We start from the raw sequence: 115238 nt of genomic DNA on the forward strand, positions 1-115238 counted from the left end.
TATGTATATAACGGTAGCATTTGCACTAAACAACAGAAATTTGTGATTATAAAACAGAAGGCAAATTTCAAACATCTTGATGCAGTAAAATGAAGCATATCACACACACACACACACCAAAAAAAAAAAAAAAAAAAAAAAGATAGATTTTTCTATTTCTGGCAATAGTGGACTAACTCGCTGCATACCAAGTCTCAGCAAGTACAACCAGAAAAACGAGGTGAGGTATTTTTTAAATCTGTTTGAAGGTATGGGAGCCAATTTCAATGAGGGCTTTGAGAGCCAAGATTTCAAAAAGAGATGAGAAACACACAAAGATGAGCCCAACGTTCATTGCTGGCTGCTTTTCCCTTCGAGGCATTTACTGATTCTAAAAAAGCAGCTGAAAGGCCGAGGAGCTTAGCAGAAGCGATGACTCATAGGCCGAGGAGCTGAGCCGTGTTTCCAGCCGTCTCAAAGGGATAGGGGGGAAATGAAAAGTTTAGGTCCACCAAGGAAAAGAGGCTCTGAGAAACACTCCACATTTTCAACTGGAATCTCAGGAGGGCCATATATATTAGAAAGAAGGATGAATCAGAGATGAATAAGCCCTCCAAAAGACTTATTCCCAGCTTCAAATCAGTGCAATCCCTGGTTATATGAAGGAGGACTGCCTTTCTTTCAGCCGCCAGCCTAAAGCTAACGTCAAACTATCCTATTAGAGAATAACACTTGACAGAGAATCAAATTGGCTCTGTCATTTTTTATACACAATGTCAAACAGGCCATCAGAAATTAGGAAGAGGATTGTGACCAACATGGAGGAAGAGGGTCAAAGTTTCCCTCCCACTGAAACAAGCAAAAGATGAGAAAAAAATAATAATATGAAATACTGGGATACAAGAAACTAGACATGAGGGCAACAAATGACAAGAATGGGGAAAGCTGGAAACAAGGTGAGCCCTATGATCACCCCAACTGCTGCTTTTGATTTTAGGGTCACAGTGCAGGGAAAGGAACCCAGGGATAGATAGACTGGCAACCTCCCCAAATTGAGGAGACAGCTGAAAATCTGGGGAGATCAAAATAGCTAGAATCAGCCGAGACCGGTTAGGCTCAGTGGATAGAGCACTGGCCTGTGGAGTTCGACTCCGGTCAAGGGCATGTACCTTGGCTGCAGGCACATCCCCAGTGGGAAGTGTGCAGGAGGCATCTGGTCGATGTTTCTAACTTTATATCCTTCTCCCTTCCTCTCTGTAAAAAAATCAATAATATATATATATTTTGAAATAGCTAGAATCTGCAGGGATGGCTTCCAGAGAGGAGAGTCCTGCAAAGGAGAGGACTCCAGCTATCCGCAGAGCATCCCCCTGAGTATTTAGCAGAGAACTCGGTAGGGTTATGTTACAAAATGCCCAAGGCCAAAGAAAGAACCAAGTGAAGAGATTAGGGGGAACAGCACTAGTCCTCAGAGCTTACCCAGGGCCAACAATACTGCCTGTCCCCACTAAACAGACTGGACAAACTCAAAATTCACAGGGAATTTGGCAGAGGACTCAGAAGAATCTCAGGTCATCTGTGGAGATAATTAACCCTAGACTAAACATTGTTCTGGTTCTGTCTCACAAATCTTAAAAGCAAGACCTGGGAGGGTCAGATTGTTTTTCCAAAGTAACTTAACTGTGTCACAGAATAAAGCTCAAGAATGTTTCTAGAAATGCAAAATTAGATCAATGGTGATGGAAAAAATTAAACTTAAAAAGAACCACACAAGTATCCATCACTTGACAAAGTAAAATGCACAATGTCTGGTATCCAATTAAAAATTACCAGACATGCCGAAGCCGGTTTGGCTCAGTGGTAGAGCATCGATCTGCGGACTGAAAGGTCCCAGGTTCAATTCCCGGCAAAGGCATGTACGTTGATTGCGGGCACATCCCTGGTAGGGGGTGTGCAAGAGGCAGCTGGTCGATGTTTTTCTCTCATCGATGTTTCTAGCTCTCTATCTCTCTCCCTTCCTCTCTGTAAAAAATCAACAAAATATATATATTTTTTTAATTACCAGACATGCCACCCTGGCCAGGTTGCATTTGTTGTCTCCTGCACCAAAAGTTTGGGGATTGGATTCCTGGTCTAGTCAGGGTACATCCCTAGGTTGTGGGTTCAATCCCCAGTCAGGGAGCATACGGAAGACAACTGATCAATGTTTCTCTCTCTCTCTCTCCTTTCCTCTCTAAAATAAAAAATGAAAATTAAAAAACACACACACACACACACAACAACATATCCTTGTGCGAGATATTTTTAAAAAACTACACGATATGCAAAGAAGCTGGAATGTACAACCCAAAATGAGGGCGGTGGAATTAGTCAATCAAACGAACCCCCAAATGACACACATATTAGAATTAGTGGACAAGAACATTAAAAGAGTAATAAGAATATTTTGTAAACTCAAAGAAGTTGAGACATGGGAGGTATTCTTTAAAAGATCCGAATTGAGCTTCAAGGAATGAAAATTGCAAAGTCTGAGATGAAATTATACTGAATAGGATAAATAACAGATTAATAATAGCCAAAAACTTTCCAAATATGATGAAAACTAGAAACTCACAGATCCAAGAAGCTCCATGAATCCCAAGCATGAAAAACATGAGAAAAACTATATCAAGGCACATCATAATCATATTATTCAAAAACAGTGATCAAGAGAAAATCTTAAACGCAGCTAGACAATAAAAAAAATCACAACAGAAAAACAGCACATTTTTTTTGGAACAATGCAACCAAGAAGACAGTGAAGAAACATCTTTAAAGAAATCAACCTAGAATTCTATAGCACGTGAAAATATCTTTCAGAAATGAAGGGAAATATAGGCTTTTTCAAACTTACAAAAGCTGAAAGAAGTCATTACACAGTGTGTGTTTTTAATTTTAAAATGTTTTTAATTTAAAAAAAAATTAAATTCTCACCCATGGATATGGTGTGTGTGTGTGTGTGTGTTTGTTTGTTTGTTTGTTTTAGAGAGAGAGAAAAAGAGATAGAGAGAAAAAACATTGATCGGCTGCCTTCCGTATGCTCTCAAATTTTGGCTATTATTAATCTGCTTCAATAAATGGCGCTGGGAAAACTGAATATCCACATTCAAAAGATTGAAATTTTACATACATTTTATCCCATACACAAAAAAATTAACTCAAAATGGATAAAAGACCAATGTAAGACCTGAAACCATAAAACTCCTAGATAAAAACACAGAGAAAAGCTCTTTGACATTGGTCTTTGGCAATGACTTTTTGGATATGACACCAAAAGCATGGGCAAAAAAGAGCAAAAATAAACAAACGAGACTACATCAACCTAGAAAGCTTCTGTAGAGCAAAGGACACCATCAACAAAATGTTGCTACCTATGGAATAGGAGAAAATATTTGCAAACCACATATCTGATAATGGGTTAATAGCCAACATATATAAGGAACTCATACAACTCAATAGCAAAACAACCAATAACCCAACTTAAAAATAGACAAAAACCTGAATAGACATTTTTTTCCAAAGAAGACATACAAATGACCAACAAATTCATGAAAAGGTGCTCAACATCACAAGTTATCAGGGAACTGCAAATCAAAACAGCAATGAATTATCACTTCACACCTGTTAGAATGGCTATTATTGTTAAAAGACATGCTGGTGAGGATGAAGAGAAAAGAGAATCCTTGTACATTCTTAGTGGGAATGTAAATTGGTGCAGACATTATGAAAAAGAGTATGGAGGCTTCTAAAAAAAAATTAAAGGTAGAACTACCATATGACCCAGCAATCCCACTTCTAGGTATACATCTAAAGGGGGGGAAAAATCAGTATCTCAAAGAGATATCTGTATTCCCAGGTTCATTGAAGCATTATTCACAATAGCCAAGATATAAAAACAATGTAAGTGCCTATAATAGATAAATAAAGTAAGTGTTGTATATATAAAAAGAGATTATCAATTTAGATGAAAATAACTGTCAATCTAGAATTCTGTATCTAGCAAACACATCATTCAAGAACAAACATGATATAAAGACATTTTTAGACAACTGAGAAAATTTGCCACCAATAGACCTGTAGTTAAGAAAACTCTAAAGAGTATTCTTCAGGCAAAACAAAAATGTTAACAGAGAAAATTTCAGAGAAAAGGAGAACAACAAAAACATATGTGGGTAAAAATGAACACTCACTTGTATACTAAAAATAGTAATGTCTTAGAGGGTTTAAAACACAGAGAGAATTAAAATGTGTGACAACAGTAGCATTTAAATTGGAGGAACTAATGTGGTTAAGGTGTTCTATAGTCCTTACCTTTTCTCAAAGAAATGTAAAAGTACCAATTGACATTTGACTTTGATAAGTTAAGGAACCGTGTTATAATGTCCAGAGTAACCATTATTTTTTTAATACATTTTTATTGATTTCAGAGAAGAAGGCAGAGGGAGAGATAGCAACATCAATGGTGAGAGAGAATCACTGACTGGCTGTCTCCTGCACACCCTCTCCTCCCCCTCTTCCTTCCTTTTCCCCCCTACCTCCCCACCCCTCCCCCCGCCCAAGGATAGAGCCCACAACCTGGACCTGTGCCCTGACCGGGAATCGAGCCGTGACCTAATTCATAGGTCGATGCTCAACCACTGAGCCATGCTGGCTGGGCATTAAAATGGTAAAAGAAACTTAATCTGCAGACTAACAGAAGGGGGGAGATGGAGTAGTAAAAAACAACAAATATAAAATTAATCAAGTAAGTAGATGAAATATGCATCTAAATTTACTCAACAATCTTGGCATCACCAAAGGTGGGAAAAACCAGATCTGTGCCTAATGATATGATGCAATATGAAGCATTCAGCACCACCTATAAAGTCTTCTTGCCAAAAGAATTGAATATGAACCTAATCAAGGCTTGACATCTACCCCATTACAAGAAACATGAGCAATAGAAGAACAAGTTAAATGGCATTGCAAGGAAGCAAACAAATACAATTTGTGAGGCATTCCATACTACAAATGGCCTGGTTTCTCTGAAAAATCAATTTCATAAAAAAAAAAGGTAGGTGAGTGAGTGAAGAACTCTTATAGAATAAAAGAGTCAATTAGAGAAACTTGGATATGGATTCAATAATACACAATAAGTAATTATTATAAATGTTTCTACATCAGATGATGCTGTGGTAGTTATATTTCATTTAAATGCCATCTGTTTGAGAAGCATACTTGGGTATTTATCTATGAAACTATATGATATCCAGGATTTATTTTTAAAGCACTCCAGCATAAAATGGGATGGGAGAGACAGATAAAAGGGGATTGGGGAAAATATTGATAATTATTGAATCTGGATAATGGATAAACAGGGGTTTACCCATTACCCTAGTCTGACTGTTTTTGGTTATGCTTAAAATTTTTATAAAAATGTAAAAAATATACAGCAGGTTAGGTAAATATTAAATATATCACTGATTGAAACAATTACAGTTAAAAGACTAAGATTATAGTATTGATTTTTTAAAATTTGCTTATATACTGCTTACAAAAGATTCATCTAAGGCAAGCATTTCAAACTTGCGGCCCTCGGGCCTCATGAGGCCCACAATAAATATTCATTAAGGATGACTTTTATTTCAGCCCTTTGTATACAGCATGGCTCTATCAAAATAAACCTGTTTCTATGACAATTGAAGCATTTTATCGATATTTAGTGGGGGTTTTTTTGTGTTTTTTTTTTGCAGCCCACATAAACTTAAACCTTGTTTATTTGGCCCATGTTAGCCTTTGAGTTTGACATGCTTGATAAGGCATGGTGATACCAAAAAGTTAAAAGAAAAAAAAAAAATAAAGGAAAAGGTTATGTCTTTGTAAGAACATGTTAAGTTCTCTCTTGCCATTGCAAAGGACCAAGAAAACCAAGACACCCTTGGAGAACAAAAAAATGGGAAGCCTTGCCCTCAGAAATACAAGAATTATTTTTAAATTATAGTAAGTCATGGGACTGCTATTCAGAATACATGAAGAACTCTTTGAACGCAATCATAACAAGACAGATAGTCCAATTAAAAATAGGCAAAGAGCCGGAGATCCAAGATGGCTGCGCCCAGGTGAACACCTAGCCGCAGCCGCATACAACAATTTCAATAAAATACAACTAAAATATAAAACGGACATTGCCCAGAACTACAGAAAGGTTGACTGACTGGAAATTTTACAGCGAGAAGCAAGGAGAAAACCAGAAGGAGGTGCGGAGGAGCTGGAAAAGCCCAAGGTATGTAGAAGCAGCGCAAGGAGAGGACGGAGCCAGAGAGGAGGGGGAGGTGGAGTGCCTGGCGGGCGTTCCCTAGCGGAAAGGAGATAAAACTCCGACTGTGCTGGGCCCCCGACTGCTCTGAACCCCAGTTCCCCAGACCCCGGGGACCCAGGCTCAGCCATAGGGAGCCGGGCTGTAAGGCGGAACCCCGGGGAGCGGCGAAAGGAGGTCCCGGAGGCACGCACACCGCGCAGAGAAGGGACGGTCGGCTGTGCCACGGGATTGCCCTGGCAGGAAGGAGACAGGGGCTCCAGACTGCTCTGAACGCCACCTCCAACTCCACTTCCAACTGAACTGAACCCCAATACCGGGCTCATTGTGGGAGAGCATATCATAGACTGTCTGGCAGCAGGCGAAAATCGAGGGCACCTTTCTGGGCACTGAAGGACCCGCATAGGGCGGGGCTGACGGAAGCCAAAGCTGCAGGCTCCACCCTGAAACCCCGCCCCATCTGTAACTGTGAAATGCAACAACAAAATAGATCACAAACTAAAGAAATGGAGGACAAAAAGCGTCTGGATATAGAGTTCAAATCTACGCTTATAAGGTTTTTCAAGAATTTCCTAGAAAAGATGGATAAGACCTATGAGGATATGAAAAGAGATCAACTAGAATTAATAAGGAGTCATCAAGAAATGATAAGGGATCAACAAGAAATAAAGAATACATTGTCTGAAATAAAAAATATTTTACAGAGTCCTAAAAACAGAAGGGAAGATCGCAAGAATCAAGTCAAAGATTTGGAACATAAAGAGCCAGAAGACACTCCTCCACAGAAGCTAGAAGGCAAGAGAATCCAGAAAATTGAAGATAATGTAAGAAACCTCAGGGACAACTTCAAGCGAACCGACATCAGAATTATGGGGGTCCCAGAAGATGAGACAGAGCAAGATATCGAAAACATACTGAAAGAAATAGTGACAGAAAACTTCCCCCACCTGGTGAAAGAATTGGACTTACAAGTCCAGGAAGCACACAGAACTCCAAATAAAAGGAATCCAAAGAGGACCACACCAAGACAAATCATAATTAAAATTCCAAGAGCAAAAGACAAAGAGAGAATATTAAAAGCAGCAAGAGCTAAGCAGGTAGTTACCTATAAAAGAGCACCTATACGATTGTCAGCTGACTTCTCAACAGAAACCATGCAGGCCAGAAGGGAATGGCAAGAAATATTCAAGGTGATGAATAGTAAGAACCTACAGCCAAAGATAATCTATCCAGCAAAGCTATCACTCAGAATCGAAGGTCAGATAAAGAGCTTCACTAATAAAAAAAAAGCTAAAGGAGTTCATCAACACCAAACCAGAATTAAATGAATTGCTGAAGGGGGTTCTTTCAGAAGAGAAAGTAAACAAAGATAAAAATTATAAACAACAAATACGTAACTATCAACAAGTGAATCTAAAAACCAAGGAAATTAAAAAAAAATCTGATGAACAATAGTAACTGTTGAATATAATAGAATCAGAGGTATGGAAGGGGAGTGAACTGACGATTCTTGGAGAAAAGGGGAGAGGGGGGCGTGGGAAGAGACTGAACATAAACTGTGCACCTATGGATGAGGACAATGGGGAGTGCGGAAAGGGCAGAGGGTGGGGTGGGAACCTGGTGGAGGAGAGCAATGGTGGGGGGGAAAAAAGGAACATTTGTAATAATATGAACAATAAAAACTTATTAAATAAATAAATAAATAAATAAATAAAATAAAATAAATAAAAAATAGGCAAAGAGCTGAAACCGGTTTGGCTCAGTGGATAGAGTGTCGGTCTGTGGACTGAAAGGTCCCAGATTCGATTCCGGTAAAGGGCATGTACACTGGTTGCGGGCACATCCCCAGTAGGAGGTGTGCAGGAGGCAGCTGATCGATGTCTCTCTCATCGATGTTTCTAACTCTCTATCCCTCTTCCTTCCTTTCTGTAAAAAATCAATAAAATATACTTTTTTAAAAAATGGGCAAAGGATTTCATCTTCCCAAGAAAATATACAAATGGTGAGCAAGCACATGAAAAACGCTCAACATCTACCCGGCCAGTGTGGTTCAGTGGTTGAGCATTGACCTATGAACCAGGAGGTCATGGTTCAATTCCCAGTCAGGACACATGCCCAGTGTGGGGCTTGATCCCCCAGTGGGGGTAGAGGGTGTGCAGGAAGCAGCTGATGGATGTTTTGCATTGATGCTTCTCCCCCCCTTCTCCCTTCCTCTCTCTCTAAAAATCAATAAAAAATATTTTTTTAAAAAGGGAAAGTTACCCAGAATGTTGTTATTCTCTATGAGAGGTAACTTCCGGCTGAAGTTCCTTCTAGAGAGAAATAAATCAGGAGCCCTGTTTCTCCATCAGGACAAGCTGCATATTTACAGACATTACCACTCTCCTGCTGGCTGTTTTCTTCAAGAGACACTGATTTCAAGCATTTAAAATTCTCAGCACAGCCGAAACCGGTTTGGCTCAGCGGTAGAGCGTCGGTCTGCGGACTGAAAGGTCCCAGGTTCGATTCCGGCCAAGGGCATGTACGTAGGTTGCGGACACATCCCCAGTAGGGGGTGTGCAAGAGGCAGCTGGTCGATGTTCTCTCTCATCGACGTTTCTAGCTCTCTATCTCTCTCCCTTCCTCTCTGTAAAAAACCAATAAAATATATTTTTTTTAAAAAAGACTAGTATCAGACTTTTCATAACAATGAAGTTGGAAAAAAACCTGAAACACCTATAAACTGAGAAAGAAAAGGGATTATAACCAAAAGTTTCTCCCTCACAACTGAGATACCATTTGTCAAGGCAAAAGTGGTTATTTTGAGGTAGTCAAGGCCTCTGAAAGAATATACACCCACATACCAGATGTGAAGGCACAAACATGAAGTATCCATCAATCACAGGACAATTTATTCAGCACAGAGATGTCACATGGGAAAGATGAAATGATAAGAAATACCAGTAGCAATAAATCATGGAAAATAGACTTAGTGTCTAAATACATTATAACATGATTGATAGCTGTAAGGCAAGAGATAAGAAAGAACTGTCAAAATAGAAAACATATCAGACAAAGCTGAATTCAAGATCAAGTGTTAAAGAGAACATAAACAGATGGTCTGTTAAAGGTACGCTTATGAAGATGATATGTAAATTATCTATAGAAATCAAATTACATAAAGCAAGACTTGAAATACAAGGAAACTACATAAAATACCCGTATGGTAGAAGATGCTAATAGCTTTTCAAATATTAAGTAGTCAGCCCTAGCTGGTTTGGCTCAGTGGATAGAGTGCCGGCCCATGGACTGAAGGGTCCAGGGCTCCATTCTGGTCCATGGCATGTACTATGTTCGGTTGCAGGCTCCATCCCCAGCCCTGGCTAGGCATGTGCATGAGGCAATCAATCAATGTGTGTCTCTTACATCAATGTTTCTCTGTCTCTCCCCCTCCCTTCCACTCTCTCTAAAAATAAATGGGAAAACATCCTCAGGTGAGGATTAACAAAAAACAAACAAACAACAAAAAAAACAACTAGTCAAAAATTAGCAAGAATATAGAAGACTTGAAGCTGAAGCTGGTTTGGCTCAGTGGATAGAGCGTCGGTCTGCGGACTGAAGGGTCCTGGGTTCGATTCCGGACAAGGGCATGTACATTGGTTGCGGGCACATCCCCGGTAGGGGTTGTGCAAGAGGCAGCTGGTCCGTGTTTCTCTCTCATCGACGTTTCTAGCTCTCTATCTCTCTGTAAAAAATCAATAAAATATTAAAAAAAAAAAAAAAAAGAATATAGAAGACTTGAAAATATAATCAGCCCTGGCCGGGTGGCTCAGTGGGTTGGAGCGTTGTCCCATACACCAAAAGGTTTCGGGTTCAATTCCAGGTAGGGTAACAAATGATCAATGTTTTTCACATTGATGTTTCTCTTTTTCTCTAAAACTAATAAAAACATATCCTCGGGTGAGGGTTCACAACATTTAAAAAAAAAAAAGAAGCTGAAACCGGTTTGGCTCAGTGGATAGAGCGTTGGCCTGCGGACTGGAGGGTCCTGGGTTTGATTCCCATCAAGGGCATGTACATTGGTTGCGGGCACATCCCCAGTGCGGGGTGTGCAGGAGGCAGCTGGTCGATGTTTCTCTCTCATCGATGTTTCTAACTCTATCCCTCTCCCTTCCTCTCTGTAAAAAAAATCAATAAAATATATTTTAAAAAGAAAGAAAGAGAGAGAGAGAGAGAGAGAGAGAGAGAGAGAGAGAGAGAGAGAGAGAGAGGAAGGAAGGAAGGAAGGAAGGAAGGAAGGAAGGAAGGAAGGAAGGAAGGAAGGAAGGAAGGAAGGAAGGAAGGAAGGAAAGAAAGAAAGAAAGAAAGAAAGAAAGAAAGAAAGAAAGAAAGAAAGAAAGAAAGAAAGAAAGAAAGAAAGAAAGAAAGAAAGAAAGAAAGAAAATACAGCCCAAGCTGCTTTGGCTCAATAGATAGAGCATCAGCCTGTGGACTGAAAGGTCCCAGGTTCGATTCCAGTCAAGGGCACATGCCTGGGTTGTGGGCTTGATCCCCAGTGGGGGGGTGGGGGGGGTTGCAGGAGACAGCCAATCAATGATTCTCTCTCATCATTGATGTTTCTAACTCTTTCTCCCTTTTCCTTGCTCTCTGAAATCAATGAAAATATTTTTTTAAAAAGAAAGTACAATCAACAAGCTTATATAAAACTAACTAGAAACCAACACTAAAGAGATTAATAAAACTTTTACTACTTGGAAGTTAAACATACAAAGAGGAAATTAAAACTGATAATGTGATCACTTCATAAGGTCTAATCACTAGGTTGTACAACAGAAACTAATATAATATTATATGTCAACTGTAATTGAAAAAAACTTTAATGTCGATCTAGGAAGTGATAAAAAGAACAATTCATATGCAATGGGACACAGCTAACGCTACTTGTGTAGCAAAGGAAATGCGCAGCTTTCAAGGAGTTCATTTTAAAATAAATTAAAATAAATGCTGTTTGAAACATAAGACATTTTAACTAGATCCACAAAATAACCCAGGAGAAAATTGGAACAGAAAATTAATAACAATGCAGGAGGAAACTAATTAAATAGAAAACCAACAAATATAAATAAACAAAAGTGAGAGCTGCCTCTTTGATAACATCTATGAAATGGCTAAGCCTCTGAAAGCCTATTTAAAGAAATCAGAGAGATGAAATAAAAATATTCAGGATAAGAAAGAAGATGCCATCCAAAATGCAAGAGATTAAAATAATTATGAGAGAATAATGTGTGCCTCTTGATGATAATAAATTGAAAATCTAGAAGAGTGGTTCTCAACCTTGGCTACACATTGTAATCACGTGAGAGGTTTGGGAAATGATTGATGTCCGGAGCCTCACTCCCAGAGATTCTCATTTAACCGGTCTGGGGTGTGACCTGGGTAGTTGGATGTTCAAACTGCCCCTGAATTCATATATATATATATTATTGATTTTTCACAGAGAGGGATAGAGAGCTAGAAACATCGATGAGAAAGATACATCGACCAGCTGCCTCCTGCACACCCCCCACTGGGGATGTGCCCGCAACCAAGGTACATGCCCTTGACCGGAATCGAACCCGGGACCCTTCAGTCTACAGACTGACACTCTATCCACTGAGCCAAACTGGTTTCGGCTGCCCCTGAATTCTTAGAGGGGGATGTGTGGTCCATGGACCAGCAGCACCTGCATCTCTAGGGCACCTACAAGAAATGCACAATCTCGGGTCTCACTGAGGATCCACTGAATCTAAACGAGCACTTTCACAACATCCCCCAGGTCTGTGGTCGGCAAACTGCGGCTCTTCAGTCACGTGCGGCTATCTGGCCCCTTGAGTGTGGCTCTTCCACAAAATGCTACGGCCTGAGCGAGTCTATTTTGAAGAAGTGGCGTTAGAAGAAGTTGAAGTTTAAAAAATGTGGCTCTCAAAAGACATTTCAATCGTTGTACTGTTGATATTTGGCTCTGTTGACTAATGAGTTTGCCGACCACTGCCCTAGGTGATCTGTGTACATGTTATTATGTGAGACGTATTGATCCAGAGAAAATGGGCAAATTCCATGGGAAATATACATGCCAACGTTTATTTAGGAAGAAAGGTTGATGGACGAATTCATGTTGAAGAGATCAGAGAAGTAAAAACCTACCATTTATAGAGGCATCAGACCCAAATGCTTTCACAACTGAGTTCCGCCTATTCCTTAAAAATAAGACAATGGCCCTAACCGGTTTGGTTCAGTGGATAGAGTGTCGGCCTGTGGACTGAAGGGTCCCAGGTTCGATTCTGGTCAAGGGCATGTACCCTGGTTGTGGGCACATCCCCAGTAGGGGGTGTGTAGGAGATAGCTGGTCGATGTTTCTCTCTCATCAATGTTTCTGGCTCTCTATTCCTCTCCCTTCCTCTCTGTAAAAAAATCAATAAAACACATATTTTAAAAATCAGACAATGCCTCTGGTTTTTAAACCATTCCAGAATATAGAAAAGTTCCCCAAGCTTATTTTATGGAACTAGAATTACATTAGTATTCAAACCTGATCATAATGGTACAAACAAGAAAGCACCAGAATTATGAACATAGATACAAAAATTCCAAATAAAATACTAGCCAATTTATGCTTCAGTATTTTGAAAGAACAATAAAAATTGCCGAAGGGGGGTACTTTTATCCTAGAAATATGAATAGGGTTTAACTTTATTTTTTTTAAATATTTTCATTGATTTTTTTTTACAGAGAGGAGGAGAGAGGGATAGAGAGTTAGAAACATCGATGAGAGAGAATCATCGGTCAGCTGCCTCCTGTACACCTGCTACTGGGGATGTGCCCGCAACCAAGGTACATGCCCTTGACCGGAATCGAACCTGGGACCTTCTAGTCCGCAGGCCGACGCTCTGTCCACTGAGCCACACCGGTTTCGGCAGGGTTTAACTTTAGAAAATCCAGCACTGTAATTCAATATTCTTCATTACATCAACAAATAAAAACAGAAAGTCAAGTAATTATATTAATAGGTGGCTAAAAGACATTTGATAATATTATTTAGTCATTGCTAATAAAATCTCTAAGTAAAATGATAATGGAAGGAAACTACGCAACCTTGGAAAATGCTATTTTCCAAAACCACTATTAAACTAAGTGGTTAATTACTGAAGTATCACCATTAAAAGCAGGCATAGCATAGAAATTCCTGCTCTAGGAAGGAAACCAAGATGGCTGCATAGGTAAATGCCCCTAACTGCAGCCTCACACAACAATTTCAAAAAATACAACTAAAATATAAAGTGGACATTACCCAGAACTACAGGAAAGTTGACTGACTGGAAATTCTGCAACGAGAAGCAAGTAGAAAACCAGAAGGAAGAGCAAATGAGCTGTAAAAGCCTAAGGTACGGAGTCACGCGGCGCACGCAGAGAGGACAAAAGCCAGAGAGGAGGGGCGGCTAAGTGCCTGGCTGGTGTTCCCAGCCACACGAAGACACATCATAATTAAAATCCCAAAAGCAAAACACAAAGAGAGAATATTAAAAGCAGCAAGAGAAAAGCAGGTAGTTACCTATAAAGGAGCACCCATACGATTGTCAGCTGATTTCTCAACAGAAACCATGCAGGCCAGATAGGAATGGCAAGAAATATTCAAGGTGATGAATAGTAAGAACCTACAGCCAAAGATAATCTACCCAGCAAAGCTATCACTCAGAATCGAAGGTCAGATAAAGAGCTTCACTAATAAAAAAAAAAAAAGCTAAAAGAGTTCATCATCGCCAAACCAGAATTAAATGAATTGCTGAAGGGGGTTCTTTCGAAAGAGAAAGAAAATAAAGATAAAAATTATGATCAACAAATATGTAACTATCAACAAGTGAATCTAAAAACCAAGGGAATTAAAAAATCTGATGAACAATATTAACTGTTGAATATAATAGAATCAGAGGTATGGAAGGGGAGTGGACTGATGATTCTCAGGGAAAAGAGGAGTGGGGAGTGAGGGAAGAGACTGAACATAAACTGTGCACCTATGGATGAGGATAATGGGGAGTGGGGAAAGGGCAGAGGGTGGGGTGGGAACCTGGTGGAGGGGGGGAAATGAGGAACTTTTGTAACAATATGAACAAGAAAGGTTTATTTAAAAAAAAAAATCCTGTTCTAATACATATTATTTATTCAGCATTGTTTTAGAAGTTCTACCTAACATAAGACACAAAAATGAAATAACTGACATCTTTTTGTTACTTAACTGCACACATAGAAATTCAAAGCACAATTAGAATTGGGAAGATAACGTGGAAAAGTAGCTGGGTACATGAAAAGTACATAAAAGCCTAATAGCTTTTCTCGATACTTTAGCAGTAACTAGGTGGCTAAAAATTATATGGGCTTATGAAAAGTATATGACCTATATATAAAGCTATGAAGATTTTATTTAAAAGATATAAAATAAGACCAGAATAAATGGAGGGATATGAATATGAAGACAAGATGATAAAATTGCCAGGTTTGATTTAATATTAAAAAGTCATGCAATTTGCCTGGCTGGTGTTGCTCAGTGGTTGAGCATTGACCCGTGAACCAGGAGGTCACGGTTTGATTCCTGGTCAGGACACATGCCTGAGTTGCAGGCTCCATCCCCAGTGTGAGGTGTGCAGGAGGAAGCCAATCCATGCTTCTCATCACTGATGTTTCTATCTCTTTCTCCCTCTCTCTCAAATCAATAAAAATATATTTTTAAAAAAAATTCGCCGAAGTCGGTTTGGCTCAGTGGTAGAGCGTCGGTCTGCGGACTGAAAGGTCCCGGGTTCGATTACGGTCAGGGGCATGTACCTTGGTTGCGGGCTCATCCCCGGTAGGGGGTGTGCAAGAGGCAGCTGGTCGATGTTACTCTCTCATCGATGTTTCTAGCTCTCTATCCCTCTCTCTTCCTCTCTGTAAAAAATCAATAAAATCTATTTTGAAAAATAAAAAATAAAAATTCATGCAATTTAAATAAAAACTCCCAATGGGTCGTCTTTGTGGGGTAAAATGCGCATAATGTTCCTGTGGAAGAATAGATGTCAAGAAAACAATGAAAAAGGAAAGAACTTGCATTCTAGATATTACAGTTCACCAGCGAGATTGGCACAAGAAGAAATCAAGAGATCAGTAAAGCAGACTAGCCTTCAGAACTTAATCCCAGGTTACAGATGAACCAAGTAATCATTTAGTTCAAGGGAGTACAGGATGACTGACTAAACAAACAGTGCCATAATAACTGGCTCTCTATCCAAGAGATAAGAGAAACTACACCTACCAAATATAATAACTCACACGGAAACACCCCAGGACAAAATGGCGGTGGGGTCTCGATCCATTGGTCATCCATCGATCTCGGCCCTGGGTCCCCGCAGAGCTCGGGTGGATTGGGCTGAGCGACAGTAGCTGCGGCTTCGACCCCAGGCGCAGGGGCATCAGCAGAGAAAGCTCTGTGGCCTGAGGACAGCGAGTGGAAGCAGCGCCGGCCGAGTTCCCTGGGTGGTGGGGTTGGGGGACTTTTAAGGGCGATTTTGCGCCTTAAAGGGGTAGCGCCTGCCTTTCGCACTTCAAGGTAGTCCCTCCGAAGCCCTTTTCCTCTCTTCCTTTGAGGGGCCTTTCTAACTGCTGGGTGAAGACGATTGTTATTGCGGTTGCTGATGCCATGGAAAGACGCAGGGTCTTAGGAGACGCCAAAACCTGAGTTCAAATCAAATGCTATTTTCTTGCTGTGTGACCTTGGGTGAGTTCCTTCACCTCTCTGAGCCTCAGTTTCATCCTCTGTGAAATGCCATCATTAGCTCATTTCACGGAGGATACTGTATAATGCAAGTTTTAGTACTGTGCCGCTCAGGTGTCAATAAAGGCAGCTGGAGTTAATGATATCAGTAAAGAAAAGCTTGTATGAAATTTCACTCTAACTTAGCCCCACAGGCAGCCTTGCATTCTCAACTTCTCTTTGTTGTTCTGTCAGTGGGGGACTCTGGAGATTATATATATATATATATTAATTTCAGAGAGGAAGAGAGAGAGAGAGAGAGAGAAGCATCAGATGAAACAATTACTGAACAACCCACACTGGAGATCCGAGCTCACATCCTCGGCATGTACCCTGACTGGGAATCAAATCCTGACCTCCTGGTTCATAGGCAATGCTCAACCACTGAGCCACACTGGCTGGGCTCTCTGGGACCTGTGTGTTTCATCTATACTAATAAAAGCGTAATATGCTAATTAGACCAGACAGCCAAACAAAGCCACAGTGTCAGAGGCTAAGGCAGGGGTGATCAGGCCAGCAGTGGAGCAGTTAGGTTGTGGGCACATCCCTGGTGGGGGTAGTGCAAGAGGACCACCCCCACCCCCCACCCCTGTGCATAAATTTCATGCACTGGGCCTCTAGTTTATAAATAATTGCTTTGGAGTTAGACCTGAGTTCAAATTCAGGAGCCTAGCGACCCTCTGACAAGTCCTGTCCCCTCTCTACATTTCATTTGCTCCCGGTGAAGGTGAGCTTGATAATAGCACGCATCTAGGTTGTGGTGGTAATTAAAGCTGGCTGCCGATCTATTCCCACCATATGGCGAGAATCCTACTGGGCTCAGCAGTTGGTAATTATGGCGCTTCACCCTTGAACAATACTCCCGCAGGGGTGGAAGGGTGGGTCCTTCAGCCCGGCCTGCACCCTCTCCAATCTGGTACCCTTGCAGGATCCAGCCTAAACTGGCAATCAGACATCCCTCTCGCAAAATCCAGGACCGCTGGCTCCTAACTGCTCGCCTGCCTGATCACTCCTAACCCCTCTGCCTGCCTGCTCGCCCCTAAGTGCCTCTGCCTGCCTGCCTGATGCCACTAACTGCTCCACTGCTGGCCTGATCACCCCTGCCTTAGCCTCTGCCATTGCGGTTTTGTCCGGAAGGATGTCCAGAAGGTCGTTTGGCTGTCTGGTCTAATTAGCATATTATGCTTTTATTAGTATAGAATAGATGAAACACACAGGTCCCAGAGATCCCAGCCAGTGTGGCTCAGTGGTTGAGCATTGCCATGAACCAGAAGGTCAGGATTGGATTCCCAGTCAGGGTACATGGCTGGGTTGCAGGCTCGGATCTCCAGTGTGGGTTGTTCAGGGGTATCTCAGCTCTTTCATAGTTCGCCATGAAGTTGGCCTTATCCAGAAAAGACTGATTTTGAGCAGGTCTCATGGGAATGTTGAAGTAAAGGAGAGCTTGAGACCTGTCTCTTTGTATTAAAATCTTGGCTCTGACCCTTACTAATGGTCTAACCTGGGCTTCGGGAGATACTAAATGATCCTGCAGGGTTGCTATTCTTTTTTATTATTTTTTTTAATATATTTTATTGGTTTTTTACAGAGAGGAAGAGAGAGGGATAGAGAGTTAGAAGTATCGATGAGAGAGAATCATTGATCAGTTGCCTCTTGCACCACCCCCACCGGGGATGTGCCCGCAACCAAGGTTCACGCCCTTGACCGGAATCAAACCCGGGACCTTTCAGTCCGGAGGCCAACGCTCTATTCACTGAGCCAAAGAGGTCTCAGCAGCGTTGCTGTTCTTATTAGAGGAGATTACTTAGAAAATACTTGGCTCATAGTGGGTATTCAAGCAACGTGTTTTCCTTTTGCTTCTCATAGGATCCTGATTATCATCAACCTCTTGTCTCCTAATCGTCCCACCTATATCACTGTTATTTTTCTAACTGGATTGTAAGCTGCTTAAGGACAAAGCAGTAAAGCTCACTTATATACTCTTCGTTTCCAGATGCTTTTATTAATATTTTCTCGCTTAATGCCAATTACAGTGTCATGGTGACAAAATCTAGGTATGAGAAGGCTAAATGTTTCATTCAATCCTTTCAGCAACCCTAGGAAGTAGGTATGTTATTCTCAATGTACAGATAAGGGAACTGAGGCCTAGAGAGGGTAAGTAACCTGGCCAAATGAGATAGGATCAAAACTAAAAAGAACCAAGGACTGCTTTGTCTGATCCAAAGCCTTTTCTGTTACATACAGCCTTCTCTTTGCTTCTCAGTGGTATCTAGCAGTGTAAGCCAAGCATGTCAAACTCACAGCCACAACGAATATTTTTGTGGCCCAGCCAATATAACGATAAGGAACATTTTAATAAAAATTCTGTAACTTGCCTAAACTGGTTTGGCCCAGTGGATGGAGCGTCGACCTGCACACTGAAAGGTCCCAGGTTCGATTCCGGTCAAGGGCATGTACCTTGGTTGAGGGCACATCCCTGGTGGGGGGTGTGCAAGAGGCAGCTGATTGATGTTTCTCTCTCATCAATGTTTCTAGCTCTCTATCCCCTCTTTCTTCCTCTCTGTAAAAAATCAATAAAATATATATTTTTTAAAAAAATTCTGTAACTTAATTTTTACAATATCCTGTTATACATCATTATTAATAACGAAGTACACTTTGTTTAGGAGCTACAGTGATAGGATGTCACATCATCCCATGTCTTATCCAAGGATTAATTGAAACAGCATTAACCAAACAGCAAATTAGTCTCCTCTGAGACACTGCAGAGCAAGAAAGTCAATGGATGTCAGCTGAGTTTGAAGAAAGGAGTTTAAATAAAGCAAAGGGGGAATTGTGAGAATAAACAAGTCATCTTTTCTGTCAAAGAATAGTTTAGACAGCCGCCATTTGGATCACGTGACTTGGCAGCCGCTATGTTGGCAGGCCCCTCCCCTGGGGGCTGCCATCTTGAAACAGCAAAGGCCAACCCCCCCTTTGAATTTGCAAATCGCAAAAGACTGTGTTCCTGAGCTCCAATCAAGAGCAAAGGAATTATAAAGCCAAGCAGACAGTCTGCTTGGTGTGCATGCGCTTCCAGACCATGTGTGTGCACCCTTCTATAGAAGTAAATATGTTTGCCTTGAAAAAAATAAATAACGAACTACAACGTTCCAACGTTCGCTAATGACTGATGACTACAATCCTGTTGCATTCTTTTCCTTTATGCACCTTAGGTGAAGGTGTAACACAGGTGTCGGCAACCTACGGCTCCAGAGCTGCATGCAGCTCTTTTGAAGCTTTACCGCGGCTCCGACAACTTGCAAGCCTGTGTGAAAATGAAGGTAACGTCTTACAGCCCTGATGTGCTGACACTGCGCACTGAGGTTCAGGAGCAAAAATCCCATTAACCAGGTAAATTAAATATTTTAATTAGCTATTAATTTGCAAAAATATATTTTACATTGTTAAGTGAAAAAGTCTTTTTTTTCTTCACATTGACAGCTAACTGCACGATCCGGTATATAGCATTAAGGTAAGAAACAATATATGCAGTGTTATATTTGTTTTAAATGTCGCAATGGTTTTGCGGCTCCCAGGTTTTTTTTTCCTTCGGAAACGGGTCCAAGTGGCTCTTTATGTCTTAAAGGTTGCAGACCCCTGATGTAGCATTTCTCTCCACTAATACCAGCAGCAAATATTTTAGCAGCCAATGGCCACGTCATTAGTCTTGTACTGACTGTTTGCTATGCGCAACAGGAAATATTTTGCTTTCGGAGAACAAGAAAAATAGGTTTATCTGCGTTATGCTTATTAATTTGTGCAGTTATTCAGTAAATGGCAAGTTAATGTTTAAGGAAAAATATTAATTTTTATTAAAAGGTTCTATTTTATGTGAACAATTACTCAGTTATTTCAGCCCTTTGTCTTCAACATGTCTCTATCGAAATAAACCTTTGTTTCTATGAAAATTGAAGCTTTTATGTGTGTTTTTTTTGTGTGTTTTTTTTTTTGTGGCACACATAAACTTAAATCTTGTTTATTTGGCCCATGTTAGCCTTTGAGTTTGACATGCTTGGTGTAAGTACTTCATTGATGAATTATATATAGTAGACACAATATAGAGGTGAATAAGAAAGAATTCAAGCCCTAACCGGTTTGGTTCAGTGGCCGCCATGTGTCAAACACAAGGCCCGCGGGCCAAATCCAGCCCGCCAGGCCTTGCAATGTGGCCCGCACCGCGCTGTCATCACTGCACTCCACTGTCAGTTTATGACATTGTCAGTTTATGACTGTTCAGTAAACCATTCGGCCCGCGATTTAGGCTGGATTTTAGATTTTGGCCCCTTCTCTGATTGAGTTCGACACCGTCAGCATTAGGACTGAAGGGTCCCGGGTTTGATTCCAGTCAAGGGCATGCATGTACCTCAGTTGCAGGCTCCCAGCTCTGGTTGGGGGCATGTGGGAGGCAACAATTGATGTGTCTCTCTCACATCGCTGTCCCTCCCTGCCACTCTCTAAAAAAATTAATGGAAGAAAAATATCTTTGGGTGAGGATTAAAAAAAAAAATTACAAAAACTGCAAAGTATGGACTATCATATGTTGTCAACAGAAACCAACATATAGCATTGCTGAGGGGATGATACTTTCAAGGGAGGATTCTTATCCAGAGCAGCCCCCGGGGAGAAGTGAAAGTTTGAGATCCAGCAGGTCCTCAAATAACATTGTTTTGTTCAATGTGTGGGCGAAGAGGGGCCGCCAGCTAACCTGGCTGAGTCAGCGAAGGCCAGCATAGCGGCCTTGCAAATTCAAGTATCTAAACCACAAAGGACGGTCTGACATGAAAACCTTTTAATGAAAAAGCAGTTTATAGTGTGTAGTCCTGTCCTTGGCCAGTATCTTCCCAAAGATCAACTTCGATCTTTACCGAGCCTATTGACTTTTTGCATCTAAGATAACTTACCTGTGGAATGTCAGGGTAATTTGTCACTTCCCCTTTTCCGGACCCCCCAGGGCACCGCCATTGTCATTGTTATTGAGGTGCTTGTTGGCTGTTAAGTATGTGTAAAGGAAGTATGTGCCTATCGTTTTACTTTTTACCCAATTCTAGAGGACCCCCTCTCCCCCCCACTTTGCTTTCTACCGCCTCCCCAATCTATCATCAATGGATTTCTTGTAACCAGCTTAATTCTCCACTTTTTATTGTAATGTATGAAACAAGGTGAAATTATCTCAATCCAGTTACTTGTCGACAGTTTGGCTCAAATAAACTCACAAAAGTTCTTGACAGGTGTGAATGTTTCTTTAACAAATGTCTCCTTTCATTATAAAATATTGATGAGATGACCTAGGACAGGGGTCGGCAAATTCATTAGTTAACAGAGCGGCAAACCGCGACCACGGTCCTAGGACCTTAACGCTTGTTTATATGGATTAGCCTGTGGTAAAACTGGTTTCATTATATGTCATGTTGCCCCAGTCCCAATAACCTATAGACGATGTTAACCAAGGACTTGCTGTAGTCTTACAAGTGCTTGGTCACAGTGTGTGTGCAGCCTGCTGTTTTTCCACTGGAATTAGGCTCCCTCTTCTCCTCCTCCCCCACCCCTCCCCCACATGAGGGGCTGTGGCTCATGTGAAGGAAAGAGCATGTCACTGTACTCATGTCTTGGGCCCAGCTCTTTTGCAGTTCTCAGGAGCCTGAAGCTATTACCCAGCCTAAACAGGGCCAGGGTTCATTGCCCAGGTCACAGGAATGGTGAATATCAGTGTACCCAGCGATAGGATAAAAATCTAATGGGTGCTGAAACCGATTTGGCTCAGTGGTAGAGCGTTGGTCTGCGGACTGAAGGGTCCCGGGTTCGATTCCGGTCAAGGGCATGTACATTGGTTGCGGGCACATCCCCAGTGGGGGGTGCAAGAGGCAGCTGGTCGATGTTTCTCTCTCATCGACGTTTCTAGCTCTCTATCCCTCTCTCCTCCTCTCTGTAAAATATCAATTAAAAATACCGGGCGTATAAGACGACCCCCTAATCTTACAGTTAAAACATAGGTTTAGGCCAATATTCGCTGTATAAGACTACCCCCCACTTCCGAGGCAACATCAGTTCTTTTTTTAATTAAATTTTTAATGAATGACATTTTTCGAACATACCGTAATATACCGTACATTGATATGATAAAGGGAAGGTCTCTTCACAAATGGCAATGCCATGAACTTGACCGAGAAACAAGAAATTGTTTAGCGGCATATTGAGCCGTTTTTCGGGATATACTCAGCGTATAAGATGACCCCCCGGATGGATATATATATATATATATATATATATATATATATATATATATATATTTTTTTTTTCCAGTTGACTTTTTTCTTTTCAAAGGTCGTCTTATACGCCGGAAAATACGGTATATTAAAAAAAATATTTAAAAATCTAATGGGTGAGGAATGTAAGGGCCCCAGCATTATTTTCTATGCCAAGAACCTTAGTGACAGATAGGAGCCTCTGCTGAAGACTTAAAAAAAAAAAAAGAATAACTACCCTAGCTGGTTTGGCTCAGTGGATAGAACATCAGCCTGTGGACTGAAAGGTCCCAGATTCGATTCCGGTCAAGGGCACATGCCCGGACTGTGGGCTCAATCCCCAGTGGGGGGGCGTACAGGATGCCATCGATTATTGATGTTTCTATTTCTTTCTTTCTCCCTTCCCCTCTGAAATCAATAAAGATATATTAAAATAAAGAAAAAAAAGAAATATTTTGTGTCTATAAAAATCAGCCTTGGTTGGATGTGAAGTCTCTCTCCTCTCTCTCTCTCTCTCTGTCTCTCTTCCTCCCTCCGTCTTCCTCTCTCTCTCAAAAAACAAACCATCATATTTATCAAAATAATTTTAATTGTATAAAAATTCAAACTAATTAAAATATTACAAATACCAGAAGAAAATCTGGGCACATATTTATAAAGACCCTTGGGGTAGAAAAGACCTTTTTAAGTAGGACAAGAAACCCCAGGAGTCATAAAAGGAGTGGGGGGGGGGAGACATATATTTGATTAAACAAATATTAAAGATTTTGGGGTATCAAAAGGCAACATAAACAATAAGATAAACCACAGACTAGAAAAACATGCAACAAACATTAGAAAGCTAATAGCGGTGATGGAAGGAGACTTGACTTGAGGTGAACACACAGTACAGTGTACATGCAGATGATGTGTTGTAGAATTGTACACCTGAAACCTGTATAATTTTGTTAACCAGTGTCACCCCAATAAATTCAATCAACAGGGGGAAAAAGAAAGCTAAATGTACAAAAGGCTCTAAAGAGAAAAGGGACCACAGGATTTGAACAGGTGATTCATGACAGAGAAAACTCAAAGGGTTATTAGACATATGAAACTATCGTATTACCTAACTCCACTGTCAGGTCAAAATAGATGGAAACAATGGTGGAAGAGCAAGCTTTTCTCACCCTAGCTATTGACTCTAACACCCACTTTGTAAGATGGAGGAGAATGGGCCCTCCCATCTATTGCTGTGGGAGTGTGGACCTACTAATGGCAAATAACCTCACACTTTGCTAGTGGGCTAATGCCAGAGGACCGACCACCAGAATCGGACTAACCCTTATTACTTCGCTAGAGGCTCAGTGCATGAAATTCGTGAACCGGTAGGGTCCCTAGGCCAGGTCGGCGATCAGGGCTGATCAGGTTCCCTGCCTACCCGCCTCCTCCTTCCCTGCCACCCACATCACCACCTCAGTTCCCCACCTCCTGCTTCCCTCGCACCCTCAGTGTGCCACCACTGCCGCCGCTGGTTGCCCATGTTCCGCCCCACCCCCTGATGATCAGCACACATCATAGTAAGTGATTGAACTCCCAGTCTCCCAGCGGACACTTTGCATATTAGCCTTTTATATATAGAGATGATTTAAGGGAATTTATCTCTGCCTTCTCTGAATCCGGGCCTGGGAGCCCTGGGGAGAATACTGGAGCCATTCTCACCCACGTGCTCCATTTCTCTGGTCTCCCTCTAGCTCACAAAGGGGAGGGTGGGCCCCACACCTTTGAGTAATTGGCTGCATCACTCAAGGCCTACCCTGGTGGGGGAAACAGATGTGGTCTCCCGACCTCCCAACCCAGCTTTACAAAATGAAGTCACACACTCAACTGGTGGCTTCTTGTGTCTATTTTCAATGTGGTTAGAACCCAGAGAGGATGGGTATAATTAGAACCTCCCAAACCCCAACAGATGCTTTGCAATCCCTCCCCTTCCTTCAAAAAAAGCCCAGGCAAAAGGAATCGGGTTCTGCTTTTAAAGCCAAACACAGCATGAAGCAGAAACTGGCCTCTCTTGGATAAAAGCAAAATGATATAGTTCTAGTGAACTATTCTACTTTTGTCAATAGATTTGGTATTTCTGTGGTAATTCACATCATGAATAAATGCTACCTACAATTCCTAAGCAAGTTTTCTGTAGCAAAGTATCCTGATGGCTTTACAGGATCAGCAGGTTACTACAATGCCAAATCCCTTGTGTTCACTGATACCAACAATACAAGTAATTTGGGATCAAGTGAATAGAAAAAAAAAAAGTCTTGAGTTTCACCTCAAACTTAATAAACTACAAGAATTGCCATCCCAGAGGTCACAAAAGTGATTTTAAAGTCTAAGCAGGTGCCCTAGTTGGTTTGGCTCAGTGGATAGAGTGTCAGCCTGCAGACTGAAAGGTCCCAGGTTCAATTCTGGTCAAGGGCACATGCCCGGGTTGTGGGCTTAATCCCCGGTGTGGGGTGTGCAGGAGGCAGCTGATCAATGATTCTCGTTATTGATCAATGATTCTCGTTTTTCTCTCTCCCTTCCTCTCTGAAATCAATAAAAAAACAATTTTTTAAATAAAAAAATAAAGTCCGAGCTGGTGCAGGTGTCACACCTATATGCAACACTGATACTTTCATTGGTGCTAGAAGTGCTCAACTATTAAAGAGGTCACATCACTTCCAGCTGATACTGTGTCAAGAATTTATTAACCCTGTGATTTATGTTTCATTTCCACGTGTGTGTTTGTGTGCGTGCGCGTGTGTGCGTGCGCGCGCATGCACGCACACACCCTGTCTACAGCCAACACTCCACTAGGGTAACTTAAAACAAAATAGGAATTTATTTACAACAATAGCAGATGTCAAAAATAACAGGAACAATATATAACAAATCCAAGAATTATTTTATGAAAAAGGCAAACAATATATACACAAGACAAAACAAAACCCAAATGGGCAAAGTTGAACAGCTACCAATATGGGTTTTCAGATATGAATTACTTAAGTAATGTTGGGCCAATTAAACACATACACACTTTCCAGTCCTTCTCTTTTACTTGCTGACTCTTCCTCTGAATTCTAATCCACCTTTGAGGAGTGTAACTTAGGGGAAGTCATACAAGATTAAGTGCAGGCTACTTACATGTGGACTACAGGATTTACTTACTGACCAGCAGGCTCACACTTTAAGAGGGGTAAATCCAAGATATCAACTGAGTCCCATGTCACCTTTAACTGCTTCTCTCTGGCTCGTGTGTATGTGTGTGTTTCTAATCTTTGAAGTCCCTCAAGTGCTCTAAAACAGTGTTTCCCAAATTTAAGCATGCAGCAGAATTACTTGGAGGACATGTTAAGACATAAGATCACTGGGTCCCACACCCAGTTTTCTGATTCAGGCAGTGGGTCTTGGGTAGGGCTGAGAACTTGGCAGCACTTGAAAAACCACTGCTCTGCAACAGCAACCCTTTTAAGAGTTTAACTGGTCATGCTTTTCTTTACATGAATTCTAGAATTTGTGGGAGATCAAGGAAATTGTCAATACAAAGATTCCCAGAGAACAGAGCGATACACTGCCTGGGCTCAAAGATTGGTATGATGTCATCAGGTATTTTATTACAACTCAGTTTCTCAGCATGCTACGATTCTTGTCCGATTTACGGCTCTGGACAGTGACGTTCACCATGTCCTCTTGATCCTTTGCCTTAAGTTTTTATTATTTATTGTCTCAACTATTAGGCAAATACTTAGTCCTACATAGTTGAGGATCAGCAGGATCTCATCTTTAAAAATCAATGACAAATCTATCTTGTTCTTTTTTAACTCCTGATAACATTTCCCTAACTTCTCTTATTATGACAATAATCATTCTCTAGTATTAGTGTCTTCTAGAACCCTCCAAAGTGGGCACAAAGGGGAAGCTTAGGGCAGGGTTTCTGAGGTGGGGGTGGGGACAACCCCCACTAACCCAATGTGCTATGCATTGATACTAAATTGAACTTTAAGTGCTCTCACAAACCACTTTATGGGAGGGAAATTTATCTCCGGGGAATTTGAGATGCTAATAAAACAAATCCTTTATGAAGATAAAAGAAAAAAATAAATTTCAAGGACATGCTCATCAAAGGACTCACCAATCACCTCTTAACTCCTCTGAAATACTTGCAAATCCGCAGGGCTGAAATATTATCAGTATTTGCATTCAAGTCATAAAATTCAAAGCAATCAAGCATTTTGAATTCCACTGCTGCATAAAAGGAATTAAGAAATGGGGAAATGAAAATAAACCACTGCTTTTGATGTTTATTAGGTTTACAAAAACTGTACATTTTTTTTTTTCTTAAGAAAAAGCATTAACTTAGTACTGGTATCAAATAGACTAAACATTCAGTAACAGGAAAATATTCTGATTTTTATTTTTGCACGTTATTCTCAAGTACACAATTACAATAATGTCACACATCCCTATATGATTTTCTTTTTATGTATTTTACTTTTTTTACAAAGTGTACAGAGGGAGGGACATACAATATTTAATAGGATATTTCTACAGAACAATAACTTATATTATGTCCTTGTAAAAATCTGTACCTCTTTAAAACATTTAACTGAAACATCCATTTTTTTTAGCTTTGCTAATCAAAATTGTTTTAAGTAAAACTAGGTTGTAACTAATGTCAGTACATAACAGTGACTACAATTTCATTTTCTCTTTATACAGACAAATACATCTTATCATATTCACTTGACCAAACCCTTAAATAGCTTTTAAAGGTTTCAATATTGTGCTTTAAAAAGAAAAGAACTGTGTATGATTCCAGACTATGTAAGAGAAATATAAAGTGTGTAAAATGCTGTGTTCTTTATCTCAGTTTATTTAAAAAAATATAATGACCAATTATTTATATTTTCTGTATTAATTTTATAGGATGTTTTAAAATTAATAAATTTCCACTTTCACTGAAGTGTTTTTACATTACCTCTGGGAAAAAAATTAAAAATTAGGGACATTTTAAAGGTTCTCAAAAAAAGAGCTTTCAAGAATAGTACTGCAGGGCAATGAATCACACAATTTTAAGTTACTTTTTTTTTAAAAGCACGTTATAGAGGCCAAGAGGGCACGGGAGCTCCCACTGGGACAGGCCCATGCCTTGGTTTTGACTGGCATTCAGGTTGGAGTTCATGCCAGCTTCAAAGTACTTGACTTAGAACTGAAGTAAATCAATCCGATACTTCGGATGCTTGCCAAACACACGATATTTAGAGTTCTAATCCTATAAAACTCTTGAATACAGATCAACGGCAAAGAGAAAGATGAAAGGTAAAAACCTAAAAGCACAAAGAGGATGGAGCACCATAATGAAGTGGCAAGGCAGCTATCAAGTGGGAAGAAAAGTCCAAAATCTCCCACGACGTGCCAGGTACTCGTATGTGCTGACAGCCAATTTCAGGACACCCCCCCCAACTGTCTTTTCTGTTCTCTAACATTTATGCTAACATAACCAAATGCTAATTAACGTTAGTGTTCCTTTATGCATTTGTCAATCTGAGTCTGAACTATTTGTTTAAAAACAAAAATCAACTCAAAGAAAAATAAAACAGTGAAAGACATGATGATGTTCCAAATAAGGCATCAGATTATTTTCCTCATGCACGTAAAACATACCTTTAACGTTATGTTCTAATCAAAGCCAACTTGAGCGTTACGTTTTCGAAAGTTTCCTAACTACAACTAAGAAATAACAGAGTAGGCTGAACTTGCCAAGTGTAAATCATAATTAGCACCCGATCTCTGATACATGAAGCTAGTTTATAGCTTCTTGAGTCTCCCTCGCTCGGTAACGCAGAGTTCCCTCGGGGGCTTCTCAGAGAGAACTGAGGAAGGTCTGTCTGGATACTCGTTAGCTTTTCAGAAAAATATAAAGGCATGGAGCTGAAGGTGTATGAAAACATTCTATCTAGAAACATCTTAACTTCTATTTCTCGATTACCAAAGATATTTAAAAGAAAATACCTTTACTCTTTAAAAATACGAGTGTCCTTATTTTCCTTCTAATTCTTCACCTGAGTAGTCTCTCTGAAGAGCATGATTTAAAAAATGCTCTCATACATCCCTGCATCTTTCATGTTATTGTAAATTTAATACTTTTCATTATAGATTTTTAAACAACTACTACTTGGGGTTGTGTGTATAAATATGTAAAATAAGCAATACACACAGATACATGTTTTATATATATATGTGCATATACATAGTTCAGGGTACATATACATATATAAAGTTGCAAAAAGATCCTATGAGCCACAAATTACCTCTAGGAGATTCCAAAATGCAGTCCTCGATAAGTCTCATTTGTAGCACACAACCATTCCAAGACAAAGCAGCACAGACAGAATAATCAAAATACAACAGGATCAAGCAAAATTTGTCAATAAAGTTTTCTAAGACTTTGCTATGCAGACAAAAGATGTAAATACTCCAAAGAAAGCCCCCCAAAGGTATATTTTTTCCACTAAACAAAATGAAAAGTAAGCACAAAACCCACCCACTGTTCTTTACTCAGCAATGCCAGGGATACAAAGCTCAAATGGAAACTTTCATTGTCATGTGGTCAGAAAAGATTAAGCAAGACAAGTACATGACTTTCGTGTTAGCCTAATTGGACGTGACTGTTAAATCTCCCATTTCTGTTAGACGTCTCTAACAATTTTACTGTAAGAAATTTATGGGGGGGGGAGGGGATAGTTACTCTGAAAGTCATCATATTGACTCGATCTAAAGTTACCCTAGCTTTATGTTAAATGGTCTTAGGAGAGTACCATCAAGATAATAAGCAAGGTAAATATTTAAATAAATATAAAACTAATAGAGAATTTCAGTATAGAAGCAAGGAATACTTCATTAAAAGCAACTTGCTTGTTGCTGCTTTTCCCCATTAATTAAACAAACTGAATAGGATTCAGAACACACTACTGAACAAAATGTTAAAAAAAAAAAAAAAAGAAAGAAAAAAAAGAAAGAAAATAAAAAAGAAAGAAAAAAAAAAAAAGAAAAAGAAAAAGAAAGAAAAGTCAACTACAAGCAATATTCTATTTGTACACAGAATAAATCAATATACAGTATTGTATGGGAACAAGACTAATTGGCTTTAAAATGAATTCTCTGCTCCAAGGCCAGCATCTCCACAAACGTCTGTAGAAGGATTTTTAGGGCAGACCCACTTCTTTGTGATGCCGCATGATGTGCTGGTTCTTCTCCGAAGGTCTCCGGAAGCCTTTCTTGCAGTACTCACAACGGTGAGGGTAGTCTTTTGTATGAATGGAAATAACATGCCGCTTAAAGCCCGAGGCATCTGTAGTGCTATACTCACAGTACTCACACTGATACACCTTCCTGCCACTGTGCGTCTTCATATGCTTCTTAAGCTCGTTCTGCTGCCTGAATCCCTTCCTGCATCTCTTGCACCTGAACGGGAGATCTTTTGTGTGAACCGAGAGGATATGGCGACTCAGGACGAATGGATCTGCGATCTTAAAGTCACAGTGTCTGCACTGGTGCATCTTTTTCCCCTTGTGGGCAGCCACGTGCTTCTTAAGTTCGGAGGGCCTGTGAAAGCCTTTGTCACACATGTCACACTTATGGGGGTAGTCCTTCGTGTGAACCGAAATGATGTGTCGCTTCAAATCGCTGGAGTTGGAACTCTTGTGGTCGCAATGCAAACACTGGTGTGTCTTGCTTTCCTGGTGAATAAGAGCATGTTGCTGCACCTCTTTGGTATCTGAGAAAGTCAGGAGGCAAATGTCACACTTGAATGGCATCTCTTTACTATGCTTGGTTTTGACGTGCGTTTTCAAGTTGGAAGAGTCTGCAGACCTGTACTCGCAGTACTGGCACTGGTAGGGCTTCTCCCCGGTGTGGATGCGCATGTGCTTTTTGAGCTCCGAGGGGTGGCGGAAGCCTTTGCCGCACTCCACGCAGATGTGAGGGAAGTTCTTGCTGTGGACCGCCAAGAGGTGGCGGTTCAGCAGCCCCTGTTCGGCTGTCTCATATTCACAGAATTTACACTTGTACATCTTGTTGGCTCCTTTTTCCTTATGCACCATTTTGTGAGTAAACAGAGCGCCGGCGTGAGAGAAATGCTTCCCGCATTCGTCGCATTCGATGGCCTTCTCGGCCTTGCTGGTCAGCTTGTGGCTCTCCAGGTGGTTGTGTAAACTGATCTTCTTGTTGGTAGTGTAATCACAGTCAGTACAGCGGTACTTCTTCTTGGCAAGGTGTTCAGGGTGGTTTTTCATGTGCCTTTTCAGAAAACCTCTGGACTTAAACTTTTTCCCACAAATCATGCAAGGATAGACAGTCAAGGGATGTCCGTCAGGGCCAATTATTATTGCTAAGAAAGGAAAAGAAAGGTGCATGAGAGATCAAACCAAGTTCTAGTTTGGTTTCGTCGAGAATTGAAAGGGTGTGTTCTGGCCATTATTGGGCAAATACTCCGAAGTTAAGCTATTTGCTGCTTAACTTTCCTTTTAGCATTTTTCAACATAGGAGATATATCAACTTTGTCATAAAGAGGAACCTGGTCTGCAAACTTTATCTGGTATGACTGGACCAACCTCACTCCCTCCAGTGTAAAACCATGCATGAATATGTAACTTCTATTAACTAGCGATTAAAGCTAATATTATCAATTTAGAAATCAGTGGGAAATTATTCATAAAAATATAGTGGTGTAATCCCAATGTCCTCTTTGGTTATTCCAAAAACATAATTTATGTCAACTTACAGCAAAACTTAAATGGGCATACAAAAATAGACAGGAATACGTCACATGAACTGAAGTATCTGTTCTGCTGCTCTGTAAAGTATGCCTCCTTACGCTGACATAATCAGATTCTTTAAATATATTACTTTTTAAAAAGTTAATGTTTGTAACGTATCTGAGGGATTTCTTTTCATTTCCACAAAAAAAAAAAAATCAGAGTTTTTAATTATTTTCATCCGTGTTCGATCCATTCAGTTTCTTTTTATCCAAGAAAATCATTCATGAATATCACTGAATTCTTAAAATTATATTTTCAACTTTGATATGCAGAAGTTACACGTGGTCTCTAGCAGCTAAAACGCCATCACAACACCTCTGTGGATACATACTAGTTCCATCTGAGAGCTCGCAAAGCACGCTGCGCTGTGCAACTCGTGTGCCCTCACCTGTTTGGTACTGCCTGGAATCAGGTCTTCTCCTTTTCTTTGGTTTTTGTTTAGCCAGTCTGCCGAGCCCAGCAGACTCATCTATGTGCAAGAGGGCACTTGCAGTGCCATTCCGGTTTTCAATTCCATCAGAATTATTACCTAACGATGCGCATTAAAAAACAAAATTATACTGTATTATAAATTACAAAGAATGAGGGATTCTTTATTAACTACAACAACAAAAAGTAAGCCATGATACTCATGAATGACAGAAATTCCCCATTCTAGATAATGGGTTTCATGACCGTATTTATTATAACAAGACCGGAAGAAATGGCCTCGCTTCCAAATCTAAAAGACACGTCAGCATTTTGCCCCATAGACTCCCTTGTCTCCCAAAATGGAAAAGGCATGGGCCAGATAGAATCAAGATGCAAGTTTCAGCTTGAAAGCCTGTGTGCTTCTTGCAATACTTCATTCTACATGCTACACACATGAAGAAAAGTCTTGTTAAAAATAAAGACAAACAGTAGACTTTATAATCTTCCTCTAGTCCTGTTCAACTCAAGTAACCACGATAGGGTACTGGCATTTCAGATTTCTGAAACCTAAGACCGCAGAAACCGTTTTTCCAAGCATGAATTCACATTCAAGAACCGACTCAATTGGGAGAGCGGCTATGCAACTTACCGTAAGCTGCTGCCCACGCTATTGGCATGAAGGTTTTGATTTCATTGTCATCGATTTGCTGTTCGTGTGCGGCGGCCGCGGCGGCTGCGGCAGCATCCTCTTCGCCTACAATCACTTCCATATACACTTCATCAGCAATCTCAGCAACATCTAAGTCGGAGATTATATAAACTTTTGTGACCAGGCGTACACAGATGATAGGGAACATACTGCCATTTGAATTCAATTAATAGACAAGTAGAAAGAAGGTTCAAATGTTGTATTTGAACCATAGTTTTCACATAGAAGCACTCAAATGTATGAATGAATCATTCATTTCTTGGTTTTCACAATAATTCATTTTTTCGTTGCTGATACTATTCGTTCTTACATTCAAGTTCTTAGAATACATAATGAGTTATTGTTGTTTCCCTTATGGCAGCATATCAATCTCTACAATAATGTTACTTGTTTCCTTTGAATATTGGCCATATTTAAGATTTTTTATTTTTTTTACTTATTAATCCTCACCCGAGGATATTTTTTCCATTGATTTTTGGAGAGAGTGGACGGGAGAGGGAGAGAAAGAAACATTGATGTGAGAGAGACACATCGACTGGTTGCCTCCCACATGCACCCCGACTGGGGCCGGGGACTGAGTCTGAAACAGAGGTACATGCCCTTGACTGGAATCAAACCTGGGACCCTTCAATCCACAGGCTGACACTCTATCCCAGGGGTCTTCAAACTACGGCCCGCGGGCCACATGCAGCCCCCAGGGGAGTCTGATCCTGCCCGCCAGGTTTTTTGGGCAGTGAGCGCAGCCAAGGTGTTACAGTAGGAATTAGTAGTTCATATAGTCCAGCCCTCCAGCTCTCTGAGGGACCGTGATCTGGCCCCCACTTTAAAAAGTTTGAGGACTCCTGCGCACTGAGCCAAACCGGCTAGGGCCATATTTAAAGATTTTTTTTTTTTTAAAAAGAGCTACAAGAACATTACATTTTCGCCCACAAAAAGACCATCTACTTACTCAGATCTTCATCTTCTTGCTGAGAGTCATTGACAGTCATATAAACCATCTTTTCCCTTGGCACACGAATACTGCTATTCTGCTCAATTAGTTCAACTCCATGGTCATTCTCAGGTTCACTCTCCACAATGTCTACGGTGCCACCTATTAGGGAAGATGACAGCTCCACAAATTTATGAGAGAACTTCATTTCCACCTATTTCACATATCACGTTTTACATACTTTTCTACTGCTACATTGGAAACCTTCCTTAAATATAATTTTATTTATTTCAGAAAGGGAGAGTGGGAGATAGAAACACCAATGATGAGAAAGAATATGGATCAGTGCCTCCTGCACACCCCCTACCGGGGATCAACCAGGCAGGTGTCCTGAACGGGAATCGAACGCCAACCTCCTTGTTCATATGCTTAACCACTGAGCCATGCTGGCCGGGCTGGAAACCATGCTTAAAAGTTATCTTCAGAAAAGGTTCTCAATCTAATCCACCCAAAAGTAATCAGGTTAAAGGGTTCCGATCAGGATGAGGGATATTACCTAAGTCATCCTCTCCAGGGTCAGCTTTAAAAATGTACACCTTGATGACTTCAGGGCAAGAACCATCCACTTTACAAGGATCAATTTCCGACTCAGCCATTCCAGAGGAACCGCCGTGTTCTATTTTGCCAGCATCATCCACTAAAAAGGCAGGAAACACATTACAAATAACATTAGTAGGGATTTAAATGTTACCGTTTTCCACTTTTTTTGCAAATATAATCTTTAAGTGGATTCACATAAAAATGAACGATTTTACCTAGACAAGTAGACACGTGGAGCATGATGGGAAATGTGGCCAGTGTCTACGCTAAAGCCTGGTCACAAAGGGTCTGGTGTAACCAGGCAGAGATCAGACTTGATCCTTGGCTGGAGGTTTCTCGATCTTGTCAGGTGTCAAAATCTCTTTGGGAACTTAAAAACATAGGCCAGCGCCCAGCAGTTCTACACAATCAGAATCTGCAGGGGTGGGGCCTGATAGACAGATTAAATAGGGGTGTCGAACTCAATCAGAGAAGGGGCCAAAATCTAAAATCCAGCCTAAATCGCGGGCCGAATGGTTTACTGAACAGTCATAAACTGACAATGTCATAAACTGACAGCGGAGTGCAGTGATGACAGCGCGGTGCGGGCCACATTGCAAGGCCTGGCGGGCTGGATTTGGCCCGCGGGCCTTGTGTTTGACACATGTGGATTAAGACGTACCTTGCCCTAGGGTTTCTGATCAGAGTTTTGAGAACCTCTGCTATAGGTGACGGGACACTTCTACGCCAAACAGTGACGAAGTGAGATCACAATTTTTGCTCTACCATGCTGGCCTTGAGAAACAGGATACCACTTGTGAATCTACTTCAATAATGTAGGCGACAGATACCAAGGCCTTGAATCAGGCAGAGGCAGTACAGACGGGGAAGAGGGCTGGACCTGAGGCCCATCTTAAAACTAAAATGGAAGCACCTGATGCTAAGAAGATAAATGAGGAAAAGGATCTCTCTTCCTGCATGTTAATTAAGACTCAAGGGGTAACATCTCTGAAAGCTCTGAGGTGGTGCCTGTCCCTATCCTTCTGTACTCATAGCACCCTTTGTTTCTCTGAGTGTACAATTCACTATATTGTTACTATCTGGGGTTTTCCACCTAGCATTCCCATTGACAGAGTAGAACCAGTATTTTCATTATTCAGTCTTTTAAGATAGAGCTTGGTCATAGTAGATGCTCAGAATATTGATGAATCAATTATTTAATGGTGGCTGAGATGTGAAGTCAGTTGCTGGATATTCCAGTCTGAAAGCTGAAGGCTGACACACAGATTTGGGAGCCCATCAGCTCCATGCTAACCAAGACAGACAATGAGAACCTGCAGTGTGAGGCAAGAGCGGGCTGAGAAAATCCTGGCAATGTCATAGTCTAAGGGAGGAACAAGAAGAGTTCACATAGGAACTCAAGAAAAGAAAGCTGAAGAGGTGGATGGAGAGTCATAAAGGAAACTAGGGAGCTAAAAGTTCCAAGAATCCTACTGAGACTCAAGGTAATAATGCAACATGCGTTATTCAAGGAGAAATGTCTGCATTGACCAGAGTCACCTGGAAGTCATTGATGTTCCTGGTGAAAAGTGGTGTAGTGAAGGGTATATGGGGCCAGATGTGGGTTGAGGATTCAATGGAAACTATGATTTTTTTTAATTTTCTCTAATCTTTTTTTTTTTTCAATATACTTGGTTGATTTTTTACAGAGAGGAAGGGATAGAGAGCTAGAAACGTCAATGAGAAACAGGGCCAGCCGCCTCCTGCACACCCCCAACCGGGGATGTGCCTGCAACCAATGCACAAGCCCTTGACCGGAATCAAACCCGGGACCTTTCAGTCCGCAGACCGATGCTCTACCACTGAGCCAAACCGGTTTCGGCGGATTTCTTTATGAAGTCTAATTTTAAAGTGAATTTCTTTATGAAGTATAATTTTAAAGTGAACAGAGAGGCAGTGACTAGAATGGGTTGCAGGGCCAAAAACTTTTCTGTTTAATTGAGGAAAATACTTATGCATGCTCAATCTGTAGGAGAAAATATAATAGAAAGTGAGGGGCTAGAACAAGACATGGTGTGAAATTTATAGATCAAGATCTTAGAGGAAAAGGGAAACAGAAACGAAACTAGATACCAAGATAAAAGAGCCCTGGCCAGTGTGGCTCAGTTAGCTGAATGTCATCCTGTGCTACAAAAGGTCTCGTCTGATTCCGTCAGGGCACTTGCCTGGGTTGCAAGCTCGATCCCCGGTAGGGGGCGTGCAGGAGGGGGCCAATCGATGTTTCTCTCCCTCCCTCTCTCAAAAAAAAAAAAAAAAAAAATCAACAAAAGCATATTTTTAAAGAAGATAAAGGAATTTTTCTTAAATAGGAGAAAAAAATATGCTATACTTCTGAGATGAGAAAGTAAACATGGATGAGAACATAGCTACATTGTGTTTAGGGAAAGGGGGAAGGTTGTAATGCAGAAAACTGGAGGAGTTCATGACTGGTGCCTTCAACCATAGATATGAAATAGGAAGGAAGGACTTGGTTACTAGTGAGAAAATGGCAGACTGAGTTAAGAACTTAAAAAGCTAGAGAAAATGAGTTTGTCCAGGACAAGCTTGATGATATGAAGGGTCAGAGACCAGTTGGTTAAACTCTGCAGTTTAAAAAAAGAGGTTCTCTGAACCCTGAATGTAACTACCTATATTCAAGTATCTTAACTGCGTTTTATAAAAATGGTTTGCAGGGGGAAAGAATCAGCATTCTGTCCTAATTTCTGGCCTGATAGGTACCTGCCCTTTTTCAAAGCTAAATATTTTTGTGATATACCCAAGCTGATTGAGCCAATGTTATTTTCTTAAAGACAGCTTTGGAATTTTAAGCTGAGATAACATCAGAAAAATGAAGCTCTCACCCAACTAGCAGGAAAGTCCTGTATAAATTTATGTCTTCAAAGAACTCATCTCTGACAGGTGACATTGTTGATGAAGCTCGGCAAGGTTTGTCCAAACCGATTCTAACAAGTACTAGAAAATCAAGTGCCCTTGTGTTTACAAAGAACAAGGTCAGGCTGCTTTTGCGTATACTAAGTTTGTCGGAACTCATAAGATAAGCCTTTGATGATTGGAAAATCTAATCATTTTTGAGCTTACAAAATGTCATGTATGTACCTGTAACTTGAACTAAAAGATTTTTCTGTTTGTCTTCATAAATGTGTGGGAAACACATTTCAAATATACAGGCTTACTGGAGCCACGCAGAGCTGTTCTATCATTTGACAAAAGAATTCAACTTTAGATTTTCACCTGGAGAATTTGCCGCACTAACTCAACCTATGAAGTTATTCTAAATATGAAATATTACAGAAGTGATGTGTTTTAAAAAATACTTTGCTGGTCCTCTTACTCAAAATTCCACTCTGACTTGAATGCTACCATTAAAAATGAATTTCTATTAAAAACAGACAAAGAAGGCTTGGATAAAATTGAGTCATCATACCTATGATTTCTACGTAAGTGCCTTCTTCTAATGCAGTAAAATGAAGCACTAGAGCTTTAGAATAGACCTCTCCAAAACAGAAGAGCATAATTCCTGAAAATTAAGACTACTTCTAATAATAACCACCATTTGTATGGCATTTCACAATTTCCTCAGCATTTCTATGTACTTCTACTAACTTGATTCTCATCTTTTCCAGATAAAGAAATAAAGGCTCTGGCCGAAACCGGTTTGGCTCAATGGATAGAGCGTCGGCTTGGGGACTGAAGGGACCCGGGTTCGATTCCGGTCAAGGGCATGTACCTTGGTTGCGGGCATATCCCCAGTAGGGGGTGTGCAAGAGGCAGCTGATGGATGACTCTCTCTCATCGATGTTTCTAACTCTCTATCTCTCTCCCTTCCTCTCTGTACAAAATCAATAAAATATATTTTTTTTTTTAAAAAGAAATAAAGGCTCTGAGATGGTATGTGACTTGTCCAAATAGGTGAACTAGTAAGAGGGATGTGGGAGACAGTTTAGATTCCAGATCTTTATTTTCATCTTTTGATTTTTTAAGAAATTTATGTTCACTGTATATAACTTAGTATTTTTGAAAATCAACAATAGTCCCACCAACCAAAGATTCTATCATTATCTTAGTAAATTTCCTTCCCAGTTTTTTCTTTTAAGTAAAACTGGCGTCACATTTTCCTCCAGCCTTATGGAATAATAATCTTTGTATCTCATCCAGCAATTTTAAGCTGTAAAACTGAAGAAAATATTGACTTAGCAACTATCTCATTAGTAATAGCAAAACTATGGCAAAATATAGGCATACTTTATACTGCTTCAAGGGAGCGTCAGTAAAATCCCTGAAGACCAAAAATTAAGGGTTGCTTATTTCCAATACTAACAGATGCTACGGAGTCTAAAAATATAGTTAAGACTTCAGAAAACTCAGTAGTTCCTGGAAAAGAAAAATTACTTGGGGTTGGGGGTTGGGGGATACTCCACTTCAAGCAAACTGCTTGTTAAAGGAACATTGATCTAATTTAAAAATCAGCAAAACGAAGCTGATTTGGAGAGCATTTGATGGAGAATCTATATAAGAAATGGCGATGGTTGTGATAATGATAACACCAAAAATTTACCTATCACATACCACATGCCAAGCATGATACTAAAGCCCTTAAAATATACCATTTACTCCTCACAACAACCTTATCAAACAGGTGATACTGGTTTGTTATTTTCACCTCTCAAAGCTTCTAAACAGATTTCATTATAACTTTTGCCAAGATATATGATATCTGATTGTTATAGAACTGCATTTTGTGTACATTAATAATGTAAAAAGAGACATCACACCAAAATCCCTTAGACACTGCCCTCCATCAGCTTTCTTAAAACAAAGATCCAGTCTCCTTACTCCCTAGCAGGGAATGGTGCCCCATTTCCTACCAAGTAAAATATAATTAGTCTAGCAACCGAACTCTGACCAAACTGCCTTCTGCCTTCAGTTTTGTCTCCCCAGCACCCCCAGACTACCCCACGTACCCTGAACTTATTAGTATGTTATTTCCATTCCTTTATGCTTCTGCAACTTTGCTTTAAAATATATACATATTTATTGTAGAATATGTACAGCTTATTAAGAAAAGTATTAAAAAAAAATTAAAATGTGCCCAAAAGCCCACCACATGGAACTATCAATAGAATTTACAGATCATTATTCAGACATTTCTATGCATATTTAGGCATTGAAAGGACGGGAGACAGACTGGACAGAGATTATTAGTGAAAATTGGATACTGTGACATGCTATTTTTAAACAAAAAATATATTAGAATTTACTCAAACTTTAAAGCCATTCCCTAGCTTACCAATCCCTTGCCCCACACCTCTCTCTTTTTTATGGCGAGAAGAGGGGAGGACTGCACACCTTTGCCTTATTTAAGCACTTTATTCTTGGTATAAATCTAATTGAAATCAGATTGAACATTAAACTGAAAACTCTTAATTCATTAATTTTAGTACTGATTTCTAAATAAATCTGAGTGCCTACAGTAAAGACACAATAACTTTAGAGTAACAGAAAACTTTAATTTTATCAGAATGAGCTTAAAGCTTGTTTAACACATCTTCTCTAAAATATTCTCAGTTCACTAAATTAGACTTTTCTCACATTTCAGAAATGTCCCCATGCAAATATATTTTTTAAATTCTAAAATTTTATTCTGTGGTTTACCAAATGGCTTCAAGGGACTAAATGAAATTGATGGAGTATATACATAAAAATAACGGTAAGATTTATACAACCATCAGCCTGGAGGACAAAGAAATAAGCAAATACTTTACCATGTCTCCTGTGCTAATAATATCCCCTAGAATAATTCAATTCTAAGCCATTAGACTGTATTGATCCTCAGAGTTCATGCACTGAACATAGGGGTTTGGATTTACTTATTCATTCACTCATTCCCTGAACCACTTTTTATTGGATGTCTACTATGACCAAAGTTGTGCTTAATTAAGAGCTAATATCAGACCAAATGGTCAAAACACCTAAACTAGAAGGCCAGGGCCATTAGGCTCCATATCTGCAAGGCTGCCATTCATACTATAACTGGACAGCGGACAGCTGCATGCAGCAGTCCTGTAGACAGATCTCTAGCATGTCTACATGTATTCCTCCTCTAGTAATTGGTTTGCCATCTGCCAGGATGCACAAGCCAGAAACCAGGAAGGGAGCATCAAACCCTCCACCTCCCTCCTCCACCCTAACTTTAATCAAACTTCACTTCCTAAATATGTCATGAAGTACTTTCTGCCAAACTCTACTGCTAGAACCTCATTTCAAACTATCCGCCTGTTTCTTACCTGGACTACTTACTACAACCACTTCTCATAGCGTAATTTCTGTTTCTAATTTTACTCTCCATTTGTCTGCTCTCAACATTGCCATGACTAAGATTACTTTTGTAAACTATAAGCCTAAGCATATTATTATTAATCGGCTTACAACGCTAATAGCTCCCCACATCAGAAAGGTAAAGCGGGCTTCTTATTGTATTTGAAGGCCTTTATGATTTGTGCCCAATTGTGCCACTTTTCTCATCATTTCCTCCATTCTCTTCATTGAAGACATTTGCAGTCCAAAGAAAAAGTCTCTGAACACTCTCAGACCTTCCACATTTCCAGGCCTTTAAATATGTTCTCTGCCATTCCTCCCTCCTCAGGTACTCTCTGAACATTTTACTCATCCTTCAAATTGAATTCATCCCAAATTATGTTTAAAAATATATAACAACCCCTGTCTTATATAAATACTTATGAAAGAAATATGTGGGACTTGCTTCAAAATAGAGGGAGGAAAATGAATAGGAGATATGAAATAAATTTAGTTATATCTTCAACCAAGCTGCCACAGAACTTTTGGTTTATGCTTTCATAGCATTTAGCTCATTCAAGCATACCAAAATTCTCAACATTTTCTCCCTTAGTGCTTCCAAAATACTTTGTATATCTAGTTATATATCTTTTCACACTAAACTATATAACTATCTGTTTCTGTCTGTCTTCTCTCCAAGCTGTGAATTCATAAAAGCCAGAAACTTTCACTGTTTATTTCTAATAGCTAACAAGATTCCTAGCTTATCATGGTTGATTAATGTTACTGAATGAAGACATAAGCATAGGCAAGAATAAAAATAATTGTTTAGATATGATTCTTTCTTCTTATACATAAATTTGAAGAATAAAATAAATTTTTTAGGTAGAACAAGGGAAATAGGGCGTGGAGGTTGTCCGGGTGGCTTCTGCTATTAAGGAGTAAGAAAATGTTTAAGCCCCCTCCCCAAATTATTTCCTAACATTGCTAAAATTGGTTATTCATGAATACTGTACATTTTAATAATCACTGAAATTCAATTTGCCTCCTCCATTCACCAATAATCACTATTTATCCCAAACTCTACTGCATTATAGTATTAACTTTACACACACATACATATAAACACATACACAGACAAAAAAAAAGACAATATGAGAGTGGAGTAGATACTTTGTGTGTTTTTTTTATTTTGTTTTATTTATTTTAGTTTTTTTTCCTTGCTTTTGTTTTCTTCTTCTTCTTTTTATTTTTTTATTTTTTTCAGTAAACACTGGAATAAAACTTTTCCCATTGATTTTTTTTTTTTTTTAGAGAAAGTGGGGGTGGGGTGGGGGGGAGAGAGACATCAATGTTGTGTCTCTCCCATGAACAAGGGATCGAGCCTGCAACTGAGGTACCTGCCCTTGACAAGAATCTAACCCATGACCCTTCAGTCTGAGGCAGACGCCCTTACTACTGAACCAAACCAGCCAGGGCTGGAATAAAATATCTGATTTCAAATCTTCACCCTAATGCTAACTGGATGTGTTACATAAACTGAGCCTCAGTTACCCAAGCTGTAAAATGGTGATTAACACCAACATTATAGGGTTGTTATAAGGAATATATATATATATATATATATATATATATATATTCCTTTAATAAATAGTATCTGTGTTCCAAAACAACATATATATTGTTTATATATGGTAATATATATATATATTGTTTTGGAACACAGATACTATTTATTAAAGGTTTACTATGACCTATTTTTTATTATTACCAACTTGTTACAAATCTCCAACTGAATAATCTTTATTGGGATAAAAAATCTTGTTTCAAAAAATTTAAAAATTGGCCACATTGACAACAATCCTAAACATTTCTCCCCTGAAAAGAGAGCTTTATTAACAACAAACCTCACCAAATAAACTTAATTAAATCTTCTGATAAAAATGTCAATTTACTCAAGGGTCATTAAAAGATGGATCTGATGAGTCTGAAAACATTCAGCGCACATTACTACCTGACTGAGCTCTTCCTTTGATATATTAATTCAAATGGACTTAAATTATATATATGCCACCAGACAAAAAGTTTAATAATCATTAGTTAAGAACTAAACAGTCTAATGATTTATTAACATTCAGCTTTTATAAAAGCAGTTGCATATTGCAGAAAATAGTGTTTTGAACACAATTTTATCCTAATGAAAAAGTCATTGGCCTTAGAATATAAAAACTAAATGGAGAGATCACAGATATAGTACTGTCATCAAAAGTTTTATTCAAGTTATAGTCTGTACAAAGAAAAATTTCCAATTTTATAATCATGTTAAAAATGGTGACATACTTTCATTTAACCAAACTAGTTTAAAAGATTCTAAGCTTAAATTATTTGCTATAGCCCTGGCTGGCATGACATAGTGGTTAGAGCATCAGCCACATATCAAAGGATCATGGGTTCAATTCCGGTCAAGAACATGTACCTGAGTTGCAGGTTTGATCCCCACCCCACCTTCTTGGGGCGCATTCAGGAGGCAACCAATCGATGTCTCTCTCACATCAATGTCTCTCCCTCTCTCTCTCTCTCTCTCTCTCTCTCTCTCTCTCTCTCTCTCTCTCTCTCTCTCTCTCTCCTCCACCCTCCATCCTTCCCTCCCCCTCCATTCCTCTCTCTCTAAAAAAAAAAAAAAAAAAAAAAAAAAAAAAAATCAATGAGAAAAAATAACCTCAGGTGAGGATTAACAACAAAAAAATATTTGCTATAATTTTAATGTCTTTTTAAAAACTGTTTAAAATAACAAAGCAATATTTTATTTAAATGTGTATTAGAAATGAAGCATCATATTGATTTATATTAGAATAGAGGCTCTCTGGCCAAGGTTTGTGGCAGAAGGGAACCCTAATCTCCAGAGGCATATTAGTTGTTTCCTCTGATGTTATTATAAAAGGTAGGCACACATATCCGCGTACCCTAGTCTTCCATAAGAATGCATTTATTGCTTATTAATTCTGCTAATCCTTTTAAAACTGAACTATGCATTTTTGCCTGGACTTTACATTTTAGACTTTAATATCTAGGATAATAAATTTTGCAAATTCACTACCCACTCCTGACAGCATAAAACTAGTATCAGGGTGGGCAGATCTGTGGAATAGAATTATGAGTCCAGAAATTATCCCCTCACATTTACTATCAATGGTTTTCAATAAGACTCTTGCTAGGTAGCTCAGCTGGTTAGAGCGTCATCCTGATACACCAAGGTTCTGTAATCTTGTTCTGTAACCCTCTACTTTCTTATGCATTCAGTGCTTGGTTCCATCCCTGGTCAGGGCACATATAAGGACCAACCACTGATTGCATAAGTAGAACAACAAATTAAAGTCTCTGTCTCCCTTGCTCTCTCCCTAAAAAAATCAGTAGATAAAAATTTGATGCATGTGTTTTAATAAGAGTACCAAGAATATTCAATAACTAGAGGCCCGGTGCATGGGGGGGGGGGGGGGGGGTGTTCCCTCAGCCCAGCCTGCAACCTCTCCAATTTGGGACCCCTTAAGGGATGTCTGTCTGCTCATTTAGGCCCATTTTCCGGACTGCTGGCTCCCCTCTCCCCTGCCTGATTGCCCCTAACTGCTTCTGCCTACCAGGCTGATCACCCCCTAACCACTCCCCTGCCAGCCTGCTCAACGCCTAACTGCTCCCATGCCAGCCCAATTGCCCCCAACTGCCCTCCTCTGCTGGCCTGATCACCCCTAACTGCCCTCCCCTGCTGTCCTGCCACCCCCCCCCCCAACTGCCTTCCCCTGCAGGCCTGCTCCACTCAATTGCCTTCCCCTGCAGGCCTGGTGTTCCCCCCCCCCCCCAACTGTTCTCTCCTGCAGGCCTGGTCTCCCCCAACTCCCCTCCTCTGCCAGCCCGATCACCCCTAACTGCCTTCCTCTGCTGGCCTGATCACCTACAACTGCCCTCCCCTGCTGGTCTGGTCCCTCCCAACTGCCCTCCCCTGCTGGCCTGGTCTCCCCCAACTGCTCTCCTCTGCTGGCCCAGTAACCCCTATCTCTCCTCCCCTGTAGGCCATCTTGTAGTGGCCATCTTGTGTCCACATGGAGACAGCCATCTTTGACCACATGGGGGTGGCCATCTTGTGTGTTGGAGTGATGGTCAATTTGCATATTATGCATATTACTACTAATAATTTTATTAGATAGGATGAGTAAAGAACACCATTTCAACAAATGGTGCTGTGACAACTGAATATCTATGTGCCAGAGAAAGTAAAGTTAGCTCCTGACCTCACACCATATATAAACTCAAAATGGATCAGAGGTCTTTAGCCCAGCCAGCACGGCTCAGTGGTTGAACATTGACCTATGAATCAGGAGGTGGAGATTTGATTCCCTGGTCAGGGCATATGCCCAGGTTGCAGGCTCAGCCCCCAGTAGGGGGGTGTGCAGGAGGTAGCAGATCATGATTATCTCATCATTGATGTTTCTCTCTCTCTCCCCCTCTCCCTGCCTCTCTGAAATCAATAAAAAGAAAAAAAAATTTTAAATAGTGGGCCTTGCTCCAGCTGGTTTGGCTCAGTGGATAGAGCATCAGGGGACTACATGATCCCAGGTTCGATTCTGGTTAAGGGCACATGCCTGGGTTGCAGTCTCAATCCCCAATAGGGGGCATGTTAGGAGGCAACTGATCAATGATTCTCCATCATTGATGTTTCCCTCTCTTTCCCCCTCTCCCTTCCTCCCTGAAATGAATAAAAATATATTTTTAAAAAGAGTGGGTCTTTATATGACGTTTAGTTTCTAAAGGCATACTAATTTCCATACTGGGTCAGAGCTGTGGTCTAGCCAACTGAGGACTTGATCTCTGAAAGCAGTACCAAGAAATATGTGTAAAAAGACAGTTTTCCTCCCAGATGTTAAGTTAAACAAACATTTAGAGATGTGCTCCAAAACACCTTACTCTCCTTCAATAATCTGAGTCCATCATACTTGAAATCATGTTTTAGAATCATTTGTTTCAATGCTATACCAGATTTTTTCCATGCTATCTGTTATATAATTAGTATTTTACATAAGCATATAAGTATTACATAAATACTAACATACAGGCATATACAAGAATATAAGTAGTTTGGTTATACATTTTTTTTTTCCAATTTAAACTCCTTTAAGGTTTCAATAGGTTTCCTAATTCTAATAAAGGCTGGTAACAGCCTAATCACATCCTTCATGATTTCACAGAGTTCAGTTCTATTCCTTTCCGTCTTTGTCTTTCTAGACTGAAGAAATTTCATCTTTCTATTGTATCCTTATAAGAGAGAAATGATGCTTTAATCTGTACGATTTTAATTTTCTTAATTTTGTTATCTTACAGGCTCCAAACTGAAACAACAATGCAGGAAGGTCTATGAAATTTACTTTTATAGAAGTCAAGACATTTTCATCTCTGATGTAAGTTAGGAAAGACAGCCTTCAAAAATACTTTTGAGAATCACTGTACCCCAAGACTTACAGGAAATCATAAGGTAGTCCTCACAGTTGTTCTTGTCATCATCTTGCTGGTCCACGGGGATCCCATTGGCATCAATGACTGCTTCCGAGGCACAATCTGCTACCAACACTTCTTCTGAAACTACATCTGTTGTCAGAGGATCAGTGACAATTTCTGCCTCAACTACACTATCATGAACCACATGTTCAACGTGTCCAACATCAGACACGTGTATGGATTCACTTGTCAAAACGTGTTCTGGTATAGACATTGATGAAGTGATATCGGAAGCTAAGACATCATCTGGGACTGTGCAATGGTCTAAAGAAACTTCTTCAGTTACATCTGAGTCCAGCACTTGCTCAGGAATGATGACCGTTTCAGATACATCTGATTCTTCCATGATATCTGGGCACTGAACATCTTCTATAACAACGTCCTCGATAACATCTTGGATTACAACTGAGTCTGGGTCATCAGGAACAAAGTTATGCACAGTTATGTCTGAATCCACAACATCTGAAACAAAAACGGTTTCTTGAACTTCCACAACAATTTGATCACCATCCATGTGTGCAGCATCAGTTCCTTAAAAAAAAAAAAAAAAATTTAAAAGCACAATTTCAGGTAGGCATGTATGACTACCTCAGCTAATGTAAATGTTATTTAATTCCTACCAGGAAAACAGACTAGCTCCTCAGTTTTCTCAAACATTCAGATAGATTAAAAAAATTAAAAGGGAATCTATTTTTGAATATCAGAAATGAAAATTTTTAATATAAGAACTCTTATACTCATCCCAAATCAATTGATAAGAAAATAAAAAAAATCAAGCAATTGAGGTAGTCACAAAATAAAAATGTGCATGAAAGTAAAATCCTAGGCTAACTAAAATTAAATCTATATGCATAGATACTTAAGGGATGATTATTAAAATTAATAAGTAAAGCAACTTCAGGTTGCAAATATACCATTTTCCTTTATTATATGTGTTTTTCATCTTCCATCTTGCTCCATCTTTCCCTCAACTACTACTTTTATCTTCTTTCCATCTCTCCCGTGTATTTCTTTTATTTCCCTTCCATTTTTCTCCTTTCCCCCCTTTGTTCTGATATAATATCTCATCAATATCCTGTATTTATGACGATGAAAACTTTGACATCCTCTGAATCTAAGATATGAGAGGACTGGGGCATAAATAAAAGAGGGCTAGGGCGGGGGCTGGGTGGAGGGGGGCAAAAAGTGAGTAAAACGGGGGACATCTGTAATAGTGACAACAATGGGGTGGGGAAAGACAGCTACAAGGCCACAGCTAGAGGAAAGGCAACTCGTTAAGGATCCTCTGTGAATAGATAAGATGAATGAAAGTGCAACTTCTCTGGAGCAGCAGCAGCAGCAGGTGAGGTTTGTTGGAGCGGGGCCTGCTCCAATCTTACCAGGGTACTCTGCCTCCATCCAGCCTCCTTGCATCGCCCCATACCCTAATGCCCCAGGCAGTTCCTCAGAGTATAAGAAACACTACTCTAGTCCACTCTGCAGTTAAGAATAAAGGTATAGGGATGAATCAATTAAAGCCCAGTGAGATTAAATGACTTCACCAAGATCACACCGTTTGTACAGATTATGGTGCTCAGTAAATATTACTTTGAATAAATGCCACAAATGGGACTCCAAATCAGATATCCTTGTCAAAACACATAACATAAAATAAAACAAATCTGGTATCTTGGCTCCTGGTCCAGAGAAAAGCAAATGAGGTTTCATAAAAATCTTAGTTAAAAAGCAATTAATTTAATTAGTGATTCTGGATGTGACTCAGATCAGGCTGAATCCAAGCAGCTGCCTAACTCAATGACTGTGTATCGCTGGCCAGGCCCTCAGAGAGACGCATGGTTTTGTTTAACAAACACAAATGATCAACAAAGGCCAAAGAACCTTTAAAAACGTAGGAAATCTTGAAGCCAATTAATAGCTATTTTAATTACATCTATAAGTAATAAAAAATGCTTGCTTTATTTTCTATAGAACTTCTACTAAGTGCTTTTATACTCCTTTGTTTTCAATATTCTAATATGAACATCAAGCAATAGATCACTATAACCTCCATTTTGCAAATATAAAGATGAGAGCATTTAGTGGCAAGAGCAATAGTTAAAAAATCTAAACCAGAGAACAGGGTATGGACACTTATTAGTTTTGTGACCTTGGGCAAGTCATTTAACCTCTGAGTTTCGGTTTCCTCATCAGTAAAATGAGGATAGTAGTATCTGCCATGCATACCTCACAGGACTGTTGTGATGATCAAATGGGAAAAGTATGGGAAGTATTCTGAAAAACTGTAAGGAGAGGTTTCATTATTATTAGGACAAATGAAAATGGAGGCCCTGGCAGATTAAGTGACTTGCTCAAAGATAAACAAACACCATAAGTGTTAAGAACCAGGGCTAAAGTGAAGGAGCCCTTCAATCTACCGCTTAGCCCATGATCCAGGATTGCTCATGACAAGATTAAGCTAGCAAATACCGTACGTTTTTCCTCAAAGAGCTTCTTTCTCTTTCAAGCACGTTAATTATACATGTTCTAATAAAAGAAGAATTATAACTGCATTTATTACTATCAAATTAAAATGACCAAACTTTAGTCAAAGACTATTCCAAATTGTTAAGAAAAATAAACATACCCCTCCAACACATACACACACTGGATTTGGAGATTAAAGAAGTTAAAATTAAAAACCATTAATATTGAATTTCCTGATATAGTTAATTTCTACTTCTTTAATATTCTGCAATATGATCATTTTAAGTCCAATGGAAAACTCATTAATATTTTATTTATAAGGGTAGCTAGCTAGTGTGATATAAAACCACCTTATGTCATAAAACCTAGTGTAATCACTTTACGATGTCATATAATTAGAATGATGGATAACCTAAAATTATGAATAATTTTTTTTCCTATTTTTAAAACGTCATGAATTTAATTTTACTTGTATAGTTTGGAGAGTGGGTTAAGACTGACTCCCTGAAGCAAAAGGCTCCTCTTCTCAACCTGTGAAAGATAGGGTTGTAAAAGTAGGATGGGGTAAGAATGTGGAGGGCCTGAGGTTTATAATTTAACTGCTGGGTAATGGAAAACAAAGAAATTACATGATCCATGTGTTATTTTATGATGAGTACTCTGGCTGGGGAACTATATAAAAGAGACTAAGCCCCTACCCAGTATGTGGCTCAGTTGGTTGAGCGTCATCCTGTGCACCAGAAGGTTGCCAGTTCAACCTGGTCTGTGTTGCTTAGTAGTTAAGAGTGTCAAAGGGTCCCAGGTTCGATTCCCAGTCAAAGGCACATGCCTGAGTTGCAGGTTTGCTCCCTGGTTGGGCCATATGTGAGAGGCATCCATGTCTCACTCTCCCTCCCTCTCTCTTTAAAAGCATAACTTCCAAGTTATTACAGACTAGGAATGAAATGATAAAGCCTGTCTATGTGGTGGGAAGTAAATATTAGCAACATTTTCAAAGAGAGAACCAACAGGACTTAGTGCTCTAACTGGGCAAGATGAGAGTAACTGAGGTTTTGATACTACTGCTGTCACTGACAAAAATATAAGAGTTGGTTGTAAGGGAGCCAAATTTTTTTTTTTTCCTTCTCTGTATCATTCCAATTTTAGTATATGTGCTGCCGAGGCGAGCACAGGGAGCCAAATTTTTAAGGAGGAGAATAATGTGCTCACTTTAATATTTGTAGACTTGACACAAGATACCTAAGTGTGAATATCAATATGAGAGTCTAGCAATTTGTCCACTCGATAACCAACTCCAAATCTGGTAGCTGGAAAATTGAGCAACCCAAGTAGTTATACCTGTTGTAGCAAAAAATGAGTTTGGCCCTTGTGGTTGTAATTCAAGTCCATCTTCATCCATGGCCTTTAATTTTCATCAGTCACAGCTCCTAAATTAGGGAAGAAAGTAAGCCAAGTATTACTTTTATTGTATCATGTATTTAAAATGCTCCATGATATTTATATTTCCAAAACACTCAAAAGTATATCACAGATGAACATCTATCAAAAACTTATCTACTTAGCCCCGGACGGTTTTGCACAGCGGTTACGAGTGTTGGCCCTTGGACCAAAGGGTTGTGGGTTTGATTCCTGATCAAAGGAACATATCTGAGTTGAAGGTTCAATCCCTAGCTCCTGGTCAGGGGCACATAGGAGGCAACCAACCAATGAGTCTCTCACATCAATGTTTCCTGTGTGTGTGTCCCCTATTTCCCCCATTCCCCCTCTCCCCCCGTCCCCTCACATCTCCTCCTGTCCACTCTCTCCTAGGGAAGGATTTAAAAAAATAAAACAAAACACACATCTATCTAAAATAAAAGGTAACTTAATTGATTTCCAATGATAATTGGCATCTATAAGACAAGGAAAGGAAGAGAAATCAAACAAGTCAACTTTGCCTAGACTTTTTGCTTGAGATACTGCTAGCATACATCAAGTGCACACATTTTGATTAATTTTGACACATGCTTTTAAACCTGTTAATCACTATCCTACCCAGATCAAGATACAGAACATTTCCAGCACCCCAGCACTTGTCTCCTCTCAGTCCATACACCCCACACTTCCACAAGGGTAACTAGTTTCATTAAGGTTCAACTTAAACACACACTGTTCCTTACTGGGGGAAATGTCTGCACAATTTTCATATTACTTATCTAAATTTAATGTAGTCTGCTTTCAACCAAAACATAAAAGATCAATAAAAACTCCAAGTGCATGATTATAGTAAACGCCATTTGGGATTTCTGCCTAACTTACAATGACATCTCTTAACTAACCTTCTGATCTAGAGAAGTAAATTCCCACAGTGTACTTCTATTCTCCTGGCCATGTAGTTGATTGGCACTGGCTATAAAATGATAAAAATAAGTTCATCTTTGAGCACAATAAAATCAAAGTCCTGTCCCTGAGAACTAAAACCATGAGCAAGGGTCACTTGGTCTCTTTCCTGGTAGCTATTATATAGGAGCTGAGAAAGGACCTTTTCCAACTTCGGCTTAGACTAGTGAGATGAAGTTTACAAATGAAAAAGAATCCAGTGAATGCCCTCAGAAACAGAGTAGAGGGAACAGGTAAGGGAGGCTTACCAGTATTTTTTTTAGCTCCTGGCTCTAGAACTTTCTGAGGTCCAGCTAGCTACAGAACCTTGTCTGCCTTGAGTCTGGGCAAGACATCCCAATGATCTCAATGCTCCTTTTCTATTTAAGCCTCAACTTACAACAAAAAGAACTTAATCCATAAAATAATAAACTACTTAATACTAATGACTGTTTCAAAAGGGCAGACATCAAAGATTGTGGTTTACTCATATTGTAAGTACTGCATAAACCTCTTTCCTTTCATTGGTTTCCTTATCTCTACATTTTTCACTTTCTAATCCAACCTAAATGGTACTATTAGACACATCTTTCTGTTACCTTTATCATTTGTTGTTGATAACATAAGCTCTGCACACTTATTAAATTTTCAAATGACAGGAGTCATTTTTATAATGCATCAGCTGGGTGATGTCATTCCTGTTTAAAAAAAAAATGTTTAGCCGAGACCGGTTTAGCTCAATGGATAGAGCGTCGGCTTGGGGACTGAAGAGACCCGGGTTCGATTCCGGTCAAGGGCATGTACCTTGGTTGCGGGCATATCCCCAGTACGGGGTGTGCAAGAGGCAACTGATCGATGACTCTCTCTCATCGATGTCTCTCTCCCTTCCTCTCTCTACAAAATCAATAAAATATATTTTTTTAAAAAAAGAAAGAGCATGTTTCATGTTATTTATTCAAACTGCTTCAAATTAAAAGGACCAATAAAAAAAAACATTTTCAACTATGAAAAATGGAAAGAAAGAGTATATGCTAAGTTGTCACTACTCTCTCCCCACCAAAATCACCTCTGGCCATAATTCTTTTTCACCTTTAAAAAATGTAATTACAAAATGATAAACGTGAATTAAGCTTCTAAGTATAATGATAGACTACTAAAATGAAATTAAGCCAATTAAGAAGGCAATAAATGCAATTCATTAATGTATTAAATGCCCCTCTCCCCAATCCCCCTTCATAAACCCAATCCCATCAGCTTTAAGAATTCTCAACCTGCACAATCCTCCTTAGCTTTTCTCTATTGGGATTGGTCAGATAATTAATCCCCCTCAATTCTGAAATTCTCTCCTGCCTCAGTTTCTTTAAACTGAGTTCTAATTCTCTTCCCACCTTCCTGGCTCCTATTTACTCTGCCTCCCCTCACCATTACCATAGCCCTGCCCACGGTGGTGCACTCAGCCCTTTTGTTTTCTGCTTCCTCTTCATTCCACGGTTTCAACTACCATTTACACAAAGGTGATTCCCCTAACACACATGCTCAGGCTAGCACCTGGCACTTCCACCAGACTGCCCGCTGAGTATTTTCAGCGGGATAAAGCCCCGCTTCTCCTCACGTGACCACTATGGTCTTTTCTTTCTTCTGGGCTTATATTCAGTCAGGTTGTCAGACCTTATCCATTCCTTATCCTCAACTTCTCAGGATTCTATCTCCCTCCCCGCCTTCCTTTATTCCCACTGTCACCGTTTACTCTCAGCTTCATATTTCCTTGTCCCAGGGGACAAAAATAACCTCTCAACTGGCCTTTCATTTTCTGCCACTCCCACAACAAATGACTAGGAACCTTACTACAAGTAAGGGCTGGTGCCAAGTACTGAGGCAGACTAATCCTTCAAAGCACTGCTTTGATCCCGGCCTCAGCAAGCTCCAGCAGTTCCCGATATTCACTGGGCGCTAAAAAATTCACCCAAGCACCGTGATACACCTATTTGCTATATTCCCATCACTGAACATCATACCCATTTCCTAACAGATATTATAGCCCAAATAGAGGGTGTCTCCTCACCTTATTTTTTCAATATATTTTTATTGATTTTAGAGAGAGAAGGGGTGGGGGGGGCGAGGAAACACCGATTGGCTGCCTCCTGCAAGCCCCCTACTGGGGATCCAGCCCAAAACCTGAGCATGTGCCCTCACCAGGAATCTAAATGCAGTGGTGCCTCGCATAACGAACGCCTCGCACAGCGAACTTTGGACAGGTTTTTCATGAAACCATCGGCCAAAAAGCAGAAAATGGATGAAGATGTGCAAGATTCGGTAGACTCTACTCAGTCTGTCTTAAAATTAAAAAAATGTGTTTTTTTTTTTAAAAAAAATTATGTTTTTAGATGTATCTAAATAAAAATATGTCATCTTAGCATATTTTTTTTATGTCATCTTAGCATATTTTATGCTACAGAACGAATTATTTTTTTAACATGTATTGTTATGGGAAAACGTGTTTCACATAACGAACTTTCCGCATAACAAGCTTGCTCCTGGAACGAATTAAGTTCGTTGTGTGAGGCACCACTGTGGTGACCTATGGGGCATGGGAGGATACTCAGCCAACTGAGCCACACCGGCCAGAGTCCTTTCCTTATTTTGACTTAGGTGATCAGTAAGTATTCAACGAATAGTTTTGACCCGTTTTTTTTTCCCTTCTATTTTGTCAGTATAAACACTCAGATCAGAAAAAAAACATGTTCTGTATTTCCAAGCAGAGATGACTATACTTAACTTTGAAACCCCAGTGGGGTTAGAAATAATTCCTCTGATAATCAGAATGAAACCAATGTTCTTAGAATGGCGTCCACTCAGAAGATTTTAAGGATTGTAATTTAAAAAAAAAAAAAAAAAAGGTGCTCCTGACTTTGCTGCAGGATCCGAGGTCAGAGACCAGTTGAATCTAAAGACAAACAAGTAGAAAAAAAAATCTAACAATTTGGGTGAACACATTAAAATTTGGTCCTAAAATGACAAGCCTTCTTAAAGCCTTATTTTTCCAAAGCCCCTATTCGTGCTCAGATTAAAAGTTGCCAAAACACCCTCTGAATTTAGTTGTATTAATATTCTATGAACACTAAACCTTTCAATGTCTTTGCTTAAGATTAGAGCTTGATATTAGGAACTGCATACACTTTCTAACTAGTTTTTCTTAACGAAAGCAGTATAGCCTCCTTAATGAAATGTTGCTAATTAATGCACTCAATAATTTACCAATCCATGTTCATTATATAACATTCTGTATATCATAATATATAACTCAACTCTTTGGATCACACTTTGATTTTGTAGTGAAATTTAAAAAAATAGTTTAGTAACTTCTGTTGAGATTATGGACAGAGATCCTATTTATATTTTTTCTCTAATGAAATATGCGCCTTTAGTTCAAGGTGTGATGGAGTGTTTGAAGCACTTGGTGTGATCAAAGGATGAAGAGTGTTTTGACGTAATATGAAGTGGAGATTAATTTAGACTACATTGTACCGGATATAAACTAAATAAAACTGTCAGAGGAAAACTTCTTAAAAGGGTAATTTCTGGCAAATGCAGTACATGATGAAGAAAGGTCAGTATCTGAACTCAGTAATGAGCAATGTGTCTCCTCGTATTAAAAAAAACCTTTCTGATAATGCAGAATTATGGGTGGGGATTTTTAAAAATTAAAGCATTCTTGCTTTTAAGTTATTTTATTCGGGCTAATAAGTGCTTTCTTTAGTTTCCTAGCACTGCTTATAAAATTCATGTAATGCAGCATTTTCAGTTTTTAAACTTTTAAATATCCTTAAACTACAAAACTTATTTAAATTACTCTCTTGCCAGATTACCAACATAGTTAATTTGACTAATACTGATCCCTAATCCTTTCCCTCACCTACATGAACACATGCTTCCTATCATTGTTTTTCCTAAATATATTACTTTGGGTCTGTAAGGTTCTATAAACTCAGTGCTGACACTAACAATGTTTTCTGTACATCATAAATACTGGCAAGAATGTAATTTCAAGCTTTTCAACAACTATAAAAATTTTAAATTGAAAACTGCAGAATTATGGAGTGCTTATACATTTATCTTTTGCTAATGCAGGTAAGCAGTATGTTTTGTACCTATCCTATCTAATAAAAAGGTAATATGCAAATTAACCATCATTCCAACACAGAAGATGGCTGTTCCCATGTGGACACAAGATGGCCGGTAGGGGGAGGGCAGTTAGGGGGGACCAGGCCTGCAGGGGAGGGCAATTAGGCGCAATCGGGCCAGCAGGGAAGCAAACAGGCATCAATCAGGCTGACAGGGGAGTGGTTAGGGGGTGATCAGGCTGGCAGGTAGAAGTGGTTGGGGCAATCAGGCAGGCAGGCAGTCTAGCGGTTGGGAGCCAGCATTCTGGACCATGAGAGAATGTCCAACTGCCCTCGAGGGGTCCCAGATGGGAGGGTGCAGGCTGGGCTGAGGGACACACACACACACACACACACACACACACACACACACACACGTGCACAAATTTCATGCACCAGGCCTCTAGTAACTTAATAAATCCTTAATATTTTATGTTTTTGTTGTTAATCCTTACCCAAGGATATTTTTAGAGAGTGGAAGAGGGAAGGGAGACATATCAATTGGTTGCCTCCCACATAGCCCTCCACTGGGGTCAGGGATCAAACCTGCAACCCAGGTCTGTGCCCCTGACCAAGAATCGAACCCACGACGCCTCAGTGAGTGGACCCATGATCTACCATTGAGCCACACCGGCCAGGGCAATCCTTTAACCATTTTTTTTTTTTTAAAATATATTTTATTGATTTTACACAGAGCGGAATTGAGAGGGATAGAGAGTTAGAAACATTGATGAGAGAGAAACATTGGCCAGCTGCCTCTTGCACACCCCCCACTGGGGATGTGCCCACAACCAAGGTACGTGCCCTTAACCGGAATCGAACCTGGGACCTTTCAGTCTGCAGGCAGACGCTCTATCCATTGAGCCAAACCGGTTTCGGCAATTTTTTTTTTTTTTTTTTTTTTTTTTTTTTTTTTTTTTTTTAAATAACAGGCTGGACAATGCAAGGGAATGGTTTACAGTACACCGGCTTCTTACATGACCAATAATGGGCATGCTCCACTGAATATCAGCGGCATTAATTCCATATAAATTTGAGAACTGGTCTACAAAAAAAAAAAAAAAAAAATCCTGTGTTGTTGTTTTTTAAATTGAATTTATTGGGGTGACTGGTTAATAAAATTCTGTCAGGGTTTTGACCAAGCACATCCAGGAGACCAAGCCCCTCACCTTGGAGCACACCATCAACCTGTATCCTCTTATCAATTACACTACTGCAATAAAACAGCACCTCTCTGAAGACAGCTCTGTTGCAGCCAGATTTCAACACATGAGGGTGATATCTGATAAAATTGGAATGAGGACTGGCTACCCCATGTTTTTACTGCTACAACTGGGAACACGTTTCTTCAAATTACCTGATGGTGAACTTAACCCAGGAGAAGATGAAGTTGAAGGACTAAAACGCTTAATGACAGATACTAGGTCGCCAAGATGGAGTCCTGCCAGACTGGGCCATTGATGACTGACTGTTTTGGTAACTGGTAGAGACCAAATTTTGAATGTCCTCAGAGTCCGCATATTCCAGCGCATATTACAAAGTCAAAGGGACTTAAGTTGTTTTTGGTTCAACTTCCAGAGAAAACCTTGTTAGCAGTCCCTAAAAATTATAAGTGGGTAGATGGAGCATTGTTCGAATTGTATGGACAATGCACCAGGATATGGGCCCATCATTTCTAGTCTCCTCAGCTTTGGAGCAGATTCCGTTTTATATACTAATGAATTCCTGCACAGTGGATCAGTAAAAGAAGCCCCTTCTGTGAGCACAGTATAAAATAAACATGGCAGGAAAGTTTTCTTTGTTGTATCTTTCCCAACCCCTAAATTGCCACTTGCTTTCTTTTGTTTGAATAGTAAAGTCGATATGGAGAACTAGATCGTGGTATAAACAAATAAAAATGTTTAATTTGCTTCTGTTTCTACTCATACATTTTGAACATTAAAGACTTCTAAAAAATAAAAATAAACTTGATTTTTGAATTGTTGTTAATATAGAGAAATACAATTGATTTTTGCATGTCAATGTTCCCCAACTATAATGCAACAAAACTAGAAATAAATGTCAGAGACCAAAAGAAAAAATCTCATAAATTTTAAAACAAAGTTCTAAATAATTCAATGGGCAATAGGAAAATCATGAAAATCACAATATATTTAAGACTAAATAATAAAAACCAATTCATATCAAAATCATCACAACCAGTTAATAGTTCAAGGAAAATTTATAGTTTTAAAGGCACATATTTATGAGTACAAATTAAATACTAATGAGCCAAACCTTCAACTTAAATTTTTTAAATGTTAGAATAAATGCAAACAAAGTAGAAGGAAAGAAATCTTACCAAATGAGCAGAAACACAAAGGGTCAATAAGAACTATTTAAGCCCGGCCGGTGTGGCTGTCAACCCACGAACCAGGAAGTCAGGGTTCGATTCTCATCAGGACACATGCCTGGGTTGCAGGCTCGATCCCCAATGGGGGTGAGGGTAATGCTGAAGGCAGCTGATCAATAAGTCTCTCTCATCATTGATATTTCTCTCTCTCTCCCTTCCTCTCTCTTAAATCAACAAAAATATATTTTTAAAAGAAACGAACTATTTGAAAATCTTAATAACATAGGCAAGTTACTGGCAGTGCTGAAAAAAAGAGGGACAAATTAATCAAATTAGATATTTTAAAGTCAGAGAAACCTGTATCTTATACCAATATAATTGAAAAGTTACATTTTCCTGAAAAGTCAAGTTCTGGACTGGTAGCTCAGTTCGTTGGACATCACCATCCTGATATGCTAAGGTTGCGAGTTCAACATCCAGTCAAGGTACATGCAAGAATCAACCAATAAATGCATAAATAAGTGAAACAACAAATTTCTTGTTTCTCTCTCTCTCAAATCAATTTTTAAAAAAAGATAAAAAGACTTACCACCACGAAAGAAACTAAAATCAAATCAATTCACAGAAAAGACACCAGCAGTTTCACAGATGAATTCTAACTTTCAAGAACAGAGTATTAAAACTTATTTAAAAAAGAAAAAAATACTGCCAAACTCATCATATGAAATTAGCATAACCTTATTTGTTATCAAAATAATACAAAGCCTACATGAAAAAGGAAAAGTACATAGCAATAATCCAGGAAATCCAAAGATAATTTAAAATAGAAAATCTACATCCTCCTTTCAAGATAGCAAACTGAAACTAATACAATATTGAATGTCAACTGTAATTAAATTTTTTTAATTTAAAGAAAAATCTATGCAATCCATCAAACCAATATATCCAGCAAACACATTAGAAAAATCAACTTCTGTTCACAATGAAAACTCTTAAAATAAGCAGAAGAGAATGTAATAAATAACATCTACCCCATCCAAAAAAAAAAACCCCACTACAATATCATGCTTAATGATAAAATATTAGAAGCACTCCATTCAAGTATCTAGACAAGAATGCCTGTTATCGATGCTTTTATTTAACACTGTTCTAGAGACAGTAGTCAATGCAATTATTATTTTTTTTAAAAGAGCCTTGGCCAGTGTGATTAAATGGTTAGAGCATCGGCGCGCACACCCAAGAGTTGTGGGTTCATTCCCAGGCAAGGGCACATACCTGGGTTGCAGGTTAGATCCCCACCCAGGTTGAGATGCATGCCAGAGGCAACCAATCCATGTGTCTCTCTCACAATGTTTCTTTCTATTCTCTCTCTCTACACCTCTCCTTACCTTCCATTCTCTCTAAAAAAAAAATCAATGGAAAAAATATCCTCGGGTAAGGATTAACAAAACAAACAAAAAAGAAACAGGAGACAAAATGAATGGAAAATAAAACCCCTCATTCACACACAACTACCTAGAAAATACAGAATTATAGTGTTATTGCTCCCACATTTCATTGATTCTAAATATACCACCAATTTTAAGTTGCATCCTTCTTTTATATACAGCTAAGAAAAAAACACTGCCAATTAAAGGAATATCGTACTTTATTATCTAGAATTTTCATTTTTAGACTTAGAGAAAATTCTTTTGACTCAGACATATTTTTGTATTTTGTGCATATAAAAAAAAGAAAAATAGAAGCAAAAGAAATTGGTAGGGTACTCCTAAAACTTCACATTCAGCATCCTATGATTTACTTTTCTACTCAAAACTATTCAAACTTTCCTAATAATATTGCCCTCTGCCAAGAGTGCTAGTGAGGCAGCATTTCTTAAAATGCTCCATTATTATCTTTGGGATTTTCTTTCCAGTCAAGACACCCACTTCGCCATTCCCTTTGGTTGTATTGTTTGGCCTGAAATAACTAGTACAGAACAATGCACATACTCATTTAAATGATGACAAAATGAAGTCTTGATCAAGTTTGTGCATGTGCAGGCAACAATAACTATATCATGACTGCTACCAGGGCAACACTGATTACAGGACACAGTCAATTCAAGATCTACTTTGATTTCAGAGATATTAAAATGTAAGGGAGGAAACTGGATCTCAAAATCTATGAAGTATGGTAACATGAGAGTTCAGCGGGATTATATGTCAATATATATGTCCATAGTGTTCCCTTTACATCAGCTTAGATACTAAATAGAAATAACTAAAAAAAAAAAAAAAAAAAAAAACCTAAAAAAAAACAAAACCTATTCATAACAAAAATTACACAGTATCTAGAAAAAAATCTGATGAAAATTGAGCCTTTTTGAAAAATAGAGCACACCCAGATTCAAATCCCAGCTCCACTACTTAGCATGTATCTATCTGTACCTACATATTTATTCTATAAATTTGATGCAAATACATTAAAAATCCAACAGTTGCCGAAACCGGTTTGGCTCAGTGGTAGAGCATCGGTCTGCGGACTGAAAGGTCCCAGGTTCGATTCCGGTCAAGGGCATGTACATTGGTTGCGGGCACATCCCCGGTAGGGGGTGTGCAAGAGGCAGCTGATTGATGATTCTCTCTGAGTGATGTTTCTAGCTCTCTATCCCTCTCCCTTCCTCTCTGTAAAAAATCAATAAAATATATTAAAAAATACATACAAAGTTAAATTTAAAAATAAATTTAAAAATCCAACAGTTTTTCATAGAAACTGACAAATTGACCCAAGAATAAACAAAGGAAAATAGCTTTTACCTGAAGAAAAAGAACATATATTACGATTTAATTATAAAACAATCAGAGTGGTATAGTATGTTTAGTCAACAAATGAAACCAGAAGAGAGAAACTAGAAACAGAAATGTATATTGTGAGAATACGCTAAACCTCAGGAGTTGCATTATAAATCAGTGGGGAGAAAGGCTAAACTACTTGGCAAATCCATATTAAAAAGATAAAATTAGCCCTGGCCAGTGTGGCTCAGTTGGTTGGAGTGTCGTCCTGTACACCAAAAGGTGACAGGTTTGATTCTCAATCAGAGCACATACACAGGTTGTGGGTTCAATATAAGGTCAGGGTGCATGTAGGAGGTAACTGATTGATGCATCTCTCTCTCTCCCCCTCCCTCTAAAACCTATAAAAAAATTTTAAAAAATTAAAATTTTAAATTAGTCCTGGCCAGTGTGCTCAATGGTTAGAGTTGGCCTGCACACCAAAGGGTCATGGGTTCGATTCCCAGTCAAGAGCATGTACCTGGGTTGCAGGTTCGTTCCCTGGACCAGTTGGATTATGTGTGGGAGGCAACCAATCTATGTGTCTCTCTCACATCAATGTTCTCTCTCTCTCTTTTCCTTCTACTACTCTCTCTAAAAATCAATGGAAAAAAATATCCTCAGGTGAGGATTAACCAAAAAATAAAAATAATTTTTAAAAATTAGATCACACAATAGAGAAAAAAAGTTCCAGATGAATTAATGACCTAAATATGAAAAAGCATAGCACTATTATAACCTTGGAGGTTAAAGGGGGTGAGGGGGGGTACATAAGCCATAAATGGGGGTGGGGGGGAAGACTACCTTCTTATTAACAAGTCTTATACCAAAAAAACCCAAAATATTCCATAAACAAAGCTAAAAGGTAAGCCACAGCCTAGGAAATGGTATTTTCAATGTGTATAATTACACTTATTAGTATTCAGAATATAAAACTTTCCATAAGCCAATGAGAAAAAGACAACAACCCAACTGAAAAATGGACCAAGAAGGACAGGCACAAGCAAGTCATAGAAAACTCAAATGGTAAATAAATAGGCAGGCGGGGGGGGGGGGGGGGGGCTCAACCTCACTAGAAATTTAAGAAATGCAAAATGAAATCAGCTATGAGATACTCTTAACACCCAACAGATTGGAAAACAATATGTAGTGTAATCTTTTAGCATTGGTCTGGAGAAACAGAGGTTCATACACAACTGGTGGGAGTGTCAAACAGAACATAATCTGACAATTCCCAGTAAACGTGACAAATGCAGATTCCTGAATATAGCAATTCTACTACTATAATCCCAAGAGTGAAGAACCCTGTACAGTATAAGGATGTTCACCGTAGCACTGTTTGGAATTATAGGAAATTGCAAACCAAATGATCCCTGCATAATAAATGATCACAATATATTTATACATTGAAATACAAATAAAATGAATGAACTATCTTGGTCTCAAGACCCCTTTCACAGCCTTAAAAACTGAGACCTCCAAAACGTTTTTGCTTATAAGGGTTCTATCTATGTTTACATTAGAAACTAAATCTGAGGCATTTTACAAATAATTTATAAACTGATAAAAAATAATAAACCCACTTTATGTCAACATAAGTAACACATTACTATTTTTAAAAAATAGCATTATAATAGTGAAAAGAATAGCATTATTTTACATTTTTGCAAGCCTCTAAAAATCAAGCTTACTAGAGGCCAGCTAGATCCCCTTAACTGCTCGAGTTCAATGTAAGACATCATGTGTAACATAGGCTTTGTACAACACCCATGCAGTGTACAGGAGAATGCAGCTGGCAGAATCTTAAGAGATCCCTGGGAACTTCTGGAACACACTCTGAGAATCACTAAACGAGATCCACATACATGGCTAAAATTCAAAAACACAATGCTAGGTGAAGAAAATGACAAGCAGTATGATACTGTTTATGTAAAGTAAAAACACACAAGGCAATACACACTTGTTTTTGGTACATACAAACTGGGACAGTGGTTACTTCTGGCAAAGAAAAGACAGGAATGGAATGAAGGGCACTCTTTAACTGGGTCTATGAGATTTTCTTTCTTTACACAAACAAAAATTGTTATGAATCAAATATATAATTAAATATTAAGATCTGTTAAATCTAGGCGATACTTGCTTCTCTAAAATATTTGTAAATTGACACCTGTAATTCTGAAATATTTCATAATTTAAAGTGGACCTCCCTTGGAGTAAATATAGTTGTAAGATACCTGGATTTTATAAAACATTGTTTAGAAAATTAATTTCACAGGAATAAGAACATACTGGCTATATTAATCCCAAATAGTTAAGCAGTGGGGATTGGATAAGAGTTACTCAACTTATGTGGTGTACCTTAGTATGTATACCCCTTCGTCAAAAGACACACTGACTAGATGCTTGAATAGTTGAAAACTACTCAACTATATAAAACTCTCTGCACCCAGCAATTAATTGTTTTTAGAGATAATGACCATGTGCCAGGTATTGCTTGGGGACAAGAATAAAACTATTTCTACATTGAGAGTTTAGAAAAGATGACAAACATATAAACACAGTTAAAATATAATAAATTAGCCCTGGCCAGTGTGGCTCAGTTGGTTGGAGCCTCACCCCTTGCACAGAAGGGTCTTGGGTTCGATTCCCAGTCAGGACACATACCTAGGGTGCAAGTTCAATCCCCACTTGGGGTGAGTACGGAGGCAACTGATTGATATTTCTTTCTCACATCGATATTTCTTTCTCTCTATCCCTCTCCCTTGCTCGCTTTCTAAACTCAATTTTTTTAAAAAAAACACCATCTCCTCGGGTGAAGATTAAATGCTAATAAATTAAAGATGTCCACATTGCTGTATGAGACAGAGAAAAATGAGCCTGGAAAAATAATGATGCCATTAAGAGAAAGAAAACCAGAGTAGGTATTGTTTTAGGGGCTCTGGATTTTTTTTTAAGATTATTTTTCCAATATATAGTATTGGACATCAATTTACTATGTGCCAGATAAATCTTATTTCAGCTGTGTTGAGACAGCCGGGCACCTGGGTGACGATGGTCAGTAAGCAACAGAAAATGATAGAGGAGAAACTAAGAGAGAATGTGGGCATGGTATGAAACACTGAAACCCGGGGAGATTGAGGGAAAAAAAGACAGAAGACTGACCTCGACGGAAACTTCATGATATAAGACAGAGTTTCTGAAACACAGAATACTTTTATGTGACACACCCAGCGACATGCTGAGGAACAGTTACCCAATTTAGGAATAAGTGGGACGAAAAGAGAAGTACTGGTGGAAGGAAGAGAGACAGGTGAGGTTTTCTTGCACCAGGAGAAGGCTAGGAATGTTTATAAGGGGAGGGAGAGGCGCCAGCGGAGTGAGAAGGCGATGATGCAATCGGCGGATTCGGATTCACTAACAGGTCCTCCCAGAGGACGGGCGGGGTGCTCCGCGAGCAGCTGGGCCTGAAGGAGGCCAATTCTTCCTGCGGGGAGCGAGCAGGAGGGAGGAAAGCCTTAGAGACTCGACAAGAGCGTGATATGGAAGGAAGTGAAGCCAATGCTCAGATTAGATGAGCATCTATCCAGATTTAAGGAAAAGATTAGGCAATCTCTGCTAATGCGGAGGGGTTTCCAGGGCGGGTTGAGGAATTTAAGAGGAAAAAAACTCTGGGATTGCTAAGACGCGCACACAAAATAAATACACGGTCTCGTCGCTGACAATACAAACACAGATGGGGTTAGAGAGAAAGTATTTACAAAAAGTCATGTGGAAAAAAACTGTTTTCACGTACTGTGAGCATTTTTTTTTTTTAAAAAAGGAAACTTGCACCTATTTGAAACATCTACATAACTTAAAAATCAACACCTCGGGTATCCAATAGGGTAGGGTAATAAGGTTTTCCACCAGTCAGTTTTCCAGATCAAAGTCTATTTCACGCCAAAAGCATTTCATACGTGACAGTTTGCGATAGAAATCTTTCTAAGCTATGCACTTCTCTGCCTTCTTCGTTATACAACTTGAGTTGAACAATCTTTATCTGGAACGTCCACTCTTGCGCTAGTGAAACATCTACTGCTGCCGTGCGTGCAACAATTTTCTCTCTTTCCCAGCTGGCGAGAAAGCAACTGGTTCTTCCAAGTGTGCGTTTACTCTGACCACCGAGCAACCCAGCCCCTTAGCAACCCGCGGGCCTCCGGCACATCGTTCGTTTCTTAATGGGCTGGAAACCAGAGCCCTTTATGACAACCACGAGAATTGCCAGCCTCCCGTCCTCTCACACGGAGTATCAATACTCTGACCTGCCACAGTCTAGGAACGGAAAAACGACAAGTTTCTAGCGGGTATTTATGTTTTATATCATAAAATTCTAGGGCGCACGTCTCCCGCAGGGGCATCTATAAGCATGGAAGGTTAATCACAACACGAGAAGGCTTCGCTTAGCAAACTTGGTTCCTCTCGCCTTTTTAGTAACCGGCTCTCCTAACCTACTTCTCCACACTGACTTCTTTTCAAAACCACCACGGGAATGCTTACAGAGGCATTTCTCGCTTTAGTAAAGCAATCGCCGGCGCCAGTCCTGTGTTTTTCACCTGGTAAATAAAAAGTTAGCAACCCCTTCCTTTTTGTTTACTAGAGAAATTATAACAGCTGAGCAAAAGGTTATCATCTGAAATGAGAAGTTAGAACAGAAAAAAAAAAAAAAAAAAAAGGAGCAGCTATCGAATAGATGGATCATTGAAACGGTAGTCAAACTGGCTTAACTTCTGAATATTCATCATCATCCCAGTAGTGAAAACGCTGAGGAACTTACTACTTTCATTCTTTCTCAACTCTGAAACTTTTCCTCGTCTAATGGAACCACGAAGCGGACATGAAGCCCAGAAACTTGAGGGCTGGCTGCCAGGATTCCCCCACTGGGTTTAGAAGCCATAACGCCAGCCAGGCAAGCAAGCTCTTCCACCACCACCCTTTTCTGGCCGGAATTCCCACCGCCCCCCACACCTACACCATCTTCTCCGACCCAACTGTAAATACTTACAGTTTTCCGAAGAACATTCACCCTTGAAATGTCCTCTCCCCACCTCCGCCACTGCCTAATCAAGTCCTCCCCATCACTCAGCAACCTCAAAATGTCAGGCACACTTCCCCGATGTTCCAAAGGAAACCCCAGTAATTAATTGTACCTTTCTCTCGCAGCCCTGGGGTGCACTTCACCTCGTCTCCTCTACCACCGAACAACGAACTTCTTGCAGCCACGCTGCATTACAAGAACCGTTTTTTGAAAAACCGTTCTCAGCGCCCCGCACAATGCATCGCCCGCACCGGGCTCCGAGTTTCCTGGAGAGTCGCACAGCGCGCAATCAAAGGCGCTTTAACGGATGGAATTACACCTCCGATTTTTTTTCAAATCCAAGACGCCTAAGTGCCACGATACGCACACGAACGAGAGGAAAAAAAAAAAAAGAAAAAGAAAAAAAACCCGCATCCCATTATGGAGCCCTTCGGTAAGAAAATAAAACTTTCTGCCCTTTCCCTTACTCCTTCAAAACAAAACAAAACAGAAAAAGAAAGTAAATACCACCGACAGATCACGAATCGCTGAAATGCACCTTTTTCGAGCAAGGAAATTCCCCCAAAAAAGTTATTTCCGAAGAAACGAGCTCAAAAGACTCCTTCGAAGGCTATTCCTCCGTTTTCGTCCCGTGGAATTTTCACTTTTCCTCCCATTGGACAGGAGAGTGGTGAGAACTTCTTCCTAGCCAATTGGATCGCTACTGCTTTATTTAGACACCGGAGAAGGCAATGGTGGCTGGAAAACCGCATCGAGGGCGCCCTAACAGCCATGTATGACTTCGTGTGACTTACAAGAAAATGTCTGGGGGTGCCCCTGGCCGTAGGGAGCCCCGATATCTGGGCTGCCGCCGCCCCGATCGCCCTCGGGCGGCTGAGAAAGCGGGGAGAAGAGGCGGCGCTGGGAACGCCGAGGGAGGACACGTCCCCGGCGTCAGAGCGGCGGCGATGGCCGCCTGCGCAGCTCCGTCCAAACACGGCGGAAGCCACAGCCCCTCGAGGGGCTGCGCGACGCAGGGCAGGAAGGTGGCGCTGCCGCCGAGCGACAGGGGCCCATCATGGCGGCGAGGGCAATGGCCGCGGCGGGGAGCGAGCACACGCAGCCGCGCCCGGCCCCCAGGGCCCGCCACCGGAGCCGCCGCCGCCGCAGCCCGCCCTCGGCGCCCCCTCCCCCCGCTCCCGAGCTGTAGCGGAATTTTCTCTTCCGACACCGCCTTCAAGATGGCGGCTCCCCCTCCCGGCAACCCCTTCCGTCGTCCCCTGCAGCAGGCGCCGAGCCGCCGCCATCTTGTCCCCCGGCCCTCCCCCCCGGCCGATATTTACATAGCGAAAATCGGCCCGGGCGGCCTGCGGCCTTCACCTCACGCCTGCAGCCTTCGCCTCCCCGCCAGGCCTCACGGTCGCGCGATGCCCCGCGCCGGCCGCGCCGTCGACCAGCGGCCCCTGCACCGGCTCCCGGGCCCCCGGGCGACCCTCCCCCAACCCGCGGCCGTTCGCCGAGCGCGCGTCCGCCGCGGCTCGGGGCGGCCGGCTCCTCCCCGGGCCTAGCCGCGGCCTCCTCGGGCCTGGTCGGCGCCGCGCGCCACGCCGCCCGGCCCAGCGCGGAAGGGCGCCCCGAGGGCCGCCGACCAGGCCGGGAGCAGGCCGCCGCGCGCGCGCTAGGCCCCGCGGCCGCGGCGGCGCCCGGGACTCACCGGACGGGCGTGCGGGCGGCCGGCGACGGCGGCGGGGACTGCGGGCGGCCTTTCTCTGGAGCACTGGGCCGGGCTCCGGCTGGCGGGGCGGGCGGAGGGAGGGAGGAGGGGCCGAGCTCGGAGCTGACAAAAAGCGGCCCAGCTCCCCGGCACGGGCCCGCCGTCAGCACGTCACGTCACCGCCCGGGAGAGAGACCCAGGAAAATGCGGAAGGGGAGAGAGGCCCCCTCCTCCGCCCGCCGGGTCCCCCTGGAGCCCCGGGGCGGCGAAGCATCCGCCCCGCGGCCGGGAAGCCTAGTGGGCCTCGCTGCGACGGGGTCTCCGTGACAGCGCCCCCCTTCTGGCCACCTCCTCCGCGCTCCCGCCCGCCGCCGCCACACACGCGCCGCCGCCGCCCCGGCTGGAAAGCCCGCGTGGGGCCCGGCCGCCCCCCGCCATGTCCTGTGGGCCGCGGCCGCCCCCCGGGCCCTCCCCGGAGACACAGCGCCCGTCCTCACCCGTCCTGGCCCGGGCGCCCGCTCGAGTTGTTTGCAGGCCCTCAGACCCCCGCCCGCAGTAAATGTGTTTTCAGCCCCGTGGCTGGAGAAGATAAATTTAGCAACCCCCGCCGTCCCCCTGCTTTCGCTTTAAAAAAAAAAATCGTTGAAATAAAATGAAAATAGGCTCGCCCGTCTTAAGTGGGGATGTGGGAAAGGGGAGGGGTAGGAAGGGGATCCTAAAGCAACGACGAAACCATTTGATTTAATTTTTTAAAAATAAGCATGCAGCCAGAGAGCCCAACTGATTTTATTCGTTTGCGGGAGTGGGGAAGAAAAACAAGGAAGAGGGTTGGTTACATTTGAAACGGGTTTCGCGCATTGCAGCGAACAGAGATTTTTTTTTTTTAACGTATATTTTCTATATATATAAATCGGTGTTTCAGAGTGTGGGAGCCTATGAAATGGAAGTCTTGTGTAATTGTTTCATAAGATCAATTTTTTCACATTCTCCAATAAATACGGAGAGGGAGCAGAATTGGAAATGGGTGTTGTTTTTTTACAAACTTCCTGAAACAGCCTCTTAAAGTTTAAAAAGAAAACGGACTGGAGAGAAGGGGTGATATGTATTTGATTAAACAAAGCACTTACCAACCCCCAAAATGCGTATTTTGCTTTTTCATTCGTTTCAATGTTTAAGCTCTTTCCATACTAAACTTGGGACCCAAATTATGTTTTTAAAAGTTACACTTAAATGGTAAACTGTGGTTTTTAATCAGGATATCTGAAGTGCTTTATTTCTTCACTAAATGTTAGATAAAAACATTTTAAGCAGTACCGAACACAAAAGTTTTAACACAACTAGCATATGTTGTGAAATCTCATTTTAAATACAGAAGCCATATATTTTTAATTTCCTGGCATAACTTTTTAAAACTCCCAGAATGCAAGTCGTCCTTTCCCTCAGACATCTTACAAACCAAAGGTACAGAAAGAAGAAATCTCTGAGAATGTGCTGACTGGTAATTTTCCTTTCAAGACTTCAGCTTTGATTTTTTTTTCAAGCGGTTAAGTTTATTTTTAAAAAGATAAATGACAACATGTCTTCAGCATTTGTAGAAAACCCCCATCCGGCTATAATATAGACTCTATTCGGAGAAAGGTAAATATAAGTGAGAAAAGAGAAATATCTTGTATACTCACACTAATATAATTTCAAAAAAACTGATTACCAGCATTTAGATACTTTCCTTCCAAGCGCCTGTGTTTAATGCTATGGTATGTCAAGAATGGGGTCTCATCCATGCAACCATAAGCAGCATGAACACAAAACCTAATGTCAGCCTTCCTATTCGTTCTTCCATAATTACCATCAAATACTTCTAAGCCCACCAGTACAAAGCACTTAAGAGACTCAAGGAACACAAATGAAAAAAAAAAAATTTCCTCAAAAGACCAGAAGTAGTTTAGGTATTGATACTTTTATAATAAAAGAGCCCTTTGCCATTATTTTCCATGCATAAACACTTTGATAGGAAACAAGAAAAGGATAGCCTATTTCTATTAATTACAGAAAATAAACTTTTATTGAAGTCCCAACAAAAATTCGCCCGTAGATGATTATGCAGGTGAAATCAGCCATGCTTTTATTTTTCAAAAAAGGAGAAAGTAACTTCTACTTCAAATCCATTGTAAAGAACAGCGTATGATAAAAAGCATTTTACTAGAAATCCCCTTCATATAAAATACTTATGATAAAGTGAAGGCACAAAGGAAGTGTGAATGGCAGAGATCAGAAATCATTCCATGTTGCCCTGGCTGGCTAGCCCAGCTGTCCCAATATGCCAAGGTTGCAGGTTCAATCCCCAGTCAGGGTACATGCAAGCATCAACCAATGGACGAATAAATAAGTGGAACAACAAATTGGTGTCTTCCTCTCTCTCTCTCAAAACAATAAAAAAATTAGAAATCACCGAAACCGGTTTGGCTCAGTGGATAGAGCATCAGCCTGCGGACTGAAGGGTCCCGGGTTCGATTCCGGTCAAGGGCATGTACTTTGGTTGCAGGCACGTCCCCAGTGCGGGGTGTGCAAGAGGCAGCTGATCGATGTTTCTAACCCTCTATCCCTCTCTCTTCCTCTCTGTGAAAAATCAATAAAATATATTTTTTTAAAAAATTAGAAATCATTTGATGTTATAATAAAATCAAAACATAGTTTTTGAGAATATTCACAATTGAGCATTGAGACACCTAACATCACTGAACGCATTTGGTAATTAATCACTGGGTGATTAACCTGACACCTTGCACTTAAAGGACTTCCTACAGCCTACTAGCCTTGATACTTTTGTTCATTGTTTTAGTATTAAGGACCTATAGGATTCTGGGCACAGGGAATAAAAAGATGTGGTACTTGGAGAAGACTGAATAAGGAGGTTACCTATGGCAGAATAAAAACATTCTTAAGTCCTTCCATTTTCTCAAAACAAATCTGATTTAGGGAGATTGAGAGCGGAACATTTCACAGGTAGATACTGTGAATACAAAATAGATGATTACAAAGCAGTCAAGGGATTTTGGTTATGTGCTCAAATGTATTTGTTCCTTCAGAGCTGTTCATGTATATCAGATAGTTAAAAGCATCCACTCAAGGTTTTGACAATGTTTTAATAACTTAACTAAAAATTCCTGACATGTTTATAGGTCCTTGAGCCAGAAATAATACAAAGCCTTTCAATCATTTTTCCGGAGAAAGATTAGTCAGAAAAGAAGCTCTTAAAAAAAAGAAGGAAAAATACTGTTGATTTTTCACTTCACATCACTAACTGCTGAAAATCAAATAGAAAACAGTAAGTTATTGGTTTATGAGAAAATATAGACCTCGAATAATGTTGTGGTAATTATTTTATGTCCCAAATGTTAAAAAATACTTACTTTCCCTTAGGAAGGCTCTAATTTTATTGAACTAAGCACACCCTATAACAATTAACCATCTATCTGATACTTGATACTCAAGTCATCTTTTATGTACTTATCTTAACATGAGCAAGTTGCATCTCGTTGCAATTCAGCAGGCTATAATTAATGCCAAAGTAAGAATTTTTAATTTGAGTTTTTAAGCCACATGCCCTCCCCAAGGGAAATCATTTTAAAATGAATAATGACTGACAATTAGGTGATTTTCAAACAATATTTTATACACGAGTCATTAGTTGAATAAGACATTGTTGAATTCCTGAATATAAGTGAGAAAATAATGAGCATGCTGGGTGTCCAGATTGCTGGTTCTATGTACAATTTTCGACTAGAGGAACCACAGTTCTGAGACATGACTGATTCCTGAGCTGGAGTGGAAAAGTACAAGATAAACCAGGAATATCTCCTCATAACAGAAAGCTTACTAGGTGTCAAAAGGTGTCAGGAACCAGTTTACAGAGGTGCCCCTTTGCTAAAGATTGAAAAATTTAAATCTCAAAAGAATAATTGCTGCTGAAACCGGTTTGGCTCAGTGGATAGAGCATTGGCCTGCAGACTGAAGGGTCCCGGGTTCCATTCCTGTCAAGGGCGTGTGCCTTGGTTGCGGGCACATCCCCATTCAGGGGTGTGCAAGAGGCAGCTGATGGATGATTCTCTCATTGATGTTTCTGGCTCTCTATCCCTCTCTCTTCCTCTCTGTAAAAAAATCAATAAAATATATTTTTTAAAATATTTTTTAGAATGTGGTGATGGTTGCACAGCTTTGTGAATATACTAGAAACTAGGAAATTTTATGGCTCGTGAATGATATCTTGTGTGTTGTGTGTTTTTTTTTTTAATGATCACCTTTGGAGAATGCTACAGAACCAACTCATTACTTTGAAAACTAATAAAGGGAAAGATCAGGCACTTACACTGTATGAACTGTTCTCAGGTTAAACACATCGTTGATGAAGGGCATTTTCTTTTCATAGAAGTATTTCAAGGAATACAGGAAGACTTGCTAGAGTTAGACATCACCATTTTGCAGCCCCTAAGGAATCAATGGGCCTACGCAACAGTCATCAGTGGCTGCGAAGCAGAGCGACAACAAGACATATGCCTCATGATGGAAGTACACACCGCCGCTGATCCCATTGTCATTAGCTAGTTATCGATAATAGGAAAGGAGCAAAGGGGAAAGGCCAGGCATTAGAAGCATGTCATTTGGCCAGCTTTAGCCGGAAGTTGCAACTTTGCACTCCCCAGGGGACTGCAAGCCAACGCCCTGCAAAACATTGGGGGAGGGGATCTAAGGAAAGGAAAGAGATGCATCCCCAGTAAAGTTGGGGTGACATAGAAGAGGTACTTGCCTGTCAATCACACCCGGGGACAGAGATGGTTGGCCAGAATGGGCTTGATGACTGCAAACATGCAAAAATTTGGGAATAGCCGAAACCGGTTTGGCTCAGTGGATAGAGCATCGGCCGGCAGACTGAAGCGTCCCAGGTTCGATTCTGATCAAGGGCATGTGCCTTGGTTGCAGGCACATCCCCTGGGGGTGGGAGGGAGTGCAGGAGGCGGCTGATCGATGTTTCTTTCTCATCGATGTTTCTAGCTCTCTATCCCTCTCCCTTCCTCTGTAAAAAAATCAATAAAATATATATATTTTTTAATTTTGGGAATACATAATACCCTAAACAAAGGAGCTCTCTCTCTTGTTGCTTTCTTGTCATGCTTGACTATCGGCTTGCTGGACTCTTTTTTTGCTGCTGTTTTCTTGCATTCAGCCACAGGACCCAGGGCCATGCGGACCCCACATGCAACGGACTGATGGACTGCAGCAGGAAACCCAAGCTAAACTAGCCTGATGCTGGCCTGGCCCCAGCTCCAACAGGCAAAGGGAACTCTGGACACTGGCTCTGATTTTAGCTCTGCTGAAGCCCCTGCTACATGTCTATGGCTGGATTAAAGAAAATGGGACTCTGGAAACCGAGGGATATAATTACACAGAAATAAAGCTTTCTACTATATCTCATCCTCCCCTGTGAGCGTCAGAAAACTCCTTTTCTCTGGAGAGCACAAGAATTCCAACCTCACTAGCAACCAGGAGAGAGGAGGCCCCCTCCTATCCATGAGCACCGCTAGCCAAAAAAGTAAAACCTGAACTTGATCAAGCCTCTAGCTCTAACTGCCAATTTATAGGAAATACAGGGGACATGGAACCGCATCCATGAAACCCCAGGGATGCAATCGACTAAATCAAGATGGTGGGAAACTCTGGGACCTGCTTTCTTCAACAAATAAAGAGAAAAAAATTGGAGGGGAAACCATAGATAAGAAAAGACTTAAAAGACACATCCATCAATTGCTGTATATGAAACCTATTTCAATCTTGATTCAAGCAAGTGTAAAAAAAAATATGAGACAATTGAAGAAATGTGACCACTGAGTGGATTGCTGTCAACAATGACAAGATACATGTTGATATAAACAAATTCTTGTTAATTTGGTTTAGGTGTGATGATAGTGTGATTAGATCTTTAAGAGTACTTATGTTTTAGAGATACATTAATAAACTATATTTACAGATAAAAATAGGTAGCCTTGGAAATAATATGGGTGAGGACAGAACAGGGGTTGAGGGTGCAGTGGGTGGGGGATATAATTAAAATAAGACTGGCCAGCCGAAACCGGTTTGGCTCAGTGGCTAGAGCATTGGTCTGTGAACTGAAGGGTCCTAGGTTCGATTCAGGTCAAGGGCATGTACATTGGTTGCAGGCACTTCCGTGTACATTGGTTGCAGGAGGCAGCTGGTCAATGTTTCCCTCTAATCGATGTTTCTAGCTTTCTAGCCCTCTCCCTTCCTCTTTGTTAAAAATCAATAAAATATATTTTTTAAAAATAAAATAAAATAAGACTGGCCATGAGCACACAATTGTTTAAGTTGGATGATGGACACCTGAGGGTTTGATGTATTATCCTCTTTGTGTGTATATTTTAATTTCTCTCTCTCTCTCTCTCTCTCTCTCTCTCTTTTTTACATTTTATTGAATTTAATGGGGTGACATTGGTTAATAAAACTATATAGGTTTAGGTGTACAATTCTATAGTACATCATCTATATATTACATTGTGTGTTGACTACCCTAAGTCAAGTCTCCTTCCATCACCATTTATCCCCCCATACCCCTTCCTATTTCCTCTCTTTTCCCCTCTCCTCCTGCTTTCCTTCTGACTGTATATTTGGAATTTTCCACCGCAAGTCTAAAAAACAAGCAACAATACAAAGACAAAAACACTTTCACTATCAAAGAATCTTTGGAGTGGGGCAGCATTACGGATATTAGTTGCGCTTACTTTCTAAATCAATAAAACTAGACCACTTATGATTAAGAAAACTGCAGCGGTTTTCAAACTTGCAAGGGCACACCTTCCTAAAGATGCAGAGTCCTGGGCCTCAGTTCCCAGAAATTCTGGTTTTTAGCAGATCTGTGATAAAGCTCAGGAATCTACAATTTAACCAGCATTTCAGGTGAATACACAGACCGGTGGGCACACGCCAATGATACTATAAGAAATATTAGGCCGAAACCGGTTTGGCTCAGTGGCTAGAGCATTGGTCTGCAGACTGAAAGGTCCCAGGTTCGATTCCGGTCAAGGGCATGTACCTTGGTTTCGGGCACATCCCCAGTGGGGAGTGTGCAGGAGGCAGCTGATCTGTCTCTCTCATAAATGTTTCTAGCTCTCTCTCCCTCTCTCCCTTCCTCTCTGTAAAAAAAATCAATAAAATAGATATATTTTTAAAAAGAAATATTATTAGTACATTCTGGTAAAGGCCTCTTTGCTCCTATTTGTAAGTTTTGCTTGCAGTATAAAGAAGTAAAATGGCTGGATATGGCACGTTTTCAAGATTACTCTCCAAAATTACTATCCTAATATAAATTCCCTCCAGCAGAAGAGAATTCCCAAGTCCCCATTCCATGGCCAACACTTGATGTGCTCATGCTTTTTCCTTTTTGCCAAGAACATAAGTATCTTACAGAATGACCTTTCCGTTAGCAACATTTGTTAAAGCAGCTCTCGAGAGCTCTCCCACATTTTGAACAAAGACTCCTTTTGAGCGATGTTTCATTATTGTAATTATTGTAATTATTCTAATTCAAATGACTTTTCGCCCCAAAATAGTTCAGTAAATATGCTCAAAGGAGCGACAACTACATATGACATTTTAAGGCAGAAATGTTCTCACCAGTAATCAGACATAATTCCTCTTCAGAGAATCTCAGATGGAATACATTTGAGTTGTGCTCTGTGTTTACATGAACTGCAAATGATTTTTACTTGTTTTTGCATTCAGGCATCAAGCAAATAGAAACAACCCGAATTGAGAGCAAAAACAGGAAGAAGCAGCTGGCAGAAATGTGGAAAGTTTCGCAATTCTCCAAAAGGTGAGGCAAGCCAAGGACACAGCAGTAATCTGAGTAAAACTGAGGTTTCTATAGAGTGGGAATTGCGCGTATGACTTCTAAGAGACCCAGCAATGGAACCCCCACTTTATGGTCATTATTGAGGAAAACTCACATGAAAATCAAGTGTCAGAGCGTTACATGATCTGGTCTGGTCAGTTTGGGAAGGTTTTAGTTTTTAAATATATTTTATTGATTTTTTTACAGAGAGGAAGGGAGCGGGATAGAGAGTTAGAAACATCTATGAGAAACATCGATCAGCTGCCTTCTGCACACTCCCCAATGGGGAGGTGCCCGCAACCAAGATACATGCCCCTGGCTGGAACCGAACCTGAATCACCTGAATCGAACCTGGGACCCTTGAGTCCGAAGGCCAACTTTTCATCCATTGAGCCAAACCAGTTGGGGCTGGGAAGGTTTTTGCTGGGGGGAAGGGGGGGAAGATTTTGGGAGAAGACCCAAAAAAATGGATTATGAAAAGGCTCAAACTGAGCCTGTGCTCTGGAGCAGAGCTTCTCAAACTACTGGGCCACAGGGTCCTGGGGACGTTGTGAAAAGGCTCCTGATGAGGACGGGGCCTGAGAGCCTGCATTTCCCAGGAGCTCCAGGGCGCCGCGGAGGGAGCAGGGCTCTCTGGGGTCCTCACTCTGAAGTCTGTCCCTGGGGAATCCTGCAGCGCAGACCCTGCCACTAGGAAGACAGTGGGCCAAGGACAAGGCAGGAACCCGTCTGGGGCCGGGCCTGTGGCAGCCAGTGGCTAGAGTCCTCCCGTGGGCACGGTGTGGCCCAGCAGCAACAGCTCTTGGCATGGATACTGCATCACCCACGTCCATGCCCCTGGGAACCGGTGCTCAGATGTGGAGGAGAAGGAGGAGAACGTTGACACGGGGACAATGATCAACAAATCACAGGTGCATGATGTTCCTGGCCAAGAGATACATGATGAAAGATGTTTTCTTTTATTTTTTTAATGTTCATTTATTGGTGAGAGGGAGGAGGGAGAGAGGGAGGGAGGGAAAGAGGGAAGAAGAGAGGGAGGGAGGGAAGAAGAGAGGGAGGGAGGGAGGGAGGGAGGGAGGGAGGGAGGGAGGGAGGGAGGAAAGAAGAGAGGGAGGGAGGGAGGGAGGAAAGAAGGGAGGGAGGGAGGGAAGAAAAGAGGGAGGGAGGGAAGAAGGGAGGGAAGGAGGGAGGGAGGGAAGAAGGGAGGGAGGGAGAGAGAAAGACAGAGTGAGAGAGAGAGAGATTTGTTGTTCCACTTATTTACGCATTCACTGGTTGATCCTTGTATGTAACCTGACCAGGGATCACACCAGCAACCTTGGCATATTGGGATGATGCTCTAACCAACTGAAATAGCCGGCCAGGACATGAAAGATCTTTTAGGTTTTTCTGAGTTTAAGGGCGAGCTCCATGTGTAGACTGAAGGAAGGAACTTGCCCCACCCATTTCAGGGAGGATTATCTAATCCAGCATTTTTCAACCGCTGTTCCACGGCACACTAGTGTGCCCCGAGATGTTGCCTGGTGTGCCGTAGGTGCAGACAAGACAAGAATTTTATAATTTTTCACTATTTTGTTTACTTAATATTTCATAATAAAGTAATTATAAAATACTTTCTTTGTGTTTATTTGATTCCTATTCAAGAGAATTACTTTATATATAGTCAATATAGGCACAGAGTTAAATTTTGTAACATTTTCTAATGGTGGTGTGCCTCGTGATTTTTTTCATGAAACAAGTGTGCCTTTGCCCAAAAAAGGTTGAAAAACACTGATCTAATCACACACACATGGCAATACGTTTTAGCTCCAAAAGCAAAGGGCCTGGGACCCTCAGGACAGGAGCAAACATCATTCGCTCTGCGCACTTGGTGCCCTGCGTGCCTTCTCTCCTGCAGCCTTCATACATTCCAAACCAGGGTGGTGCTGGCCTGGAAGGTGACCAGAGTCAGGAACTCCAGCTATGCTGTCCGGATCCCTTTGCTCTCCAGCTGCCTCACTCTCATTCCTCCAGACGCCCCGGCAGCTCCTGCTCACTTATCAGAGCTCAGTGACACCAGGAGAGAGAGGGAGTCTGTCCTGGTTTCACCAGAGAAGGTCTCCAGTTGTCTTTTTGCCCTGTGCTTGCCCTGGGATCCATCACAGTGGCCAAGGGAACGGGGTGAGAGAACTGGCCAGGGGCTGCGGGTCCTGTGATTGGAAATCCCCCCAGAATGAAAAGGGCGGAGCGAGAAAAGTAAGCGAATCAAAGAGAAGCTTTGCCAACAAAGGCCAAGGGCACACACGGGGAGGGGGGTCTCGGAGTCGCCCCGCTGGGCAGATGCGGGCAGTAAGGTTAGAGGTGGAGACACTTGCCCAAGGTCACACATCCATGTAAACTGAGGCGGTCAGAGTGCAAACCAAGGCGGTCCGACCAGCGTCCCTCCCCACTCTGCTCCCAGGCAGCAGAGGCCATTTGGGTTCAGACTCCTGCCACATCAGCTTTCAGAAGAAAATGGAGCAACAGCTAGACATTTTTAGAGAAAAAGGTTGTAACCAAAGATCCGTACACTCTGCCAAACTGTCTTTCACAATGATAGCTAACAAATATTACACACACACACACACACCCCGTGTGACAGTTCTAAGAGGACCTCGCACTCTTACACCTGAGCTGGGGGAGGCGAGGATGGCGTTCCGCTTCTGGAGTGACACATCCGTTTTCCAGGAGGAAACCTGGGCAGGGGTCTTCGGCCTGGGTCTTCTCTTTTTTTTTTAATTTAAAAATATATTTTATTGATTTTGTACAGAGAGGAAGGGAGAGAGACAGAGAGTTAGAAACATCAATGAGAGAGAAACATCGATCAGCTGCCTCCTGCACATACCCTACTGGGGATGTGCCCGCAACGAAGGTACATGACCTTGACAGGAATCGAACCCGGGACCCTTCAGTCCACAGGCCGACGCTCTATCCACTGAGCCAAACCAGTCAGGGCTTCTCTTGCTCCTCCTCCTGATTTTTAGATCCTCTGCCCTGTGAGCAAGCTGAAGCAGGACGGATCAGGTGGGACCCAGTACCAGCCTGAACTGTTGTCCTGCTGGGGAGACTGGGCGGGGAAGGGAGCTCCAGTCCTCTCCCTGCATCTATCTGCCTGGATGAGGTTTGGGCAACACAGAGCTGATGTGAGATGAGAGATTATGCCAGCCTGCCCTTCCTGGAGTGAAGACTGGCAGCGGGAAGAAAAGGGAGCCCCGCCTTCTGTGCTGAATTTTCCGATCCAGCTTTCCTCACACTGAGCTGCGGGGTGGGAAGCAGTTCGCGGCTCAAATGCTACAGACGCCCACTGTTCTTACTAAGGTTGAAGCAGGAAATTTTCTTGAATGAATGTTTCTATTTGCTGTATGTCCTTGGGACAAATTCCAGAGAGTTTAAATGGTTGGTTTTGGTTTTTGTTTTTTTTTTTTAAATAATTTTCACCAGCTAAATGGTTCTTTTACTGGGGAGAGTGTTAGTAGAGACTTGTCACCTCAACAATTCCCAGAGTCCCCTCAACGTTTTGGAAGTCAGCTGCCTCCATCAGGTGTTTTCTTTTGAAAGTGAAAAATACATTTGCGCCCTGACCGGTTTGGCTCAGTGGACAGAGCAAGTCCTGCGGACTGAAGGGTCCCAGGTTTGATTCCGGTCAAGGGCATGTACCTTGGTTGTGGGCACATCCCCGGTATGGGGTGTGCAAGAGGCAGCTGATAGATGTTTCTAACTCTCTATCCCTCTTCTCTTCCACTCTGTTAAAAATTTAAAAAATACATTTAGTAGCATTTTAAACTCAGGATTCACACATATTCCATGTGTTTCAATCCACTGCAATTACTTTTATTGGTGCTCAAATTATACCAACTGTGGCCAATGGGAATTTTTAAAAAATATATATATATATTATAGAGAGGAAGGTAGAGGGACAGAGAGCTAGAAACATCGATGAGAAAGAAATATCGACCAGCTGCCTCCTGCACACCTCCCACTGGGGATGTGCTCGCAACCAAGGTACATGCCCTTGACCAGAATCGAACCTGGAACCCTTCAGTCTGCAGGGCGATGCTCTATCCACTGAGCCAAACCGGCTTCGGAGAGCGGGAACTTTTTTAAGTTGGTGCCTGAGTCCTTCTGACATGGCCCTGACAGTTGTTCACAGCTTTCTTGCTATTAAAATGCTTGTGTGCATTCCCTCCCAGACACAGAGGATGCTTTGGAAAAACTTAAAAGGCGCGCTTAGCAGTATCACAAAGAGTATACATGTCTTCCAAAGAAAGGAGTTCGATAAAAGCAAACAGTCAAAAGGGAAAACAAACCAATTTTTAAAATCACCACGGATAAGACGTGGAAACAACCAAAGTGTCCCTGCAATAGAGGACTGGATAAGTGAAATAAGTCACTCAGCAAAAAAGCTAAGAACTCTATAATTTCACTCGTATGTGGGATATAAAACAGAAACTCATGGACACAAATATAAATAAATAAACCACAAAATCTTTTAAATCATAAGAAATAAAAATGATAAGGAAACATTAAACACAGCATAGAAAATATGACATAACTAATTAAAGGTATTTGTGATCATGAGAAATAGAAATGGAATCTACTCCCCTATTAAAGATTAAGATTCACAAATTGGACTAAGAATTCAATCTTGCTATTTTGGACATGGATGGACCCTAAAGAGTATTACGTTAAGTGAAATAAGTTGGACAGAGAAAGACAAATGCCATATGCTTTCACTTATATCTGGAACCCAACAAAACAAATGAACAAACAAAAGAGAAACAAACTCATAGATACAGAGAACAAACTGATGGTTGCCAGAGGCGAGGTTGGATGGGGGTTTGTGCAGAGAAGAGGAAAGGGATTAAGAAGTACAAACTTCCAGTTATGAAATAAGTCATGGGGATGTAATATACAGCATAGGGAACAGAGTCAATAACATTTAATAACTGTGTACAGGGACAGATGATTACTAGACTTGCTGTGTTGATCACTCTGTAAGGTATATAAATGTTGGATCACTGTGTTGTACACCTGGAACTAATATACTATTGTATATCAACTATAAATAAAAATAAATTTCAAAAATAAAATTTGAATTTCATATTATTTAAATGAATCACAAAATGAAATAAAAATTAACATAAAGAAAGGGGGAAACATATAAAACAAATGCAAATCAAGACAAATCAAAGATGGAAATATTTATATTAGTAAAATCTGACATTAAAAAGTGACACTGAGCCCTAACCAGTTTGGCTCAGTGGATAGAGCATCGGCCTGGGGACTGAAAGATTCCAAGTTTGATTCCAGTCAAGGGCATGTACCTTGGTTGTGGGCACATCCCCAGTAGGGGGTGCAGGAGGGAGCTGATCAATATTTCTCTCTCATCGATATTTCTAACTATCTATCCCTCTCCCCTCCTCTCTGTAAAAAAATCAATAAAATATATATTTTTTAAAAAGTGACACTGAGCCCTTGCCAGTTTGGCTCAGTGGATAGAGTGTTGGTTGTCCTGCGGACTGAAGGGTCCCAGGTTCGATTCCAGTCAAGAGCATGTACCTTGGTTGCGGGCATATCCCCAGTAGGGTGTGTGCAGGAGGCAGCTGATCGATGACTCTCTCTCATCGATGTTTCTAGCTCTCTATCTCTCTCCCTTCCTCTCTGTATAAAATCAATAAAATATATTTTTAAAAATGTACAGGGAAAGGACACACTATAGCAAGAGCCTGAAAATCAGAATACACATCACAGCATGGGACTCACAGCAGCGGTCTGGAGAGGCCAAGTGCAGGCTCCTTGTCTCTCCCCTGCCCCAGGCCTAGAATCAGCCATTTCTTCAAGGAGTCCTGGTTCCATGTATTGGAGAATGGTGTTTAGAAACAAAGGTCTGGATGTGTTCTCCTTGCTGCTGAGTGCCACTGCTTCTAGGCCATCACAGCGCGCAGAGCCAGGAAATATATCTAAGTATACTACCTCACGTATACTTACATATCTCTATTTCTGTATCTACCAACTAGATTACAGTATTTATGTACAGTTCTTTTTGTCATTAGTTTTACATTATGTAATCAAAGCACCATCTTTCTTTCTTTTTTTTAGGTATAATTGACACATGATGGGTGTCAGGTGTACAAAAACAATGGTTCAATAGTTGATCACCACAATGTCTATTTAACACCCATCACTGTACATAGTTCAGAATTTTTTTTAAAAAAGTACATATATATATATATATATATATATATATATATATATATATTTTTTTTTTTTTTTTTACAGAGAGGAAGGGAGAAGGATAGAGAGAAACACTGATGAGAGAGAAACATCGATCGGCTGCCTCCTGCACACCCACTACTGGGGATGTGCCTGCAACCAAGGTACATGCCCTTGACTAGAATCGAACCTGGAACCCCTGAGTCCGAAAGCCGACGCTCTATCCACTGAACCAACGTTTATTATTAAAAAAAATTTAATGTAGCCCAGCCAATGTGGCTCAGTGGTTGAGCACAGACCTATGGACCAGGAGGTCAAGGTTTGATTCCCAGTCAGGGCACATGCCCAGGTTGTAGGCTCAAACCCCAGTAGGGAGAGTTCAGGAGGCAGCCTATCAATGATTCTCTCTCATCACTGATGTTTCTATCTCTCTCTCTCTCCATCTCTCTTCGTCTTTGAAATCAATTCTTTAAAATCTTAAAAAAAAAAAGACATCCATGTCTTAATCCCCTCGATCGATGACTGTTACATCATATGGCAAAAGGGACTTTGCAGATGTGATTAAGTTAAGGATCTCAGGCTGACACCGGTTTGGCTCAGTGGATAGAGCGTCGCCCTGCGGACTGAAAGGTCCCAGGTTCAATTCCGGTCAAGGGCATGTACCTTGGTTGCAGGCACATCCCCAGTAAGGGGTGTGCAAGAGGCAGCTGATCGATGATTCTCTCTCATCGATGTTTCAAATTCTCTATCCCTCTCTCTTCCTCTCTGTAAAAAATCAATAAAATATATATTTTTTAAAAAGTTAAGGATCTAAGGATGGAGATTATCCTGGATTATCCAGGTTGGTCTTAAATGTCATCACAAGGGTCCTTAAGAGAGAGCTGTAAGAAAGTCAAAGGAGCCTAAACCAGTTTGGCTCAGTGGATAGAGCATCAGCCTGCTGACTGAAAGGTCCCAGGTTTGATTCCAGTCAAGGGCATGTACATTGGTTGCGGGCACACCCCCAGTGGGAGGTATGCAGGAGGCAGCTGATCGATATTTCTAGCTCTCTATCATTCTCCCTTCCTCTCTGTAAAAAATCATAAGATATATATATTAAAAAAAAAAAAAAGTCAAGGGAGGTAGGAGGAGTCATGAGAATGGGAGCCAGAGGTTGGAATGTTATGAGGAAGGAGTCAGATAAGGAATACAGGAGGCTTCCAGAAGCTAGAAATGTCAAAAAAACAAGTTTTCCCCTAAGGCTCCAGAAGGAACCGGCCCTACCACACCTCAACTTTACCCTAGTGAGACTGACTGCAGACCCCGGCCTCCCAACTGGAAGAGAATACGTTTGTGTTGCTGTAAGCCACCAAGTTTGTGGCCGTTTTTTACAGCAGCCATATTCCTATCGCTATACACGTCCCTCTGGCTTTGCCTTTTCCAAAATGTCACATGAGCGGAAATATACAATACTTTTGGGTCTTTGGAGCCTGGCTGATTTCATTTAACAAAATGCATTCAAGATTCATCCATGCTTATGTGATGTATATTTTACCACTCAAAAGAGATTCTCTCATGTCGAGTGAATCGGTAGATATTTCCCTCACTGACTAGTGTCCCATTGTAATCATCTACCAGTTTATCACCCACCTGCTGAAGGACATCTGGTCATTTCCAGTTTTTGATGAAGAGAGCTGCTATAAACATGTGCACATAAATTTGTGTGTGCACATAAATTTTCAATTAACTTCGCTACTAAAACTCATGGGTATTCATAGCTTTTAGGACATGGAGATGTAAATTTAAATAACCATTACCCGGGAAACACATTATTAAGTAGTACAAACAGAAAGAAGCACTGGCCTTTTAAGGCCAAGGTTACTTTCACAGAACAAGCCAGAAGTTCTGATTTCCAGATGTCTTACAAGACCCAAAAGTATTATATGGTTAGACATAACATTTTCAAGGACATTTTAAGAAACAAGAAAACCATCTTATTCTGTTTCTGAAATTTCTTTCTTTCTTCCTTTCTCTCTCTCTCTCTCTCTCTCTCTCTCTCTCTCTCTCTCTCTCTCTCTCTCTCTTTTAAGAGAGAGGAAGAGATAGAGAGAGAGACGTCGACCAGTTATCTCCCATATGTGCTCTGACCAGGGATCGAACCCGCCACCTTTTGGTCAAAAGAACAGTGCTCCAACCAACTGGGCTGCACTGGCCGAGGGTGTTGCTGGGATTTCTTACCCCAGCAGTTAGGCGGGCCTGTGGGTTTCCAGTTCAAATGCCGAAATCCCGTTATTTAGAACTGAGGGACATAAAGACAGCTCTAAGAAGATCAAAACTTAATATGGAGCCCTGCCGAGACCGGTTTGGCTCAGTGGATAGAGCGTCGGCCTGATGACTGAAAGGTCCCGAGTTCGATTCTGGTCAAGGGCATGTATCTTGGTTGCTGGCACATCCCCAGTGGGGGGTGTGCAAGAGGAAGCTGATTGATGATTCTCTCTCATCGATGTTTCTAACTCTCTATCCCTCTCTCTTCCTCTCTGTGAAAAATCAATGAAATATATATATATATATATATATATATATATATATATATATATATATATATTTTTTTTTTTTTTTTTAAATGGAGCCCTAGCCAGTTTGGCTCAGTGGATAGAGCCTTAGCCTGTGAACTGATTCCGGTCAAGGGCACATGACTGGGCTGTGGGCTTGATCCCCAGTGGGGGATTTGCAAGAGGCAGCCGATCCATGATTCTCCCTCATCATGGATGTTTCTATTTCTCTCTCCCTCTTCCTTCCTCTCTGAAATCAATAAAAATATATTTTAAAAATAAAACTTAATATGGGAAAGAAAGGAGCAAAATAGAATTATAAACAATGAAAAATGATCATGTAGTGTTTTCCATCTATAGTGTGAATTAAAAAAACCTGACAATGAATATTTGAATTTCTGATTTATTATATTGGCAATACATTCACCCCTGGTCCTTAGTATTGTCTGCTTATGAAACTTGTCAAATCGTTTCATGAACTCAGTAAAACATTCTGCTTTTTCCAACAGATGTGCAATGACACCTCTGCCAGTGGAGTTTTGCCTGAACAAAGAAAAAAAGAAGTCATTGGAACATAAAAATGACAAAAATTTTTCCATAAGGGCCAAACTACAGAGGAAGGATTCCAAGTCACAACCCTCAATGCAAACTCAGGTATGAGTCAAGTCATACCCAAATGGCTTGTAAAACCACCTACAAAGTGTATAACAAATATCTGTTGGTATATGGGACTTTTTCTTACTTACAAGCTAACAAGGTAGCCTCTTTCCATTCCCTGGAAGCCAGCAGCACAGTAAGTATGAGCATCAGCAGCATGCTTGCATGGGGGATACAGCATACTTAAAATGTCCACTTCCTCGAGTCCCACAGGGAGGATGTGGAGGGGCCCAGATAGACACACTTTGTACCCAATGCAAGTTTGCATCGCAGCCAAGAAATACTGGCCTTGGGAATTCACATCTTTTTTAAAAAATATTTTTAAAATATATTTTATTGATTTTTTACAGAGAGGAAGGGAGAGGGATAGAGAGGTAGAAACATCAATGAGATAGAAACATCGACCAGCTGCCTCCTGCACACACCCTACTGGGGATGTGCCCACAACCAAGGTACATGCCCTTGACCGGAATCGAACCCGGGACCCTTCAGTCTGCAGGCTGATGCTCTATCCACTGAGCCAAACCGGTTTCGGCAAAAAAAAAAAACAACAAACACATATATATATATATATATATATATATATATATATATATATATATATATATATAATTGATTTTTAGAGAGGGAGAGGGAGAGAGAAACATTGACGTGAGAGTGCAACATCCATCAGCTGCCTCCTGCACACCCCCTATCCAGGATTGAGTCTAAAACCCAGGCATGTGCCCTGACGGCATAGAACCCAAAACCTTTCGGTGCATGGGACAATGCCTAACCAACTGAGCCACACTGGCCGGGGCTGACCTCACATCTTTTATGGCAAAACTGCTCTCTGTCCCAGGAGATAGCATCTCCTCTCTCCGGGCAAGTCCCTGCAAATATGGCCTTGAGAGATGAAACCCCAGGTAGAGGGTCAGAGCCTCGCATTCTTGGCATTCAAAACAAGAACATCAGGGACACTCTGGGCTCTGGCCGATTGTATCTCCCAACAATATTATGCCTCGAGAGAAAATAAGCCATCTCTCCTTCCACATGAAGTGAACAATAAGACATAATGCTCAAAGTTTTATCCCTAGGAATATTTCCCTTCCCATCCATTTTTACCCAGTGACAGCAAACTGGGTTTTGCTGTTGAACAATCATAGAGAACTTTCTGGAAGCCATAAATGTGAGTTAAGGAAAAAGTATATCAGAGGGAGCAAACACTTAGCAGGGCTGTTTGTTGGTTTTTTTCAATATGTATTCATCTTTATCTTCTCAGTATCAATGGAAATATTACAGGAGAAAGGGTTTATTTTTAAATGAAGATTCTATAGAAAATTATTAATAGTGTTGTCTTCCATATATTTCCTAAGATGGTGGTTCCCTTTCGATTAATATGTCTATCTTATCATAGGGTTGGGGTCTTTTGTTTTGTTTTGTTTTTGAGAGAGAGGGGAAGAGGGAGACAAAAACACCAAGGAGAAACAGTAACATCGATTGGCTGCCTCCTGCACACCCACCCCCTGCTGGGGACAAGGGATGGAGCTTGAAACCCAGGCATGGGCCCTGACCAGGAATCAAACCGGTAACCTCCTGGGCCATGGGTAGATGCTCAACCACTGAGCAACACCGGCCGGGCTTCATAGAGTTTTAATAATATTAGCCTAACATAAGCAAAATAAATCTCATAGCGATGGCACACACACACACAAAAAAATGACAAACGGCCAAAACCGGTTTGGCTCAGTGGATAGAGCATCAGCCTGTGGACTGAAAAGTCCCGGGTTCGATTCCGGTTTTGGTTGCGGGCACATCCCCGGTGTGTGTGTGTGTGTGTGTGTGTGTGTGTGTGTGTGCAAGAGGCAGCTGATCAATGATTCTCTCTCATTGATGTTTTTAACTCTCTATCCCTCTCTCTTCCTCTCTGTGAAAAATCAATAAAATATATATTTTTTTTAAAAATGACAAACGTGCCAAAACCGCTTTGGCTCAGTGGATAGAGCGTTGGCCTGCGGACTGAAAGGTCCCAGGTTCGATTCCGGTCAAGGGCATGTACCTTGATTGCGGGCACATCCCCAGTGGGGGTGTGTGCAAGAGGCAGCTGATCGATGATTCTCTCATCGATGTTTCTAACTCTCTATTCCTCTCTGTAAAAAAATCAATAAAATATATTAAAAAATAAAAAATAAAATTAAATTTAAAAAAAAATGATAAACGTTTTAAGGATATCCAAACTTTAGCTTGCCACTGTTAAGCCCATGGGGGTTTAAAGCACTTCTTCCTACGCATTATTTGTGCTTTCTGACTAGCTGGGACTCCATCGCATGCACAACGTTATCATTTCCTAATGGAATTGCCACATCCAATTTCCTTTTTCCACGGATCAGAAAACACCTATTACCTGGTAGTCATTTCAAGTGGCATACACCCCTCTCCTTTCACGTCCCACGTTTCCTGCCTTCCCTTTCTGAGGGAACCCGCCCAGAAAGGGGAAGGCAAAGAAACCCTTCCCAGGGGCACAGAGCAGACAGAGAGGAGGGGAGTGGATCTCGAAGGGCAAATGGGAGATAGCCAGCACAGCCCATAAATGGCATTGATGTCACTGGTGTGATTTTCTAAACCATGAAACCGTTCTTGGGAGTGTGCCAAACAAAACAACACACACTCCTCTCAGTTTGTATAGTGGTTCCGTTCCTGGAAAATTCCAGGATATTAAAACTGTGCGTAAAAGACTGTGAGTTATGCTCGCTTCAGCGGCAATATACTAAAATTGGAATTATCCAGAGGAGATAAGCGCAGCCCCAGTGCTAGAATGACATGCAGCTTTGTGAAAGCATTCCATATTTTTTTTTTAATTCAATTTCAGAAGAAAAAAAAAGAAGAAGAAGAAGAAAGTACTCGGAGTGTAGATGCAGAATGAGATTGGGTTTAGGCTCAGACAATGACAAATAGGCTTCTCATATATGTGACTTTCTCAGGGGACATTTGAAAATTACATAAGAGGTCGGAAAATCTGTCCTTGGAAGAATGTCACATGCATTAAGGAACATATGACATTCTTGGCTCCTTCCCATTGACTGCCAGGAAGTCCCTGCCAGGGGAGTCCTGTCAATCACTGTCCCAACCCCACAAGTGTCCAAAGCACAGCCTTGGGCGGTGCTGCCCTTCGTGAGGCCCACTCTCCTAATGAGACATTCTTCCTTGCAGAATTTGAGTTTGCTATTTCATCCTCCTAGTGTCCGGGGACAACACAAAATGGAAGGAATGACTTAATGGATGGGTCCTTGTTCAATCCAACACACGAAAGTCTATGGCCCAGTGACCGAACGTTGACTGCCATTTCTGGCGACCCATACTTGTGAACTTGAATGTTCTGATTTAGTATCAATAAAAACCAAGAAAATAACTGGATGTGAAGCTCACAGTTCATAGGGAGCCCGATAAAAGTTCTCAAAGAGCCATGTTTCGTGTCACTTGGTATTAACCTATAACATTTTGCTACGTTTAACTTATACATTTTAAGTAATGAATACACATTATATAACATTACAAAATATAGACACAAAAGTAAAAACATCACATACTGTGGTAGACAGAAAAATGGTCTCCCCTCAAAGATGTCCATGACTTAATTCCTTGAATCTTTTTCATGTCAAAAGGAACTCTGCAGATGTGACTAAGTTAAGGATCTTTTTTATTTTTTATTTTATTTTTTTAAATATATTTTATTGATTTTTTTTACAGAGAGAAAGAGAGAGGGATAGAGAGTTAGAAACATCGATGAGAGAGAATCATCGATCAGCTGCCTCTTACACACCCCCCACTGGGGATGTGCCCGCAACCAAGGTACATGCCCTTGACCGGAATCAAACCCGGGACCTTTCAGTCTGCAGGCTGACGCTCTATCCACTGAGCCAAACCGGTTTCGGCAAGGATCTTTTTTAAATTATTATTATTGATTTGAGAGAGAGAGAGAGAGAGAGAGAGAGACAAGGAGAGGAGAAGAGAAGAAAGGAGTGAAAAAAGAGAGAGATCAATTTGTTGTTCCATTTATTTATGCATTCATTTGGTTGATTCTTTTTAAAAAATATATATTTTATTGATTTTTTACAGAGAGGAAGGGAGAGGAATAGAAACATCGATCAGCTGCCTCCTGCACACCCTCTACTGGGGGTGTGTCCGCAACCAAGGTACATGCCCTGGGCCGGAATCAACCCAGGACTCTTCATCCACAGTCCGATGCTCTATCCACTGAACCAAACTGGTTAGTGCTCATTAGTTGATTCTTATGTGACCTGACCAGGGATTGAACCCACAACCTAGCATATCAGCACAACAGCCTAACCAACTGCGCTACCCAGCCAGGGTTAGGATCTTGAGATAAAGAGATTATCCTGGATTATCCTTGTGGGCCCCAGATAATCACAGGGTCTTTATAAGAAAAAGCAAGATAGTCAGAGGGCAGAGGTGATATGAAGATAAGAGCAGATGCTGGAATGATGGGGCAGAGCCAAGGAATGTTAGCAGCCTCCAGGGCTCGAAAAAGCAAGGAATGAGTTCTCCCCTGGCGCCTCCATTAAAGTCTGCGGCGTTTTAAAATCTATCATCTCTCTACACCAGCGTTTTTCAACCGCTGTTCCGCGGCACACTAGTGTGCCGCGAGATGTTGCCTGGTGTGCCGTAGGTGCAGACAAGACAAGAATTTTATAATTTTTCACTATTTTGTTTACTTAATATTTCATAATAAAGTAATTATAAAATACTTTCTTTGTGTTTATTTGATTCCTATTCAAGAGAATTACTTTATATATAGTCAATATAGGCACAGAGTTAAATTTTTTAACATTTTCTAATGGTGGTGTGCCTCGTGATTTTTTTCATGAAACAACTGTGCCTTTGCCCAAAAAAGGTTGAAAAACACTGCTCTACACTTATTAACTGGTGTTCATCTTTGAAGTAGAGCCCCCCCCTTATCCATTGGGAATATTTGGTTATTGAAATACAGATTCTACTGGAAAGGCAAAAAAAAAAATTCTCCACTCTTTACTATTAATAGCCAAATTACCTACCGTGTTTCCCCGAAAATCAAACATCCTCCAAAAATAAGACCTACTTACAGGTTTCCTTCTGAGTGAAATAGAAGGCATCCCCCCGAAAATAAGCCCCCCCCCACGCTAAACATGAGAGATTTGGTCCACTGATTCTGAAAGAAATGGAGTCACAAGAAATTCTCCAGGAAATTCAGGAATTGGATTGTTAGGATGATGTTCCAGAAGATGATGACATGATTGTCATTGAATAAATGAGTCAATTCTTGGTACTGTAGGATTCACAGTTTGTCTGGTTTGTGCTGACAACTACCGTACTACTGTACCGTATACAGGTAATAAATTTCCTTTATTTTCATTTAACAATAAATGTGTACCATATTCTTCTTCATGGAAAAATAAGACATCCCCTGAAAATAAGACCTAGCGCAACTTTGGGAGCAAAAATTAATATAAGACACTGTCTTATTTTCGGGGAAACAGGGTAGTAAGAGTTGAATAACAGCCGCCTCAAATGGTGACAAGTAAACCTTTTCAGACTTTCGAGCATCATTATTAAACCACGGCTTTTCATAGATTCCACCTGTTTCAGTTCATTGCCACCGTGAGGCTTCATAATCCTCTAAATGCCCTGACTCCGGCCAGGGCAACGTGACCCCACTAATCTTTGAGAACTACTGATTTCTAGCATAACAAAATCTCCCTGGCTTTCCTTGTACTGAGGGCAGCCACCAGCTGACAGCCAGCAAGAAACGGAGACCCTCACCTCCGTCCAGCAGCCCGCAAGGAATGAAAAGCTGCCAACAGCCACGTGAGCGTGGAAGCAGACGCAACTGGAGACGCAACTGGGCGGGCACCTTAATTGAAGCTTTGTTAGTCTCTGAAGCAGAGCATCTAGCTAAGCCATGCCATGCCCAGACAACTGGCCCGCAGAAAAAGAGAGAGAATAAATGTGTCTTGTGTTAAGCCTCTAAGTCTGTGTTAATATTGTTAAATAGCAGTAGATAACTAATGTACTATTTAATAATGGGTTTATGTGAATATTTCCAATTCAATTTTAATATTCTAGTGGTTTCTTTAATTTCTTAGATTTTATCCTATTATTATTTTTTTTTTTATAAATAATGGATCTTCTGGCCCTATCCCCATGAGGACTGCACACCAAATTGTGAATATAAGGGATCCCTGAAAATAAGGGATCTCTTGTCCTTTGTATTTTTTCATTCTTCCTCTCTTTGAAGGGGAACATTTATTCCTTAATATTTTTTTCTCCTATGGCCTTGCTCATTTAAGTAAACTAAGTCTATGAAATCACTTCAAAATAATTTTTAGCCCTAGGATTCCTTTAAATTATTACTGTAATATTTCTTGGTAATGTAGTACTTCATGGTTTAAAGTGAATTTTGCATGTATAAGTTTCTCTAGTAAATTTTGGAACAACATTCAATTAATAGAAATTTGATATAGGCAAAATTAGAATACAAATTATTTGCTTCTCTCTAATTGTTTATTTCCCCAAACAAGGCACACTTGTGCTTTTAAAATGTTTAAAAAACAAAACAAAACAAAACAAAACCCACACAGTTAAATACATAGTTTGAGTCTGTATTTTTAATAAATTTATGAAATAGAAATTCAAAGTTCAAGCTCTGGACAACCATTTATGAAGAACAAAGATGTGCCTAATTTAAACCAACCATTTCTTTTTAATATTTAGTAAGAAATATTTATTTTATCATTAAATTATACAAATACATTAAAATTTGCATTATTTCTGCTCAAAAACTAAATGTCTTCAAACATCCACTTGAAATGATGTTATTAATACTAATAAAAGAAAAATACTCAGATTCATTTTTAATACTTATTTATCACTTTCAGGTTTAACACATGATGTTATAGAACAAATGATTCAACCTGACAAATAACATTTCCCAAAAGTACCATTTTCAGTAACAATTTTTCTCTATTGACTGAGACTTGACAATAAATATTGTAAAATATCTCACAACCACCCTGCACATGGGTCAATAAATATTACTGTAATATATTTCATAGAAAGTAGCAGGGCAGGTTTTATAGAAGCTTAAGAAACAATGGTTAAGTTCTTCTGACCAAAAATATACCCACTAAGGAGGAGATTAAGTTAAGTCAAAGAATTTTCTGGCGCAACTTTGTATGTTCCTCAAAACTCTGTTCTGTCATGAAACTTTTTTTCTGGATTATTAGTGCATTAAAGAGGTTGAGGGAACATTGAGAAAAAGGTCTGGGTCTAATATAGAACCTGGCATATCAACCCAATTAATGTTAAATAAATAAGTTGACAATTACTGGAAGGAAAGTAGGAAGGAGTGCAAAGGGTCTAATGAATGACCTTAAGTGGCTTTAAGTTACTATGAAATATATTTAAGGTAATAAAGAAATACAAAGCAATTAAGGACTGAAGGAAGTTAGCCAAAACCTTAGTGAAGGCTGATTTCCATGAAGCAATGAAAGAAATAGGTTATAAACACAAAAATGAAGCTTATATAGATTGTAGGTATGACCTCTATTTTAAAATTTTGGAATCCATGTCATTTTGTTTATAAAAGGATTAGTATAACCTTTGAGATTGTGAGAAACTGGAAATCTATACTCAGATCTCACAACTTATCCAGTCTTTGACCAAACAGCAACTTCAGTCAAGAGAGACAGCATTGTCACTGGAGTGCTATTGGGCTCAACAGGAAAAATACTGCCCTCTGTGGGGCATTATGGATGGTTATTGATACTTTTTTTTTTTTTGACATGTTGGAGTGAAACTACAAAACATTAATGATAAAGGGAATCTTAAAAGCCACAAGAGAAAAAAGGTATTATCACTAAGAAATTAAAATTAGATAACCGACAGACTTTGTATAAGTCACCAACTCTGCCAAAAGACAGTGGAATGATATTTTCAAAGTGAAAAGGGGAAATATTACCAACATAGCATTTTAAACCTAGATAAATTACCACTATAAAGGCAAAATACAGACATTTATAGACATAAAAAGTAGTTTACCACTGATAGAAATACTGTGGATGTGCTGATTTATGGTGCCAGCCAAAATGGAATAAGCCCACTATAGTCTATCTCTCCCACTTAGAACAACTACAATCTCGGGGGGGTGGGGGGGAGATACACCAAAGCAACTACCTGAATACTATGAAATGTCAGCAAAATCAGGTGCATTGAGAAGGGAAGTAAAAATTTGAAGAGGTGAGGGGTGAGTTACCCATATATTTTAGCTACTTTCTCTCCCAACATTGATCAGAGAAGAAATCTCCAGCAGAGCTTGCTTAGACAGTACACAGAGAATACCTCCAATGAACCCTATACTCTGGCCAGACAACTGAGAAAATGTGCCCCTGAAAGTTGGAAGTGTGGAAGGAATCACAAAAAGGAGATTGCTGGAGGAGTTGATTCTGTACATGAACTAGCACAAATCCCAGACTCAACTCTGAGCTGAGCATGCATGGGACAGACCCAAAGCAACAAAGCAAAGACTTTGAGAACTAAACTATTATATAAAAACACTCCTCAACCAACTCCTGAGTAAAGCACATGGGGGATAAGACCAAAGTACCAGAGCAGCGGCTTTTGAACCAACATTGGGACCACTGCACACAAAGCATGTAGTCTCAACCTAACCAGGTTGATTGCCTGCTTTAAAAAAAAAAAAAAAATCTCATCCACCGGAGACTTTAACAGGACCCAGATCCTTACAACGTAAGATTCATAATATCCAGTATACAATCCAAATTATTTGACATACAAAAAATTGAGAAAAACATGGCTAATTCCCAAGGGAAAAGACATTCAACAGATGCCAAATCCAAGATAACTCAGATGTTCAAATTAACAGACAGACTTTAAAGCTGTTATAATTATGCTCTATGAGGTAAACACGCCCTTTAGATAAATGAAAATACAGTTCTCAGCAGAGTAAAAATAAACTATAAAAATTACCAAATGGAAATTTTAGAGGGTAAAAATACAATATATAAAATTAAAAATTCATTAGATGAGCTCAATAGAAGTAGATGTGTTAATATATATCTATATACACTGAGTGGCCAGATTATTATGATGTCTGAACACATAATAATATGGCCACTCAGTGTATATTCTATATAATAAAAGGCTAATATGCAAATTGTCCCTTCAACCAGGAGTTCAACCAGCAGGCAGGCTGGCCAACCGCCCATATCTCCTTCCCCTGGCCAGGCTGGCCGGACCCCACCCATGCACAAATTCATACACTGGGTCTCTAATCCTCTAATATATATATATATATATATATATATACTGAGTGGCCAGATTATTATGCATTCAGAGATCATAATAATCTGGCCACTCAGGATATATATTCCTTATTTTATATATAACACAAAATATCACATATATTGTATTTATATAATATATATTATATATCTTTATAGAGAGAAAAAGGTGAAGATTATGTAGGTTGTGAGTACAACCCCTACTTAAAAATTTGGAATCCATATCATTTTGTCTATAAAAGGGAATTAGTCCAGCCTTTGAGACCATGAGAAACTGGAGCTCTACAGCCCCGATTTCACAACCCACTCAAGTCTCTGGCTAAATGTAGCCTCAGGAGATACAGCAATTGTCTCAAAAGTGCTATAGGCTCAACAGAGACAATACTGCCCTCTAAGGAGCATTCTGGAAGTTTGTGGGTTTTTTGAAACAGCAAAATATCACTGACAAAGAGGGGAGAAAAAGCATGCGCGCACGCGCGCACACACACACACACATTCTTACAGAATTGTGGGGCTGGCAAATCTAAAATCTTCAAGGCAGGCCAGCAGACTAGAGACCCAGGGAAAAACTGCAGTGTTAAGTCCAAAGGCAGAATTTTTTCTTCCTCAGAGGAGGTCAGTTTTTTCACTTAATGTCTTTAACTGAGTGGATAAGGCCCACCCACATTATTGAGGATATTCTGGTTTACCATTGATTTAAATGTTAATCACAATTAAAAAAAAATACCTTCACAGATGATCCAAGGTGGTGGCAGAGTAGGTAGAAGTCACACACACTTCCTCCTAGGACCAAACTGAAAGTACAACAAAAATAAAGGAAAATTAACCTAAATAACCAACTGAATACTAGCTGAACAAAAATCTTATTAGCAAGGATTTACAGAAGAAGCCATACCGAGACTGGTATGAAGAGTGGAGATGTGACCCATACCCACGTGCAGTGGCTGAGAATCCAGAGGGATATCTCAGCTGCAGAGGTTCCCCCTGCCAAGAGCATGGAGTCTCAACCCCAGCAGGGCTCCCAGCCAAGAACACTAGAGCCGGGAAGAGGAGCCCACGTAACACCTGGCTGTGAAAATCAGTGCGAATTCTGTCCACCAGGGCAACGGTCAGCCAACTCATTAGTCAACAGAGCCAAATATCAACAGCACAACGATTGAAATGTCTTTTGAGAGCCACATTTTTTAAACTTAAACTTCTTCTAACGCCACTTCTTCAAAATAGACTCGCCCATGCCGAAGCCGGTTTGGCTCAGTGGTAGAGCGTCGGTCTGCGGACTGAAGGGTCCCAGGTTCGATTCCAGTCAAGGGCATGTACATTGGTTGTGGGCACATCCCCGGTGAGGGGTGTGCAAGAGGCAGCTGGTCGATGTTTCTCTCTCATCGACGTTTCTGGCTCTCCATCTCTCTCCCTTCCTCTCTGTAAAATATCAATAAAATATATATATTTTTAAAAAATAGACTCGCCCAGGCCGTGGTATTTTGTGGAAGAGCCACACTCAAGGGGCCAAAGAGCCGCATGTGGCTCGCGAGCCGCAGTTTGCCGACCACTGCATCAGGGAGATGGGGTCTGTTAGAAACTCAGGCACCCTCTTAAAGAATCAGAGCATAAAATCTCACTCACAGCACTCACCGTGGGCTCCAGAGGAGGGAAGGAGGCTCAAAGAAGAGACTGGAGAGACTGGGTTGTGTGGCTCCGAGGAGAGAGCTAAAGGGACAGCCGCCAGGGGCCCTGTGCGGAGTCCCTCTCTCACGTTCCCACAGATGCTCAAGCCTGAAGAGGAGTCAGATGCCTGCGCCTGTAGGGTAGAATTTCCTGAAGGCCTCTTGAGGATGAACTCAGGGGGTGTCAGAGACTGAGTTATATGACTCTGGGGCAGAGACCACGCCTCCTACCACGAACCTGACTGGAGCTTATCCCCAGAAGAAATCCACTAGCCCCACCCTCCCAACCCCCAGTGGCCCCTCCCTGCCAACCTGGTGTCCTGCAGAATTGTCACCTGGCTGTGGCCAGCCTGGGCTTGCAGTGCAGTTTCTAGAAAAGCTCTGGGCAGAATCAGGCAGAGACTGAATTCTGTGCCTCTAGGGCAGGTTCCAATTTTCTCTCACATACCTGACCAGCGCCACCATTCTTGTGTATACCCCTCCCTTCACACGGTGAAATCTTGGTCTCTTTGGGTCTGGTGAACTCTACTGGCCTCACCCTGATAACTCCACGAGATCCTGCCCCACTACACAGGACTGCAGGCACTGGATGGTGGCAGCTGACCTTGGTGTACTCTGGGACTTTTGCTGAGTGGTTTCAGTCCCAGCACTGGTGCTGAGTTTGAATCTGTATCATTCTGGTGAAAAACACATGTCCCTACCCGGTGACTCACTGCGAACCTACCTCATGCAACTCTCATATCACTAGAGGCTATTTCACTGAGACTAACAGGAAGCCACCGGCGGAGGTGGAGTTGGGGGGTGCTTTGGGCTATTTGCTGACCTGCTCCCAGGCTTGGTGCTGGTGGAAACTGGCCTTGATATGCAGCCTGGCTCCTCTCTTCACACCCATGCCCAGCAGAGGTAGCACAAACTGTGGATTCCTTTGTAGCTCCAAACAAGTAGCCTAGAGTCAGTCACAGGAAGTGCCTAATATTGACCTGCTGCAACGGAGTCCCTCCCAAGAGGCCCCAACACACGTGGTGGCAGATTTCAGACCACAGCAGAGCACCACCTAATTAGTTCCTCAAGAAAAGGGAAATCTCAGCAGGCACAAACCCTGTTGGGGCAAATTCCACTTTGTGGGGTCAGCCTCCACACAGCAGTTCATACACTGTGGTTGGGGTCAATCCACATCTTCACCCAGCCTAAGAATCAACTCCACCCACTGATGGATCAACAGCAATCAAGACTCAACTACAATAGGAGGGCTCACATACCCACACAAGGGACATTCCTGAAGCACTTAGCTCAGGTGATCATGGAGGCTGTGTCATTGAGCCCCACAATATACCTACTACATAAGGCCTCCATACCAAGCCAAGAAGACATAGCAGATCTACCTAATGCACAGAAACAAATAAAGAGAGGCAGCCAAAATGAGGAGACAAAGAAACAGTCCCCAAAGGAAAGAACAGGAAATATCCCCAGAAAAAGAACTAAATGAAATGGAGGCAAGCAATCTACCAGGAATAGAGTTCAAAACAGTGGTTATAAGAATGTACAAGGAACTTAGTGAGAACTTCAACAAAGAGATAGTAAGCATAAAAGAATGGACATAGAGACAATGAAAAAGAATTAGTCGAAATTTAAGAATACCATATCTGAAATGAAGAATACACTAGAAGATTAGAAGAATCAACAGCAGATTAGATGAAGCAGGGGACTGAGTCAACAACTTAGAAGACAAGGTAGCTAAAAACACCCAATCAGAGAGGCAAAAAGAAAAAAAAATTATTTAAAAAAATTATGTGAGAGAGACACAATGATTGGTTGCCTCCTGCACTCTTTAAAAACCAATGGAAAAGTATCCTTGGGTGAGGATTAATCACAAAAAAGAAAAGTACAGTCAATATCCCTCATGAATACAGTTGTAATACAAATAAATAATACAATAATTAATAAATAACATAAGAATAAACTCTGGGCCCTAGCTGGTTTGGCTCAGTGGATAGAGCATCGGCCTGGGGACTGAAGAGTCCCAGGTTTGATTCCGGTCAAGGGCTCACGCACAGGTTATGGGCTCAATCCCCAGTAGGGGGCATGCAGGAGGCAGCCAATCAATGATTCTCTCTCATCAGTGATGTTTCTATCTCTCTCTCTCCCTCTAACTTCCCCTCTGAAATAAATTTTAAAAATATATTTTTTAAAAAAGAATAAACTCTGGTGCTTGCTTCAGCAGCATATATACTAAAATTGGAATGATACAAAGAAGATTAGCATGGCCCCTGCATAAGGATGACATGCAAATTCGTGAAGCAGTCCATATTTTAAAATAAATAAATAAATAAATAAATAAATAAATATATAAGAAATAATTTATTGAAAAGGTGGCTGTTCACACACACACACACACACACATACACACAGAATAAATTCTGTTTCACATACAACTGTAAACCTATTTTTGCCCACCCCTGTATTTAGCGATTAAAATTCAGCAACATATTAAAAGAATTATATGGGTTCTAGTGTTCAGAATATATCAAACACATCTACAACTCAACAACAAAAGGACAGACAACCCACTTTAAAAATGAGCCAAGAACTTGAATAGACATTTCTCCAAAGAAGATATAATCATGGCTAACAAGCATATAAAAAGCTGCTCAACATCACTACTTATTAGGGAAATGAAAATAAAAATCACAATGAGATACCACTTCACACCCACGAGGATGGCCGTCACACCAACAACAAACATAAAATAAAAAGCATTGATGAGGATGTGAAGAAACTGGAATCCTCATACATTCCTGGTGGGAATGCAAAATGGCGTGGCCACGTTAGAAAAAAGTTTGGCTGTTCCCCAAAAAGCTAAAACATCGAATTACCATATGACCCAGCAATTCCACTTCTAGGTACATACTCAAAAGAATTGAAAACAGGTGTTCAAACAAAAACTTACACATGAGTGTTCATAGCACCACGACTCACAATAGCCAAAAAATGGAAACAACCCAAATGCTCATCAACCGATGAACAGATAAACAAAATATGCCATATTATTCAGTCATAGAAAGGAATGAAGTACTGACACATGCTATGACATGGATGAACCGCAGAAACATTGTGCTACGTGAAATAAACCAGACACAAAAGGCCACACACTGTATAATTCCATTTACATGAAATATGCAGAGTTGGCAAATCCATAGAAACAAAAAGCAGATTAGTGGTTGCCAGGGGTTGGGAGAATGGGAATGAGGAGTGATTGCTTAATGAGTATGAGGTTTCCTTTTGGAGTGATGAAAATGTTCTGGAATTAGATAGTGGTGATGATTGCACAACATCGTGAATGTACTTAGTGACAATTGTACACTTTTAAATGGCTAAAATAGTAAATTGTATGCTATATGTATTTTATTACAGTAAAAAAAAATGTTTTAAAGAATCATACACCATGGCCAAGGAAGGTTTATTGCTTGGATGCAAATCTAGTTCAATATTTAAAATCCCTTCAACAAGCTAAAAAAGAAAAAAAAAAATCACATAATCATATCAAGTGATGCAGAAAAGCATTTGACAAAATTCAACACTGATTCCCGATAAAAATTCTCAGAAAACTAGGGATAGAAGGTAATTTCAACTTGATCAATAAAACCTACAAAAAAAACCTTACAGCTTACATTATACTTATTGATGAAAAACTGACTGTTTCCCCGCTAAGAACAGGAACAAAGCAAGGATGCCTGCTCTCATCATCTTATTCAACACTAGTGACCCAGTGCATGAAATTCATATACATTAAAAGAGAATTAATTAGAGGAAGTATTTTAATATTGCTATTTGCCCTTTCTCTATAATAGAAGTGTCAGAGAAAAAAGAAAATTAGTAAAATGTATATGAAAACCTTCCTCCTGTCAGAGTCTGGGGCTCACCACGGGACCCAAAGTCAAGTCCCCGCCCACCCACGTGTGTCTCGAAATCACAAAAGAGCCAGACCTGGCCGGCTCCATCCCCATTGGGCTAGATCCAGACCTGGCCGGCAATCAGGGCCAATATGTAGAGCAACCAACCGGGTGACGGAGGGGGCCCTGCTGGCACCTGTCTTGGCTGGCCTGGGGCCTGCGGGCTGGGGCAGCTCCTGCGTTGAGTGTCTGCCCCCTGGTGGTCAGTGTGCATCATAGTGACCATCTGTTCCACTGGTCCTTCCACCATTTGGTATATTAGGCTTTTATTATATAGGATGCCCCACCAGTGTGGCTCAGTGGTTGAGCATGGACCTGTGAACCAAGAGGTCATGGTTTGATTCCCATTCAGTGCACATGCCCAGGTTGTAGGCTTGATCCCCAGTGTGGGGCATGCAGGAGGCAGCTGATCAATGATTCTTTCTCATCATTGATGTTTCTATCTCTCTCTCCCTCTTCCTTCCTCTCTGAAATCAATAAAAATATATTTTTAAATCTATAAAATAACTCCTAGAGCTAATAATTTTGACAACATCACAGGATCCAAGATAAGTGTATAAAATAACTATTTCTATATATTAGCAATGAACACATGGACACCAAAATTTAAAATACAATACCATTAACAATCAGTAAAAAAATAAAATAAAATACTTAGGTATAAATCTAACAAAGCATGTATAAGACTTGTATCCTTAAAAATTACAAAATACTGATGCAAGAAATACAAAAAGATCTAAATAAATGGAGAGACTTTCTGTGTTCATGGATTAGGAAAGTCAACATAGAAAAGATTTTAGTTCTCCCCAAATTCCTGTACTGGTTTAATGCAATTCCTATCTAAATATCAGATATATCAGGTTAATCCTCACCTAAGGATATTTTTCCATTGATTTTTAAAAAGTGGCAGGGAGGAGGAGAGATAGAGAGAAACATCGATGTGAGAGAGACACATCAATTGACTGCCTCAAACATGGGCCCCGACCAGGACTGGGTAATGAATCTGTAACCAAGGTATGTACCCTTGCCTGGAATTGAACCCAGGATCCTTCATTCTGTAGGCCAATGCTCTATCCATTGAGCCAAACCAGCTAGAGCTCAATAATATTTTTATAGATGTAGACAAGCTTATCCTAATATTTACACAGAAAGGAAAAGGAACTAGAATAGCTAAATTAATTTTGAAAAAAAAAAGAATAAAGTAGAAAAAAATTAGTCTATCTGATTTCATCATTTATTATATAGCTATAGTAATCCAGATTGTAGACATATAGACATAGGTCAGTGAACAGAATAGAAAACATAGAAACAGACCCACACAAAGATACCCAATTGATTTTTGACATGGATGAAAAAAATAATTCAATGGAGGAAGGAGAGTATTTTCATGAAATGGTGCTGGATCAATTGAACAGCCAACAGGCAAAAATAAATAAACAAGCCTAAACCTGAACCTCGCACCTGATACACAAATGAACTCAAAATGGATTGTCGATTTAAATGGAAAATATAAAATTATAAACATTTAGGGGAAAAACATAGGATAAAATCTTCAGGACCTAGGGCCAAGCAAAGTGTTCTTTTTATTTTTTATTTATTTCAGAAAGGAAGGGAGAGGGAGAGAAAGATAGAAACATCAATGATGAGAGAGAATCACTGATCGGCTGCCTCCTGCACGCCCCCTTCTGTGGGATCTAGCCTGCAACTCAGGCCTGTGCCCTTGAACAAAATTGAACCTGGGACCCTTCAGTCTGAAGGCTGATGCTCTATCCACTGAGCCAAACCCACTAGGGCCAGGCAAAGTGTTCTTAAACTTAACATCAAAAACCCCATAAAAGGAAAAATGGGTAAAATTTTGCTCTGTGAAATACCTTATTTAGAGCATGAAAAGTCAAGCTACAGACTGGGAGAAAATATTTGCAAACCACATATCTGACAAAGGATGTATACTCAAAACTCAACTGTAGAAAAGCAAATAATCCTATTACAAAATGAGGAAAATATAATACATGAACAGACATTTCACCAAAAAGGATATACAGATGGCAAAAAGCCCATGAACACCATTAGCCATTAGAAATGCAAATTAAAACCACAATGAGATATTATAGTTTTGTAAGATGTTACCATTGGGGGATATTTTGTAAAGGGTGCATGGGATATCTCTGCATGGATATTTCTGCATGTGAACTCATAATTATCTCATAATAAAGAATTTACTTTTTAAAATAAGATGGAACACAGAGAAAATGGTGCTTAGAGGGACATTTATAGCTTTAAATATTTATATCACACACAAAAAAATCAAATCAATAACCTGTACTTCTATTTTAGGAAACTAGAAAAAGGAGAGCAAATGACACCCAAAGCAAGATAAGACATAATAAAGATCAGAACTGAAATCAATGAAACAGAAAACAGAAAAACAATAGAGAAAATTTTAAAAACTAAAAGTTGGTTTGTTGAAAAAACTGACCAGGCTGAAATCGGCTTGGCTCAGTGGATAGAGCGTTGGCCTGTGGACTCAAGGGTCCCGGGTTCGATTCCGGTCAAGGGCATGTACCTTGGTTGCAGGCACATCCCCGGTGGGGGTGTGAAGGAGGCAACTGGTTGATGTTTCTCTCTCATCGATGTTTCTAGCACTCTATCCCTCTCCCTTCCTCTCTGTAAAAAAACAATAAAAAATATATTTAAAAAAAAGAAAAAACTGAAAAAAAAGGGGGGGGGGGAAGAAAAGACACAAATTACCAAAATCAGGAATGAAAGAGGATACAACACTACCCACACTACAGAAAGTAAAAGGATTAAAAAGGGTTTGAATGAACCAGTTTATGCCCACACATGAGACACCTTAGATGAAACGGGCAAATTCCTGAAAAGACACAAATGATCAAAATTCACCCAATAAGCGATAGAAAATCTGAACACACCTACAGCAAGAAATCCCATTACTAATTTGAAATCTTCTCCGAAAATATAGTTCAACTCCAGGTGGCTTCCCTGGCAAACTGGTGAATTCTAACAAATATTTAAAGAAAAAATATTACCGATCCTTTACAAACTCTCAGAAAACAGCGGAAGACAGAACACTGCCCAATTCATTCTGTGAGGCTAGCTGTACCCCTTCCCAATACCAAACAAAGCCATCACAAGAAAAGTAAAAATTAATATCCCTCCTTAACATCAATGTAAGAATATTTAACAAACTGTCAACCAACTGAATGAAGCAGCATATAAAAAGAATCATACATCGGGACCAAATGGGATTTAGGCTGGGAATATAAATACTGAGGGAAACACGCAGGCCTAATGTTAGCTACAAGGAAAAAGAACGCCCTCCCTCACAGATCCTTGAGGTTTCTCTGTGGCTGACTCTGACCCTCCTCCCCTGCAGGCCCCTGGGCCTCCTGCTCTAGCTCTTGGCAGGGATTAGGGGGGCGGATCCAGAGGGGCTCAGGGACAGGATAGCAGCGAGAGGCAGGGCCTTCCCGACAGCTGGAGTGGGTTGTACATTCGAGTGTGAACTGAACCCTTTTGTGACACATATATGGAGCTGTGCAGGCCCGGCCCCACCCTGTTCTGAAGCCCTAGCAGGGCCACCCCTCCCCACTGAGCCTCTGAGTTGGGGGAAGGGGGCTGCTGGCTCTGCCAGGCCGGCCTGGTTTCCTCAGAGGGTCTGTGGATTGACACTGGTTCTTTTCATAAAAAAATAGAATTTAAAAAGCAGCATGTCTTGCCCATTGTGACCAAGGCGTAGGGAGGCCCCGTCTGGCAAAGACTGCCTTCTCGCTGGAGACAGGCAAGGGGGGGCCAGCGCTGGGGAACTGGGCAGGGCCACAGTTGCTCCCTGCCACCCACCCACAGGGCCTGCAGCTGTCAGGCCTGGGCACGTCTGTTTCGTTAGATTTCAAGCCCAGGTCAGGGTAGAGAGCGCAGGAGGGGGAAGCAGGGATCCCGTGGTATAATCTTGTGTAAAATATGGCAATGACCCACGCTCAGGGCCAAGAGGTGAGTGGGCAGTGAGGGTAGCTGCAGCAACGTTGTGTATAAAAAGTGTCCAAGTTCACCCTAACTGGTTTGGCTCAGTGGATAAAGCATTGGCCTGTGGACTGAAGGATCCTAGGTTCAATTCCAGTCAAGGGCACATGCCCAGGTTGTGGGCTCCACCCTCCTGCAGTGCAGGAGGCAGCCAATCAATGATTCTTTCTCATCATTGATGTTTCTATCTCTTTCTCCCTCTCCTTCCTCTCTGAAATCAATCCTATAAAATAAAAGGTTAATAGGCAAATAGACCAAATAGCTGAACAACTAAATGGTCGCTATGACGTGCGCTGACCACTAGGGGGTGCTCACGGAACATGGTGGCAGTCAGCCACGCTAGGATGGTGGAGCAGATGAGTAGGGACACCAGACCAAGGTGGGGCACTAGTAACAGTCATCAGGGTGAGCCTCTGGTGGTTACTGAAAATTCTTTGCTATAGTGCCACTGTCCTGCCTAGTGCGGGCCCTGATAGCTCAGTGCCCCTATCACTCGGTGCCCTCAGCGTCAGCAGGTGTGAGTGGTGGCTGACGGCCCCAATCGCCACTGAGGGCTTTCCCACCTCCCCCTGCTCCTGAGGGGTGATCGGGGCAGCAGCCACCACCCATACCAACGGACAGCACGGGCCCTGTTCCCACCCATTCACACCCACTGCTGGTGCCAGCCCCAATTGCTCAGCACTATCATCGGTGTGAGTGGTGCTGGCATAGTCAGCACATGGAAACAGTGGCAGCAGGAATGAGGCTGCGGGCAGACAGGGGACCAGGGCCAAGGCAAGAGGGGCCACGTGGGGGTGCAGAAGATGGGCCGAGACCTACCCCCGTGCCCACTGCAGCCCATAGTTCCTTTCAACATGCACGAATTCGTGCACTGGACCCCTAGTAAAATATATATATATATATATATATATATATATATATATATATATATATATATATATATACATACTTTTAAATACATATATTTAAAATACACTTTTTTTTAAAAAAAACATATTTTATTGATTTTTTTACAGAGAGGAAGAGAGAGTTAGAAACATTGATGAGAGAGAATCATAGATCAGCTGCCTCTTGCACACCTCCTACTGGGGATGTGCCCGCAACCAAGGTACATGCCCTTGACCAGAATCGAACCCGGGACCTTTCAGTCTGCAGGTCGACGCTCTACCCACTGAGCCAGACTGGTTTTGGCTTAAAATGCACTTTTAAAATATATTTAAATACACTTTTTAAAAGTGTCCAAGTTTCGCCAAGACTGGTTTGGCTCAGTGGATAGAGCGTTGGCCTGCGGACTCAAGGGTCCCAGGTTTGATTCCGGTCAAGGGCATGTACCTTGGTTGCGGGCACATTCCCAGAAAGGGGTGTGCAAGAGGCAGCTGATCGATGATTCTCTCTCATTGATGTTTCTAACTGTCTATCCCTCTCTCTTCCTCTCTGTAAAAAAATCAATAAACTATATTTAAAAAAAAAAAGTGTCCAAGTTTCTATAGGCAAAGAGGACCATGGCCAGTATTTGGGCTTCTTCAATACTGGGGTGAAAGCTGCCCAGGAAGGCTGCGGGGGGTGGGGTGTGAGGGGGAGCAGGGTCTTCATTTGGTTTCTTGGTATTGTCAGTCCATTCCCAACTGGAGGGGCCTAGCTCCCCTAGTTCATGCTGTTGGTTGGGATAGACATGGGTGAGGCCATGGAGATGGCAGGGATGCCCGTAGTAAACTGGCTGTTGACCAGCTGGTGGGTGCTGGAGCCCCACCACTGCTGCCCTGGGCGCCAGAGGACCCTAAAGCAGTGGTCAGCAAACTGCGGCTCGCGAGCCACATGCAACTCGCAAGCCGAGGTTTGTCGCTCTGTTGACTAATGAGTTTGCCGACCACTTGGGTGGGGGCTTAATCACAAGGAACAATAGCCTGCAATTATTGGAATCGAGAGTCTATGTCAGTGGTCGGCAAACTCATTAGTCAACAGAGCGGCAAACCGCGGCTCGCGAGCTGCAGTTTGCCGACCACTCCCCTAAAGGAATCCGGTTGTCGTGGCCCAAAGCTGGAGCCGTCTATGATAACATTGCTCAGGTCCGGGCAGTCAGCATCCCACTGCTGAGGTTTAGGTGCTGCCATGTTCCACGTGCTCTCCAAGTGGGTGTGCAGTGAGACCCCGGCGGGGGTGAGGGTGTCGCCCCTGTGTATCGGAAGAAGGAGTTTTGCAAATCCAGTAGGTGACTGGACTTGGAACCCGTCTGGTCTACCTGGGCCACAATCCTGATGTCGTAGCTCTGTCTCCGGTAGGCAGTAAGCAGGCATGTCCCTGAGAGTGTGTGACCGCAACAGGCACCAGACCTGGTACCAGTGGCGCCTGGACAAGCCACACAATTAAGCCAATGAACATGACGTCAAACCAGAAAGCCAGACCCTGAACCAGCCCGGATTGCAGCATGTGGAATTTCTTTTTTCCCCTTTTTTCTCTTACCACTCATCCCTCTCCCGCAGCATGTGGAATTTGAATGGGATTTCTTTCTTTTTTTACATATATATATTTTATTGATTTTTCACAGAGAGGAAGCGCGAAGGATAGAGAGCTAGAAACATCGATGAGAGCCAGGACCGGTTTGGCTCAGTGGATAGAGCGTTGGCCTGCGGATTGAAAGGTCCCGGGTTCGATTCCGGTCAAGGGCATGTACCTTGGTTGCGGGCACATCCCCAGTAGGGGGTGTGCAAGAGGCAGCTGATTGATGATTCTCTCTCATCGATGTTTCTAACTCTCTATCCCTCTCTCTTCCTCTCTGTGAAAAATCAATAAAATATATTTAAGAAACATCGATGAGAGAGATACATCGACCAGCCGCCTCCTGCACACCCCCCACCAGGGATGTGCCTGCAACCAGTGTACATGCCCTTGACCGGAATCGAACCCGGGACCTTTCAGTCCGCAGACGGACACTCTATCCACTGAGCCAAACCGGTTTCGGCTTGAATGGGATTTCTATCCTGCACAAGTCTCCATCTTTGGCCTCTAAAGAGTTAGTTCACCGTGTACTTGACAGGCCTGGCCATCAGCATCCGGGTGTCAAATGCGTCCGCTATAAGCTTCCAGAAATATTCGTCCACAGTGGCATCTTGGAGGGGCAACAGATGGCTAGCAGCAGAACCTGGCCTTAGTGAATTGCTCCATGGAGAGCAGTTCATCCATGAAGGGCATGGGGTGGGCATCACCAATGATAGGGAACATGTTTCCACCAGGCCTCAGGTACTTGGCATGTGGGTGGCTCTTGAACATGCACTCATGGAACAGCATGGAGCCCATGGGCTCTGAGATGGCGATGTACACCGGCTCAGGGAGCGAGACCTCTGCAGGTGGCCACGATACAGTGGCTGATACACTAGGTGAGGTTGTTATTCTTCACCAAGACCCGCGAGTGCTGCCCTGCACTGCCTATGCCACCCTTGCTCCAGCTTGGGCAGCAAAAAGCAACAGGAGCCCATCTGGTGTGACTCAGAGGCTGAGCCTCGACCTATGAACCAGGAGGTCACTGATCGATTGCCAATCGGTCAGGGCCCAGGCCCAGGTTATAGGCTTGATCCCCAGGGTGGGGGGTGCGGGAGGCAACAGATCGATGATTTTCTCTCACCATTGATGCCTCTGCTACTCTCTCTCTCTCTCTCTCTATCTATCTATCTCTTCCTTTCCCTTCATCTCTGAAATCATATATATATATATTTTAATTTTTTTTTTTAAAGCGACAGGACCCCAGAGCCACAGCCACCATCAAGAACGACCTTGTCCTTGAAGTCCCTGAGGCTCTGCAGCATGGCACGCTGCTAGGTGCTCCCCGGCACGTAGCCCTGCATCCTGTTCTGCCGCCGGGGCAGGTGGCCATAAAACTGGAAATACTGCTGAGATGGAGGACGGCTCCTCCCTCGCTCATAGAACACGGACGGCTCCAGGCTATGGCCCCGGCAGGTCTTTGGGACATTGCAGAAGGGATAGATTTTGGGTGCGGCGAACTGGATGAGGACGCCGCTGCAGCCCAGGGTAACGAGGGTGAAGGCCTGCTTGCCCACGCGGCTGCACTCCGTCTCGCGGGACACCGAGCCCCCCCCCCACACACACACACACACACGCACGCACGCACACACACAACTACACGGCTGTAGAGGGCGATGCCCGCCCCGGCGGGGCCAGAGCGCATCGCCTGCGGCTCCGCGCGCCCCTGATCCCGCCGATCGCGTCGCCGATGGGCGCCAGGGAGCCCCGAATCGGCCGCGCGGGGCCCCGAGACGGCCCGGCCCGCCACCCCCACCTCGCCCGCCCCGCCGCTGCCGCCGCTGCCATCTTAGATGCGGCTCCGGCTCCGGCCCAGGCCGCCGCCCGGATCTACAACATTTAACGCGATCCCTTCCCCGATCCCGGCAGGCCCTTCGGGGGGAGAAATGCACCAGCGGAGCCTAACATGTCTGCGGAAATGCAAAGGGTTGAGAATAGTCAACACGATTTCGAAAAACAGAAAAGTTGGAGGGTTTCCATTCCCCGATTGCAAACCTTACTTTCCGGCGCCTGGTCTCTCCCGCGGCTCTCGGCTGCGGCTCCGGCTCTCCCGGCGGTCCGCCTGCTCCGCCCCGTGTGCCGGCGGGACCTCGGCGAGTGGTCCCGGCCCCAGAGCCTGCAGGGGGTGGAGGAGGCTCCGCAGCACCCGCCGCAGGTCGCAGGCGCCGGGGTGGAGGTAGACGAGCTGGGCAGAGCGCCGACGCCCACCCAGGCTGAGAACCGAGCCACTAGTATTGCAAGGGCCGGCCTCGATCTAAGTAAACCCTACACCTCGGTCTTGACAGACCCGGATGCTCCCGGCGGGAAGGACCCAAAACGTAGGGAATGGCACCATTTTCTGGTGGTCAACACGAAGGGCAGTGACATCAGCAGTGGCACGGTCCCCTCTGAATATGTGGGCGCTGGGCTTCCAAAGGGCACGGGACCTCACTGGCCACTGAAGTGGGAAGAGCCTATTCTCAGCAACCGACCCGGAGGCCGCCCTGGCCAATTCAAGGTGGCATCTTTCCACAAAAATTAGGAGCTCGGTCCCCAGTGGCTGGCACGGGCTACCAGGCGGAATAAGGATGGTACGTGCCCAAGCTCTGTGAGCAGCTGTCTGGGAAGTGGGGGGAAAGGCAGGAAACAGAAGTCGCCCCCCGAGGCCCCAAGCAGTGTTCTCAAGTTCAGCGATGCATGGAGCTTTCTCTTCTGCCCTGTTCCCATTCTCCGAGGCCAGACCTGGGCAGATGGTGGGTTAGGGGGACTTTTCCTTCTGCCTGTCCTTTACAATTGTAAAGGGTCAATGCTTTATGGTTTGACCAAACTTGAACTCCATTTTGGGGGATATTTTGGTACTAGGATGGGCTCCTCGTTAGACATTAGGAAAATACAAATTAAAACCACAATGAGATACCACTACATATCCTCCAAAATTAGTGTCATAAAAGAAAGCAGACAATACCAAGTTTTGGAAAGGATGTGAAGAAACTGGCACTCTTTTTTAAAAAATATATATATTTTATTGATTTTTTATAGAGAGGAAGAGAGAGGGATAGAGAGTCAAAAACATCGATGAGAGAGAATCATCGATCAGCAACCGAGGTACATGCCCTTGACCAGAATCGAACCTGGAACCCTTCAGTCCACAGGCCGACGCTCTATCCGCTGATCCAAACCGGTTTCAGCAAAACTGGAACTCTTATACATTACTGAAGGGAATAGAAAATGGTACAGCCACTTTGAAAAACAGGTTAGCACTTTCTTAAAGAGTAGAACACGGACTTACCATACAACCTAACATTCCACTCCCAGGAATCTACTCAAAGAAAAATGAAAACATATGTCTACACAAACTTGAACGCTAATGTTCATAGCAGCATTATTCTTTTTTTAAAAATATATTTTATTGATTTTTTACAGAGAGGAAGGGAGAGAGATAGAGAGCCAGAAACATCGATGAGAGAGAAACATCGACCAGCTGCCTCCTGCACACCACCCACCGGGGATGTGCCCACAACCAACATACATGCCCTTGACCGGAATCGAACCTGGGACCCTTCAGTCCGCAGACCGACGCTCTACCATTGAGCCAAACCGGTTTCGGTAATAGCAGCATTATTCTTAATAGCCAAAAAAAGTGAAAACAATCCTAATGTCCAGTCAATTGGTGAATGGGTAAATGCAGTATATCTTTACAGTGAAATACTATTCAGCAATAAAAAGAGATAAATTGCCCTAGCTGGTTTGGCTCAGTGGATAGAGCATTGGCCTACAGACCAGTGTTCCAGGTTCGATTCTGGGCACTCCCCAGCACTAGGCCCTGGTCAGGGCTCATGCTCACATCAATGTTTCTCTCTGTCTCTCCCTCTCTCTTCCACTCTCTCTAAAAATCAATTTAAAAATATCCTCTGGTGAGGATTAACCAAAAAGAAAAAAAAAAAACAGAAAGAAAGAAACAATGCTGAAATAAACATCATAAGCAAATATTTCTTTATGATACAGCAAGTATTTCTTTATAATCCACATGGGGGATTCTGGGTTAAAGGGCAAGATATTTTAAATCTTGTAATCAAACTGTCTTCTTTAAAGAATGTACCTGTTTACATCCTCACCAACACTGACTGCTATAAAGTGTTTTAATTTTTGCCAATTTTAAAGAGTGAAAATGAATCACACTGTTACTTTTCACATTCCTTATTACTAGATAGGCTGAGCACTTCACAAATGTGTATCGGATATTTGTATTTCTTCTATAAATAGCCTATACATATTTGCGAGATGGGTTTTCTCTGTAGCCAAAAAGCTGAAGTCAGACACATTATTCACTAATGGTGCCTTATCCTCCAGGATACAGTGTGATTATTACACTGATGCCAAATGTTTGTAAAGGGTCCTTTAAATGCAAGCATAGTAAGAGGAATATTTGTCTAAGTTCTTCCTGAACAATGATATGATCTCTGAGTATAAAAGTACAATGGTTCATGCCGAAACCGGTTTGGCTCAGTGGATGGAGTGTAGGCCTGCGGACTGAAGGGTCCCAGGTTCGAGTCCGGTAAGGGGCATGTGCCTTGGTTGCGGGCACATCCCCGGTGGGGGTTGTGCGGGAGGCAGCTGATCAATGTCTCTCTCTCTCATCGATGTTTCTGACTCTATCCCTCTCCCTTCCTCTCTGTAAAAAATCAATAAAATATATTTTTTAAAAAAGTACAATGGTTCAGCACAAAACTCATTTTCATGATCCCATATTCACTATCTTATAAGTCGAAACAGTCTTTTCCTGTTGTGGAATCTGAGGCACTAAGAAAACTCCATGGAGATGAGATGCTGCATATGCTCCTGCCTGTGGGACCATTTCACTGTCACTAACTTCTACATATGCCCAAACCAAATCAGTGTGCTCATGAGTCTATACAAGTTCTCTTCCTCTTAGTTTTTAGCTATCTAAAAAAAAAAAAAAAAATGGAATATGGCCCTAGCCGGTTAGGCTCCGTGGATACAGTGTCGGCCTGCGGACTGAAGGGTCCCAGGTTCAATTCCGATTAAGGACATGTACCTTGGTTGCAGGCACATCCCCAGTAGGGGGTGTGCAGGAGGCAGCTGATTGATGTTTCTCTGTCATAGATGTTTCTAACTCTCTATCCTTCTCCCTTCCTCTCTGTAAAAGAATCAATAAAATATATATTTTTTAAAAAGAAATGCAATATATACACATAAAATACCTTAGGGGAAAAAAAAGAAATGCAATATGTATTTTCCCCATTTTTACTCTATTTTTATATTACTGATTGATACTGGGAATATTAATTTTTCATATGTCATGTAAGTTTCAAGAATTTTTTCTCAACTTATCATCTTTTAAATCTGCAATATCTTTGGCCATAAGCTTTGAACTTTTATTTATTGGATCTGTCAACTTTTCCTTTATAACTTTTGGGTTTGTTTTGACTTCCTCATCCAAATTGCTAAAATAATCTCATAACTTCTTTGTTCATAATTTTGTCTCGATTAAATTTTATATAAGATTTTCAATAAAATATCTCTATCGGCAAATAGCCATTTGGACTAAAACACAGTCTATCTCTTTCTTCACTGACATAAAATGCTCCCTCTAGTATATATTATTAAAATTTTAGATCTGATTATAGTTTGTTCCAATGATTGCTCTATTTCTGTATTCATACCATGCTTCTTATATTGTGGCTTTATATGTTCTAAAATGTGGTATGTCAACTCTCCCATCATAATTCCTTTTCAAAGTTCATTTACTATCATGAATTTACTTTTCAAAATCTTTATGTTTAGCTGAACAAGTTCTTTAAAGTCTTAATATTTTTGATTGCACTGAATTTATGGGAAAATATGGTAGTCATCTGTACAATGTTGAGTATTTCCATTCAAGAATATTGCCTATTTTCTTATTATTCATATCTCCTTTTTTGTCTTCCAAATGTTGGTTGTATTCATATATACATTGCATATTCTTTTTAAACAAAATATATTTTATTGATTTTTTTACAGAGAGGAAGAGAGAGGGATAGTTAGAAACATTGATAAGAGAGAAACATCCATCAGCTGCCCCCTGCATACCCCATACTAGGGATGTGCCTGCAACCAAGGTACATGCCCTTGACCGGAATCAAACCTGGGACCCTTCAGTCCGCAGGCCAACACTCTATCTACTGAGCCAAACAGGTTTTGGCATACCTTGCATATTCTTGCCACATTTATACCTGGATAGTTTATAACCATTGCATTTTCTGATTTGTGTATTGTAAATGAGTAAATTATTTAGTAAACTAATAATTTTGGCATGTTTATCTTGAACTCTGTCACCTTACTAAATCCTCTTAGCAGTTCACAAGTTTTTCAGTTTCTGGGATGTCTTTTTAGGTAGATAACCTTGGGCCTAGTAAATAATGTTCTGTCACTTCCATTCCCAATAGTTATATCTCATGTGCTAAGCCCCAGAGAATCGTGTTGTAGAATTGAAGCGGCAGCTGACATTCTTGACTTGTACCTGGACTTGAGAATTCAGAAACAAAACAATAACATGAATTCTGGTGGAATGAAATTGATGACTGCTTCCCACCCTCTATATTTCACCCTAGTTATTTTATTAACCCCACAACCCCCCTTTCTACCCAAGTGAAACTTTTTACCAAGATGAAAATTTTTTCATCATTAAAAACGATAATTCTTATAGTTCTCTAAGTACATGAGTTAATAGTTTTCTTCTCTATATCACCTACGTTTTTAAATTTTTGAATTGTACCACAGGCATCTTCAAGGTACACTCCCCCCCCCCCCCCGCCAACCAATAAAAACACTCAGGTGTACATAAGAAAGCATTATTTTTTAATATATTGCTGGACTTTATTTACTAATATTATAGTATGAATTTTAGAACTTTATAAAGTCTCTAATGGTTCTGTTGCTTTTGGTAGTATTATTTCCAGGTTTGGACAGCAGGGATAGAATAATTTTAAACAATGAGTTAGGACAGTGGTCGGCAAACTCATTAGTCAACAGAGCCAAATACCAACAGTAAAACAACTGAAATTTCTTTTGAGAGCCAAGTATTTTAAACTTAAACTTCTTCTAACGCCACTTCTTTAAAATAGATTCGCCTAGCTGAAACCGGTTTGGCTCAGTGGTAGAGCATCGGTCTGCGGACTGAAAGGTCCCGGGTTCGACTCCGGTCAAGGGCATGTACCTTGGTTGCGGGCACATCCCCGGTAGGGGGTGTGCAAGAGGCAGCTGGTCGATGTTTCTCTCTCATCAACGTTTCTAGCCCTCTATCTCTTTCCCTTCCTCTCTGTAAAAAATCAGTAAAATATATTAAAAAAATAAATAAAATAAAATAGACTCGCCTAGGCCGTGGCATTTTGTGGAAGAGCCACACGCAAGGGGCCAAAGAGCCGCATGTGGCTCTCCAGCCCCAGTTTGCCGACCACAGAGTTAGGATGTCTCCTTTTGTTGCCCCCTCTTCATTTCCTATTTTCTGGAACAATTTAAATATCAGAATTACCTATTCCTTAAAATTTGGCAGAATGTGAAAATTTTTGCAAAGCTTTTTTTTAACATTCTGTGTCTTGCTATCAATATTATAAGAGTGCCTGCTTCATTTTTGGTATTTTAAAAATGTTTTTATGCGTTTCTAGAAAGGTATTCATTTCACTGGAAGCTTTACTATATTTTTTTTCTAAAAATGGGATTTCAGAAATCTTATGAGTACACTTATTAGAAGGAACGTTCTTTTTCCTCTGTGAAGGCCAAATGTAAACACACACATTATGGAAGGTTACACACAGAGTGAAATAGTGGATAGAGCTTTCTAGGCCAGCCTGGATGTCATTTGGATGTCACAGCTTCACTGTCCTTATGCCGCCCCCCCCCTTCTGTGAGACTAACTTTATAATTTATCAGAGTTGTTCATAGCATTCGCTTACAAAAAGGGTTCCTGCTTATGTTGAGAACAGACTGCAGTGGTGAAGTGTGGAAGCAGGAAGGAGTTAGAGGGTTATTGTCATTGCTGACTTGGACTAGGATGGTAGCAGCGGGGCTGGTAAGAACTGGTCAGATTCTGAAAAGATCTTGCTGATGAGGGCCAATAGAATTTAGATGCCATGAACTTTCATCAGCAACATCACAGTACAAGCAGATTCTCAACTAGGTATGTCTTTTGCTGAGAATTACTGTACCAACTTTAAGTTCTATGAAAATAAGGCCTGGGGAATTGGAATGGGGGGTTGAGGACAAATATGTGACACCTTAATCAATAAAGAAATTAAAAATATATATATATATATATATATATATATATTATATTGATTATATATTTAAAATTATATCATTTGGACATATTATGTTAAAGAAAACATATTAAAACTAAAAAAAAAGAAAGAAAATAAGGCCCATTGTTTTATTGGTATATTCCCATTTACACTAAGCACAGTGCTTTGCAGATTTGTTGAAATTCATGCAAGAGCCCTAACTGGTTTGGCTCAGTGGATAGAGCGTTGGCCTGCGGACTCAAGGGTCCCAGGTTTGATTCTGGTCAAGGGCATGTACCTTGGTTGTGGGCACATCCCCAATCGGGGGTATGCAGGAGGCAGCTGATTGATGTTTCTCTCTCATCAATGTTTTAAACTCTCTATCCCCTTCCCTTCCTCTCTGTAAGAAAAGCAATTTAAAAAAATGTATTTTTAAAAAAAGGAAATTCATGCAAGAGACTTCTGGTTTCAATTCTGACATGAGACTAATTAAATTAGTTGCACTGGCCAGTGTGACGCGGTTGGTTGGGCATCATCATCCTGTGCACCTAAAGGTTGCCAGTTCAATTCCCGGTCAGGGCACATGCCCAAGTTTGGGCTGGATCTCTGGTAGGGGGCGTGCAGAGGCAGCCGATCAATATTTTGCTCTCATATCCGTGTTTCTCCCTCTCTCTCTAAAAATTAGTGCGAATATTTAAAAAATAATAATAAATTAGTCAACTATTGCAAAGTTCTGGATGTTACGTCATTCCAGAATTTCTGGTAAATGCTTCGAAAACACAGGGGACATATTAGATATAGACTTCATGTTTGGATTAGAACCTTGTTTTATTTCAATGTATTCCAGATGCTATAACACAACCCTTCAAAGTCAACCAAGTATGTAACATTAACATGGTTCCTCAAAACTTAGACTTACATAACTCATAGGCATAGATTCTAAACTTCTATGACACACCAGCTTCAATGCCCAAAAGAGCATACTATTATGACTATGGCATCCAATCCCACATTAAACGCAAATTGAAGGAAAGCAAAAGAGAGTATTATCAGACTACCAAAACTCAATGAGATTCTGTGTTATCTGATACACCTACTTCTCAACTCTAAACTTGTTTCTCAACACTGGGGAGTTTTTAAAAATCATCAACGCCTCAGCTCCACCCCAAGCCAATTAAATCAGAATCTCTGTGGGGCGTCTATTTTTTATTAAAAAACACATACTGTATTTTTATTGATTTCAGAGAGGGAGACGGAGAGATAGAAACCTCAATGGTAAGAGAGAATCATGGATTGGCTGCCTCCTGCATGCCCCCTACTGGGGATGAGCCTGCAACCCGGGCATGTGCCTTGATCAGGAATTGAACCTGGGACCCTTCAGTCCACAGGCCCATGCTCTCTCCATTGAGCCAAACCAGCTAGGGCAGGCAGCTTTCTTTTTTTCAGGTTTTTCCAGCAATTCTACTGTCAGTCAGAGTTGAGAACCAGTGCTCTAAC

At 41.2% G+C, this 115238-nt stretch overlaps 1 protein-coding gene and 2 pseudogenes across 14 annotated transcripts; 2 read left to right on the forward strand and 1 right to left on the reverse strand.

Annotated features, from left to right (window-relative positions):
- Positions 1-25224: 25224 nt before the first annotated feature.
- On the reverse strand, positions 25225-107629 carry ZFX (zinc finger protein X-linked). Of its 12 annotated transcripts, none has more exons than XM_084869549.1 (9): positions 107482-107629; positions 94027-94093; positions 49554-49642; positions 45717-46283; positions 33832-33972; positions 33294-33437; positions 32285-32434; positions 31613-31753; positions 25225-30794 (listed from the first exon to the last, which is right to left on the reverse strand). In XM_084869549.1, exons 3-9 carry the CDS (start codon positions 49612-49614, stop codon positions 29611-29613), a joined length of 2388 nt encoding a protein of 795 aa, XP_084725675.1. In that variant the 5' UTR covers positions 49615-49642; positions 94027-94093; positions 107482-107629; the 3' UTR covers positions 25225-29610. The 12 variants fall into 12 exon arrangements, with proteins under 12 accessions (XP_084725675.1, XP_084725674.1, XP_084725671.1 ...); XM_084869548.1 differs by having other exon boundaries at positions 107487-107623; XM_084869545.1 differs by lacking the exon at positions 94027-94093 and having other exon boundaries at positions 107487-107621.
- LOC311614888 (cleavage and polyadenylation specificity factor subunit 5-like) lies at positions 50766-56755 on the forward strand (annotated as a pseudogene). Its single transcript has 2 exons — positions 50766-50827; positions 55864-56755. The product of its transcript is annotated as a cleavage and polyadenylation specificity factor subunit 5-like (transcript).
- LOC311614890 (phosphatidylethanolamine-binding protein 1-like) lies at positions 107393-109855 on the forward strand (annotated as a pseudogene). The gene is made up of 2 exons: positions 107393-108218; positions 109816-109855. The product of its transcript is annotated as a phosphatidylethanolamine-binding protein 1-like (transcript).
- The last annotated feature ends 5383 nt before the right edge of the window (positions 109856-115238 follow it).

Source organism: Pipistrellus hanaki (assembly GCF_964339955.1).
Source record: "Pipistrellus hanaki genome assembly, chromosome: X".
Lineage (NCBI taxonomy): Eukaryota > Metazoa > Chordata > Mammalia > Chiroptera > Vespertilionidae > Pipistrellus > Pipistrellus hanaki.

Excerpts from the sequence above, each read along its gene's own strand:
- ZFX (XM_084869549.1), bottom strand. The coding sequence starts at position 49,614 with ATGGATGAAGATGGACTTGAATTACAACCACAAGGGCCAAACTCATTT. Across the intron at positions 33,973-45,716 it reads GGACTACCTTATGATTTCCT|TGGATGATGCTGGCAAAATA; the intron begins GTAAGTCTTGGG and ends CTGCCTTTTTAG. Across the intron at positions 32,435-33,293 it reads GCAAGAAGATGAAGATCTGA|ATGTTGCTGAGATTGCTGAT; the intron begins GTAAGTAGATGG and ends TCTCCGACTTAG.